The sequence below is a fragment of the Poromitra crassiceps genome, assembly GCF_964638095.1.
Source record: "Poromitra crassiceps genome assembly, chromosome: 23".
NCBI lineage: Eukaryota > Metazoa > Chordata > Actinopteri > Beryciformes > Melamphaidae > Poromitra > Poromitra crassiceps.
In genome coordinates, this window is record NC_139639.1 from 6291485 (window position 1) to 6421181 (window position 129697).

General features: G+C 44.6%; 5 protein-coding genes across 7 annotated transcripts in view; all 5 read right to left on the bottom strand.

Annotated features, from left to right (window-relative positions):
* LOC310797393 (uncharacterized protein) overlaps positions 1-2873 on the bottom strand; it is a gene marked incomplete at both ends in the record, with an annotated part of 5677 nt that extends 2804 nt beyond the window's left edge. The window contains 3 exons of the mRNA XM_083659762.1: positions 1620-1802; positions 2320-2431; positions 2817-2873. Of these exons, the coding sequence (XP_083515888.1) occupies positions 1620-1802; positions 2320-2431; positions 2817-2873 (352 nt within the window). The remainder of the gene's footprint in view (positions 1-1619; positions 1803-2319; positions 2432-2816) is intronic.
* A 3709-nt stretch (positions 2874-6582) lies between these two features.
* Positions 6583-42081, bottom strand: eif4g1a (eukaryotic translation initiation factor 4 gamma, 1a). The gene is made up of 30 exons (XM_083659621.1): positions 41675-42081; positions 38320-38446; positions 35704-35790; positions 33534-33713; positions 32525-32621; positions 31036-31187; positions 30711-30803; positions 28946-29021; positions 27507-28820; positions 26551-26639; positions 26162-26354; positions 24998-25131; positions 22179-22304; positions 20876-21280; positions 20032-20178; positions 19639-19872; positions 19322-19426; positions 18227-18592; positions 16009-16126; positions 15782-15884; positions 12572-12819; positions 12307-12428; positions 11968-12140; positions 11638-11763; positions 11448-11529; positions 9895-9993; positions 9597-9743; positions 9392-9473; positions 8691-8831; positions 6583-8388 (listed from the first exon to the last, which is right to left on the bottom strand). Exons 2-30 carry the CDS (start codon positions 38392-38394, stop codon positions 8195-8197), a joined length of 5508 nt encoding a protein of 1835 aa, XP_083515747.1. The 5' UTR covers positions 38395-38446; positions 41675-42081; the 3' UTR covers positions 6583-8194.
* Positions 42082-44830: 2749 nt separating this feature from the next.
* LOC310797394 (uncharacterized protein) lies at positions 44831-69506 on the bottom strand (the record flags this gene model as incomplete). Its single annotated transcript, XM_083659763.1, has 32 exons — positions 44831-45132; positions 45321-45513; positions 46436-46617; positions 47083-47150; positions 47397-47547; positions 48276-48434; positions 48626-48649; positions 48740-48836; positions 48941-49107; positions 49227-49380; positions 49635-49798; positions 50277-50332; positions 51407-51536; positions 52477-52668; positions 52840-52942; positions 53802-53959; positions 54064-54114; positions 58992-59184; positions 59338-59519; positions 59650-59717; positions 59827-59983; positions 63609-63767; positions 64668-64691; positions 64781-64877; positions 64990-65135; positions 66120-66273; positions 66533-66696; positions 67574-67629; positions 67794-67923; positions 68729-68914; positions 69081-69183; positions 69267-69506. 32 exons carry the CDS (start codon positions 69504-69506, stop codon positions 45086-45088), a joined length of 4155 nt encoding a protein of 1384 aa, XP_083515889.1. The 3' UTR covers positions 44831-45085.
* Positions 69507-82376: 12870 nt separating this feature from the next.
* Positions 82377-101343, bottom strand: ubxn7 (UBX domain protein 7; the record flags this gene model as incomplete). Of its 3 annotated transcripts, none has more annotated exons than XM_083658862.1 (11): positions 82377-83974; positions 84120-84199; positions 90176-90713; positions 91860-91990; positions 94736-94826; positions 95874-96020; positions 96499-96611; positions 99563-99628; positions 99783-99847; positions 100033-100189; positions 101238-101343. In XM_083658862.1, the coding sequence occupies 11 exons, from the start codon at positions 101341-101343 to the stop codon at positions 83813-83815; spliced, it is 1656 nt and encodes a 551-aa protein (XP_083514988.1). In that variant the 3' UTR covers positions 82377-83812. The 3 variants fall into 3 exon arrangements, with proteins under 3 accessions (XP_083514988.1, XP_083514990.1, XP_083514989.1); XM_083658864.1 differs by having other exon boundaries at positions 100033-100212; positions 101238-101307; XM_083658863.1 differs by lacking the exon at positions 99563-99628 and having other exon boundaries at positions 101238-101310.
* A 905-nt stretch (positions 101344-102248) lies between these two features.
* Positions 102249-121287, bottom strand: ppp1r7 (protein phosphatase 1, regulatory (inhibitor) subunit 7). The gene is made up of 10 exons (XM_083658822.1): positions 121238-121287; positions 120355-120450; positions 119754-119809; positions 119576-119641; positions 118400-118530; positions 117379-117541; positions 116901-117017; positions 116688-116792; positions 116445-116531; positions 102249-104136 (listed from the first exon to the last, which is right to left on the bottom strand). The coding sequence occupies exons 1-10, from the start codon at positions 121278-121280 to the stop codon at positions 103960-103962; spliced, it is 1041 nt and encodes a 346-aa protein (XP_083514948.1). The 5' UTR covers positions 121281-121287; the 3' UTR covers positions 102249-103959.
* Positions 121288-129697: the final 8410 nt, after the last annotated feature.

A 129697-nucleotide genomic window follows, 5' to 3' on the forward strand; every position in this document is an offset into this window, starting at 1 on the left:
GGCTTGTCTAAACTTACGTTAAGAGCCTCGCTGCTCGCAGCACACAGCACACAGTGAGGACAAACCTCTCGCTCTGGGGTAACACAATGCGAGATTTCTCCATGTAATTCCCTCGTCTAACTAGAGATAAACCGCGCAATGAAATCCGTTTTTAATTTGCGTTTTGGGGCTTTTCGTGATTCTTGTTGAAAGTTACAACACCTCTGATTTTTCCTCTCAGGGCGCAGGAGGCAGCGCAGAGCTCTTCTCCTCCTCACACTGTTCCCATGCGAATCCCCCCGAGCAGCACACACACACAGACAGAGCCAGTCGCTCTGCTCTGCTGACTTGATTTCCAGAAAAGTTGGCGTTGCTTGTACACAGTGATGATATTATATTAGCCGATATGTTTAGAGAAGCTTTGTCACATTGTCACGTCGTAGTATAGCGTTATATTTTACATGTCCGCTAAACTGCGACGAGATTTGTTTGCTGAAATGTCAGACTGTTGAAAGCCCCCGCCTCTCACTGCTGCTGTGTGCTGCTGCCGCTCGCCCCCGCGGGTGCATGAGAGAGCAGACTGGCCGAGAGAAAGTGCTTCCAAGTCGGACTGATAGCCGCGGAAATGTCAGACTGTGCTCTCTGTGCTCTGAGAGCACAGAGCTGCTGCTGCTGCTGCTGCTGCGCGCGCGCCCGGAGCTTGGTGCTAGTGCATGAGGTTACAGTACGACTCTCTCCCGCCCACTCCCGCCTGGCTGGGCTGGAGACAGTGCTTCCAACTCGGACTGATAATATAAACATCATCATTCGAGCTTATCCAGGTAAGATATTAATAAAGTAATGACACATTCAGCGGGAAACTAACTATAATTAAGACATGTGCCAACTTTGACGACGTTTGGTTCAGTATTTTAAGAGCAAACTTCAATAGGAATAGACTTGGAGTTCTGAGGAGCCGAAAGGGTACAGGGGGGGTAGGGGAGTAATTATCTTGAAATCCCATAGTCTTTGGGAACACTGTGACGTCAGTGTGTTCCTAATATCCCATTCATTTGAGAAAAAAAAAAAACAGTGTTAGACCCTTAGAGGGCGCTTATGCCAGATATGCTGCTGAAAAATTATACAAATGGTCAAATGGCAACAGTTTGGTGTCAAATGTGGAAATTTTGACCAGAATTCTTCACACATCACCCCCAAAGTCATATATATTGGTTAAAAGCTGAAAAAAAGTGTTTTGGAGGTAAGTTCTCCTTTAAGAACTTTTTACCCCAGTGTCATTAGGCTTATCAGGATAGGAGCTGAATGCATTGTTTTTGTTTGGTTGTTTGTCCAATAGTTCTTGGATTATTGTGTATCTTATGCAGTTTTCTTGTTTTGTTTTGTTGTGTTTTGATGTTCTTTGTGGGGGATATGGGATATGATAGTCCATGTATGTCGTGTAAATACCTCATGTTCTTTCTTAAAGATTAAAAAAAAAAAAAAAAACGACTAGTCGACTACCTTTAGGGACGACTAGTCGACTAGTAAAATTCACTAGTCGTGAATGCCCTGAACCACAGTATATTCACCTGTAGCAGCTGCTGATGCTGTGACAGTGTAAACAGTGGCTGACATACAGTGGAGGTCACAGAGAGAAATACCTGCAGCAAAGCGCGCCTCCTTCTCGCCCTCAGTCAAGTGGCAGTAGGAGCTGAGGTGGGCGTGTGCGGCCGGAGGCGGGTCCGTGGGTTTGGGCCAACCCTTCCACTCTATGAGGTGGGCGACCCGCCCCTGAGCCAGGGAGGTGGGCTTTGTCACATGGTCCCTCACTGCCTGAGAGATACCTGGACATAAGACAAGATCAGATAAGATAAAATAAGATTAAGATAAAATAAGACTACGGAACTGAGAGAGAGAGAGAGTGAGAGAGTGTGTGTGTATGTGTGTGTGTGTGTGTGTGTGTGTGTGTGTGTGAGAGTGAGAGAGAATGTGTGTGTGTGTGTGTGTGTGTGTGTGTGTGTGTGTGTGTGTGTGTGTGAGAGTGTGTGTGTGTGCGTGCGTGTGTGTGTGTGTGTGTGTGTGTGTGTGTGTGTGTGAGTGAGAGAGTGTGTGTGTGTGTGTGTGTGTGTGTGTGTGTGTGTGTGCGTGCGTGCGTGTGTGTGCGTGTGTGTGTGTGTGTGTGTGTGTGTGTGAGAGAGTGAGTGAGAGAGAGTGTGTGTGTGTGTATGTATGTGTGTGTGTGTGTGTGTGTGTGTGTGTGTGAGTGAGTGAGAGAGAGAGAGAGAGAGAGAGAGACAGTGCACTGAAATTCCAGACATTTACTTTCCTCGTGGATATTGAAGGAAAAAGAGAGTGCGTTACCATTCAGGGAGGATCTGGCGAGCGCTGCAAACTCATGGATGCTGACGGCTTTCCTCGTTTCAGCCGGAGATTTCCCCGACTTTGGAATCATCTCGCTCTCCTCAAATTTCACCTGGAAGAAGGATTCAGCTCAATGAAATCACTCATCTCCACAGTGGCACACGAGGCAACAAAACAGCTCTGTTGATGCCCGTGGAGTCCGGCACTGCTCAGCTCTTTCAGTACTTGCGTATAAATATTGACTCTATTTACTTGCATCCAGTTTTCCTCAAAAACATTCTAATTGCATCCAAATTAAGGCACGAATTCAAATAAGGCTGCCTTGCCAACAGCAACACACACACAGACACACTGACATGCTGACACACAGACACGCTGACACACAGACACACTGACAGTGCTGTTTCCTGCCTGCCTGCGACAATCCAAACATAATGGCACTATACAGTATCCCAGTAGAGCTGCTGATTTTTTCTTTCTACAGGACTTTAACTTACCTCTTCTTCCTGAGGTCTCTCCCTTCTTTCCCTACTCCTCCTGGATGTCAGCCGCATCTTGGATGAGTGGAGAGGTGATATCAGTACGCAGGGGAAGCAACGCGACTACACGACTCACCTCGGGTTTACTGCTTTAAACCACCGGGCGGACATACAAGCAAACAGCTATGCCCTATATATATATTTACTGCACAGATGCTAAAGCCATAAGCCGGTGAAAGCAGTTTGAACGGTCCCGGGGTTGAGGGTGAGGGCACTGGTGATGACAGTCTCCATGTGAACAGGCAAACATATGGCGTTTTGAGCAGCGCTGGTAAGCAGCTCCCAGGCGTGTCCACCCCAGTGTTGCTGATCCTGATTACAAGTGATCGCACTGCCTAAATAACCCCATGTCCCCAAAACATCAAACATCATGTCCACACTGAATAGGTCTGGTGGGTCAGCTCAATCTGTGAATATCATATATTCAATATGGAGCAAAAGAGAGCTCTAGAATAACTCTGTTTTTTAGAAAGTGGTTCTCAATGTGGGGTCTGGGGACCAACAAATGTGGGGACCAACAAATGTGGGGTCTGGGGACCAACAATAATTTCACTTATAAGAAGTTAACACAATTAGACTATTTTTGTCAGAGAACACTGAAGCCACTGTTATCTTGCTGCTTACAATACAAATAGTCATGGACAAAAAAATCATATCAAACAGTAAAAAATATTCTCAGATTTGCATGCGAGAGAGACAAAATCTCAACAATGGGGGTCTGTACTAAATTTGGGGGTCCTTGAAAAGGGTTGAGAATAAATCCCTCTCAACAAGCATGACACCCTGCAGCCTGACCTCAGCAGCCTGACCTCAGCTCTGATGCACGTGCGGCGTGCAGCATGACTTGACATCACCTCGCTAATACCAGACATCCTTAAGCAGATTTTCTCCCAAAGCAGATAAGAAAGGGAGGGGTCTGATTGTGGATATAAGCCTGCGATAAAGTCAACCGTTATGTGTGTCAGTTAGACGAGTAGGAAGGGACTAGGGAGAAGGTGACACCCACACAGCCCACGTGACATGGCATCATCAACACCAGCCCAGCGCTACATCACCTACAAACACACCTAGCAGCACAGACTCCTCCTCATCCTGAACTTGATGGGATACAGTGAAACACACCTGATATTTTCATAGTTATTTATCATGAAAGCATTCTGGTTGCATAGTGTTGCCATGTGACAACAATTACTTTGTCTCAAGTTTACTAAAAGGCAGTCATATAAAATCCACGTTTTATACTGTTTAGTTGTGAAAGGGGGTCTTTGGACCAAACATGTATCATATTACATGACCAGGAAATTCTGTTTGCACTCCTTTTTCCATGGACTGTAAAAAAAGAAAAAGATGTGCTCCACGGCACATTATTTGTTGCAGCAAATCCCGAAACAGTCGTGCATTCTGGGTCAAAAAAGAAGTGATGGCAACACCATGCAATAGAGCCGCCGGTGCTCAACCCGAGGTGCGGGGACCACCAGGGCTCCTTGAGGGGGCTCCAGGGGGTCCCCACAGTAAACTGATGAATTGTTCAACTTCACAATTACCTCATTTAAAAGACAAACACAATTAGATAACGTAGAAGAATGACTGTTTTCATCATAGTTTCTCTGTTACCTCTCTACCTACAACACAGATATGGGTCTAGTGAGTCATGGGATGACAAAATCGTATCTATTAAAAGAAATATTCTCTGATTTGGGTGAAAGACTGAATCTCATCAAATGGGGCTCCGTGGCCCTAATGTGGACTAAATCGGGGTCGTTTATAGTCAATCACTGCAGCAGAGGGTTAACACACACACACACACACACACACAGACACCATAGCTCCTCCTGTCTGAGGCGCTCTCAGCTTTTCAGCACTGTGGACAGCTCCTCTGTAATAATCACGCAGTATGGCTGGTGGTGTTTAGACCAGACCAGACTGACGCACAGTGACGTGGTTTACGCGTGTCATTTTGACACAAACACGCTCATTAATAGTAACACAACAAACAGCATGAATAAAGCCGGGTTGAGTAGCCAGACCAGAGCCATGCAGGGATCTGACTTTATGACCAACAAGTGTGGGATGCAGACAGTGGCAGCACCGACGCACCGACGCAGGCTTTGAGCTAAAGCCTGTGGCATGAATGGAGGGAGCGGGTTCATTTTGGGGATGGTGTAGGCTATTTGTGTGTGAGGAGCGACACCGGGATAGACATCACCCCGCCATTGACGGAAGCAGCAGTGAAACGGATTAAGACTGAGGGCTGAGTCTAGTCAAAATAATAACACGGTCGTTGAAGTGCGTGCGTGTGAGGCGCGTATGCAGCAGAAACCTCAGTCAAGACCGCATCAGCATACCAATGGCACCGACCGATACCTGGCTGCATCGGAATCGGATACATCATGATTGACGCAAAGACTCGAGTCCCTGTCCTTTTGTGTGCACCTTTTTACAGCTCTAGCGAGGCAGCATCATGTGATGATGAAGTCATTCTTTTCTGTCTAGCGCCACTCGAGGCACCTACCTGTTAAAATGGGACCGCGGCGGCACTGGACGTGTCGCACATGATAATGCGCTTGTCTCCAATCCGATCAACAGATGATAACGCGGGTTTTGTCTTCTTGCTGTGAGCAGCTGTGTGCTAGGCTACTTACACTACACACACCCGGTCCCCCCACACGGTGCGTATTCCCAACTCCAGCATCATGAGGTGGCCGCTAAAAGACGCACCATTTGTTGCTGGTATATATGTGTTACACAGGCTGAGGCTGACCAAATGTTTCCTGTTGGTGGGCGCGTCATCAGCGTGAGGCGGTGTCACGTCCCATCTCCCCCTCCCCATATAGCTTATAATAAGATGCATTGAATTTGGATTTGCACAGGAATTGTATTCGTGTTCTAGTCCTAATACGTGCTGCAGCTGGTCATTTGCATGTCATCTGGATCTTTTCCCATTCATTCGCAGTCGTTTGCAGCACAGATTCACTGCAGATTTAGGGCCACTAAAGGTGAAAACCATTATGCAGTAGTCGATCACTTTCGATCAAGAATAGGCTACTAAGGAAATCTATTAGAAACATTTTTTTTCTCTTCAAATAGGCCACAAAATCCGAAAAAGTGTTGATGGAAAACATGATAGCCTACTTCAAATTCCTGCAAATCCCTACTTTCAAAATACATGAGTAAAAAGCACCTGCATGGGATGTGTTATTAAGCTTATCCAGTGGTTCTCATATAGTGGGGTCCGGGGACCCCCAGGCGTCCTTGAGAGGGAGTTCAAAGCAAAAAGGTAAATAATTTAGTGCAATAATTTATTTTCACTAGAATTCCAACCATATAAGCAGAGATGGGAAAAGTAATTGTGCAAAAAAAGACTGGTAAAAGTAGAAGTACTGATTCAACTTAATTACTCAAGTAAAAGTAAAAAGTACAGGCTCTGAAATCTGAAAGTATAAAAGTAAAACGTATTTTCTGTGCAAAGTGAATAGAAACTTATGTCATATTAATATAATTCAAACACTAGCCTATTCAATTTAATACATCCCTTCCAAATCTTTTAAGATGCATAAAGACTATACTTTGTTTTTCCACCACAAAAAAAGGTGCACAATCATGCGTTAAAGCAGAGTGCGTGAGACTCGAGAGAGGCAAACATAGGTTTCAAGCCTAAGTCAGTTTTGAATGGCAACAGCCAGAGGAAAGAGTGAAAAGCCCTGAGAAAACCGCTCTTAAAAAGTCTGACCTGGTGGCAGAGTTGGCTTGCTGCCTAACCTCTGCAGAGATACGAGCAGAGGGTTATGAGAGATGAACTTTTACTGACATGGGAAGTCCGTCTTCAGTAAATGTTATCAAATAGAGGTCCGTTGTCTAATTTGTGTCAGTTTAGGGGTCCTTGACATGAAAATATTGAACCACTGGCTTAAGCTACAGCCTCCAACAGGCCAATATGGACATTATTCAAACACACATGCATACAAGCACACACAGGCAGCCATAACGGTCGGGACACATGCAAAACCGCTCAGCAACTTGATAAGTCTTTTATTTGCAATGCTCCGTTTCCTCGTCTTTCCAGTTTCCGATGCAAAAAGAAGCAATAATTTCTTAAATAATAAAGAAAGCAAAAAATATTTACAAAATTCCAATAAAACTAATAATCAATGGATTATCTAAAGCACCTCTCTGCATCTGGACAACTGCCACCTCTGCTGGAAAAGGATACATGGCATTACATCAGCAATTTCTGTTTATTATTTCTGAAAAATAAAACTGACAAAAACACTTTTTTTTTCTATTATATATTTACAGAACGCTCCTGAAATGTGTTTCCACTTAGAGTAGAAAAGGCTTCCGGGATCATTTCTGTTTTGTTTTTTTTTCGTTTTTTTTACTTTATATATTTCATCAAGTCAATTTCTGTAGGTTTCAAGTTTTAATGGTGATTGGGTCATTAAGTGTCCTCTACAGGGGGTCTCCCTGACCGGAGCGGAGGGAGAGCACGCCCCCCAAACAGCTCGTGTTAAGTACAGAAGAGGTAAGCATGAAGAGTCAGTCAGGTTGGTTGACTACCGGGGGGATGGGAGACAGGATGGCTTAGAGGAAGCATTAAGACCACCCCCCCTCCGAGTAGTCAAGGTCAAGGGTCACAATCAGTCCTCCGTGTTTTCCGTCCTCAAGGTCCCATCGTAGTAAAACACGAAGTGGAAAAAGAAAAGACAACCCTTTTTTGCTTCAAAACTCCATCCATCGAAATATTAGTTATGGACGTACATTATGTCTACCAATGTTTCTCCCACTGTAATCATTAATAGAAACACACTTCACTCATGCGGCACACTCCAGTAAGGGACACAAGACATAAGAGCTGTGTTTGGGACATCCTACGAGCACGATAGCCCGTCCTCAGCAACACGCGTTAACAGGACACGCCTGGGGATGTTTTCTCTCGCGTGTCAAAATAGGATATCAGGCAAAAATCGTTATCTTAGAACCATAAAAAGAGCAGCGTGTTGGTTTTGTATTCTTTTTTTTTTGTTGAAAAAGTGTTTTTCTTTCCGCAGTGATGTAGGGGGGCTATTTCACGCATAGTTAACAAGCAATCCTGCAGAATAATTTTTCAGGTTTATTTCATGAGGACACTTGCTGCGACAAGCAGGTGGGGGGAGGGAGAGAAAGAGGAAGCAAAGAGAGGGAGGGGAGAGAAAGAGAAATGATTGTTTTTGTTTTTTTCATGAGTCCTTCCCTCAAAAAAAAAGATTGATCCTCATTGAGGATTGATTGAGTCCGCCTCCTATAGGCATTGTAGTCCATGAGTCTCCACAGCCACCTGCAAAGCCACCGTGCCGCCTTCAGTTGAGCCCTTCCTCCTTATCGGACTCGTCCTCGGCCTCACGGAGCCAAGTGAAGAAGGCGGTGACGGATTTCAGGGCCACGCCCTTGCCCGTTTGCTCTGCCGGGTCCTTGCTGGACTCCCATTTGTAAAAGGCCTCCTCTTTGATGACGTCCTCGTCGTACAGGGTGTCGAAGAACATCCGCAGCAGGTCTGCAAGAGAGACAGAACGGCAGAGGTTTGATGTTGATCCCATACCGTCGTATGCAAACTGGCCTTTCAAGTTGCAGTAAATTAAGACTTCATCACTGCACTTCGCCCACAGACTAGGTCTACTTAACCCATCGATACCTGATGCAGCATTTGTGTGTGTATCCCTTTAAGACCGCGGTTTGCGGTCTTAAAGGGATACACACACACACAAATGAGGGATATACACGCAAATGCGGCATCGGGTATCAATGGGTTAAATCACATTGTGGCTGTCACACTGCAGACAGCGACGGGACACTCACTTGCTGGCTGCTCCATGTGCACCATCAGCGCCTGGAGGGCATACAGGGCCTGCAGCTCCTTCTGCTCATCACACAGGTATCTCTGCAGCAGAACGGCCCTCTGGGTAATCTGCTCCACGTCCACCTTGTATGGGTTCTCACCTGAAAGGACGAGGAACCGAGACTTGTTCATATAAACCATGAATTGGGATCAAACCTTTTGTTTTTCCACAGTTGGTTACGTCCAGGGCTGCACAATTAATCACATGTACTATTGTGACTTTTAGATCTTCTATTCATCTTTGTAGAATCTATATATATATAAATCTGGCAATGTGGACTCTGTAGCCGCTTTCACACACGGATAGCGCAAAATTGCAGTTCAGAAGGCCCGCAAAGCCGGCAGCCTCGCCACAGAAATTGCTTTCACACACAGCCAAGCAGCACCGCCACATTCCCGTCCTGGGGTGTACATTGCACGTGTGCCAATAGGGCAGACGAGGCCACGCTGCGTATGTGAGCTGCAGGGCCACGCGTCTGTTTAGATTCTTTGAATGATATGCCCTGACTTCATGGCATTTTCCACGACATTTCATACTCTTTTGAAGCAGCAGGGGCCAAGATTGAGCAGCGGGGGGCGCTGCTCAATGTATATAGAGGAAACCCTGAGGGGGATCAGGCAGCCCTCGTTACGTCCGTCTCCTTGAATGAGTCCTACTTACATATGATGGCGGCCTGGCACACAGATGTCATCAGCACGCGCACAAACTGGTTGGCAGCACTCTGCTGCTCGTCCAAGTTGGCCTGAAAAATCACCAGAGTTGAACGATGAGAACGCAAACTAGTCAACTGTGCAACCTTTACCACAAAAAGCAGGAGTGCACGGAACAGTTCAGGCTAAAGTAGTATCTCCAGCTGCCCACGCACCTCCACCCAGTCTTGGATACGCTGGTTGTCGGCCTTGTCCTGGAAGAGTCTTTCCAGCTGTTTGCTTAGCTCCTCTCCACTTAGGACCACCTTCTCCTCGGTTGCCTCAGACTCCGCCTCTTCCCCTCCTAGTGTAAACTCCACCTTCTGAAATGGGTGAGAAACAGCACACGAGGCACATTCGAATTATAGATATATTCTTCGGTAACTTCCAAATGAATGTGTGCGTTTAAATTTGCAACGAGCTTTTTGTATAATTGTTGCCACCGTCTGAAAGTAAACTCCTCCTGCTACAGACCTGTTCAGTCACAAACTTGTTCACATCTTCATCCTTGGGCAAGAAATCGCTCCAGTTCAGCCCAGCCTCTGTCCACATCGCCCCAATCTTCTTATGGGTCTAAGAGAGGGGGGGGTTACGTCAGTGACTCCATTATATTTAACTGCACAAAGTATTGGATCGTAGACATGGACAGATGGACTGTGATGAAACAAGGTTTATAAGACTAAAGAAAGTCCAAAGAATATCTGAAAACATGATGAGAGCTATTTTGTGGGCCAATATGGACCTTACATGTCTTTCAAAGAGAAAAGCAGAATGGTTATTGGTTCTAAACTGACATGAAATTAAGACCACGGACCCCCATTTGGTAAGATTCTGTCCCAGGGTCCCCCATCTGATAAGACTTTTGCTTTGAGATGTTTTATTACAGAAACCCATGGCCAAAATCGTCATACATTCGCTCATTGTGTTACTTATGAATGGAATTATTGCGAAAGAAAATGATTCTCATTTTTGCTGGGGTCCCCCTGGAGCACAATCAAGGACCCCCCTGGGGGTCCCTGGACCCCACTTTGAGAACCACTGATCTACGGGATGTGACTTAAGTCAAGTCAAGTCAAGTTTATTTATATAGCCCTAATTCACAAGCATGTCTCAGAGGGCTTCACAGAAAGTATGTCTAGCTGATTCTAGCTAACACACAATAACAAGAATATACAGAATAAAGATAACATTTGAACATTTGAAGAAAACAGGAGAGTGGAGGAGGGAGGGAGAGGGAGGAGGGAGGAGAGGGGGGAGGTGGGGAGAAAATAGGAAATGTGGGGAGGTGGGAGGGCACAGGGGAAGGAGAGCAGTGGGAATGTGAGAGAGGGGAGAGGACAGAGAGGAGGAGAGAACAGAGAAGGAGAGGTGGAAGGGTACAGGGGAGGTAGAGTAGAGGTAGGGTCTAGGGTGGAGGGAGGGAGGGAGGAGAGGGGGGAGGTGGGGAGAAAATAGGAAATGTGGAGGAGAAGAGAACAGGGGAGGAGAGATGAGGGTGCAGGGGAGGGAGAGCCAGGGTAGGGATAGGGTCTAGGGTTGAGGGAGGGGAGGGAGTAGGATACGGGCCCGGATTAGGGCGAGGGTGGGGAGAAATGGGAAATGTGGAGGAGGAGAGAACAGAGAAGGAGAGGGTGCAGGGGAGGGAGAGCAGGGGGAATGTGAGAGGGAGGAGAGGGCAGAGAGGAGGAGAGAACAGAGAAGGAGAGGTGGGAGGGCGCAGGGGAAGGAGAGCAGTGGGAATGTGAGGGTACAGGGGAGGTAGAGTAGAGGTAGGGTCTAGGGTGGAGGGAGGGAGTAGGATACGGGCCCGGATTAGGGCGAGGGTGGGGAGAAAATGGGAAATGTGGAGGAGGAAAGAACAGAGAAGGAGAGGTGGGAGGGTGCAGGGGAAGGAGAGCAGGGGGAATGTGAGAGAGGGGGGAGGACAGAGAGTAGAGGTGCAGGGGAAGGAGAGCAGGGGAAGAAGAGCAGGGGGAATGTGAGAGAGGGGGGAGGACAGAGAGTACAGAGCCCTGTTGATGACTTACCATTGCTTTGCAGAGCAAGGTGAGGATCTGTACCAGCAGCACGCCAGCCTTCCCCTGAGGCACGAGAGGCTTAGAGATCTCCCTAGAGACACACAGTGACACAAGGTTCAGAGGCCGTTTCACACGTCTTGGAAGCCCGTCTTCACCGGCGTTTCATTGTCAAGTCAGTGTTCAGCGGCATTGTTCTCACCTGAAGAGCAGTCCCATGGGGATGCCTCCCTCATGGAGCATGGGGGTGAGGAGCTCAGCCAAATAGAGCCAGAAGTGGGGTATATCTATGGCCATGTCCTCCGCCATTTCCAGGATCTCCTGTAGCCTACAGTGCCAAAAACACACACACTTCAATCTCTCACTCTAGCCACACACTTTCTGCTTATTATCTTGACATTTCAAGTTTTCATCCAAATCAGTCAAGTCACAGTTAAGAAGGATGTGAAAATGTGCTCTTGCATGTAGTCAAAGGCGTCAGCAAAACACAGACACACACCGCACGACACCCTCTTCCCTCTCAGATGCTCACCCTTTGTAGTACTGCTCTGTGGGTAGAGTCCCTGCCTTGATGAGATGATGCAGCAACAGGCCCAGGCGCTCCCTAGCGATGGTGCTGCGCTCAAGCGTCGACTCAACACCATTCCGCACAAAGACAAAGAGGAGCGACTCGCTGCTCAGCTCTGCCACACACTGCAGCGCCTCCTACAGGAAGAAAAGGCCATCACACATTTCATACTCCCAGACATTTTGCTTTGGCAAGCCTGTATTTGTGTGTGTGTGTGTGTGTGTGTGTGTGTGTGTGTGTGTGTGTGCATGGAAGTAAAATCCATCTCTTTTCATGCAAGTGCGCACGGTGCCATGACTGTACCTTCAAGTCGTTGATGTGGAGGTACTCCTCCACGATGGCACTGGACTTCTTCTCCATCTCCTCTTCGGACAAGGCAGGTGTAGAAGGAGCAGGCGGAGGGGTGGGGGCGCTCTCACGCTTCACTGTGGAGAGAAGGGTGACAATCCTGTACATGCCAAGTCTCATCTCCTCCCTTCTGTGTTACACCATGAGCCTGTCCTCCAATACATCTAGCACACATTGGTTTCATTCCTACTCCTGCCCCTCCAGCTCTGTAGGCTTGTACCTGCATGCTCTTTGCTTGGAGCTCTGTCGCGGCTTCCTCTGTCCCTGTCGTCGGTCATGCTGGCCACACGGCGCACGGGCTCAGTGGAGGCCCGGCTGTCTCCGGGTCTTCCGCCGCGCTCCTCCGACTCTCGGCTGTAGCTGCGCTTGGTGACGGCGGGCCGGTTGCCCCTGTCGTCGTGACCTTCTCGTCCCTCGCGGCGGTCGAACCGGTCTCTGTCCCCACCGCGCTCGCGGCTGGAGCTAGACCTGAGGTCGAGAAGACAAGAGGCAAGATTACAAATGGAGGAGGAGAACGGGGCTGCGGAGAGGATAGAGGGGGAAGTGGAGAGAGGAGGTCGTCACGTGAAGGTCACATCACAGAAACTGAAATGATCCCTGTGGTCGGGAAGTCGTGACATTTCCTCATGTAATCTCCTTCTCTATCATCTGTTGGTATGGAAACCTTTGTATTCAAGGGAAGAATTCCCTCGGGAGGATTGTGAGAGCGGCTTCAGAAATAGCCGGAGTAAATTTTAGTAGCCTGGATCACATTTTTAACAAACGGGTGCTTAAAAAGGCCATGTCCATCCGCATGGACGACACTCATCCTCTCTGCCCAGAGTATGTGCTGCTCCCTTCGGGCCTTCGGCTAAAGGTTCCGAGGGCCACGAAAAACAGATACATGTTTTCTTTCATTCCTGTTTCCATCACAGCTCAAAATGCTGCTGAGAGGAGGAGATAATGCACTCTCTCTCTCTCTGTCTCCCTCTCTCTCTGTCTCTGTCTCTCTCTGTCTCGCTCTCTTTCTCTGTCTCTCTCACGCAGCCTAAACGCTGCTGGGTGGAGGAGACGATGCTCTCTCTCTCTCTCTTTCTGTCCCTCATCACAGCCTTATTAGATGCTGGGCGGAGGAGTTTGAGTGCATAGTCTAGCTGTGATCTATGCCTCTTAAGGCCTTAAGTATGCACTTTTTTCTTTTTTTCTTGCTTCGTTGCTGCTATTAATAGAGATATATTTTATTTACTTTTACCTATCTATCTATGCGAGCTCAAATAGTCCCTGACTTATTACCTTTAAGTTCATTGTACGTGTCTTTTACTACTTTTAAGTACATTGTACGGATCCTTTGAGGTGTGACTTTTACTTTTACTATTTCTGTGTTCACTCGATCCATTCTGCTGTAAAACTGCTGCACATGCTCCATGTTGTTTCACTTGTCCATGTTTTTGTTTTACATGTATTCGCTATGTTTTTAGATCTGCTTGCACACAAATTGCCCTTCTGGGACAAATAATAAACTTGAATCTTGAATCCTGCTGTCATACATTTTCGCCTGTGTGCGTGTAATAGTAGATACAGCAGTGTCATCATGGTGATTAAAAGTTTGTGTCAGCTTGAAAGATTTCTTGGTAAGTTGACAATATTGACAGGTAGACAGTTTACAGATCTACACATTTATATAGAACATTCACGGTGGAGGTGGGGGCAAAAATCGATACAGCATAGTATCGTGATATTTTAGCATTGTGATATTTTGTGGGCAATATATCATATTGTATCGAATGCCATGTATCATGTTTTATGATCCAAAATGTCAAGTGCATCATGCAACATTTATGACAGGCTTTTATGACCGTGTCGGTCAGTCTGTCTGCTTGACAATCCCACTTTGCTGCAATAAAAATGATTCAAGTGAGACGAACAGACTGGAAACTATTTCATTCGATAAAACAGATGTTGACAAAGTTATTTTTCCTTTCGGGACATCATTTGCATTTGCACTTGCAAAAAGATAATAAATCACAATGAGGCCATTTACACCTGGCATTAACATGCGTTTTCTGCCATCAGATTGCAATCAGATTGTATTTTATCACTTCAGCCTGATTCCATTTACACCTGGCACTAACATGCGTTTTGGGTGAACAGATTGCAATCCGATTGCTCTCCAGCTCGAACGTCATCACGCGCGCGCTCCCTGAACGTGTGCATGCATGTTTGCATACATGCACAGGGAAATAGAGGTTATTGTTAAGCTCAAATGCACAGTGAACGTCCCCTTCACCTGGACAAAACGATGGCCGATCACGCAGCACTGCATCTATTTCTTTATCTGTTTATTGACAATGACACTGGGTCCGAGACACACACACATACGTTTTCCGTGCATGTCATTGGCTGTAACCACCTGTGTTGCGTTCAGGTAACATCCTAAATTACACTGTTATACAATTGAGAGCATAATTTATCTTTTATATGAAAGGAAAATGAGGGGGAAAGGGTTCGAACCCTTTCTCCCTCATTTTCCTTTCATTTTCCGCTCCTTTTCCAAAGGAGAAGTGTTGATATAAAAGAGAAATTATGCTCTCAATTGTATAACTTTGTAATTTAGGATGTTACCTGAAAGCAACACAGGTGGTTACAGCCGTGGCAAAACCTCCGCAGCAAAACTTTGAAGCAACGCTACGATTGTTGTGCAAAAGCGGAGCGGGGGAGAGATAGATCATTTTTAGCCGGTCCATGGTGACAGGCTGCCTGTGTGTGTGCGCATCTGGCACAGCGGCGAGATGAGGGCACACACCGGTGCGGTGCTGCCGGGGAATTGCGTTCACGTGTGCGCGCCGTCACCGACTTCCGAAGATTATGTATTTCCGTATGGTAGTTGCTGAATGCGTTTTGAGAGGACGCATTGCATTTACACTTGTGTTAAATGTTGTCATAATGCGTCCCTGACCACCTCCGGAGGTGGTTTGGCCGATCAGATTGCAATCCTTCTTCAATGCGTTTTGGGGGTGTTTACACCTGTACTTTCAAGTGATAAAATACAATCGGATTGCAATCTGATGGCAGAAAACGCATGTTAATGCCAGGTGTAAATGGCCTCAATATATCACAATACTATCATATCGTGACTTAAGTATCGTGATAATATCGTATCGTGGGGCATCTGGTGACTCCCACCCCCAATTCATGGTGTGCAAATGCGTCATTCGATGAGCACATGTTGAATGTGTAAGTGTGCATTATCGGCTGTTATTGTCCTGTAACAATATTGGATCCTGTAACAATACAGGATCTTGTTACAGATGGGCATTGTAGGCCATTCACAGAAAGGAGAACAGGGTAAACAGTGAAGGAGTGAACAGAGGAAACGAGACACAAAGGGGCAAAGCAGAGAGAGAGCAAAGAGAGTTCAGTTGGTAAGAAGATCTTTGGAGCTGCTAAATACCTCTGAGGTTCTCTGCGATCAGACTCTGTGGAAGACGACGTGGGAGCAGATTGCTGCAGGGCTGAGAAGCGGTTGAGCGTGCTGGTAGCTGGACGACCAGTGTCTGGAGGACGACAAAGATGAATTAATCCCACAACTGAGATAACCAATGCCATGCCATCTTTTTGAAAGTGAGTGTGTGTGTGTGTGTGTGTGTGTGTGTGTGTGTGTGTGTGTGTGTGTTTTACCCTGCTCTCCGCTGGCTGGCTTGGCTCCTGTTCCTCCGCTGCTGCCCCTGCCCCAGCTGCCCCACATGCCTTTGCCGGCTGGAGCCAACACTTGTTTGTCAAAGTCCAAAGCACCAGGCTGTTGGGAAACACAGAAGCAACACACAGGGTTAAGAAAGTCCAAAGCACCAGGCTGTTGGGAAACACAGAAGCAACACACAGGGTTAAGATGTCCAAAGCACCAGGCTGTTGGTAAACACAGAAGCAACACACAGGGTTAAGATGTCCAAAGCACCAGGCTGTTGGGAAACACAGAAGCAACACACAGGGTTAAGATGTCCAAAGCACCAGGCTGTTGGGAAACACAGAAGCAACACACAGGGTTAAGATGTCCAAAGCACCAGGCTGTTGGGAAACACAGAAGCAACACACAGGGTTAAGATGTCCAAAGCACCAGGCTGTTGGGAAACACAGAAGCAACACACAGGGTTAAGATGTCCAAAGCACCAGGCTGTTGGGAAACACAGAAGCAACACACAGGGTTAAGATGTCCAAAGCACCAGGCTGTTGGGAAACACAGAAGCAACACACAGGGTTAAGAAAGTCCAAAGCACCAGGCTGTTGGGAAACACAAAAGCAACACACAGGGTTAAGAAAGTCCAAAGCACCAGGCTGTTGGGAAACACAGAAGCAACACACAGGGTTAAGATGTCCAAAGCACCAGGCTGTTGGGAAACACAGAAGCAACACACAGGGTTAAGATGTCCAAAGCACCAGGCTGTTGGGAAACACAGAAGCAACACACAGGGTTAAGATGTCCAAAGCACCAGGCTGTTGGGAAACACAGAAGCAACACACAGGGTTAAGATGTCCAAAGCACCAGGCTGTTGGGAAACACAGAAGCAACACACAGGGTTAAGATGTCCAAAGCACCAGGCTGTTGGGAAACACAGAAGCAACACACAGGGTTAAGATGTCCAAAGCACCAGGCTGTTGGGAAACACAGAAGCAACACACAGGGTTAAGATGTCCAAAGCACCAGGCTGTTGGGAAACACAGAAGCAACACACAGGGTTAAGAAAGTCCAAAGCACCAGGCTGTTGGGAAACACAGAAGCAACACACAGGGTTAAGAAAGTCCAAAGCACCAGGCTGTTGGGAAACACAGAAGCAACACACAGGGTTAAGATGTCCAAAGCACCAGGCTGTTGGGAAACACAGAAGCAACACACAGGGTTAAGATGTCCAAAGCACCAGGCTGTTGGGAAACACAGAAGCAACACACAGGGTTAAGATGTCCAAAGCACCAGGCTGTTGGGAAACACAGAAGCAACACACAGGGTTAAGAAAGTCCAAAGCACCAGGCTGTTGGGAAACACAGAAGCAACACACAGGGTTAAGAAAGTCCAAAGCACCAGGCTAAGAAAGTGCAAAGCACCAGGCTGTTGGGAAACACAGAAGCAACACACAGGGTTAAGATGTCCAAAGCACCAGGCTGTTGGGAAATACAGAAGCAGCACACAGGGTTAAGAAAGTCCAAAGCACCAGGCTGTTGGGAAACACAGAAGCAACACACAGGGTTAAGATGTCCAAAGCACCAGGCTGTTGGGAAATACAGAAGCAACACACAGGGTTAAGAAGTCCAAAGCACCAGGCTGTTGGGAAACACAGAAGCAACACACAGGGTTAAGAAAGTCCAAAGCACCAGGCTGTTTGGAAACACAGAAGCAACACACAGGGTTAAGAAAGTCCAAAGCACCAGGCTGTTGGGAAACACAGAAGCAACACACAGGGTTAAGAAAGTCCAAAGCACCAGGCTGTTGGGAAACACAGAAGCAACACACAGGGTTAAGAAAGTCCAAAGCACCAGGCTGTTGGGAAACACAGAAGCAACACACAGGGTTAAGATGTCCAAAGCACCAGGCTGTTGGGAAACACAGAAGCAACACACAGGGTTAAGATGTCCAAAGCACCAAGCTGTTGGGAAACACAGAAGCAACACACAGGGTTAAGAAAGTCCAAAGCACCAAGCTGTTGGGAAACACAGAAGCAACACAAAGGGTTAAGAAGTCCAAAGCACCAAGCTGTTGGGAAACACAGAAGCAACACAAAGGGTTAAGAAGTCCAAAGCACCAAGCTGTTTGGAAACAGAAGCAACACACAGGGTTAAGAATTAAAACCAGCAGGACTCTGGGTCCCAAAGACCAGCATTGGAGACACCTTCGTGGACTTGGACATACCTTAGTGATCTTGCTAAGGCGGGAGGTGTCGATAGGTCTGTTCTTGGTGGAGATGGGCACCGTGTTCCAGCCCTCGTCCTGAGGCTGGCTCCCCCGGCCTCCACCGGGGGTGTGTGGGCCTCGGCCACCCATGTCCCCTCGTCCCATCCTGCCACCTCCTCCTCCTCCTCCTCCACCACCACCACCTCCTCCTCCTCCTCCTCCTCCTCCTCCTCCTCCCCCGCCACCACCTCCTCCCCGCTCATTCCTGGAGAAGACCAGCTGCTGGACCTTCATCTGCTCCGTTTGCGCCTCCAGCTCTGCGTCCTTATGGATCTGGTCAATTGTTTTGGGGCCCTGGTCTCCTCTGCGAGGCACCCAGTTATTCTACAGAGCAGAGGTGGAGGTTAGGGTGAAGATATCATCTCAGACGAGTCCATGTTTAGTGAGGTGGGGATACAAGGAGAGCAAAAGCTATAATTATAGAGACCCTGGTGAACTTTAATTGAGAGACTCCCCAATGCACCACACCACATGAACAGAACTCACCAACACCACGCGGTGGACTTTCCTTAACACCTTTACAAGCAACACTTGATCTGCAACTCTCTCAAAACTCCAACACTTGAAGTCTATAGACCAGTAATTTAATAGGTGCACCCTAGGCTCCCATCAACATCATCATTCCTGCTGATTACCGCGATTCTGCTCATGCTGGAAAACCTAAATTGCTTGTCACTTATACTACTTCTGTTACAATGAAGTGTGCCCATTTAATCTTGTATTCAACTGCCACATACATCCTCACTTTTCCTGTCCTTACTCTTGTCTGGTATGCAATAGACCCTTCTCAGGGGGGCCATTTTGTGTCAAAAAGGCAGGGTAAACACAGGTGCAAGCAAAACACTAAAGAGGGTTTCAAACTTCCATGATTGGAATTTGGAAACCCTCATTAGTGTTTTGCTTGCACCCGTGTTTATTCTGCCTTTTCGACACAAAATGGCCCCCGTGAAAAGGGTCTATTGTGTGAGGTGGAATGCAAAGGTGAATCACCTTCAGTCAAAAAGGGAAAGAGGACAAAGGACAGTGTCAAAAGTGAGTGAAATTAACTCCTACCCTTCTGACGTCCAGGATGTCCTGCAACATGAAGCGGATTCTGGATGAAGTCTTTCGCTCCTTGATGATCTTGTCCATCTGGTTAAAATACTGATCCATACGCGGCTGGAAGACACAAAGTGTGTGTGAGTTCATATGCGCGTTGTTTTGTCACCTCGGCTCCTCAATTAACATCACTCATTTTCAGTGGCTCCGCCACATTGGAGGAAAAACATTGGGAGACAGTATGTATTTCCTATGGACATTGTTCACTTTCCTTTACAATGTACCCAACATCCGTCTACATTATGAGTCTGAGAATGTGTATCATGTGGTACCTTGGCCTTCTCAAAGTCCAGGTCCTTGCCAATTGTGGAGAACAGCCTGCAGAGGCACTCGAGAGACTCTTCATAGTGATTCTTCAGGAGTTTCACCACACAGTCGTGCATGATGGCCTCTGTCAGCATCTTCAGCTTGAACAGCTCGCCTATGAACTTGATGTTACCGAGTGAACGGCGGCGGGCCTGGCCCCTACTCTCCTCCAGCTCCGCCTTTAAGCGGTCGCGGTCCTCCTGAGAGTAGATACAAGCAAACAAAAAGTTTGTGCTTTGTGCCAGGGTCAAAGTAGATCATTGTATCAGTTCAGTCAAAATAAAGAACAATCAGCATCAACAACAACATTAACGACTGTAGTGGTTGCTGCAGTGACACAGAAAGAGCACATTTCTCACATCTTTGGCAGCCTCCAACTCTTTCTGCTTCTTCTCGAACAGCTCGTCGTCATCCTGGTCCTTCTCAAACTCCTTCTGGCAGCGGTTGAGCAGCAGCTTGCGGAAATTCACAGTGACTCCTGGTTTGTCTGTGGTGGGGACCTTCAACTGAAGGAGGAAACAATGAAGAAGTCTTGTGAAGACAAGTTCTACTTCGGGCTGGGCGATATGTACGAAAAGTCACATCTCTGTATTTTTAGACTGAATGACGAGATCATTTATATCTCGGCATTTTCTACTAAGTGGGCTAAATGACCACGTGAGATTAGGGTTGGGCGACATGGACAAAAACAAATATCACCATATTTTTGACCAAATGCCTCAATATTGATAATGCAGCAATATTGTAGGGGTGCTTTCACAAAATATTTTCGATTTTTGATCATCACCAGTAATGTGGATATAATGATTAAGTGGGTAAAGACAAATAATAAAACAACTAGGAGAGTCTGGTAAGTTCAGAAAATGACATCACTTTACTGTAATGCAGCTTTTAAAACCAGTAGAAGACAACACTTACTGTATGCCATATTATGATATTGAATATCACGATATTGATATAATATTGATATATTGACCAGTCTCTACTCGTATCAATTTGGATTCCTATTGGATAACAACTTGAGATGCTAAACAGGAAGAACAGTGACAAATGTCCCTTCAGTTCCTCCATCCCATCATGAGATCATTCAGTGACCCAGACAACATGGCACAAAATGGAAGTCATCAGTTGAGCAAATGAAGGGGAAAGAGTGCAGGGTGCAATGAGCCAAAGTCCAAGACAAACCCAAATGGGTTCACTCACCCCCATAAGGCAGCGGCACATGTTGGCATAGGCCACGGAGAAGTTGGGCTCGGAGATGGCCTTCTCAAAGATGAGATCGATGACTCCCTTGAGCCGCTCCTCCGTGTCGATCGTGAGGTCGGTCACCTGCTTCATCAGCTGCTGAAACATCTGCGGGGTCAGCTTGTTGAGCACACTGCGCACCCGCTTGAACAGCTCCTGAGTCTTGGCGTGCTCGGAGTCGTCGGAGTCATCGGTCGTCTCCTCCGGCGCCCGGCTGCGGGCGGACTTCTTCACAGTGGGCTTCCAGGCCTTCTCGGCCTTGTTCAGCTGCACGTCGTCGTTGAGGGACATGCTGGTGATGATGATCTTCCTGGGTTTCTCCCTCCCCCTTTCGCCCTGCTGGGAGCGACGTGGCCCGGGAGGCTGGAGCCAAGGCAAATTGAGACACACTCATGAGGTGAAGAAGAATAACGGGAGAGGAGAAAGGCGACGACTAAAAGATGTGAGCAGGGCTAAAAGACAGCATATATGACAATTGTATTATGTTTCCACAATAATTCTGTAATTCGTCAATATTGAATTGTTTGTCATATTTTCAATTCCCCTTAAAGTATTATGTGGTATATTAAATGTTTGCATTATGTGTAACCAATCATAATGTTTGTATATGCAACATGCGTCCAAAATGAAAGTGAATATAGAAAAGCAGGCAGTGCCAGTGGGAAGGAATAGACCCTTTTCACGGGGGGGATTTTGTGTCGAAAAGGTAGGGGTAAACAAACACAGGTGCAAGCAAAACAGTAATGAGGGTTTCCAACGTCCAATCATGGAAGTTGGCAGCCCTCATTAGTTTGTTGCTTGCACCTGTGTTTACCCTGCCTTTTTGACACAAAATTGCCCCCGTGAAAAGGGTCTATTAGAAATCGACCTCAACTGGAAACCTAGCACAAAGTGGAGATTAACGAAAAGGCCCAACATTGGAGAGGAATATCTTTCTTCCTAGTCTGAAATTTAAAACAGTTTTACTTCTTAAAAGTGGATCCTTGTCTGTCATTTGGAGATACTTTGCTTTTTAACCAGATCCTGAGCAGAACTTGCCTTAGCATTGTAGCTGTGCCCTGATGATAAACTTGCCTTAGCATTGTAGCTGTGCCCTGATGACTGTGACTATTAAGCGTGATCACAATATTGAGCCAAATCATTTGGATTATCTTCATTGGCATATTGGTGCACGCTTAGGGACAAGAGACATCGATGATCCTTTAATAAGCAACACTCACTCCCAATGGAGAACAGACCAGACACGGACTCTCTCACTTACTGGTCCTCGTGGTCCTCCTCCTCCTGCTGACCTGCTGCCAAGGTTCCCCAGATATGAGGGAGTAAAATCAGGACCGATGTTCATGACACGGGCCGGGTCAGGGAGGCGTAGTGGAGTCTTATTAACCTACAAGCATAGTGAGACATACAAAACATGGTCAACACAACGGCATTTGAGCTTCATAATGTCCCACCATAATCGCAATATAAAACAAGTAATTAAGCAAATTATTGCACAAATTGACAAATATTTATGGTTAACCTGTCTTTACACAACACACGCTTGACATTAATATGAAGTCTGTATCTTAACCCATTGATACCTGATGCAGCATTTGCATGTATATCCCTCATTTGTGTGTGTATCCCTTTAACCGGGTCACGCGGTTAAAGGGATACACACACAAATGCTGCATAAGGTATCAATGGGTTAAGTAGTTACAGTAGTAGTAGAAAATATTTTTCCATGTGCAAATGTATGCACCAAGGTGCTCCGAAATCTAATCGGATCACCTACTCCAGTGGTTCCCAAACTGGGGGAATGCATACCGGTGGAGGTACTACAGGGGGTACTTGAGAGAAAGGGGAAATGGGAAAATGTTAAGGATAAATCATGAAATAAATGAAACGTTAAAATAAATCTGCTCAGGAGGCAACTCTTTCACTCCATTTCTTATTTTGGAATATTCTATTCTTCAGAATTATTCTTGCAGTTTTCTACGCAAACCGTTGTAGTCAGGTAAAGGGGTTACTACTTGGATTCAGAAATCAGGGAAAGGGGGTTAGGGTTACTGAAGCCGGAGGCCGGTGGGGGGGTAACGTTTTGTAAGATCGGCTGGTAATTACCGTACATTTGACAAATGAGCAGCTCATTTCACTTTCACGAGCCGTGGATATATTCTGAGCCAGTTAGCCTGAAACTTGCCTTTGGACTGTTGCTTCACCTTACTAACGTTACCGTTGCCTGTCTGAGGATCCAGACGATTAACATCATTGGCAACGTGACTGCTATTCGTGCTACAACGGCAAGCGTAGATTTAGCAGGTCCATGTTTGCATGCCTTCAAGTTCACATCATTGTAACATTTATGCTGCTAGCCAGAGAATCTATGTCAGACTTTTTAAAAATAAAAGAACCTTGTCATGACTATTAATGCAATGAGGTTTACTACCGAATGCTGTACGCCCCCCTAGTCGAATTTCCATTCCCTCACATATTGCTCTCCCCATCTATGAAGCGCTGCTGGACATAATGTATATGTTGGAGTGGAGGTTTATTATTTTTTTATTTGTTTTCAGGTTTGATGTTCATTATTATTGTCATTACAAGCTATGAGTGTATATACAATGATAATGTGTACAATAAGCACACTGCTGGAAAAGGAAAAAGCAAACTGTAATCGAAGGAATACAACGTATGATGTACAATGTTGATGTAAACCAAATAAAAATTCAGTTTAAAAAAATAAAAGAACGATTCTGCCATTCTGCACAAGTAGTGGGGCACTTAACACGTTCACTGCCAATGACGAGTTGACTCGTCAAACACAATCCAACCGTTCACTGCCAATGACGAGTTGACTCGTCAAAAAAAAAAAATTTTTTTTTTTGACGGTGCTACGTGGATCAATGCCCCCCACGTCTCCTATAAAAATATTGGAAGTATTGAATGTGTATAATCTATTTTACCGACCAACTAAGTGGCGACAGTGCTCTCCCGACAGAGAGAAAGCCAACCAAAAACAGCCGCGGGAGAAAGCCATTCTCAAGGAAATGGCTTGGCGATTTTACAGTCATCAGTCACCAGACTCGCCCGAGAGCGGCCGCGCCAGCAGCAACACACCGAGAGCGGAGAGCGGTGCTGGCGTGGGGGATTGCAAATTTGCATAATAGATTATGGGTGAAACACACTTTGAAACACCCGCAGAAAGGCCAGAATCGCACGCATTCCGAAAACCCAGAAACGAACGAGCCTCATTCTCATACTGTAGGCGAAAACGCTTTCACGCTGCTGCACACGGGCACAACGGTGGGGGGTTCCAAAAATAGACTGGGTGGGCAGCATAAAGCCTAGAATCGCACAAAGCTTCATCAAAGCTCTCAACCGAAAATCCAAGAAACGATTGAGTCCCATCCACAGTCCACACTCGCCACACTCGCCGACGAGGGGCCGCCAGAGAGGGAGGCTGCTCACTGCTCAGACAGGCAGGAGAAACTGGCTTGTGACAAACGCCACCAGACACGCCCACGGAGGGAGGAGTTTGAAAGAGAGGGTGTTCAGAACTATATTGTTCAGATGTCTGATCTCTCACTGATGCCAAAAAGAAATGGTTAAAGTGACTGTTCTGCCTGTTTGATTGAATTTCACAAAACTGCGATTATCTCAGCTTCCTGTCTCAGACGCTGAAACCATGCTGTACTCAACGGCTAATATCTACATAACTACTAACTCTACAAACTAACTCTTTTAGACAGAGAAAGCACACATTCTATTAGTACTTTTGTGAACTTCGTGTTCACAAAGTCCAAGCAGAAAATTATCCTCGGCTCTTGTAAAATGAGCCAGAATCCTCAAAAAACGGCTTGGCAGAAGCTACCTACAGTAAAAAAAAAATGGCTGGCAGTGAATGTGTTAAGCATAAAAATTGTGCAAATTGCAATTGCAAAAAAATTTGAATTGCGATAAAAGCATAATAATTACCGTAGGTACACTTATAGCCAAAAGGCAATGTGGAAAAACAATTGATATTGGGGCATCATGAATTTGGAGAAAAGAAAATGCTTTTTTTTTTGCGGCCATCGACTGATCGTAGGCACCTACCTTTTCCAGAACCACATCGCTGATGGTAGGTAGGCCCTCAGGTTTGTTCATACTGGCGCTGATGAACTGGAAGCCCAGCAGAAACTCCCTGTCGTACCGCTTCTTGTCCTCTGGGTCAATCGGCTTCCATTGTTCTAAGAGACGTGCGAGAGATGTGTTCATTTAATGCATTGTGGGATACGTTACTGATCCCTGAGGGGCATCTTTGTGATGGTGGCTCTGGAGCTGGTAGGGATTCAGTGCCTTGGCTTGCATAGGACACTTCACAGGGTGGATAATTCAGTGCCTTGCATAGGACACTTCACAGGGTGGATGCTCGAACCTGGGTCTTCTGGCTGCAGGGCCGTCTGTCTACTCACTATAGCACCCCATATGTAAGGGATAATGTATATTGAGGCGGTGATTACGGGGGAAATAATGACCGACAGGTGATGATTGAGCCCGACGCGCAGCGGAGGGCTTAATGATTCACCTGAAGGTCATTATTTCCCCCGTAATCACCGCCTCAATATACATTATCCCGCTTAGAACACGGCCTACAACTAAATCATTCAATAATCTGACAAAAATAATTATTCAAATAGATTTTTTAATATCGTTTTCAACGACAAAGCGGTTTCATTCGTAATTGGCACACAAGACACCACAGCTGCAACTGGTTGGCCTAATTAGTAGTGGCTTGCTGACAAAAGGCTCTTATCAACTGATTAATCCAGGTGTGGCAGAGCAGCGGTCGGTTGTCGAGAAATAATGACCGGTGAATCTTGTTGATTGACCAATCAGAATCGAGTATTCAAGAGAGCCGTGTTCTAAACACTGATATAGACCCGTTTCACAGCAACCCCTTTGAGGTGGTAAAGCAGGACGTAAAGCAGGTGTAACCAATACCATTAACGATGGTGCCATACCATTTAGGTGTTCCGGTGCCACGGCCCTCATTAATGTGATCGGTTACGCCTGCTTTACTTCCTGCGTTACCACCTCAAAACCGTTGCTGTGAAAAGGGCCCATTCCACCCTACTAGTGTTCATCTGTATCTTTAACCATGATGAAGCACATGGTGTATGGATATGACACGTGTAAAGTGGAACCAGGGAAAACAACACTGCTTGGTTTTAGGGGTTCAAATCTAACTGGGGCCCCAAACTGCTGATCATGACTCACCCCCTTTGTACTGGTATTTGGACTCAGGTGTGGGTTTAGGCCCGTCGGGTTCTGCATTCTGCTTGTCCTCTTTCTCCTCCCAGGTCTCATCTACAACCTCGGGGGCAGGGACAGGGACAACCGGAGCGGCAGGGACAGGGACAGGCTCCGCCTGAGTGGACGAGGGTTCAGAGGCAGCCTTGGCCTCCTGCTCCTAGAGGGAAGAAAACAGGACAAGATTGACCAATATTATAACCCGTTTTCCTTTCTCTGAGAACGTGGTGTTTTGAAACTCGATCTGCTCAAAGCCATTATTGTTCCAGCTGAGGCTGTAAACAGACACGGAACACTGTGTGAGTGTTCTCTCTTCGTCTTTCATCAACATGCTCTCAACCCAGATGGATACACACCTCTTTGAAGGCATCCAGCATGTCTCCATTGGCTTCCTTTTTGTTAAGCTCCTTCATGTTCCTCCTCTTCTTTGGCACAGACACAGCAGCTTGAAGAGATGAGACACAGTGTCGACGTTACAATCTGAAGTCAAACTAGATCAACATTAGGCCATTCACAACTACGGCATTTTAGCCGTCGACTAAGTCCCAAAAAATAGTTGACTAGTCACGGGTCAGGAGATATATCGTCTTTTTCACCCAATAAAAATGGTCAATTCCCGTCAAAAAGGTCTTGAAAATGACCAATAAAGGGTTAACTAATGTAGGCGGGACCAACCTAGGAGTTTGTCAAATAGAGTCCTCTGATTGGCTCTGAGAGGCGATTTACAAATGAGCCGCTAAACCCCAGCAACGTGTCCGAGCTGGTGACACTGTTTGACTGCAGTAACAACATAGACAGACAGGGGGTCTTTCTGTCTCTAAATACCTTAGATTCTGTTTATTGATCATGGCTTAACAGAGAACATTCTTGTTCAAAAAAATCTATGTTCGATTTATTTATTTATTGTTTATAGAGCTCAACAGGCACGTGACTTTTTCGTGACGTCATTGCCCCCGAGGTAAGTTCCCCATTCATTTTCTGCATCGACATTTAGAAAAATCCTTATATATAACGGGGGGGGGTGTCGAGTTTTCGATTATTTTTTGCGCCAAACCGAATGTTTTATGGTCACTCACGATTCAGCAGGTCACGGGTTGGCTTGGTCCCGGCCTTAAAACTCGTTAAATAAGGACTTTTCAAAATGTTGATGGAGAAAATGAATGGGGAACTTACTTCCGGGGGCAATGAGGTCGCGAAAAAGTCACGACTACGTGGTTTTGATAGTCGACTAACATTAGTGGAATAGTCTGTGAAACCCCTACTCAATAAAATCACAAAATGCAAGTTAAAAACAAACTCAATTCCACCCTACCTTGCATAGTAGTTTCCTCTGTGAGGCAGCTGACAGAGGCAGGGGGGGTACCTTCACCTTTCTCCTTCCCCTCCTCCTCTTTCTCCTCCTCCTCCTCTTGGGCCGGCGTTACCACAGTAGCCACGGGGGGTGTGGCTTCCTGAGATCCAGAGGTGTCTGGCTTGGCGAGGGGTGTAGTGTCTGGAAAGGTCATATCCTCCGACAGGTCATCGGTGTCCGGAGGAAGGCCATTGGAGAGCGCAGGCTCTGCCTTACGAGCAGGTGTCGGTGGGGGCTCGGGGGCAGAGCTGGGGGCAGCAGCAGCACTCTGGGTCTGTGGAGGAGCAGGTTCCTGTGCGCAGACTGGAGGCTCCACAGCAGACTCTGAGGGGACTTCTGTCACTGCCTTTGCAGGTGGACTAGCAGCTTCTTCAATTGCCACGCTAACAGGTGCCACGACCTCAAGTACAGGCTCCAGGTCCAACTTGGTAATGGCCACCTGCTCCTCCTTTTGCAATTTCTTCACCTCTTCCGTTTTCTTCTCTTCCTTCTCTGGAGCCTTCTCAGGTGCTACTGGAGCCTTCTCAGGTGGTACCGGAGCCTTCTGAGGTGCTACCGGAGCCTTCTGAGGTGCTACTGGAGCCTTCTGAGATGCTACTGGAGCCTTCTCAGGTGCTACTGGAGCCTTCTGAGATGCTACTGGAGCCTTCTGAGGTGCTACTGGAGCGATCGGCGGCTCCTCCTGTTCTGCAGCGACCTCTTTCGCTGCTGATGTTACAGCTTTGCCAACAGGTGCGTCCACTGTGTCGCCTACTTTAGCTACTGCGTCTGTGAGAGGAGGGGTACAGACTACTGTGTCTGTGAGAGGAGGGGTACAGACTACGGTGTCTGTGAGAGGAGGGGTGCAGACTGCTGTGTCTGTGAGAAGAGGGGTGCAGACTGGTGTGTCTGTGAGAAGAGGGGTGCAGACTGGTGCGTCTGTAAGAGGAGGGGTGCAGACTGGTGTGTCTGTGAGAGGAGGGGTGCAGACTGGTGTGTCTGTGAGAGGAGGGGTACAGACCGCTGTGTCTGTGAGAGGAGGGGTACAGACCACTGTGTCTGTGAGAGGAGGGGTGCAGACTGGCGCTGGAGGGACGGAGGGGGGAGACTGCTGCTCCTCTGCCAGTGGGGCTGGCACCTCAGCAGCCGGTGCAGAGGCCACAGCTTGCGTGGTTGACTCGGTGTGCGGGGCTGGCTGGATGTCCACTTCCTGTTTGGCCTCGACCACAGGCTCTGGATTGGCTGTGGCAGGGGGAGGCGGGGTTTCAGCTGCAGGAGCAGGTTCCACGTTTTCATCTGGGCGGTAAAAAAAAACATGTTTCAGGATCAAACAAAAGAGCAGAAGGAGAAAAACTAAAGCAAAAAAAACAGGAAGCTTGTACTTATTTTTTTTATGCAAACCAAAAGTGAGATGTACTAACCTGTTCTCGTCACTGTGTTGACGGGTTGGGTAACTTCACCGTTGGTCTGGGCAGAACCTCCTTCTGATATGGAGGCCTGCAAACACAAGAACATACAAGTATTTAGACTTTCACCATTTAGGGTGGCAGCATACCTGCGATGGCAAACTAGCTCAAAACAGAACCATGGCTTAACCAGACAGCATATACAAATTTGTGTCTATTTGCAATCGACCAGGAGAAGTAGAACGACCGCACCCCGGATATATGCCTCCGCCAACAAGACAGCAGTCGACATGCATTGCATGTCTGTCCAGACTTTGACGTTTGAGCCAAAGGTGAAGAAATTTTGTCAAGGTGTTACTGATATATGGACGTTACCGAGCTTGAAAATGGCGTTTGTGAGGTCACAGTGATCTTGACCTTTGACCACCAAAATGCAATCAGTTCATCCTTGAGTCCAAGTGGACGTTTGAGGCAAATTGGAAGAAATTCCGTCAAGGCGTTCTTGAGATATCGCATTAACAAGCTTGAAAATGGCGTTAGTGAGGTCACAGTGACCTTAACCTTTGTCCTTTGACCACCAAAATGTAATTAGTTCATCCTTCAGTCCAAGTCGACGTTTGAGCCAAATTGGAAGAAATTCCGTCATGGCCTTCCTGAGATATCGCGTTAAAGAGCTTGGAAATGGGGTTCGTGAGGTCACCGTGACCTTGAACTTTGACTTTTAACCACGAAAATCGAATCAGTTCATCCTCGAGTCCAAGTGGACGTTAGAGAAAAATTGGATGAAATTCCATCAAGGCGTTCCTGAGATATCGCATTAACGAGCATGAAATGAGCAGTCTTGAGGTCAAAGTGACCTTGAACTTTGACCACGAAAATGTAATCGGTTCATAAATAAAATAAAACAAACAAATAAATAAAAGATCAATTAGAAAACTTATGTGACTAACTCTGTACCACTGGGTTTCTAAAAGAGTCACCAAAAAGCTACTTTTGTTTCGGGGTCTATTTTATAATTTTGACTAAAACGTATTTGAATACAGAGCATATTTCAGAAACTCAAAGTACGAGCTTACACATAAAAGGCCGGCAGAAAATAGTTTCCTTTCTGTGGACTTGTTGGATCACACATCCATTTGTATTGTTAATGTCATTTACATTTATTTCATGCGATTTCAAACATTTTGTCTGGTACTCCAACGGAATCCTGAAATCTTACCAGTCATGTTGGCTGGTGAAAGAAAAAAACATGTCTAATCGTAACTCTGAATGTGGCATTTGTTTTTCTCCCCAAATATGTAATTTTATTCGTACAAACAAAGCAGCAGCAAGAGTCTCGTCTCTTTTGCAATTCAATGATTATTTGATCTACCATTTTCTAAAGCTTCAACAGTAAACTGTACATCATCATACAGTTTTGTTTCAGTCTTAGATATGCCATCAACCAATGTGGATGAAATGAAAGGTCAACTGCAACCTTTCTTTATCTAACTGGAGTTTGGCCAATTAAAACCCTCTTGTTCTTCTCTACCCTTATCATCACAGACCTTATGTCTATAGACTCAGATAATCCAAGAATTTGATATTAAAAAGACTTACTAGTAGCACCAGTATTACTGGTTAATAATATCAATAAACCAATCTTACAACCAGTGATGCGGGGCTCTTGAGCAAACACCCTAGCGTTGGAATTCATCCATAGAGCCTTGCCTTCCCAAACAAGAGCGATGTGGTCTTACCTGTGGAGGAGTCGGTGTGGAGGTAAGAGCGATGGTCTTACCTGTGGAGGAGTAGGTGTGGAGGTGGACCGTCCCCCTGACATTATCTCCTCTGTGATATCACGACCGCCCTGGTTGGGGTCTCGTATTCTGATCTATCAGCAGAAAAGGACAAGAGCGCCGGTTAAGTCTCGACAAAACAGCCATCCTATAGTCAAATAGCATGTCACCCATCCTCTCACCGCTCATCTACAGCTGTGACCATAATGAATGCCATTGTTATTTTGAGGTGAAAGGGGAAGGTTCCACATTGAGCATACAATACAGTATCTCTCCATTCAATGACAAGAGGTGACATCCGCTGCCTGCTTTGGTGTGACACACTACCGGTTTGCGTTCCCTCTTGGGCGGGCCCGGCGGCTGTGCCGGCGGTTGCTGGGGAGGCGGAGCTTGCTGCTGTTGCTGCTGGGCGGGGCTTATCATGACTGGCGCCGGCTGCACAGATGGCGAGTACTGGGGCTGAGCTGGATAGTATGCTCCTGCAGTGAACGTGAGGAAAACGGAATGGATTAAAAAAAAAAAAAACATGGAGCACACGATATAACGCAAGGCGCAGTTTCACACTAACATGAAATGAAATTGTGCATTATTCTTTTCTGTGGGGATTACTCAAAAAAAATGATTTACTTGAAAAGTGTTTTTTGGAGTAATTGCAAGGCAATTTGTGGGAGTGTTGTGAGTGGAATGTGCAGGTAGGGATAATCAAGGTAAAACTAAAAATGTGCTTGTTCATAAGGTAAATGTGCAGTTGGTCAAATCTGTGGTTCTTGCCAAAGACTTATTTTGTACAATATAGTGCAGTCATGAAAGTCCTTGCAATATTTTTTTTAGGTGCTATTGATTTGGCATCTTGCAATCCCAAAATGTGGGAATTCCTGTCGGGATTGAAATGGGGGGGAACACAAACACACTAAAACTAGAGTCCACACCGAGAGCCTATGTAAGGTGTCTACGTAGCAACTAGCAAGCTATGTACAGGCAAATACAGACTTGTACACACAGAAATGGCCCAATGTACATTTTGAAAAGTCTAAAATTTGCACGAGCACACAAGCAACACCGTGGGAGACAGGAGTCCTGCCACTGAAGCCGGGCTGAACAACACACACACACGAACACACACACACGAACACACACACACAAACACACACATGAACACACACACACACACACACACGAACACACGCACACACTACTCACCGGGGTAGCGCTGGGAGGTGAGAGGAGCACCGTGGAGAGAGAGACGCCCGTTCTCTCGCCCACCCCCTCTCCCCCCACCACCCCGCCTCTCCCTCGCAGCCAGAGAGGGCTCTGAAGCAGCGCCGCAAAGGAGAGGGAGAGGAGGAACGAGGGACGGGTAAGAGGGGAGGAAGAGAGGAGGGCAGGAAGAGACAGATGCAGAATGAGTTAATGAGAAGAACCAGAGGAAAGCAGGGTGTTAAAGGCCTGTGTGTGTGTCAGGTGGGACCGCAGAGGAGGAAGAGGACACACAGACCCCAAGCAGAAACAAGCCAGACCTCATACAAGCTGGCCGGTCAAGAGTGACCACACACAGAGTGACCACACACAGAGTGACGTGACACACACCAGCCTGCCAGGCAAAACCAACACACATCCAGCAGCACTACATACTGCAGCACTACCTAGGGGCAAAGAGGCACTCAAACTGGAGAAGGATTCAAAAAGTAGATTTCTAAATCCAAGTTGAATTGGGGTCTCTGACATTCGTGACGGATTTCATCCGTTCTGGCCGATGATGGCTGTCGATGTTTATGGTTGTACTTGGCAGGTGTGGCTCTAGAGCAGAATCCCTCACCGTAAGGGTACTCAGCAGGGCTCGTTCCAGGGTAGAAGCCGGCCGTGCTGGTGGTCACAGGATACTGCTGAGTAGGTGTAATATACGGTGCTCGATACTGCAGAAAGAGAGGGGAAGAACCATATTAAGAGGGCCAGGGATGGATAGGATACTACACCCCAAACCCAAATGTTTGGTGAAGCGTGACAACTAATGATGAAAATATGGTACTGAACTGGCCTTCTCTTATTGGCTGGTCTCTTTCCTCCGGACCAGCCAATAGGTGTCAAGTTTCACCAAATATTTAGGTTTTGGGTGTGGTTCCACTTTGAGTTAGAGCTTCAGGTCAACAGTCTTAGTAATATGAGCATCACATAGAAAACATCATGTAGGTGGCTTGTCAAGTCAGGTATATATTAGTCTCGGAATTATTATGGGTCTTTTGAATGGTCTCCCTGGGTTATAGAAGGATAGAAAAATTCAAAAACAGCTGTTACATTCTATGCTAGACATCAACACTGGCCAGCCTCCTCTCCCTTCCGTCCGAGGAGTCTGGCGCCGCAGGTCTCCATAACTGGGATAAACCCTCCCCTGCTCTGCTCTGCTCTCCCATTGGAGCGACTGTTTCGGTGGCAGCCGGATGTCCGCTCAGGCTTATTACAAGCTCTGTCATTGGCTCCGACCATGTCAATCAGAGCGGCTTCCGCTCCCTCCTCCCTATGTGTAGCTGTAAATAGTGCCCTGCCGCCTCAGTGAAAACAACAACGCTAACTAGCTAGCAAGCTAACGGCAGAAACCTACACGCTAGCTCGTTGCTACAGGCTGAAAACGGCAAGTTGGATTGTTTGAAACTATTTTCCAAGGGCACTGCCGCTAAGCGCCGCCCATCGCAATCCCACTATGGAGACCTGCGGCGCCAGACTCCTCTCACGGTAAGGAGAGGAGTCTGGCCAGCGAGACTAAGTATATAAACTAGATGTGTGCTGGCTGGTTCGTCAAGCTAATGATGTGATGAATAATATGAGCTCACCTGTCCAGGGGTCATAAAATAGCCCTGAGGGGAGCCAGCGAAGGAGAGCTGCTGCTGGGGAATCATCATCATCTGGGAGCCAGGCGGGTAGACGTGAGTGGGCCCCACAGGTCGCGGGCCACTGCTGGTCTGGACCCTGGGAGCACTGTTGGGCATCGCCGGCCGGTTCTGATAGTACCCCTGGAGGACAGACGAGGGAGCACAGAGGGAGGGGGGGGGGATGTATATTATATATATTAGTCTTAGCAGAAACAAACCTGTTGCTCTGCGCGTGGCCATTTGACCTCCTCAGCAAGTACGCTAAGTTCCACCTAACCTCCATGACGGGAGGCAATGCTGTGTGTGTGTGTGTGTGTGTGTGTGTGTGTGTGTGCGTGCGTGCGTGTGGTCACTTGCTGAGCTGAAAGCACTGCAACACACGGCAACTGCCAATGCGTTCAGTTCAGTTCTTGGATAAATTGTATTGAATTTAATTTCTCCCTTTCGCCACTGAGGTTAGCCAAAGAGAGAGAGGAGGAGGGGAGGAGGAGGAGGAGGAAGGGAAAAGCGGTTACCTGCAATGCTCTGTATCCACCCTGCAGCCGCACAGCGTATGGGCAGAGAGAGAGCGAGAGAGAGAGGAAGTGAGAGAAAAGGTGAACATGAGGACCAGAGAGAGGATGTGTGTGGAAGGTGGAGATGACCAGGTGTCAGATGGGACAATATGAAAAGCAGCAGTGTATCACTCTGCCATCAACAGTAAGCTCCAATAACAGCTCCACATGCAACTCAGTATCAAGAGTTAAGTTCAATAAGACATGGGTCACTACAGCTACATACGTATATATATATATATATATATATATATATATATGATAGAGATGTAACGTATGAAAATTTCATATCACATTTATCGTGGCCAAAATTATCACGGTTATCGTATTATCGCGGTATTCATAAAAAATGTATGAAAATGTTCAAAAAGTACTGAGAGACTTACTGAAATGATTTTTATATTTATGGTTTTAAAAACGCAGACCCAAATAGTATTGATACACTCACTGAAATCATTTCTCCAAGGCTGCACGTTTTCCTCTGGGAGACTGTTGCCAACTTTGGTTGATGATGGACAGTATTTACCATGTTTTTCAAAGCACTGTAATCACGGTAGCACGGTTTTAATAATAATGAAAATTTGAAACGGCACGGTTATCGTAAGGAATTTTATCGCGGTTATCATTCAAACCGGTTATCGTTACATCCCTAATATATGACCACTTGTCTTGAAATCTGCATTGCTAAGATGTGATATAGAGAGCCAAAGTGGAACGTCACTTCCTGCTTCAGCACTGTACCAGAGATTTTCATCCGCCATTTATTTTCCCATAGACATTTCGTAAAATGCATAGTTTTACTTCGTCAAACCAAACGGTTCGGATATATTTAGAAACGGGAGAGACCACATAACATTTCACTTGGACCAAAATGTAAAAAAAAAATACATTTTACAAATCAATTTATTACACAATTTACGCAGATTTAAAGAAAATGTTTTTTCTGTGTTTTTTGTTTTTTTAGTTTTGGTCAGAGTTAAATGTTCTATGGTCTCTCCCGATTCTAAATATAGCTGAACGCTTTGGTTTGACCAAGTCAAACTTATTTTTAAGAGCATTTTACAAAATGTCGATGGGCAAATAAATGGCGGATGAAAATCTCTGGTACAGCGCTAAAGCAGGAAGTAGGCGGTCACTTTGCGTCTCTATAGTACTCAATGTTAGGGGATGTCAGGAACATTGAATTGATCTGATCGCAGGACTGCAATGTTCTCATCTAATCCTCCCACACTGTGAATTGAATGCATGCACTACTACACTGAGGTGACTGAAGGAACAGTGACGGGGGTGTTAGTACCTGTTGGTGTAAAGCACGGGGCCCTGCAGCAAACTGGGAGGACAGCGAAAGACAGGAAAGAAGTCAAGATTGACAGCCAGAGGGTGCAAAAAGGCTATTATACACACACAGGTTGAATCCAAGGATTAGAGAAGAGGAAGCCATGTCAGAAATCTGTGCGAAAGAACGGGAACGTGGAGCAGCGTCTTGCACCAAGCGACACAAAACAAATCACGCACTTTAGACACCGACTGCAAAAGATGTGCAGAAAGAAGAAAAAACAACATGCAAGGAACCATACCTGTCTTGGTTGCGGTGCAGAGTTCATTTGTGGAGGTGGTGGGGTGGCAAACACAAGAGAAGGGGGCTGCCCAGGGGCATAGGCAGCCTGGAGGGGGAAGAACAGAGGTTAGCCAACTACCTGCACATATTTACCTGCCAAAACAAGCTGGATACAATCATAGCCCCTTTCACATATGGTCACCATAATAATGGCCAAAGTCACTTTTTGAGGAAAATGATATTTTTGCCTAAATCATCTCTTCATGATGCCGGCCACCTCTGGTAAAATGGCTTAAGTCCTTGATTGAAAAGATCACGCTGTTCCTACCTGGTAGTGCAATAGCCTATGTCAAGCGTGTGACTTGGGCCGTTTTATTTTTGTCTGTGACTTAGGCAAATGCTTGACATAAAATGCGACTGAAAGTGAGGCCTAAGCCATTTTTTTCATTACCCTCAGAAATGCGCAAAATCTAAATATCGCAATAAAAATCGGGTAATGGAAACACGTAAATTTCGAAAATCCTCCCAAATATTGCAAAAAGTTTTTGCGCTCTCATGAGGTGGTTTTTCTGACGTGTCGATATAGCAGTTTATCACAAAAGTGTAATGGAAACACATTTTCCGCATTTGCACGTCATGTGACCCATCTTCTCCTTTGGAAAAGGAGTGGAAAATGAAAGGAAAATGAGGGAGAAACGTTTCGATAAGCCGTGGCAAAACCTCCGCAGCAAGTGGAAAACTTTGAAGCAACGCTACCTAGCAGAAAGACGAGTGTTGTGCAAAAGCGGAGCTGGGGGCGATAGAGAATTTTTTATGGCAGAAATCGGTCCATGGTGACAAGCTGCCTGTGTGTGTGCGCATTTGGCACAGCGGCGAGATGAGGGCACACACCGGTGCGGTGCTGCTGACTGAAGTGAATACAGTGAGTAATACATGTTTCAGGTGCAATGTTATAATTATAATACACAACATTCTGATTATTGCACCAAATCAGCCTTTTTCCCCTCCATCTCTAAATCGGACCAGTTTTATTACCTTTTTTCCTCTGTCTGTTGCGCTCACTGCATTCACCGCAGCCAGCAACATGTTGCCACTCATTTTCTTTTGAATTGATAATCAGGCTCGTTTATATGCGTTGTAACTTCATGTGGTGATTTGCATTGACCATTGGTTGGATTTGAGCATGCAGGGGACGGGATATGGGGCAGATCCCCGTGCGTAATCACTGTGGCAGCTGCTGGTAACGGGGAATTGCGTTCAGGTGTGCGTGCCGTCACCGACTTCAAACAACTTCAATGGAAACGCCTGCAAGTCGCAATTGTACTTTGACGAAGTTGTAGAAATATTGCAATTATTTTGCGAAAAAATGTAATGGAAACACAGCTATTGACATGTTTGTAAATTGGCCTAAGTCATCTAATCAGTCATCTAATCGTTTTATGTTACATAATTGACAGTGTTATTTGTATGACAATAGTCATCTATTGTCATAAAAAAAGTTGTGGAATGATTAATTAATAAATATCATATATTCTGTATTTGGTTCAGTTTTTTATGTATTCTGAAAAACTTGACTAAGTGAATTAGGCCATTATTTTAAGAGGGTGATGATATGCAGCCTTTCCCAGGAATGTCCTGGGACAGTTCCTGCGTGGGATCATGTACAGTATGAATGGGTACAGGGTTCGATATCCAGGGAAATTCTGTAGGACCAATTTCCCACCACAAGTCATAGTAACATTCCAGGGAATATCCCTGCCCGGCCGACGTCTGAATGACAGCAGCAACATTGCACTTAAAGGGTTACGTCCCCCCACTCTGCAACTTGAATTAAGTCTATTTGAGGGACGATTGGACAGTCCTGACAGCATGTCCATAGCTGCCCACCTTCCCTTCCCTTATCTATCCCAGGATTGCCATGGCATGTGTGAATAGACGCATGACAGAAATGTCCCTGGATGTCACATTAGTGCATGTGTGAATAGACACATGACAGAAATGTCCCTGGTTGTCACATTAGTGCATGTGTGAATAGACGCATGACAGAAATGTCCCTGGATGTCACATTAGTGCATGTGTGAATAGTGAACATCACTAGTAGTGGTCCCTGAAAGGTGATCCCAGTAATTGACTGTGAACTCAAGCTTCTGGCATACTCTTCGCGCACGCGCTGGAGGCGGGGCTCCAAGGAGGGCGCGCGCACTCTGCGCGGGCCAAAACAGAACATACTCAGTGCGCAGCTCCAGGCTCCAGGCAGTCTGAATGAAATTGAATGTAATGTTCCAAATTCTATGTATTAAATTATAAAAAACGACCCTCAACATTTGGGAAGGCTAAGCCACACAGCTAGTTCGTTATAATCGAACGTCATGCTTCAAAGGCAACTTTAGACGGTGAGGACTCAATCACAGCAGATGTCCACTGATAGCCTACCACGGAGATCTCACAGGCACAGGCAGCAAAACCCGACGCGCTGATAGAAAAATCTCCATGGACGCGCCGCGCTGCGCTCAGGCCTCGCCCCCCCGACACGCCCCGTGCGATGACGTTATAATCGCCGTGCGCCCTATGCGCTTGGCGCGAAGAGTATGCCACAAGCTTAAGTGTGAAAAGGGCTGAAGTCACCAGTTCTCACCTGCGTCAGTCCAGGGGAAGGGGCAGGATGTGGGACGGAGGTGGGTCCCGTTATAGGCTGCGGTGGTTTGTTCATTTCACGTGCTTTTGTGGTTCTGCATCAGGGTGGCGTTGCCTTGCCCGCCTACCTAAGGAAAGGAAAGTTAAGTTATCAGGGTGGCGTTGCCTTGCCCGCCTACCTAAGGAAAGGAAAGTTAAGTTAAGTGATCCTTTATTCATCCCCATGGGGAAATGTATCCTCTGCATTTGACCCATCCTCTACTAGGAACCTTGCTAGAACTAGGAGCAGTGGGCCAGCCGCAGTGGGCAGCCGCAGTGCAGCGGCCGGAGACCAGCTCCAGTTCTTTTTGCCTGTGCCTTGGTCAGGTGCACTGACACTGGGGTTTGAACCTGGGACCTTCTTGCTGTGAGGTGACAGTGCTAACCACTGAGCCATCAAGAAAAGAGGAAGAGATACAAAAAAAAAGCCGGGAGGTTATTCGGCTCTTCTTGAAAATCAGAGTATGCCTCAACTATATTTTCATCAATCAATATAATGCTATTTAGTGAAATGGCGTTCGGAAAAAAAAGGACCAGACATCAATTGAAAATTGCAGGTCAGTGTTACATTACACATTTTCAGTTACTTTTATGGCCTCAAACAAATGAATAGGAAGTAAAAATCGGAAAGCTTTAAATTCGTTGCAGCTGCATCTAATCTCGTTGATATATATACAAACTAGAAATAACCACCTCACGGTTGCATGTATGCCTCTCTCTATATACAAAAAATAAATAAAACTCAGTGGAATATTGCTTTAAGTTGTTTGGATAAAACATCTACAAATACAATCAGTTAAATTGTGAGCAGAAAAACAGAAGAACCTTGACTCCAAAATATCTTTAGTGACAGACATTTAAAAACACAACATTACAATGTGACAGCCATACAGGTCAGAGATACAAGACGACACTGTGCTGAGGCCGCACACTTTAGCGGGGACATCTAACCAAGCAGTGAGGGTGTGGTCTATGGTCCCTCCTATGATAAGAGGAATGAACCCCCTCCCACAGTCTCATGTCCCTGCATACTGCACTGAAAGGCATGTCATCTTAGCAACAATGTGCGTCATTACCCTTCGTGGAATTCTTGGTCAACCTCAACTTGTATACACTCGTGTTCTCAATGCTTACTCAAAACAATTAATTGTTTGAGTAGAAAATGGACTGGGATGGTTAGTAAAAAAAACTAAAAAAAAAGGAGGGGGGGCACTTTGGCATTATTACACTATAGGGATCCCTTGTAATGAACATTTTGGCAGATACCGATAACCGATAATAACATTGCTGTTATGGCCGATAACTGATATTTACCGACGTTGATAGGATCTGTATAAACACAAGTTTCTATGATAATCAAATTGTGTCCACACTGAAAAACACATGTAAACACTGTGAACTTGAAAAACGAATGTCTTTCTTTATTTCCAAAACATTTGGAAAAGCCCATAAATCATAGATTTACTGCGTTGTTTCCTCTCAATATGAAAATGTTGGCAGATACAGATAGACAACATTAATAACATTGCTGTTATTTTGCTCATCGGACCGATACCGATATATGAAAAAATGACTAACCTCGGCCGATACCGATATGATTGCTGATATCTGCATCACTACATTACTTAGCAACAATTGACAGAGCCACTGTTAACTCAGCTATCTATTAAACAGATGGTGTCAATAAAAAGCCAAACACTCAACAACTACAGAATTGGGATTACTTCAAATCAGGGATGAAAACTCAGTAAGTGAAAAAGGTGATAGATACCAGGGCAGACATGGACTGCCTTCAGAAAACAGTCTGAAATCTATTATTTTGGTATGAAAAATGCGACTGTCACCTAAAGGTGACTTTGGCATTCCTTTGGAGTTTAACTTCCACCTCATGATACCACCTAGTCACTTGAATTGGCCTGGTTTTGAGTGAAATTAGGAAAATGGATACCTCAGGTCAAAGTTCATTTACTGTTCCCATACCCTTGCTAATGCTAGCTAGATCTGAAAAGAATCCATTGTAGACAAGTTAGGTCAACATACATTTTGCATGTTGGTAATGTTTTCATCGCGCTAAATTATGTCTGTGCAAGTGTAAAAATAACACATGCCAGAGTTAATAAAATAGTAGTGAACACTATCAATAGCAGACGTGTCACACACCATCCACCTGCTGAAATAGCTATCGTTAGCTGTTAGCTAGTGCCATGCTGCTTTGAACAGTGCATCCAAGTAGAAACCTAACATATGGTCCTACCCGCAGTGGCGCAGTCACTTAACGGCTACACGCGTTACATATGTTAGGAGAACAAGCAAATGTCAGTTTACATGATGTGAAAAGACAAGCTATGCATGCCGTTGGGGGTGTTTGGATGAAAGGCATTTTGACTGGCCCGCTAGCTAGATTCTTCACAGGTTAAGTTAACCTAGCAAACGACCCAACAACAGTCGGCTAACGTTACGTGTCCCCATATCATTGACATAATACAGTATGCTTTAGTGACGCTACGTGGCTGAACTTGAGGATACCACTCGATATGTTGGTGCTCGTTGTCTTTGAAAAACATGTAAACTGTAAAATAAGTCGATATAACGTTATAATGTTGTTTCGCTATTGTTACCACTTGACATTGATGTGTAGGTTAGTTGAGCTAACGTTAGTGAACGATCGCGTTTAGCAGAACCCGCCGGTACTACAAGGAGTATTTCATTACAGGCCCAGAAAGCTCCACAAGCGAAATGAAACCAGCACAGCTTGACATTTGTAATGAGCTTACAAGGCAAGTGAGGTCAGGTTTGAAAGTTCAACAGCTCTAGGATAGTTAACGTTATCCATTTGCATCGCTGCAAAGCCGCAACACTTTTCCCGGCGTTAACGTTAGTTGTGTAAAAAGGACCCGTAGACTAGGTTTAACGTTACACGGCGGATAACCAAATGAAGATCAGCCGTGACAACGACTCACATTGGCTGTCATTTCATCCAGCGTTGTTGGCCCAATAGCTCCAACAATATCGTTAGCGCTATTCAAACAACTTCGAGTAACGCTAGACACTTAACGTTAACGGTCTTATGTTATTCAAACCAGTCAGCTATGACGTTACGCTTTTACATTTTTACATTAACTAACTCGTTAGTCTTCATGGCTAAATTAGCTAGCTAACGTTAGCTAACCTTGTGTGCGGATTGACAGCAGCCCCGGCAGGCCTCTTCAACCTGCTAACGCAAAGCTAGTGCCTTTGAGAAAAATGAAGCAAAGCCTACAAGTGAGCCTACAAGCTAAGCTAGCTTAGTTATCAGCACCTATTGGTGTTATTCTTACCAGTAATCAATAATGCCTGCGTGGTTAGATGGGAAGACGGGGAATCAGCCACTGAAGCCCTATCTTCTGTTAATGTGAGTAGTGGTGTAGTTTTCTTGTCCTTTACTCCAAAAGGAAAGGGATGCCCTTCTTAGCTATTGACTTAGCGAGCTAGCTAGCTAGCTAGCCGGCAGATGGGGGTGAGTGCTACTACTGTCACTTGCTATTTAAATCCCCGGAGCGTGCAAAAGTGACAGTACACAAAATCAAATAATATAGCACTTCAGGAGTACTATTGGCAACTCCGATGGCCCCGAAAAAAGCCTCTGGACCGGAGGTCCATGATCAAGGCGTCGATGGTGACGGATTGCCGGTGAGGTATGTACACAACGGGCGTTTAGTAGGCTTGCAGCGAGGCCATAGTGCGATGTTTCTTGTCTAGGGAGCCGGTGCGCCTAGCAAGTCGCGTGGTTACTTCCGGGAAAATTAAAATTTGATTCCGTCTCCCTGGTCATGTGATACAGGAGATTGTGGATCTGGCAAAATAAAATATCCTTTCTAGTCGAATTCTACCCACGACTACTTTTGGTATGGAGGGGAAAATATATATATAGGCTATATACAGTATTTGAAGTCCTCACAATGCTTCTAAATGTCTGCCGCCCACTGCGCAGAGATGTTGCACTCTGCATTCACCTGATAAGAAATTGCAGTCTTGCTTCATGCATGATGGTTCATGGATCGGGGAAGCCTACGTTACAGTGGAAATAATGTCTAATAATAAACATGACATGTTGGAGAGTTAACACCTTAAGTGCCATAGCCGAAATAATTCGTCTTACATAATCCAACGCTTAAGTGCCAGAGCCGAGTTTACTCGTCTTACATAAACATTTTTTTTTTTTTGACGGTGGTACATCAATCAACAACTTTTACATCTTCGAGATCACTATTGGAGCAAGATAATGTGTATAATCTATTTTACCGACCCACTAAGTGTTGACAGTGCTCCCCCAGACGACCGAAATCAAAGAAAAAACTGCCGCGGGACCAAGCCGTTCAAGGAAATGCCGTGGCGATTTTACAGTAATCCGTTCAAGACTTGTCTTGCCTGAGAGCGGCCGCGCACCGGCAGCAGCACACAGAGAGCGGAGAGCGATTTGCAAAATAGATCATAGGTGAAACACACTTTGAAACACCTCAGAAAGGCCAGAATCAACATCTGCCCATCGCCCACGCATTCCCCGGCCCATCTTGACTCGCACAAGGAGCGTCTGCACGCAGGCAAGCAGGCAGGCAGGCACACAGGCAGGCAGCAGCAAAAGCGCTTCTGACACGCCCGCTGTACAGCCAGGAGGAGAAGACACACGGAGGGAGGAGTTTGAATGAGAGGGGTGTTTCCTGTTGTTATGGAGGAAATTACTGTTCAAAACTATTGTTTAGAATGTCTGACGGTCTTACTGATGCCAAAAATGAATGGTTAAAGTGACTGTTTCACAAAAAGCCATTTATCTCTGAATAAATTTCCAGACGCTGAAACCATGCTGTACTCAACGGCTAATATCTACATAACTACTAACTCTGCAAACTAACTCTTTTAGACAGAGAAAGCACACATTCTATTAGTTATTTTTAGATGATTGGTGTTCATGAATTCTTAACAGAAAAAAATCCTCGGCTGTTTCTAAAATGAGCCAGAATCGTCAAAAACACCCCTGGCACAACTTACCTACAGGAATGAAAACATGGCTGGCATTCAATGTGTTAAATAAGTTTGCCCATTTGTCCAAGACTCGTGTACTGTGAAAACTGTTAGGTTTTGAGCAGATTTTACATGAATACCTGACTATCACACAACTATAGGGGATGGGGTTTGTTGTGAATTGTAACTAGTATTATCTATCAAAGTCATAACCTGACTGCCAGATGGGGGCGGTATTGTGTGCGTTCACAAGACGCAGCGGCCATTAGGCCCCGCCCCCTTTTAGGGGGAAAACATAAGCCTCTCCCCCTAGACTTCAATGTTAAAATAACACTACCAAAACAATTATAGAATAATAACAATCAATCTCGTTTATTAATGACTCTTAAACACCATGACATGGCAATATATTACAAGTCGTCTGGCCATAGAATGGGCAAGATACACTGGAAATATGACTTTGACCCATCTAAAATCATGTGACTCATGTCACTACAGCCCAGAGCCAAGTAGCCTACAATGATGCTGTGCTCCACTACAACAGCCGGAAGACTAAATTAGCAACGGGTCATGAGTCACATGATTTTAGATGGGTCAAAGTCATATTTCCGATGTATCTTGCGCATTGTGTGACCGGCCGAGTTGTAATATATTGTCATGTCATGGTGTTTTGTGGTCATTAATAAACGAGATTGATTCTGTTATTTTTCTATCATTTATTTTGGTAGTGCTCTTTTACATTGAGGTCAACGAGGAGAGGCTTGTGTTTTTGGGCGTGGTTTCTGAATGATGACACGCTCCGCAGTGTCTCTATTGTGATTGTGACACCACTGATGATGTAATAGACATTGTGACATCATCAGTGATGTCATAAGAGCACTTGTGATGTCATTAGTGATGCAAAGTTGTGACATCATCAGTGATCTCATAAGAGCAAGTGAGCCACAGTCTGACTTTGAAACCCCCTGGATTATACTAAATGCATGTGCTTCTTTTAACCTCTTTATATTTGTGTTTTCAAATTTTTCTTTATCTAAGCTTTTATGTATTTACTGTCCCTTGTTTTATGCGTTGTAAATCAATTTGTAAACATTATTATTACTTGTGAAAATAAACCTGAAAGTAGACAGATTCATGCCAGGGCATTTTCATTCCAGAGTCGGGGGTTGTTTGTTAGCATGACTGTTTATGGCACTGGATGCAATTTTGATCATTTTTAATACATACACACTTTCAATAAAGATATTATTAGCAATATGCATGTTTATCAAGACTATTTTAAAGGGCGTTTCCATCACTACAATAACAACAACATCCCAGGCCGTGTTGGTTTTACACCAAACATAACACAATCTTTCTGTGACAAGAATGTTACATGAAAAAGATTATTCTTTATTGGAGAAAAGTGAAGCAAAGTATTGACAAAACACTGTTGATCCATTGACATTGGCATTATTTTAGGTTGTGTAACATTATGCAGTAACAACATGTAAAGTAGCGACATGGTCACTTTGAGTTCATTTGTAGAGGTTGTTATAGTGCAATGTGTATATAAAAAAAGGTGGAAGTGACAGTTTTGTATATTACATTGTGATTTTTGTTTTTGTATAGTGTGTGTCTCTAGAAAACAATCAAAAGCAAAATACACAAAGTCATTTTCAGGTCCAGTGTAGGCCGGTTGCATGAATCATTGTGGTCAGACGGAGGCATTGCATGTCCCGAGGTCCTCACTAGTTTTTTTGCTGGCAGGAATGGAAAGTGCAAGATTTCTCCAGATCTAATGGAAAGGGAAAGAACATAATTTTAACTTTAGAAGTGTGTGTGTGTGTGTGTGTGTGTGCGCGCATGTGTGCGTGCGTGTGTGTGTGTGTGGTGCATGAAAGAAAGAAGGTTGAGCTTTCAAGGTTATCGATGCAAAAATGTGTTTGTTCATCTTGTTCATCTCGTTATCCGCAGCATACAGACCTGAAGCAGTGGTACCGCACTCCCTGAGCGAGTTCATGGCAGTCATGTACTCCGGGCCCAGGAAAGTGGTATAGGCCGTTCCAACTGCTACATCCTGGAGGCACTTAGTGGAGTCTTTGAAGAGGAGGTTCTTCCCATCTACTGACTCAAACATTTTGAATCCAGGATCACTGCCAGAGGCACCAAACTTGGCCTGAAAATGAAGATTTACGTGTAGGCCAACGTTACTCATTTGCATATTTGATTCATGTCTACCATAGTGTTATGTTGTCTAGATCAGTGGTTCTCAACTGGTGTAGCCTCAGGACCCACTATTTTCCTTGTCATGAAGTCGCGACCCAAATTTCAGATTTTTTTTTAAACCACTCAAATTTATTGCACAAAAAATAGCGCATTAATTTAATACACAATGCCTTCATGCACTGTTATAAACCTCAAATGAACAAAAAAGTGCAACAGAAGTGCAACTAGGGCTAAAAACCAATTGAAATAAGGCAGACTTGAATTACAGGCCTATATGTTTTTAAATTTAAACAAGTCAAACTGGTCATGCTCAGAAAGTCTTATTTGAACTGTATGAAATATGAAATAAAAGGCAGACTTATCTTGAATTACATGCCTATATGTTTTTAAACAAGTTAATAATAATGATAATAATAATAAAACAAGTTAACCTGGTCATGCTAATCCAGTTTCAATAGTCTGAATTTAACTAATATGAAATAAAAAGGAATCACATATGCTTTTTAGTTAAACTGGTCATACATTTTAATTAAACTGGGGCCATGCTAATCCAGTTTCAATCATCTGAATTGAACTAAAATTAAATATGAAATGAAAAGGCAGACTTCTCTTGAATTACAGGCAGAGCATATGCTTCAGATTGTTAAACAAGTAAAACTGGTCAGGCTAATCCAGTTTCAATAATCTGAATTTAACTCAAATTAAATATGAAAAAAATGTCCAATGTCCGCGACCCAATCAAAACGGCCCCGCGACCCACCTTTGGGTCGCGACCCACCAGTTGAGAAACGCTGGTCTAGATCATACTTGTAATAAACTTGATTCAATTGAATATAAATGACCTAAAAGTAACATTGAAGTTAGTTCCCAACCTGCTGGTCCTGGAGAATGCGCACCACCTCGCCGTGGGTCTCTGGACGCGTCACCACTGCATGTGCAGGCACTTTGGCGAGGTGACACGAGACGTACTCGCTGACTGCGACAGGAGCCTTCCCAGGGCAGACCAGCTCATAATCAGCAGACTTCACAGCCTGAGCCCATGCTGGACCATTGCCTTTGACAAAAACAGGTGGGACACAAGAGAGAGGAGTGAAGAATGTTGTAGTTTTATAACAGACGATACTGTCATGGAAGAGATGTGAGAGCAGGGAGCATGGGCGGATTAAGACTCCATGGTGCCCCTGGGCGGCAACTCTTAAGTGGTAATGGCAATTTTTCCCTCGCAAAAATGTTGCCTAAATTCAGAGCGGTATTTAGCCCCCTTGCCAACAAACTAGCATGAGATGGTTGGTACCAATGGATGCCTTAGCTCTTCTAGTTTCATATGATATACGGATCTTCATTCTAGCTTTGAAAATTAGCTCGCTAGAGCCTATGAAATAAAGCAATGTGGACCGCGGATGCCAGCGTCATCAAGGAGTTGGTGAACCTGGAGTCTTGGTGAACCTGAGCAGTTGCCCATATGGTTAATCCGCCCCCATGAGAGGGAGATGCATAGAGCTCAATGGCAGTCTCTTACCATCACTGTTGTCTCCAAAGGTTGTGTGTTTGATGAAGGCGACATCTCCACCTCCCTGGACGAGACATCTATAATGATAGTATTCACAACAAATACACGATTGTGAAGGAGTGGCCATTAGCCCATTCATACCTGATGCAGCATTTGTGTGTGTATCCCTTTAAAAGACCGCGTGATGCGGTTTGCGGTCTTAAAGGGATACACACACAAATGAGGGATATACACGCAAATGCTGCATCAGGTATCAATGGGTTAGTGGGCTTGGAAGCGTATTTCACATTTTAAAAAAAAGAAAGAAAAAAGGCGCCCCCTACCTAAGGGCCCCAGCATAGCCATAGTACTGCTCTTCAGCGCTTGCTTTGCACTTGAATTCATCTCCCACAGCTTTGCCACTGCCGATACAGCGAGCACAGAACTTGGAGGTGGCGTTTGATCCGGGGGCGCAGCCTTCACTGAAGTACTGAGCTGAGGAGAGAAGGGGACAAAGTCAGTGTATTGGTGTTACACTTACAGATGTGCAAGACAAGGAGCTTAACCCATGTCCTTTAACGTTGACCCATTGATACCTGATGCAGCATTTGTGTGTGTATCCCTTTAAGACCGCGGTCTTAAAGGGATACACACACAAATGAGGGATATACACGCAAATGCTGCATCAGGTATCAATGGGTTAATGTTAAAGGATACGTCTGGTGTTTTCATCCTCCCATTAACACCACTTCCCACATGCCCTTTCTCCTTCAAAACCTGAAGTCTTGGCTCTTCTGTCAGCTAAACACCTTTAAATACAGCTCACAAAGACATCGTTTACATTGACTTTACTTTACTTTATTTCATTTAGCAGACGCCTTTCTCCAAAGCGACGTACAGACTGGGGACTATTTTCAGTGCTACGGAACTATTTCCTGAGATGGAAAATGGAAAAAGTTGGCCCGGTGCATTGTGATGAATATGTTGCCCAGAGCAACGGCATGGTTTTTGAATTAAAATGTGTATTTATTTGTATGTATTTTTTAAATATACAATAGAGTTCTATGGCTACTGGGACGTGGCTTTATTGCACATCTGCTGCTACATGGATGAGATTTATAGCTGATTTTGTGATTTTCATAGGATTTGTTGACAGTAAGAAATGTCTTAAAAAACCCACCAGCCTGATCCTTGAATACTCACGGTGTGGTACAGTTACTTACTGAAGTCGCAGTTCTGAGTCTTTTTGTGAATCAGACCCATGGGGATGTTCCAGCCGGCGGTTCTGCCTACGCCGGTGTGACAAGACATCTTGCCCTGCAGGGCATCCCAGCTCGCCACAGTACCCTTCTTCACCACCGCCACAGCATAGTAAGAGGAGGCTGAGCCAGTGGAAGAGTGGAAGTGCATGGAAAAAAATTATTGTTATACATTCTACATTATATATACAGTATATATATACTATATATATATATATATATACCGGTATATATATATATATACATTCTACATTATAAAAGTTAGTTAATATTAGAAAAGGTATTTTAAAATACAAACAGAGGAAGGTATTTACCAATTCCAGAGGTGCTGCACAGGTCTGTGGAGAGCGTAGAAGAAAATATTGGTCATAATTTAGAACAGGTACAATATCTATCAAATCTGTTTGCATGCCATAAACGCCTCAAACCTGCATTATACTGCTCCACCATGGCAGGAACCAGACCACACTTCCCAGCTGTATACACCTGTCCTCCATCCACAGCCATCGCATCAGCCTCTTTCCGCTTAGGAGCAGGAGAACGAAGACCACAGATCATCAGCTACTGCATTAAATAGAGCGAAGGATCCAAGCTACGGATTCCCATATTCCTATCAGAGATTGTGTTACCATAATCTTCTTCAAGCATTCTTCCACTGAAGGGGCATTCTGGCATGCGATCTTGGTGGTGACGCCGTCGTCCTCCACGGTGTTGATGCTCCACTCGTCGCACTTTACTGTCTCAGCACGGCCCACAGCGCACCACTTAATGGCAGTTGATGGAGTTGATGTTGGCTCTAAGTCAAGTCAAAGGAGACAACCGTAAGACAGTGGCTGCTAGACAGTGTGTGTGTGTGTGTGTCTGTGCGTGTGTGCGTACGAGCATGGGGGGGGGGGGGGGGGGGGGGTGCCATACCTTTCTTCAGGGAGCCAATGATGCTCATGTATTCAGCACCTAAATACAGGAAGGAGTCTGTGTTTGGGGGCAGCTTGACCAGCTTCTCTGTTGAGTCCTTGAACATCAGGTTCTTTTGCCCGGGATAGCTAGCAGAGGAGAACAGGTCAAAGCCCTAAAAGACACGGAAGACGTTGGATCATGGTGTGAGCATTGAAATTAATTAAAAAAAAGTCTGAAAAGTGCTTGAAACATGAGATCGATGAGATGAAACATTATTGGTAAATGGTATACTCTGTGTGTCTGGCAGTCAAGTCTACAACTTGCTCCTTGTGCTGTATAAATATTTATCCTCATGTATCTGGGTGGATCAGCTGGATCTTATTGTGATGGCGGTGAGGCTGGTATTGTAGATCAGCTGTATCTTACTGTGACGCCAGTGAGGCTGTTGTAGATTAACTCGGCCAGGTCTGCGTCCTTGCGGCTGACCACAGCGTGGGCTGGCACCTTGGCCAGGTGGCAGGCCTTGTAGCTGTCGATGGGTGCTCTGGTGCCATCCTTGCAGAGCAGCTCATAGTTGGCCTTCTCTGAATCTGTGAAAGTGTAACAGTCAAAACTTACAACAAATTAGAGTCAGAATTCTCTGTTTAATTTCAGAAGTGTAACCTCTAGCAGAGAGGGTGAAGCAACAACCCAGGCAGCACGGGGAAATTGGCCAAGTACAATTGGGGGAAAGTGTAACTTCAAACTCAACTAACCTTATTATCAGCTCTCTGACTTACTTTTCAGAATAAGAGAGATTAATCTCAGAGCATGTGGCCCTAATCCTGTTGCATAGAAATGAGACTGAGGTTGGTTGCTCTTTCACAGCAATAATCTTCTTCACAGTTGCACATACAGTACATGCCTGGCAGCTGCCCCATACAAACAGTCAAACTCCAACCAGTGACAAGCTTGCTTCTTTAACTAGTTTACAGCTGACCCAATACAGGAAGACGCTAAACGTATATATTTTTTAAAATCAAAGGTATGAGTCAATATTATATCTGCAGTCATCCTGTTGGTACTGACCAGGAACAGTGAGGTGCTTGACAAAAGCCACTTCTCCAGCTCCCTCCTTCAGACACCTGTCAGAGCAACACACAGATGCATCAACATTTGAGGAGGTTATTATTATTATTATTATTATTATTATTATTATTATTATTATTACTATTAATACTATTATTATTATTATTATTTTAGCAGCAATATACTTTATAGTATGCAGAGATTATGGCAATATACTTTATAGTATGCAGAGATTATGGCAATATACTTTATAGTATGCAGAGATTATGGCAATATACTTATAGTATGATGAGATTATGGCAATATACTTTATAGTATGCAGAGATTATGGCAATATACTTTATAGTATGATGATATTATGGCGATATACTTTATAGTATGCCGAGATTATGGCAATATACTTTATAGTATGCAGAGATTATGGCAATATACTTATAGTATGATGAGATTATGGCAATATACTTTATACTATGCAGAGATTATGGCAATATACTTTATAGTATGCAGAGATTATGGCAATATACATTATAGTATGCAGAGATTATGGCAATATACTTTATAGTATGCAGAGACTATGGCAATATACTTTATAGTATGCAGAGATTATGGCAATATACTTTATAGTATGCAGAGATTAGGCAATATACTTTATAGTATATGCAGAGATTATGGCAATATGCTTTATAGTATGCTGAGATTATGGCAATATACTTTATAGTATGCAGAGATTATGGCAATATACTTTATAGTATGCAGAGATTATGGCAATATACTTATAGTATGCAGATATTATGGCAATATACTTTATAGTATGCAGAGATTATGGCAATATACTTTATAGTATGATGAGATTATGGCAATATACTTTATAGTATGCAGAGATTATGGCAATATGCTTTATAGTATGCTGAGATTATGGCAATATACTTTATAGTATGCAGAGATTATGGCAATATGCTTTATAGTATGCTGAGATTATGGCAATATACTTTATAGTATATGCAGAGATTATGGCAATATGCTTTATAGTATGCTGAGATTATGGCAATATACTTTATAGTATGCAGAGATTATGGCAATATACTTTATAGTATGCTGAGATTATGGTGGGCTAAAAGACTGAAACTCACAGGAAGGCTCCTCCATAGTCATAGTAAGGCTCACTCTGGGATTTGGCACAGTCATTCTTGCACAGCTGACATAGTTTGGAACCCTGTGTTGCTCCCGGGGCACAGCTGGCCAAGAAGAATTCGCTCACAGCTAAAAAAAAATAAAGAAAAAGGGGGAAATTATCAGGTGTTATTTTAGGGTTCTTAGGACATACATTACATTTGTAATTCTCACACACAACTGGCAACCAAGACCAATATCAGATGACATTTCTTTGCTTGGAGCACTAGCTACACAGTATTCCATATTGTCATCTTTCAGTGACATGGTGATGACACTACTATATTCCTCTGCTATTACTGCACTTTCTTTTGACTGTCTTGTATGTCTGTGTGTTAGCCCAGCTATTCTCAACCACTGGGTCGTGGCCCACTGGTGGGCCTCGGAGCACCGTGTAGTGGGCCACAGAGGCAGTGGTATTGCCAAATATATGGGGGGGAAAGTGTGATTACAGTTATTTATTTATTTTTACATCTAAATGTCCACAAGAATTACATAGATCAAAAACTTCATATTAAAATGCATAATTTCATTGACTTTTTTCCTCTCTCTTCCATTTATCTGGGAAGGTGGTACTCGAACTGTTTTAACAATCAGAAGTGGGCCTTAAATTACTACTTGTTACTACTTTTGTCATTGCCGTTTTGTATTTGCTTCTTCTATTTTCTTTACACCCACATGCCAATATTGAGTCATAGTCATAGCACCACCTACTGGCAACAGGAACTCAGCCTTATGTGACAAAAATCGCGATTTAACATGAAGTTTATATAGTGTCATCTATACATGATATACAGCAACATGACATATAATCTTAATATAACATATAGTCTTCTCTAGCGCCGCATAGTGGACACAGGAAATGAAAAGTAACGCCCCATGCACGGAGGTGCGAGGGCCTGATCAATGCTCCTTGCAGCTTTAATTGAATGTGATTTTGTCATACATGAGCCATATTGTGATATGTAATTATTATTGTGATATTGATTTCAACCACATCGTCCAGCCCAAGCTAGACAAGTTAGCTCACCCTCCTCCAGAGGTTTGTCTTCAACGCCTGACCACTGAATCTGACCCATAGACACCAGAGTTCCTATAGGGATGTTCCAGCCTGCGGACTTGCCCAGCCCGGTGTGGCAGGATTTCTTCCCACGGAGCTCTTTGAAACCAAACGTAGTCCCCTTCTTTACCACAGCAACAGCATAGTAGCAGGTGTCTGAAGCTGGTCACATGAGAAGAGGTGGGACAGTGAAAGAATAGTTAAAAATGTTGTTCATGCAAAATGCAACAGTTCCTCTCCATCGTAAACAAGGTCTTATTGGAAGCAGCACTGACTGTCCCTCAAAGAGCGTTTGACCGCATCAGTAAAGCTGATACTAATGACTGAACCTACTGGAGCCATAGTCCTCAGCAATAATGGGCTGCAGGTCGTAGGGGTTCAGTCCAGCCGTGTAGACATCTCCTCCATCCACAGTGATGGCATCTGCGTCTCCAGCCTGTTGGAGTAAGAGAGCTGCAATTCCTTCACCCCAAACATGATAGTGCCATGATGAAGTATCACTCCAACAGTCAAATAGGCAATGTACTGTAGGTCTATATACATAGGCTACATCATGTTTTGTCACAAATCAGATAGCCAATGAAAACATTTGCTCCGTCGATGCAACTGACTAATAATTGATTAGTTTGTTCCTGACAGTTTGCAGGACAACGGCTATGGCTAAGAAGAAGTGGCAGGTGGAGTGGGCGTCAGTAAGGTCCAGGTGCCTTGCTAAAAGTCTTGCAAAGTGTGCTCATTTGTTTTAAACGATGATATTGACAAGATTAGAACAACATCCCAGGCCCTGTCAGTGTGGTTGAGACATCCCACTATTATAGCCTATAAGAAACCATAACAATCTGGCCCTGGAACCTGAATATTACATGGAAAAGATCCTTCATTCATTTGACAAAAGTGTTGATGATTGGTCACTTAAGAGTTAATTTGTAGAAGATATTAGCAGTAGACCAGGCAGTGTAATCAAACAAGATGGAAATGACCATTTTCTAGGGCCTAGAAAATGGTCAATATAGCCTAGAATCTAGGCTATATTGTGGATACATTCATGATTTGTGTTTTGTGTATTGCTAGAAAACAATCCAAACTGAAGAAAGACTAGAGGCACATTAAGCATGTTAAAAAAAATGTATTGGGTAGCTATTGAGCGCATAAAAAAAAAGAAGATGGACAAGACAATACTAGCCTATTAGCCTATTACACAATTATGACTTAATAGAACATTGTTATGGATAATATGCTGGATAATTACATAATAGAACATTATATTATGGATAATATGCCGGATACTTTCTCACCTTAATTGCCTGGATGCATTCTAGAGAGTTGGCTCTCTTCACACAGGTGAACACAGGGGCTTTGGCCATGAGGTCGGTACATTTTTTCATCTCTTGGACCGACTTCACGCACCACTTCACGCTGCCAGCAGCAGCTGGAGCCGCAGACCCTGTTGCTGCTGAAGATGACATTTGGCGCAAACAATTATTTTCGTACAGAATCCCACCCTGTCCGCTAGTGATGAGGACATACTGTGCAAAATGCAAAGTGAAAGATCTTTACCAAGGGAGCCAAACAGCGTCAAAAGGAGGAGAAGCTTCATGTTGGATGGTCAGCAGCAGCCAGGGAGACTGACAGGGAGGCAGAGGCGGCTTTTATACAAAACCTCTAAGTGGGCTGACTTGGTCGGGAAGGGGGATGGGTCCAGTTTGTGTGTGTGTGTGTGTGTGTGTGTGTGTGTGTGTGTGTGTGTGTGTGTGTGTGTGTGTGTGTGTGTGTGTGTGTGTGTGTGTGTGTGTGTGTGTGTGTGTGTGTGTGTGTGTGTGTGTGTGTGTGTGTGTGTGTGTGTGTGTGTGTGGGGGTGTGTGCCTGGGGTGTAGCCTACTGGCTAAAGGGACAAGAGAGTGAGAGAGGGAACTGAAATTTCTGATATTTCATCATAATGGACAAAAGAATCAATTGCACCTCTCTCTCTCTCTCTAAGGTGATTGACCCCCCCAGAGAAATCTGATTTCTAAGGCATTTTTCTTTAGACAAGCCAGAGTGTGACCGACATGAGAGCGTGTTTGCAGAGTCAACATTGCTCAACACAAGAGCTAAAGTACATGTTTATGTCTAAACAACACTTAGCTCTTCCCAGAGCCGTGTATATAGCAGAGTCGCGACCAGGGGCGTCATGCAAACCAAAAAAAGCCATTTCTAAAATGTTGGCCATTTGAAGCCAGATTTAGAGGAAGATCTCGTTTTAAATTATCATTGGGATTAGAGTGTTGTGATATCATAATTCGGTTTTAACCATCAATGTTTTGCTCCTTTTCTCATTAGGGTAAATACTGTATATTTATTTAGAGATAAACATTCGGCAGCGACCAAACACTGCGCAAAATACCCCAGAATCCGGAGTTAGTCTTGCCAGGATATTTCAAATTATGACCCATATATGAGGAAATCCGGGTTGGATATTCTCCGATCACGACCACTCTGATACCATCAGAAAATGGAGTTTAGATATTTTCCCGATATGACTGATGTCATAATTTTGAAAGCCAACCACACCACATGTCTGGTGACAGACAGCATATGACAGGATACTACCGAAATGCCTCGCCCTGGGTGTGTTAAAATCCGGGAAGCAATATCCGTGTCATATCTGTAGCAGGAAACTTTGAGATAGTATTAATATCCTTATGTCAGACATTCAAAGATATGATGCAAATCTGATCAAATTGACTGTCGATACTCATGGTTTATGACTCATGTCCGGAGCATATCTTAACTGCGGAATGGGACCACTTTGATACCACCAGAATATGGAGTTTAGATATTTTCTCGATATGACTGATGTCATATTTTGAAAGCCAAACACACCACATGTCTGGTGACAGCATATCACATGATACTCCCGAAATGCCTCGCCCTGGGTGTGTTAAAATCCGTGAAGCAATATACGTGTCATATCTGTAGCAGGAAACTTTGAGATAGTATTAATATCCTTATGTCGGACATTCAAAGATATGATTCAAATCTGATCAAATTGACTGTCGATACTCACGGTTTATGACTCATGTCCGGAGCATATCTTAAGTCTGGATTGGGACCACTTTGATACCATCAGAATATGGAGTTTAGATATTTCCCAATATGACTGATGTCATATTTTGAAAGCCAACCACACCACATGTCTGGTGACAGCATATCACATGATACTCCCGAAATGCCTTGCCTTGTGTGTGTTAAAATCCGTGAAGCAATATACGTGTCATATCTGTAGCAGGAAACTTTGAGATAGTTACCCTATCCGGTAACACTTTACAATAACGTACACAAATACTGTAGTAGTTACTAGTAAACTAATCATTAACTAATAGTTAGTTTATGAGTAGCTAAGGAATAATTTGTCATTAGTCAATCACTAGTTAATCATAGTTAATGAGTAGGTAGTCATTAGTTAATGATTAGTATCTAAGTTCCTGAGTAGAGTAGTTAATCATTACTTAATGATTACTAAATATCAGCTTGCGAATAGTAATTAATCATTAGTTACTGATTAGTCAGTCAGTTCCATGAGTAGAGTAGTTAATCGTTCGTTAATGATTAATAAATGTCAGTTCGTGAATATATTAGTTAATCATTAGTTAAGGTCACATTGTGACTATAGTAGTTAATCATTAGTTCATGATTAGTTGTTAGTTCCTTAGTAGAGTAATTACTCATTAGTTAATGGTTAGTCAATGGTCAGTTTGTGAGTATATAGTTAATTGTTAGTTACTCATTACTTAATTATTACCTGTCCATTAGTTACTCTTTTTGTGTACCCTATTGTAAAGTGGTGCATCATACTCAGTAGTTTATGAATACTTAATTATTACTTGTCTATTAGTTAGTCTTTTTGTGTACCCTATTGTAAAGTGGTGCATCATACCCAGTAGTTTATGAATACTGAATCATTACCTGTCCATTTGTTACTCTTTTTGTGTACCCTAATATAAAGTGAAAGATATCCTTATCAAATAAACACTCGCTCCAGGTGAGATTTGAACCTTCAGCCTTCAGCCAAGATTGTTACATTGTAAGTCTGGTTCTCTACCATCTGAACTAAACAGCATGTTAGTTGGTAGAGCCATACTAGGGATTGTAGAGCCAGAGAATAAGTATTATGTTCAATCCACATACTACTTCATGTCCAAATACTTAGGTATGTTAGTACTTAGGTATGTTTCAGCCAAATACTACTTATGTCTAAGTACATGTGTACTAGCCATACTATGACTATGTAGAGCCGGAGACCAAGTATTATAGTTTTGAAGGTATAGTCCACCCAAATACTACTTTCTGTCCAAGTACTTATAGTTTTGAAAGTATATTCTGTGCTTTAAAACACAAGTACTTAGACATAAGTAGTATTTGGCTGAAACATACCTAAGTACTTGGACATGAAGTAGTATTTGGATGAAATATTTGGGTGGAATATATCTTAGAAACTATAAGTACTTGAACAGAAAGTAGTATGTGGATAGAACATAATACTTATTCTCCAGCTCTACATATCCCTAGTATGGCTCTACCTGCTAACAGGCTGGTTAGCTCAGATACAATTTATCAATCTTGGGGTTCAGGGTTCAAATCTCACCTGGAGTGAGTGTTTATTTGATACAGATATCTTTCACTTTATATTAGGGTACACAAAAAGAGTAACAAATGGACAGGTAATGATTCAGTACTCATAAACTACTGAGTATGATGCACCACTTTACAATAGGGTACACAAAAAGACTAACTAATAGACAGGTAATAATTAAGTAATGATTCAGTATTCATAAAAAACTGAGTAACAGCATGAATTTTACTTCTCCCTTCTTTTCTTTTTTTCAAAAAATCTGAGGTGGCAACTGCCCCCTCAGTTTCAATGGGCATGACGCTTCTGGTCGTGACATCTCCATTCACTCCAATGGACCAGTTTTTTACTCTCAAGAGTTCCAGGAAGTAAGGTCCTGGATTAAGCAGCACTGTCGAGTTGCAGCAAAATAGACAGTTTGTGTTGTACTTTGAAAGGGATTTTTTTTTAATCAAATTGTACATTATCAGCTTTATTTTAGCATTCAAAAGTAGTGCGAGACCCCTTCCTGGCTGTTCATTGGCTAATGAGTCATGCATTTTGGGCGCCACTCTCTCTCTAAATAGACCCTTCTCATGGGGGCCATTTTGTGTCAAAAAGGCAGGGTAAACACAGGTGCAAGCAAAACACTAATGAGGGTTTCAAACTTCCATGATTGGAATTTGGAAACCCTCATTAGTGTTTTGCTTGCACCTGTGTTTATTCTGCCTTTTCGACACAAAATGGCCCCCGTGAAAAGGGTCTATTGCTCTGCCTCTTCCCTTATATTTGCCAAATTCCTGATAGCCTATATCAGTGGTTCTCAAATAGGGGTCCCCGGACCCCCAGCCCAGGGGTCCCTGGACCCCCAGGGGTCCGTGGCACTTTGCAAGGGGGTCCGCGAAGAGTTTTCAGGGGGAAAAAAATGTGTTGCAAAAGCTTCATGGTTCAATGAAAATATGTTATGCTTTAAATCTAAAATGGTGCATGGATTACATTCTAATCTAAGAAAACTATCAATTTAAAAGTCAAGCACGTTACCGTGGAAACAATTAAGCTTAGCCCAAAATCACAAATCAGAATGAGGGGGTCCCCGGTATATTTTCTATCTTGTAAGGGCTCCTTGGCTGAAAAACATTTGAGAACCTCTGGCCTATATCACCCAATGAATGGTGCACCTTTGGAACATCCAAAATGTCAGATATTGTAGAAATGAAGGATACATAAAGCAATTCACATGGCCCTATCTTATTTCAATAAACAAAGGTAGTATATTTGTTCTTTATTGATTGATTGATATAAAAATGTTTGGATGACGATTGGCCACGTAAGAGTTAATTTGTGGAGGCTATTATAGTGCAATCATTGTGTATACAAATTTAAGATGGAAATGACAATTTTTCTATATCGTGGATACATTCATGATTTGTTTTGTTTTGTGTATTCCTAGAACACAATCAAAAGCAAGTCATATTCCTAGAAAACAATCAAAAGCCAGGCATATTCGGGTCCTGCGTTGGTCGGTTGCATGAATCATTGTGGTCAGACGGAGGCATTGCATGTCCCGAGGTCCTCACTAGTTTTTTTGCTGGCAGGAATGGAAAGTGCAAGAATTCTCCAGATCTAATGGAAAGAAAACAATTGAAACTTTAGAGAATGAAGAAGACACATGCATTCATATTGTGTGTATGTGTGTGTGTGTGTGTGTGTGTGTGTGTGTGTGTGTGTGTGTGTGTGTGTGTGTGTGTGTGTGTGTGTGTGCGCGTGTGCGCGTGCGCGGGTGCGTGTGCGCGTTGGTGCGTGCGTGCGTGTGGGTGTTTGTGGGTGTGTGTGTGTGTGGAGGTGAGGGCACTTCAGGTTATGAGGATCAGAAGTGTGTTTATTGTCCTGTGCTAACCTGAGGTAGTGTCCCCGCACTCTCTCAGCATGTCTATGGCAGCGATGTACTCCGCTCCTAGGAAACCATCATAGGTCGTTCCAGCTGCTACTTCCACCAGGCACTTAGTGGAGTCTTTGAACAGGAGGTTCTTCCCTCCTTCTGACTCAAACATGTTGAATGCAGGATCACTGCCAGAGGTACCAAACCTGGCCTGAAATGAAGATTTACGTATAGGCCAACGTTACTCATTTTCATATTTGATTCATGTCTACTATAGTGTTATGTTATCTAGATCATACTTGTAATAAACTTGATTCAATTGAATATAAACAACCTAAAAGTAACATTGAACTTAATTCACAACCTGCTGGTCTTGGAGAATGCGCACCACCTCGCTACGGGTCTCTGGACGCGTCACCACTGCATGTGCAGGTGCTTTGGCGAGGTTACATGAGGCGTACTCGCTGACTGCGACAGCACCCTTCCCAGGGCAGACCAGCTCATAATCAGCAGACTTCACAGCCTCAGCCCATGCTGGACCATTGCCTTTGACAAAAAGAGGTGGGACACAAGAGAGAGGAGTGAAGAACGTTGTAGTTTTATAACAGACGATACTGTCATGGAAGAGATGTGAGAGCAGGGAGAGATGATCAGAGGTCAAAGGGCAGTCTCTTACCATCGCTGTTTTCTTCAACGGTTGTGTGTTTGATGAAGGCGACATCTCCACCGCCCTCAACGAGACATCTATAATGATAGTATGCAAAACAGACACAACAGATATACTGTAAGTTATTTATGGAATTTAAGGTCAAATTGTATGCAGCTTATCAATAAATGCACTGGTGCTCCGTACCTAAAGGCCCCGGCGTAGCCGTAGTACTGCTCATCAGAACTTCTTCTGCACTTGGAGTCGTCATCATCATCATCATCATTGCCATTGCCAACACAGAGAGCACACAATGGAGACGTGGGGTCTGCTCCAGGTGCACAGCTTTCGCTGAAGTACTGAGCTGAGGAGAGGAGCACACCACGTTACTATGGAGCGTATTGGTGTTACACTTACAGATAAGCAAGAGAAGGAGCTTCATGTTGGTGGTGGTGGTGTGGTTTGCTTACTGAAGTCAGTTCTGAGTCATGTTGTAGATGTGACTTACTGAAGTCACAGTTCTGAGTCATGTTGTAGATGTGACTTACTGAAGTCAGTTCTGAGTCATGTTGTAGATGTGACTTACTGAAGTCAGTTCTGAGTCATGTTGTAGATGTGACTTACTGAAGTCAGTTCTGAGTCATGTTGTAGATGTGACTTACTGAAGTCACAGTTCTGAGTCATGTTGTAGATGTGACTTACTGAAGTCAGTTCTGAGTCATGCTGTAGATGTGACTTACTGAAGTCAGTTCTGAGTCATGTTGTAGATGTGACTTACTGAAGTCAGTTCTGAGTCATGTTGTAGATGTGACTTACTGAAGTCACAGTTCTGAGTCATGTTGTAGATGTGACTTACTGAAGTCAGTTCTGAGTCATGCTGTAGATGTGACTTACTGAAGTCAGTTCTGAGTCATGTTGTAGATGTGACTTACTGAAGTCAGTTCTGAGTCATGCTGTAGATGTGACTTACTGAAGTCAGTTCTGAGTCATGTTGTAGATGTGACTTACTGAAGTCAGTTGTGAGTCATGTTGTAGATGTGACTTACTGAAGTCAGTTCTGAGTCATGTTGTAGATGTGACTTACTGAAGTCAGTTCTGAGTCATGTTGTAGATGTGACTTACTGAAGTCAGTTGTGAGTCATGTTGTAGATGTGACTTACTGAAGTCAGTTCTGAGTCATGCTGTAGATGTGACTTACTGAAGTCAGTTGTGAGTCATGTTGTAGATGTGACTTACTGAAGTCAGTTCTGAGTCATGCTGTAGATGTGACTTACTGAAGTGAGTTCTGAGTCATGTTGTAGATGTGACTTACTGAAGTCAGTTCTGAGTTATGTTGTAGATGTGACTTACTGAAGTCAGTTCTGAGTCATGTTGTAGATGTGACTTACTGAAGTCACAGTTCTGAGTCATGTTGTAGATGTGACTTACTGAAGTCACAGTTCTGAGTCATGTTGTAGATGTGACTTACTGAAGTCACAGTTCTGAGTCATGTTGTAGATGTGACTTACTGAAGTCAGTTCTGAGTCATGTTGTAGATGTGACTTACTGAAGTCACAGTTCTGAGTCATGTTGTAGATGTGACTTACTGAAGTCAGTTCTGAGTCATGCTGTAGATGTGACTTACTGAAGTCAGTTCTGAGTCATGTTGTAGATGTGACTTACTGAAGTCAGTTGTGAGTCATGTTGTAGATGTGACTTACTGAAGTCACAGTTCTGAGTCATGTTGTAGATGTGACTTACTGAAGTCAGTTCTGAGTCATGTTGTAGATGTGACTTACTGAAGTCAGTTCTGAGTCATGTTGTAGATGTGACTTACTGAAGTCAGTTGTGAGTCATGTTGTAGATGTGACTTACTGAAGTCACTTCTGAGTCATGTTGTAGATGTGACTTACTGAAGTCACAGTTCTGAGTCATGTTGTAGATGTGACTTACTGAAGTCAGTTCTGAGTCATGCTGTAGATGTGACTTACTGAAGTCACAGTTCTGAGTCATGTTGTAGATGTGACTTACTGAAGTCAGTTCTGAGTCATGTTGTAGATGTGACTTACTGAAGTCAGTTCTGAGTCATGTTGTAGATGTGACTTACTGAAGTCACAGTTCTGAGTCATGTTGTATATGTGACTTACTGAAGTCACAGTTGTGAGTCATGTTGTAGATGTGACTTACTGAAGTCAGTTCTCAGTCATGTTGTAGATGTGACTTACTGAAGTCAGTTCTGAGTCATGTTGTAGATGTGACTTACTGAAGTCACAGTTCTGAGTCATGTTGTAGATGTGACTTACTGAAGTCAGTTCTGAGTCATGTTGTAGATGTGACTTACTGAAGTCAGTTCTGAGTCATGTTGTAGATGTGACTTACTGAAGTCACAGTTCTGAGTCATGTTGTAGATGTGACTTACTGAAGTCACAGTTCTGAGTCATGTTGTAGATGTGACTTACTGAAGTCACAGTTCTGAGTCATGTTGTAGATGTGACTTACTGAAGTCAGTTCTGAGTCATGTTGTAGATGTGACTTACTGAAGTCAGTTCTGAGTCATGCTGTAGATGTGACTTACTGAAGTCACAGTTCTGAGTCATGTTGTAGATGTGACTTACTGAAGTCACAGTTCTGAGTCATGTTGTAGATGTGACTTACTGAAGTCAGTTCTGAGTCATGTTGTAGATGTGACTTACTGAAGTCAGTTCTGAGTCATGCTGTAGATGTGACTTACTGAAGTCAGTTCTGAGTCATGTTGTAGATGTGACTTACTGAAGTCAGTTCTGAGTCATGCTGTAGATGTGACTTACTGAAGTCACAGTTCTGAGTCATGTTGTAGATGTGACTTACTGAAGTCACAGTTCTGAGTCATGTTGTAGATGTGACTTACTGAAGTCAGTTCTGAGTCATGTTGTAGATGTGACTTACTGAAGTCAGTTCTGAGTCATGTTGTAGATGTGACTTACTGAAGTCAGTTCTGAGTCATGTTGTAGATGTGACTTACTGAAGTCACAGTTCTGAGTCATGTTGTAGATGTGACTTACTGAAGTCAGTTCTGAGTCATGTTGTAGATGTGACTTACTGAAGTCACAGTTCTGAGTCATGTTGTAGATGTGACTTACTGAAGTCAGTTCTGAGTCATGTTGTAGATGTGACTTACTGAAGTCACAGTTCTGAGTCATGTTGTAGATGTGACTTACTGAAGTCAGTTCTGAGTCATGTTGTAGATGTGACTTACTGAAGTCAGTTCTGAGTCATGTTGTAGATGTGACTTACTGAAGTCAGTTCTGAGTCATGTTTAGATGTGACTTACTGAAGTCACAGTTCTGAGTCATGCTGTAGATGTGACTTACTGAAGTCAGTTCTGAGTCATGTTGTAGATGTGACTTACTGAAGTCACAGTTCTGAGTCATGCTGTAGATGTGACTTACTGAAGTCAGTTCTGAGTCATGTTGTAGATGTGACTTACTGAAGTCAGTTCTGAGTCATGTTGTAGATGTGACTTACTGAAGTCACAGTTGTGAGTCATGTTGTAGATGTGACTTACTGAAGTCACAGTTCTGAGTCATGTTGTAGATGTGACTTACTGAAGTCAGTTCTGAGTCATGTTGTAGATGTGACTTACTGAAGTCACAGTTCTGAGTCATGTTGTAGATGTGACTTACTGAAGTCAGTTCTGAGTCATGTTGTATATGTGACTTACTGAAGTCAGTTCTGAGTCATGTTGTAGATGTGACTTACTGAAGTCAGTTCTGAGTCATGTTGTAGATGTGACTTACTGAAGTCACAGTTGTGAGTCATGTTGTAGATGTGACTTACTGAAGTCACAGTTCTGAGTCATGTTGTAGATGTGACTTACTGAAGTCAGTTCTGAGTCATGTTGTAGATGTGACTTACTGAAGTCAGTTCTGAGTCATGTTGTAGATGTGACTTACTGAAGTCAGTTCTGAGTCATGTTGTAGATGTGACTTACTGAAGTCACAGTTCTGAGTCATGTTGTAGATGTGACTTACTGAAGTCACAGTTGTGAGTCATGTTGTAGATGTGACCCATGGGGATGTTCCAGCCGGAGGTTTTGCCGACGCCGGTGTGACACGACTTGCTGCCCCGCAGGTCCATCCAGGTCAGCCCAGAACCCTTCTTCACCACCGCCACAGCATAGTAAGAGGAGGCTGAGCCAGTGGACATAAATACATGGTGGAAGAGTGGAGGTGCATGAAGATACATATACAGTATATATATATACGGTATATATATATATATATATACACAGTATATATAGTATATATATATATATACTGTATATATATATACATATATACACTGTATATACAGTATATATATATACTGTATATATATATACATATATACACTGTATATACAGTATATATACTGTATATACTGTATATAATATATACTGTATATACAGTATAAACAGTATATATATACTATATACACAGTGTGTGTATATATAGACTACTTCTATGCACACAAAGGGCTCTCTCAAATCTGTGTTAGTGAGCACTTAGTAATCCATCCAGCTGACAGGTGAGGTGTGGGCGTGGCATATCATCATGCTGATTAAACAGCATGATTATAGCACAGGTGTGCCTTGGACTGGTCCCAATAAAAGGCCACTCTAAAATGTGCATCTTTAGAATCACACAACACAGCGACACAGGTGTCAGTTGTGAGTTGGCATGCTGACTGCAGGAATGTCCAGCAGAGCTGTTGCCCGTGAATTAAATGTTCATTTCACTAACATAAGCCGACTCCAATGTGTTTCTACACGATATCGTGAACTCAGAGCTTTCAGAAAATGTCCACGTCCCAAGTCGTGAATACCACCATTATTTCGGCGAAGGAGAAGTGCTCACTAACACGGATTTCAACACAGTTGTGAACAAAGTCTTTTCTGTGTGCATACTGTAGTAGTCTTAGATTGTTTTTGTCCAACACATGAAAAATGGGAGCAAAAACAAAAGTGTTGCATTTATATTTTTGTTCAGTATATCTAATAACAACAACAACAACAACAACAACAACAACAAATACATAAAAAATACAATTACCACTTCCAGGCGTGCCGCACAGTTCTGTGGAGAGGGTAGGATAAAATGTTGGTCATATAGGAGAGGTACAATAAAGCCAAGAGTGTCTGTGTGTTTTCATACCAGCCTCATACCTTCATTGTACTGCTCGGCCATGGCAGGGACCAGCCCGCACTTCCCAGCTGTGTACACCTGTCCTCCATCCACAGCCATCGCATCAGCGTCTTTACGCTGAAGAGAGGAGCAGGATCACCAAGATAGATCATCATCAGACATGGCTACTCCACAAAGTAGAGACAAAAATGAATGGATTCCCATATTTTTCTATCTGAGATTGATTTACCAGAATCATCCTCAAACAGTCTTCCACTGAATCGCCATTCTGGCACTCAATCTTGTCAAATGCCATCCATGCGTTACACTTGGCCGTCTCGGCTTGACCCACAGCGCACCATCTAATGGCACCTGATGCGGCGCCTGAGGCCTGCTCTGTAAAGTCAAAAGAGACAACCATAAGACGACGGCTGCTCCACAATAGATCTGTTCCAGGCCCTGTCATTCCACTCTTGTCCACCAGGTTCCCCCGCCTTCTCTCTGCAATCAGCCCTGCCTTCCTGCACCAGCTGCCACTTGCCACTCCTTAGCTCAGTACTATAAAGCAGTGTCATTATTCATAACTGTGTGTTTCTTTCCTACTTTAGTTTGCCAAATTGTCCTAGTATCTCCTAGTTTGTTCCTGCATTATCCTGCCTGCCAGGTTATTCTGTTAACTCAAGTCGGTTCTGACTCTGTCTGGTACTGGTACCTGGTACTTTTGCCATCATTCTGTACCTGATTCTGAAATTGCCTGCCTATTTGAATCCGTGTACCCTGAAGTTCTGACCATTTGCTTGTCTGAGACCAAGAGTTGGCCTGCCACCTTCAGAAGTTGCTCTGTGACAGTCAACTGTATCTTTGCCTCCGCCTGCAATTGAGTCCTGGCATGAGCCCTGACAGTCCTCTTGTGCATTCTCTTAGACTGGGCCTATCTTAGCCCTGGGCTAAGAATAGGGCTAAGCTAACTTAGCCCCTTCACACACACACATTTGTTAGCCCAGGTTAACCTAAACCTATAGGCCTAAAAGCCATAGCCTAAAAGGCTATGGGATTCACACTGAAGTACTACTAGGACCAGGGTTAGTAGAGCCCAGGGCCATTGGAACCAATGGTGCCAGATACAGCTAATGGTGTTTAGACGAAAAGTCAGGGTTAACCCTGAAACATCTGGGCTAACCCTGAAACATCTGGGCTAACCCAGGGCCAGCTAGCCCTGGGCTGAAGTCGGGGTGAGCCCACTTTGGAATGTTCCAGCATTGTACAAGTGTGAAAGGCTTTCTTAGCCCGTGGCTAACAGGTCCCTTAGCTCCAGGCTAAGAGAATCTTAGCCTTCGGCTAAGTGTCGTGTGAGGAGCGCTTGTGCGCGTGCAGCCATACCTTGCTTCAGGGAGCGGATGATGCTCATGTACTCAGCACCTAAATACAGGAAGGAGTCTGTGTTTGGGGGCAGCTTGACCAGCTTCTCTGTTGAGTCCTTGAACATCAGGTTCTTGGCCCCGGCATAGTTAGCAGAGGAGAACAGGTCAAAGCCCTAAAAGACACAAAGGACGGATCAGATTGGATCATGGTGTGAGCATTGAATTTAATTTGAAAAAGTCTGAAATGTCTTGGAACATGAGATCGATGAGATGAAACATTATTGGTAAATGGTATACTCTGTGTGTCTGGCAGTCAAGTCTACAACTTGCTCCTTGTGCTGTATAAATAATTATCCTTATGTATCTGGGTGGATCAGCTGGATCTTATTGTGATGGCGGTGAGGCTGGTGGTGTAGATCAGCTGTATCTTACTGTGACGCCGGTGAGGCTGTTGTAGATTAACTCGGCCAGGTCTGCGTCCCTGCGGCTGACCACAGCGTGGGCTGGCACCTTGGCCAGGTGGCAGGCCTTGTAGCTGTCGATGGGTGCTCTGGTGCCATCCTTGCAGAGCAGCTCATAGTTGGCCTTCTCTGAATCTGTGAAAGTGTAACAGTCAAAACGTAAACGTTGAATAAATGTAACTGATAATGTAACTGATAATGTCATGGAAGTTGAACTGAGGTTGGATGCTCTTTCACAGCAATACTCTTCTTCACAGATACACATATTCATGCCTGGCAGCTGCCCAATACAGCCAGTCACACTCAAGCCAGTGACTTTCCAGTCTCAGGTTGCTTCCCTAACTAGTTAACCGACAATAATTAAGAGTCTCAACTTTTTTTTGGTCAATACAACATTTCAATTATAGCAATAGTACACAGGAAGAGGTTGTTCTTATTTAAAGAATTCAGAACAATAGTTTGATGTTGATTGCCAATGTAGTGAGCATCATTATTTTAAATTCAGATATATTGCAATTCTGATTATGAATGTAAGGTTACCTAGCGGTAAAGTAGCTACACGTAACCGTAGGCTAAACATGACGGTGTTACCATGGAAATGGAATGTTGGCTTTTTTCCCCTTTTCTTTTTAATCAGTGGTGGAGTACTATTAATGCACCCCCCCCCCCCCCTCCCCCTCCTCCAGGTGGGCCTTATGCTGATTTGAAGCAGGTTCGAAAGCAGGTTCGAAAGCTTACTTGACCAATCAGATTGTGCAGTCGGAACTACCTGTTGAGTGAGTGAGCGAGCGAGTGAGTGAGTGAACGAGCGAGCGAGCTAACAATGGCTGAGCAGCCTGATACACAGCATGGGCATTCCATTAGTTACGTGTAGTTTGATTAGCAACAAATAAACATCACATTTGGAACATCCAACCAGCATGCATGGGCTGGAACGACCTGTGGTATGAGTCAATATTCAAATTATGCAGTCATGTCATAATATGTGTGTAGATCATCTTGTGACACTGACCAGGAACAGTGGTATGCTTGACAAAAGCCACGTCTCCAGCTCCCTCCTGCAGACACCTGTCAGAGCAACACACAGACATTTGAGGAGTTCACATTGTTTCATATATATGTATGACGCGGTTCGCGGTCTTAAAGGGATACACACACAAATGAGGGATATCGAATAGATGGAGGTTGGTAATAAAGGTGAATCAAGTGCAGGATCAAATGATCAGACTGACAGGAAGGCTCCGTCGTAGCCGTAGTAAGACTCCTCCTCGGATCTGGCGCAGTCATTCTTACACAGTTGACACAGGTTGGAGCTCTGCATCGCTCCTGGGGCACAGCTGGCATTGAAGAAGTTGCTCACCGCTGCAAAATCAAACAGGGACACCAACATTTTAGGGACCTTAAGACATATTATAATGTTTGTATTTCTCACATAACTGGCAACCAAGAGCAATATCAGATGTCATTTCTTAGCTGTTCACTGTACTAAACAGTAGGGCTGGGCGATAATTCTATACGATTGTTTATCCGTCTTTCAGTGGAATCATATCTTCATGAGATGGTGAATGAATGAATGAATGAATTTTATTATGGATAATGTAGACAAACATCCAAGGGATAACATGAAAAGTGTGATACACTTATTTCCATCATGGTCCCTGATCTTAAGAACATGACACACAATAACACAGTAGCATCAGATAAAACAATACAAATCAGACAAAGGATAAAAGGAACTTGAGATTAAAAACAAACATACCATAAAACACCGCGGGACTCGATTCACATTTACCCTAGTTTGCTCATCAAGAATATTTTCAGAAGGTTTTTAAAACCATTCAGGAAATTCGCAAGCCTGAGTGATTGGTGATTTGGGATATAGTATATGACACACAATTCTATTCCCCTGCTATGACTGCACATTGTATTTTCTGGGGTATGACGCATGTTTAGTTTCTATCATTTGAACACATTTTTGACATCACACTAACATTACCATTCCATTCAATGGGATGAACATTCATTTGATTGTGATTTCTCACACATCAGCCATATCATGATTGGTATCTATCATTATCATTATTATTATCGGAAAAAACAATCCTTACGATCATCGTGATATTGATTTCAACCATTCCGCCCCAGCCTTGCCACACAGTGAACTCACCCTCCTCCACAGGAGTGTCGCCTGACCACTGAATCTGACCCATAGACACCAGAGTTCCTATGGGGATGTTCCAGCCTGCGGACTTGCCCAGCCCGGTGTGGCAGGATTTCTTCCCACGGAGCTCGTTGAAACCAAACCCACTCCCCTTCTTTACCACAGCAACAGCATAGTAGCAGGTGTCTGAAGCTGGTCACATGAGAAGAGGTGGGACATTGAGAGAATAGTTAAAATATTCATGCAAAATGCAACAGTTCCTCTCCATCGTAACAAGGTCTTATTGGAAGCAGCACTGACTGTCCCTCAAAGAGCGTTTGACCGCATCAGTAAAGCTGATACTAATGACTGAACCTACTGGAGCCATAGTCCTCAGCAATAATGGGCTGCAGGTTGTAGGGGTTCAGTCCAGCCGTGTAGACATCTCCTCCATCCAGAGTGATGGCATCTGCGTCTCCAGCCTGTTGGAGAAAGACAGCTTGTCATTCTGGAACACCAAACATATCTTTAGGGTATTTGAATAATATTCTCGATCATTTCTCACCTTAATTGCCTGGATGCATTCTAGAGAGTTGGCTTTTTTCACACAGGAGAACACAGGAACTACCGGAGGGGAATGGGCCCTGAGGTCGGTACATTTCTCCATTTCTTGGTCCGACGTCACGCACCATCTCACGTTGTCCATCTGCTGTCCTGTAGCAAAAAGAAAGGAATTGAAATTGAATCCTGTGGCTGTACCAAGGCAGCCGAGCAGCACGGCGAGGAGAGGTTGGAGAAGCTTCATGTTGGACGGTCACGACAGCAAAGCACAAAGCATACAGTCAGGGAGGCAGATCCATCTTTTATGGAGAACTCCAAGTGGGCTGACTTGGCTGAAGAATGGCATACTTTTCTTCGTGCTTCCTTATGCGCGTGCACGCCCTGGTGTGTGTGTGTGTGTGTGTGTGTGTGTGTGTGTGTGTGTGTGTGTGTGTGTGTGTGTGTGTGTGTGTGTGTGTGGGTACACGGGATGGGATGGCAAAGAAAGAGACTAGAAACTGATATTGTGAATCATGTTCCAGTGGAAACTGGGCCTTGATGAGAACACAAAACAACCAGATTCTCATTCTTCTCCTGTTCGTTGAACATATCTGTTTCATTACAGGGGTGGAAATGTTACTGATATCATCATATTTTGTGTGTCATCATTTGATAGTGCTTCTCCCATTGAGCCACAGAAGCTGGTGAGATAAATCTCGTGATAACCCCGTTCTGAATATCGGTCAGAAAAATTCCTTTTGAACTGCTTGGAGTAAGAGATGAGATTTGGATTGTAGAGAACGATGCAGAAAAGTGGACTCTGCGGGAAAGTAAATTATTTGCAACTTAAGTCAGCGCTCGCTGTGATTCACATTTTCCTTGGAAATAATATACAGTAGGTATTTGTCCTAATGCAGTAAAGCCCAGCCATGTGGAACTCCATATATGCACCATGCAAATACTATGTGACCCTGGTCGGCAACATCATAGTGTCACAGCTTTTATCCTTAGAAAATAACAATTCAGCAGACCAGACCAACAGGTACGGAGAACAACAACATTTAAATACAGTAGGTAAATGGTAAATGGTCTGCATTTATATAGCCAATGGCAGCAGGCTGCCACGCAGGGTGCCTACACACCATCGGGAGCAATTTGGGGTTAAGTGTCTTGCCCAAGGACACAACGACAGCAGCTGGGAGGGAGCGGGGATCGAACCGCCAACCCTTGCGTCATTGGCCGACCCGCTCTACCTCCTGAGCTAAAGCCATCCCCAGTAGGTGAAATGAGTAGTGTAAGATAAGGCTGTAGACGCCGCTTATCAAGGACTGACCTAAAACTCCACTTTTGCGTCAGTATTGCTTTAAACACGAAGGTTTTAATATCGAGTTATGCCGTCATATTTCTGAACAAAAGAATCCGGCAGCTGAGCCGGTATGTCAGCTGCTGTCAAGTGTTTCCCTGAGTGCGAGCCACATGACAGAGGTGTTTGCACAGTCAGCATTGCTCAACACTCAGAGCAAAAGTACAAGTTGATCTTCTAAATTAAACTAACAACACTTATCTCTTCCTTTAAAAATCAAATTTGACAGATTCTGAAATATCATCCGACGACTTTCACAACACACGCCATTGTACACCCTACATGAGCCGCAGGTTTCGCGTAAGTGTGTTTGTTTCCTGGAACACTTATGAATACTGGTACTGTCCTGGCAGATGGGGGGAGGGAGGGAGGGGTGTGGCAGGTGTCGCACCTTCAGAACATCCAAGGCGTCATATGAGATTGTGGAACATGCAGCGTACAAGTTACATCACCTGTGGAAATGTTTCACTTTGTGCTACACGAGAACATCACAGGTGATTTGGGGGGGCTGAACTGATGACCCCCGAGATATTAGTCCAGTGGTTCTCAAATGGGGGTCCGCGGACCCCCAGGGGTCCGTGGCACTTTGCCAGGGGGTCCGCGAAAAGTTTTCAAGTAATTTTTTTTTTTTTTTTTTTTTTTTTTAATAAAATGCTACATGTTACTTATTCCTTCTCAAACTACTTCCTACATGGTGCTAGTCTATCAAAATATCTTGGCTGTCATTGATTGTGTTGCATAGTGGTTTTCTATACTGTTGACAAATTGTGATATTGTAAGTCGCTTTGGATAAAACAAAAGTGTCTGCTAAATGACGTAATGTAAATGTAATGTAATAAAAAAAATTTTTTTTTTTGCAAAATCTTCATAGTTCAACGAAAATAGTTTATGCTTTAAATCTAAAATGGTTCATGGATTACATTGTAATAACAAACCTATCAAATTAAAAGTCAAGCACGTTACCGTGGAAACAATTAAGCTTAGTCCAAAATCACAAATCAGAATGAGGGGGTCCCCGGTATATTCTCTATCTTGTAAGGGGTCCTTGGCTGAAAAACATTTGAGAACCTCTGTATTAGTCAACCTAGTAAACACAATCACACGAACTTTGACTACTTGACCACTAACTCAGCAGTGTTGGTGCAGCCGTGACTCCTCCCACCTGAGCATGTGACTACAGCAACCCCATTTGTTCTGTGCCATCAGCATTATGTTTACCATGGATGTTAGCATGTTTACACACTGCATTTTACCCATAACCACCGTTACTTCCCGGACTGCAGGTATTTTTTCCTGTAGATAAGAGAGAGTGTGTGTGTGTGTGTGTGTGTGTGTGTGTGTGTGTGTGTGGGGGCGGGGGGGGGGGGGGGGGGGGGGGGGGGGGGCGGGGGCGCGGTGTTGGAGGGTCAAGTGATGCAACTTTGAAATGTCCAAGAAGCCATGTGTTATGGCATGAAGAATAAGCCAAAGCCTTTGTAAGTCTTAATAGCCTCAATGACCACAGCAAATACAGCAGGTGGCGTCACCTCGTTTGTTTCTGGGTCAAGGTCAAGGGTCCTTCTTGATCCCTCTTTACACCTCTCTTCTCTTTGGACCTGATTTAAGATGTTCTTGTGGAATGACAGTATAGAAAGAACAGGCCCAACAAATACAGGATGAAGGACATGAAACTAGAAGAACCGGTGATTCTTAATGAGTATCAGATCAAGGGAAGATTAATCTATCAGTACTGTAATTGTCAGTGATTTTAGAAAGATTCAAGATTCAAGATTTTTATTGTCACTCCGTGGTACAAGTATCACGTGTGAAATTCTTGTGCTGTGGACTCCGTTTACAACATAGTACAAATATAACAGGGCATTTGAGTGCAAAAACAACAAGAGACACAACAAGCAATAAGGCAGTAGAGTGATAAGACAAGTCAGAGACAGTGGCATATTCACTGCACATAGGTGCACATGTCATGTGCATACTTTCTTCTTCTTCTTCTTCTTTAGATTTCTGGCAGACTAGGCACGGGTTAGTGCATTGCTGCCTCACACTGTTAAACTACGTCACTTCACATTGACCTATATCTAGAGGAGCATTACCTCCACCTACTGAATTCTAGTAGTTTTGCAACGCATTTATTTATAGCAAACAAAAAATAACAGTTTCACCCCAAAATGCTCCCATTCATAAATATTGTCCATACTAACACTCAGACGCAATTGTCTGAGTTTGCGCAAATGCGTCCCTCAGTATTTTATCGATATCTGTTCCCGATACGTCCACCACATCCTGGAACCTCTTTGCAGAATCCACCACGGTTTCAGTCCTCTCAGTCTTCCCAGTTATACTAGCAGCACAGTTCAACACCATAGCAATAAAGGCCAGGAATCACTTCTTATCCATGCAGATAACTCTGATTCGATCTGTCCATTTCCTTTCTCGGGTCCTTTTGTACACCCACGCTGTCTTCATTTCTTTCCACCCTCTCAAGTTTCCTCTCCACACTTTTGACAGCCTCAGCATATGACAACCCTTTCTTTTCTCTGACCTTATTCACTTTTCCTTCTCGGATTCTTTTTGGGCGCTGTGCTGATCCTGTATAGTGTTTTCCATCACAATGCAGGCATTTCACCTGCTCTTCACACTCATTCATATCACAATCCTCCTTCCCACACCGACCACACCTTTTATCTCCTCTACACACCGCAGCTACATGACCATACTCTTGACAACTGAAACATCTGTGGTGCCCTTTCATAGGGCCTCACCCTGTAGCTCACACTGTCCAGGAACACTCTTTCCGGAAGCCCTTCTGTAAAAGTCAAACAGATAAACTATCCTCTTTGTTACCTTCTACAAATCTAGACATTCTTCTGGCCTCATACACATACTCTACCTGTTACTCAAACGTCTCCACCTCCACATCAAGCGGCACACCACTTACTACTCCTTTCTTCATCGGCTCTTTCCTTAGTATGAAGCACTCCACCCTACACTGATTATACTTACCTATCTCAATTACTTTCATTCCCTGATCCTGTGACACACAATCTATTACAACCAACCCACTTCTAGTTACCCTTATCTCTTTTACCACACCAACTTTCCTTTCCATAAACTTTCCCAACTCATGCAGGTTACTGAAAATTCCATCCATCTTTGACATCGCTCTCATTCCTACAAGATATAAACCCTCACTCCCTTTCCTCACTTTCTTAACTTCCTGATAGCCACCGTCACTTGAGTTACCACTTGATACACGATTACGTTTATTTTCAAGAAGCCTCGTATCTTCATCACTTTCTACTTCACTCTCATTCTCACACTCCAACGTCATTGCCTCCGCCATTTTTTCCCCCGGCATGTGCATACTTTAGACGTGCTTAAACATTTTAAATTCGACGTATTTGACGTACAGGTGCAAATAGCATATACCTAATTAAACATACAATTAAACATTAGACATACATAATGGCAGCATCTACAGTGCGGTACAGTACGGCTACTACACTATTTGTGTATGTTAAGGAGTCTCGTGGCCTGCGGGAAGAAACTGTCCCTCAAGCGATTTGTGCGTGCTTTTGGGACCCTGTATCTCCTCCCTGAGGGTAACAGGGAGAACAGGCTGTTGTGGGGGTGGTTTGTGTCTTTGATGATCTTCAGGGACCTCCTGAGGCACCGCTGGTTATACAGTTCCTGCAGTTCTGGCAGCTCACATCCTGTTACGTGCTGAGCCGCGCGCCTCACTCTTCGTAGCGCCCTGCGGTCCATGGTGGTACAGTTCCCGTACCAGGTGGTGAAGCAGCCAGTCAGCAGGCGTTCAATGGTGCCTCTGTAGAAGTCCCTAAGGATTTCTGGCCTTAGCCCAAATTTCTTCAGGCGTCTGAGTCTGTGTAGTCGCTGTTGGGCCTTTTTGACAACAGTGGCCCATGTCAGGTCCTGGTGGATGTTGACTCCCAGGTACTTGAAGCTGTCCACCCTTTCCACCACTGTGCCGTTGATGGTGATTGGGGGGTGTGCGCCCCCCCCCCCCCCTCCTGTAGTCTACAATGATCTCCTTGGTCTTGGAGACGTTCAGAGAGAGGTGGTTGTCCTGGCACCATTGTTCCAGGGCCCCCACCTCCTCTCTGTAGGCCGTCTCGTCGCCCCTGGAGATCAGCCCCACGACTGCTGTGGCGTCTGCAAACTTCACGATGGTGTTCAAAGTTTGAGTTTTGAACCAGAAGGGGCTGGAGACGCACCCCTGGGGCGCTCCTATGCTGATGGTCAGTGGGGAGGAGGTGAGGTTGCCCACTCTCACCACCTGGCGGCGATCTGTCAGGAAATCCAGGATCCAGTCGCACATTGCTGTGATTAGTCCCAGAACCTTGAGCTTGCGTACCAGCCTGGAGGGTACTATGGTGTTGAATGCTGAGCTGTAGTCCACGAACAGCATTCTTACATAGGTGTCCTTCCCCTCCAGGTGGGAGAGGGCGGTGTGGAGCACGTGTGCTACTGCATCCGCTGTGCTCCTGTTGGGGCGGTATGCAAATTGTAGCGGGTCGTGGTCCGGGGGGAGTGTGGGGTGGATCTGTGATATAACCAGCTTTTCAAAGCACTTGCTGGCTATGGGCGCAAGGGCTATTGGGCGCCAGTCGTTGAGGCTGGTCACTTTCTGCTGCTTGGGGATGGGGATGATTGTCGCTGCTTTGAAGCAGGAGGGAACTTGTCGGAGGGAGATGGGAAGATGTTGCCCATATATTTTTATTGTACTCTACCTCTGCTTGACACCTCCCTTTTCTTCTCTCTCTCTCTCTCTCTCTCTGTCTGTTCTTCTCTCTTTCCTTTTGTGTTCACTACTTTACAATGTAGTGTATTTTGTGACTGCTGTGTCATATTTTGCTCTCTGTCCGTCTGTCTGTCTGATTCTGCCTACCTGCCTGTCTGGCTTCCTACCTACCTGCCTGCCTGCCTGTCTGTCTGTCTGTCTGTCTGTCTGTCTGTCTGTCTGTCTGTCTGTCTGTCTGTCTGTCTGTCTGTCTCTCTGCCTGCCTGTCTGTCTGTCTGTCTGTCTGTCTGCCTGCCTGCCTGCCTGCCTGCCTGTCCGTCCGCCTGCCTGCCTGTCTGTCTGTCTGTCTGTCTGCCTGCCTGCCTGCCTGCCTGCCTGCCTGCCTGTCTGTCTGTCTGTCTGTCTGCCTGTCTGTCTGTCTGTCTGTCTGTCTGTCTGTCTGCCGGCCTGCATACCTGCCTGCCTGCCTGCCTACCTGTTTGCCTGCATCTCTTTGCTGTGGTCTTGACCAGCTATCCCTTGAAAAAGAGATTTGGGTAACTAAGCTTTGTTTAAACTCAAATAGTTTTAACCAAATATGGCATGCTTCATTACAGGGTCGTGTGTATAAAAAATGGTGCACAAACATTTATTTTCCATTTCTTGAAATGTTGCAGCCATAAAAAGAGGCTGTTGGGTTTGATCACTTAACTCAATAGAAGTGTGCTATAGCTTCAACAAAGTGTTGAGACAAGCGGATACAGAATATGTGCCACATTAGGATTTAACTGATTATTTTTGGTGTTGCACTGAATAAATATTAGTCACACTGCAAATATTGCACCAGTAAAATGTACCTCAAACAAGTGTCAACATAGATAGAGAATAGGTCAACATAGGTAGAGTGTACTCTGTATTCAGAAAATACTGTAGTGTAAAACATAGCATAGTAAAATACCTATGACAATATCCTCATGACACACTATAGGCATCGATCCGTTTTTAGAATACAGCTGAACATGATGCATTTGTTTAACCTTCTTGTATTCCCCGCCCATAAAACCCACCCACTCTAGTCTGCAGATAAAACCCACCCACTCTAGTCTGCAGATAAAACCCATCCACTCTAGTCTGTAGATAAAACCCACCCACTCTAGTCTGCAGATAAAACCCAGGTATATGCAGGACGTGACCAACTGAATGTCCAGACAGGGGTCAATGCAGTCCCAGCCCTGCTGAAGCCCTCCACATCTGCTATATTTTAAGTTAAGTTAAGTTAAGTCAAGTTAAGTTAAGTTAAGTTATCCTTTATTTATCACTATGGGGAAATCCATCCTCTGCATTTGACCCATCCTCTAAGGCAATGGTTATCAAATGGGGGTCCACGAAAAGTTTTCAGGAATTATTATTTTTTTTGTTGCAAAAGCTTCATAGTTAGCAATGAAAATATTTTATTTTTTAAATCTAAAATGGTTCATGGATTACATTCTAATCTAACAAACCTATCAATTTAAAAGTCAAGCACGTTACCGTGGAAACAATTAAGGTTAGTCCAAAATCACAAATCAGAATGAGGGGGTCCCCGGTATATCTTCTATCTTGTAAGGGGTCCTTGGCTGAAAAACATTTGAGAACCTCTGCTCTAAGGAACCTTCCTAGAACTAGGAGCAGTGGGAGCTGGCGCTGGCTGCACCATGTGTTCTGCCTCCTGCTGACAATAATTAGAACAAATATTTGGACACATTTGATGACAGAATATTTGTGATTTGTAACAAGATACATATTGTCTCTTTGTCCATCTGCGCTCACACATGACTCAGCTGTGCTAGTGTCACGACACCTCCTGATAACACAGCCGGCTCTAACGCCTGTTGTTACATTCTTCCCTGTGCTCATTGCACAAGTTGACATGCATTGCATTATCGAAACAAAATAATCACTCTTACTAATTCATGAGGATTTCTACCAGAAGCACCAGACTGAAACACAGCTGCTTGTATGCATTTAAAATTATTTACTGCTAAAAACAGGGAGTATTCTAGACTAGAGAATATCACAAATCTGTGTCGAGGACGTAGCCTATTGGTATTATTCTGTTACGTCACCACACGGCCATTTTGGTAGGAAAAAAACAGGTGATTGTGATCAATTAACAGGTGATTACAATCAAGTGACACTTACAGCCAATGAGCTGTGTGTATATTGTAGCGCCATATTGGTAGGGAAAAGGCTTGTGACATCATGGAAATACTATGAATATAATAATAAAATGAGTTTTGGATGTTCATCTGTCACGCTAAACTTGGAATGTCATTCAGTCGTTACTTCTGTCCTGAATAACTGTCTAACTAAAGTCATCGGGGCATTTCAGGAGAAGCAGCATTAGAACCTGCCTCCTGAAATGCCCCCTGGCTGCTCTGCATGGCCTGTGTGTTGAGGTGATGTCAGGTGAGATAGTCCACTAGGCCAGTAGTGTTTCTCAACTGGTGGGTCAGGACCCAAAAGTGGGTCGCGCCGGCCGTTTTGAGTCGGTCACAGATGTGTGCATGAGAAAAAAACAACTTCCAGTCATTGAGGACGCTGGGGTCCGCGGCCAACATGACTGTCTTTCAGAGGCTGTAGCGGGCTCATTTTTAGAGCCAGAGTGAAGATGCTGGTACCGTATGAAACTAGAAGACATAAGGCATCTGTTGGTACCAACATGCCATGCTAGCTTGTTGTGAAGGCCGCTAAATGACGCTACAAAGTTAGGCTAAATTCAGAAAATTGCGTTGCGACTTCATGACCAAGGATAAATGTGGGTCGTGAGGCTAGAGCAGTTGAGAACCACTGTTGAGAGGCCATCCTGACAATGCTAAATACAGATAGATCAGCTTCTCATCAACCATTATTCACCTGAAATATCCAGAGCATGAGGAGAAAGGGGAGGGGCCATAACCTGAAATGCTTGAAAAATGTTTTCTAATATTTCTTTTCACGGTTGGCCTTTGTTGCATCTCACGAGTAACTATTGCTACTACTACAGGCATTATGCAAAACATCATACAGATGATTGTAAATGTGCCATTACATCAGAGAAAAGTGTTTTTTAAGAACATATTTTAAGCATTCATCAAGTGTTGCCAAGGTAGTTCTACACTCTGCACTCCACTGGGAGGTAAATGTTTAGTATGACCTCAGTCAGCTCAGCTCAGTCATCATGATACCCGCAGCTGGCACTGGTCCTCTCTTGAGCAGTCTCGTTGAAAGCAGAGATGGTTTCCAGATTAAATCTCGTCTGGCTTTTTGCTTCTGTGCACGGAAAGAGAGCGAGAGAGACAGACAGACAGACACAGATAATTACTGGACTTCACCACCCAAATTCAATCAAAATGTGTTGGATTTTAACTGTTCCGATATGGACTAGTACTATGGTAGCTTCCTTGAATATGCAAAGGTGGGGTGATGATTTTGGAGCAGTTGGATGATCACGTCTGTACTTTGGGAGAAGCTTTTGGTAATGAGATTCCATTTTGGTTGATGGGAGATCCCTTATCCGAGCAGATTCTATTGTGATGTTATTCATTGTGACTGGAGCATTTCTATTGTATAGCCTTTGCCTCCTTTTAGCTGTAATGTGTCTGCATGATCCCATCTTCATTCATACAGTTACACACATGTACCCCTGTAATCTGCCCTGGACATCTTTCTGTAATCTGCCCTGGACATCTTTCTGTAATCTGTCCTGGACATTTTTCTGTAATCTGTCCTGGACATCTTCCTGTAATCTGCCCTGGACATCTTTCTGTAATCTGTCCTGGACATCTTTCTGTAATCTGCCCTGGACATCTTTCTGTAATCTGCCCTGGACATCTTTCTGTAATCTGCCCTGGACATCTTTCTGTAATCTGCCCTGGACATCTTTCTGTAATCTGTCCTGGACATCTTTCTGTAATCTGCCCTGGACATCTTTCTGTAATCTGTCCTGGACATCTTTCTGGAATCTCTCCTGGACATCTTTCTGTAATCTGCCCTGGACATCTTTCTGTAATCTGCCCTGGACATCTTTCTGTAATCTCTCCTGGACATCTTTCTGTAATCTGCCCTGGACATCTTTCTGTAATCTCTCCTGGACATCTTCCTGTAATCTGCCCTGGACATCTTTCTGTAATCTGTCCTGGACATCGTTCTGTAATCTGCCCTGGACATCTTTCTGTAATCTGTCCTGGACATCTTTCTGTAATCTGCCCTGGACATCTTTCTGTAATCTGCCCTGGACATCTTTTTCGGCCACACAAGAGCACTTTTGGGACAAGTACAGTGTCTTGTTGTACAATAGGGCTGCAACTAATGATTATTTTCATTATCGATTAATCTGTCGATTATTTTCTCGATTAATCGATTAGTTGTTTGGTCTATAAAATGTCAGAAAATGGTGAAAAAATGTTGATCAGTGTTTCCCAAAGGCAAAGCGCAAGATGACATCCTCTAATGTCTTGTTTTGTCCACAACCCAAAGATATTTAGTTTACTGTCATACAGGAGTAAAGAAACTTTTTTTCTTTAAAAATTACTCAAAACGATTAAAATAAAAATATCAAAAAAATAAAAAATATTTTTTTTTAAATATCAAAATAGCTGTCGATTATTTTTCTGTCGATCGACTAATCGATTAATCGTTGCAGCTCTATTGTACAGGAAGGGAAAAATCCCATCCAGATTTGACCAGCAGGTCCGGGGTACTGCCAGGCCTCTGTCTACAAAGTACAAAGCAGCTTCTAGGCCCTATGTTGAACTCTCAGTGCTGCTCAGCTCTCAAGACAGGCTGTGGATCAGTGCTGCTCAGCTCTCAGACAGGCTGTGGATCAGTGCTGCTCAGCTCTCAGACAGGCTGTGCATCAGTGCTGCTCAGCTCTCAGACAGGCAGTGCATCAGTGCTGCTCAGCTCTCAGACAGGCCGTGCACCAGTGCTGCTCAGCTCTCAGACAGGCCGTGCATCAGTGCTGCTCAGCTCTCAGACAGGCTGTGCACCAGTGCTGCTCAGCTCTCAGACAGGCTGTGCACCAGTGCTGCTCAGCTCTCAGACAGGCTGTGCACCAGTGCTGCTCAGCTCTCAGATAGGCCGTGCATCAGTGCTGCTCAGCTCTCAGACAGGCCGTGGATCAGTGCTGCTCAGCTCTCAGACAGGTTGTAGATCAGTGCTGCTCAGCTCTCAGACAGGCCGTGCATCAGTGCTGCTCAGCTCTCAGACAGGCCGTGCATCAGTGCTGCTCAGCTCCCAGACAGGCCGTGCATCAGTGCTGCTCAGCTCTCAGACAGGCCGTGCATCAGTGCTGCTCAGCTCTCAGACAGGCCGTGCATCAGTGCTGCTCAGCTCTCAGACAGGCCGTGCATCAGTGCTGCTCAGCTCTCAGATAGGCCGTGCATCAGTGCTGCTCAGCTCTCAGACAGGCCGTGGATCATACATTAACTTCCATTGACTGTATTCTGGGAATCAGCTGAAAGGTGCCTACGTGAATGGGGTCAACACCCTTTTTATGCAACAGAAACAGGCCCTGCAAACAAGCAGAGTCTGAAGGCAGATGTCCTTGTTACCTTAATAGTTATTCATCAGCACTCTTATACAGTCTATCTTTAGGTTTAGTGTGAAATGAATGCATGTTGTCTGCGATCAGGTGAAAAAAACAACACAAAAAACCCCACAAAATATCAAGTTTTCAGCAAACCAAGAAAAACAGCTGTTCTTAGATTGATGACAATGCATTTTGTCATAATCCGATGGGTTTGGAAACGAAGGGTTTCATATTGCTCAAGAGGTCAGAGAATTGCCACGTTAACCGAGAGAGGAGCATTTGATCCTTCAATTTAAGTGAAAACATGAATTAGAGTTAAAAGATGTGGCCATTTTTGACCTTTGATATACGTGCTCACAATTTAAATTCGATACCATCTCACAAAGAATACCTAGATCTATCGGTTTATTGCCTCCCTTTGCCCAATGCTGAATAACATGTAGGGGACGGGTGACAAGCATTTTGATTTAAATTTTATACTATCTTAATTATAGCATTTTTACGTATCGTCTCCAATGTGAGTTGTTGGTGTGACAACTGAATTTCACTCCCACTGATCAAGTACATTTGTACTGTATATGCATCTATCGACTGTCTCTTTGGCTGGGCTTTAGTATTCCTCCTTCGCTCAGCAGTGCCTTTTCTCAGCAGTTTTTCTCCATTATTACACAATAAGGTGAGAGGTTGAGGAATGCCCTCCATGTGATCCCCCGAGCGGGAAGTGGAGTAGAGTCTATCGTCCTCATCTGTTTGATCAGGTGCAGATCCCTCTTTCAACTCTGACCTTTGCCCTATAGAGATTATGTGAAGGGGTAGATCTCATCCAAGGGGGGTAAATAAAAATCAATGTACCCCATGACCTACGACAGCCAAATTAGCAATTGTGAAAATCAACAACTCTTTCCCCAAAGCAGGAAACAAAATTTGACCTATGAAATCAGAGTAATCAATGTATATACAGTATAATATATATACAGTATGTAATGTATATATAATATACCAAAGACTGACTTTGTTCATCCTAAAATTTGGCTTTGACACGCAAAATAATATTACAATTATTATGCTGCCAGGGGTGCACTCTGAACTGAAGTTCTCCTCAATACCATCAGCACATATTCCTGTTTACAATTGCTGTAGATGTATATGACTGCAGATGTGCAGGTCAGAGGTCAGACAAGCACTTCACTCATCTCTGGCTATGGGAGACAGCAATGCCCACTCTTTTAGGGCATGAAGTCAAACATGAATAATTAAATTAGCATTTGGCATGTGGGCTAAAGTTAAAAAAAACTTAAAATGAACACAAATGAGAATTATGTGGTGTGTAATTTGTCCACATTTACCAAGGAGAATGGTCACGAGGGGCAAAGATTCAGGCACATATTCCCTAAAATCTACAATCAACAAAAAGGATGTTTAATAATTTGTGTAGATAACAGGAATTATTATACCCCTTCTTATAATCAACATCATCAGCCATACTGTAGCTCCAAACTCTTTTTCACTCAACCCGAGTGAAAAAGGTGACAGATACCAGGGCAGACACAAAACCACTCACAAATCAGTCCTATTTTGGGGTAAAAAAAAAAAAGAAGGTGACTGTCACCTAAAGGGGACTAGTTCACTGCTGTGAATTGGTTGCAGACTAATGGGCAAGTCTTGACCGTGGGCAAAAATTTAGAAGATAAGTTTTAGATTTTCATTACATTTGAACGTGTATTTGAAAAGCTTGCAATGTATGTCATATCCGATTTTTAAATGGATTTGGGTTTTCTACCTATGACCTTTATCCCATGGCATCATCACGGCTCTGAGGTGACATTCCACAGACCGAACAATGCATGTAACAGAAGATCAAGCAAAAGTCCCCGTGGTTTTGGTGGTTATATTTCAGCATCAGCGTATTTTCTTGGCAGCATATAAAAAAGAAAGGAAACAGAATGACTACAACTAAATAATCAAGTCTCTCTACACCACTCCTGTACAGTGTAGGTCCGATTGATGAGATGAACTGCCCCCATTTCATTCACATCTGTATCAAAAGTCAAGTCAAAATCTGAAAACCCGATCTACTAACCAATAGATCTACTAACCAATAGATCTACTAACCAATAGATCGACTAACCAATAGATCTACTAACCAATAGATCTACTAACCAATAGAAACTTTTGTAAAAATGTGCAGATCTACCCAATCTTCTCAGATCTACACAAGTGTCTCGGGGGCATTAGAGACATTTATTTCTTTGTCATTTGTAGATCTTTTGTCTTAATGGACCTACCCTCCAAAATAATTACAGCAATGGTTCAACCAATAACCAAGTGAGAGACCACATTTGGGACAATCTATCCGTTCGCTCGGGTGGGGAACCAAAAAAAAAAAAAAAACGTCCCTTACATGTCCCCAGGTACAGACAATAATAACAAGAGCTAGAAAATAAATTCTGACATTTGAAAATCCTTTATGGGAGGTAAAAGTCTTTTTACAAGTCCCCAGTGCCTCAGTGATCCATTATTTTTGTGGTTTTCATTTTTATATAAGCTATATGAAATGTATTCTATCCTGATGTGCCTCAGCGTATCAGAACAAAATGAAGCTAAAAATCAGAATCGAATATATCACACAATAGACAAATTAAGTGGTGCCGACATCCAGAACACCTTACTGGCCAAAACGTTGAGCACTACAAAGGGGATATTAGGCTGTCAGTGGAAACATCGGTATTCAGACAAGTAGAATGGTGGGGAAAAGCCGTCCATCCGCTAACAGATGTCTTGGCAATAGGGGGCGCTAATTCCAGGAGAACAGAAGTTCATGGCCAGTAACAGGATCCCAGGTCACTGGTGAAGGGGTGAGGTCTACCAGAGAGATACAGGCAGGCAAAGGGGCGGGGGGTAGGGGTAGGGGGGGTGGGGCTAGTTCCTCTCCTGCACAAATACAGTCTCCTGTGGACAAAGTCCCGCCTCCTGCAGTGTGATGTCATAGTCCAAGTGGGCGAGCTTCCGTCTAGGGAAGTTGGTGACGAGCTCGAAGCGTTCGTTAGGGTAACCCTTGGACTGCACGTGTCTTACCAGCGCCTTGAAGGGAGAGAGGAAGCGATGAGAAGACGTTTTGAGAAGCACTCAGTATTCAAGACACAATATGCAATAATCACCGGGCATGGAGAGGAATCCCTTGCTTTCATTTCAAAAAGGTGCAGTGAATGTGTCGTGTGCTGCTCACCATAAGTTTGGCTTTGGACGACAGAGAAATTTGCTCTCTCTGTCCATCCGGGTAACGAAGCATCAATCTGGCTTTGGGACCTGGGGAAAAATTAAAATGGAAAATGGAACGTTAAACATAGACAGACGTCTCCCACATATGATGCAGTCCTCCTCTGGGCCAATCGGTAAAGCAAATATGTCAAAGTTTTGACCGATGATTGCCGCCCCTTTGGTCAATCAGTATATTTGGAAAATAATAATAATTTCTCCAAGTTTTGTCAAAATGAGGTGAGTGGTGCTCTAGATGTTGCGCGTGGCATGTGATGTGAACAGATAATGTGGCATCTGCCTTGGGCTAATTGGTGTCATTTAGAAAATGGAGTGAAGCTCTGGTCAAATATTTGCTTCGCTCCTCATTCACCTGCATTGAAAAGCAAGAGCTAAAAAACACACACACATTTCTGGTTGTAGAGTAATTTCACAGCTTTGCTTTCGTACAGAGAAAATCCAACATGGCCGACTCGAATGGTGGCAGTACCACATCGTCCAATCGAAGACAAGACTGCTCTTACAGAGTAGAAAACACAAACATACGCAACAAAAACAGGTGCAGTGTAGCTTCTAGTCAGTCGTGACTCGTGAGGAGGGAATAGATGACGCGTCTAATGATTTGATAGATACCACGCAGCAATGAGCATAGCTGAGTGATAGCAACTTAGCTGTTAGCTAACAACCATGAGAATGATGTGCTAGCCAGAGCGGGTATTATGGTGGAGGAATTCATTTAAAAAGGTGGACACAAGTGTGACTGACCTCTCAGCACACAATACGCCCTGATCCAAGAAATCATACACAAAAACTAAAGTTCATCATTAGGGGTTCAAGCCCTGAAGGGGCTGAAACCCTATTGTTTTTCACCCGGTTTATTATTCTTGCTGTTTTTCATCTGCCCCAACGCAAATTCCCGTGAGTTGGTAAATGGTAGAGACCTGACATTTGGCCCAATGACAGATATTGTTGGCAGGTAGCTGCTCAAAAAAGATTTTTCGAATCGGCCTGAAGGTGGCGCTATAATCGATGGTTTTACGTTAAAGGCCTTAACTTCCACGCCGTTGGTCCGATTTTCAAACTTTTTTTTTCCAGATGTTCAGGTGGACCTGCTCTACAAATTTGCCATAAGGACCCTCAATGTCCGCCTGGAAAGTTTTTGAGATATTTGGAAAAGTTTGGAAAACACATTTTTGACATCTCCTCCTAGACCGTTGGACCGATTTGCACCACCATCGCCAGGAAGCATCTATGGAGCAAGCTCTACAAACTGGCTTTTTGAAACCTTTGAAATCTCCTTTCGTTTCGGAGATATTAATCGTTAAAGTTGTGAGAGGGCGTGGCCTCACAGCTAAATTGTAATAACTTCATGACCGATTAAGGAATCTTCACGAAACTTGCAGGAGGTCTTCGGAGACCATCCTAGACCATGTGTGTCAAATTTTGTGCAATTCGACCAAAAGGGGGCGCCATAAACGCCAGAAATGGGCGTGGCTTAACATAAAAAAGGCTGTAACTCCACACCTGTTTGTCCAATGATCGCGAAACTTGGCAGATATATCAAGGAGGATGTCCTAGTCAGAATCAGAAGCTTTGTCATCTGCGCAAGGCTTGAACCCCGCCCATCGCCGCTTGCGGCTATATTTATCTCTGCTTTTCAAGCATGATGGCAAGCTAACTCAGCTCCAAGATAGCCGCTAAGATACGATATCGTCTTTCTCTCAAGTTTGGTCAAAATCAATTGAGTTTAGGGCTGGGAGATAATGACTTGAAATCAATATCACGATTATTTCCAACTTTTACCTTGATTACGATAAGATTAGTATTTTTTTTAAGGGTACCCATGAATGCATGCAGTGGGGAAAGTATTAACCAAATGAACATGAATTGAATTTAGGGCTGTCACGGTCATCGGCATCACATCACTGCGGTTACGCTGCATTGGTTTATGGTAGGAGCGGGCATAGTGGAAAACACGCCATCTCCGACCTACGTGTGTTGAAGCTTCAGGCTTCAAGTCGCAAAACCATGGATGCTAATAGCCGTTAGCTGTCTAAGCTAACCGCTAATAACAACATTGACATTGACGTTTATTTGTATGGGTTTAACCAACTATTGTATTGGTATGCTGATCTGAAAGCTTACTATGTTTAGTAGGCTTTGATCAGCGAGTGAAGACAGCATGCAGGTGCCTGGTGAGAGAGAAGCTGCGCAGTGCGCACACACACACATGTGCATGTTGTCTGTGTTTCAATAACCAATGCGTCCACTTGCCCAGAATGGCGTGCCTGTTGAATGCCGAACAATTAAATATAGGCTTAGGCTATATTCCTAGATTTTTTTTATCTTTATTTATACAGGGGGAGTGACACTGACACTGAGAGCAAATGTCCTCCTTTTCAGGAGCGCCCTGTTCACACTCACACACAGGTTCACACTCACACACAGGTTCACACTCACACACAGGTTCACACTCACACACAGGTTCACACTCACACACAGGCTCACACTCGCACACAGGTTCACACTCGCACACAGGTTCACACTCACACACAGGTTCACACTCACACACAGGCTCACACTCACACACAGGTTCACACTCGCACACAGGCTCACACTCGCACACAGGTTCACACTCACACACAGGTTCACACTCACACACAGGCTCACACTCACACACAGGCTCACACTCGCACACAGGTTCACACTCACACACAGGTTCACACTCACACACAGGCTCACACTCACACACAGGTTCACACTCACACACAGGTTCACACTCACACACAGGCTCACACTCACACACAGGTTCACACTCACACAGGTTCACACTCACACACAGGTTCACACTCACACAGGTTCACACTCGCACACAGGTTCACACTCACACACAGGTTCACACTCACACAGGTTCACACTCACACAGGTTCACACTCACACACAGGTTCACACTCACACACAGGTTCACACTCACACAGGTTCACACTCACACACAGGTTCACACTCACACACAGGTTCACACTCACACACAGGTTCACACTCACACACAGGTTCACACTAGAGCTGTCACGATTCCTCGAGTACCTCGAATAACTCGAATAATTAAAATGATCGAGGCCAAAATGATTCGCCTCGACACGGCATTTAGAGACTGTGTTTCTCACGGACGCTTACTGGTGTGGCACAGCGCTCTTCCTGTGTAAACACGTGAGGACACATGATCGCAGACAGACCAGAGAGCAGCTATAGCGAGCGGACCCCGCAAAATGGAACGAGGCGGCGGAGAAAGCAGACAGGAGGAGCCGGGAAGGGAAGAACCAGGGCCGAAAAAGCGACCGAAACTGTCTAAAGTGTGGGATCATTTCACGCTGAAAAAGGACACGAACTCAGTGGTGTGCAAGTACTGTAACGATACTTGCATATCACAACAGTACCTCGTCAATGCTTCAGCACCTGAACCGTAAACATCCAGTCTACGTATCCACCAGCGCATCTACGTCGAGCGGAGCAAGGTAACGTAACGTTAACTATACACAACGCTAATGTAAATGTATGCTAATGATTGCTACTTGATATTAAGACTAGTAGTAGTTGTGCTGCTGGCTTGCCACGTTGCCAATATGACTATTAGTAACTGCATTCACGCTGCATTTTTTTGATGTGGCTTGCCGTTTTCTGTGAGAAATACAAAGCTCAACCTAACATTAACGTTAGCGGCTAATTTAACAGCGTTGTGTGTGTGTGTGTGTGTGTGTGTGTGATCACACTAGCCTGTTGGTGTGTGAGAGAGAGTGAGTGTGTGTGAGAGAGAAAGAGTGTGTGTGTGGAGAATGTACATTTACACACCCTAGACCGGTCGACTCTTCTCATGATGATTGCAAACAATTATTTAATTGGTGCATTTTAGGCTCCAATTATTACACCACCTGACCTGTTATCTTGCTATTCTGATATTTGTGTCAATAATAGGCAAACAGGTCTAGGGTGTGTAAATGCGCATTCTCCAGTTTTGTTATGAACTTACCTAATAAATATCAATATTAATTATTATTTCACCTCTTTTTCAGCGGATCACAGCGTACTATGGACAGCTTTGTAAGGACGGGTGGAAAAGATGAATGGTGCCACTGCCAGTTCTATGCAATTTAAAAATAAAAATGTTGTTTTTTCTAAGAAAGAAACTAATGTAGTTGTTTATTTGAAGAGATTTATCTTATTTTTTGGTGTATATTTACGATAAGCCTTTGAAAACACAAAAAAGGGTTCTTATCCGATTACTCGATTAATCGATGGATTATTCGGTAGAATACTCGATTACTAAAAGAATCGATAGTTGCAGCACTAGTTCACACTCACATACAGGTTCGTACGCGTCACTGAAGTACTTCTCTAAATGAGTGAGCTCCTCATTTGAAAATGCGACATCGTCATTTTTTGGTTTTGTGTTTTTCCCATCATCCTCTTCCAACCATTCATCAAACCTAAGTCCACCATATGAATCAAAATGAACAACAAAACTATTCATTTTGTGGACATTTTTTCAATTGAGCATGGCTATAATGAGTCAAGGTGTGCGGTTATGCTGGTTTGAGCACATTCTAAATGTCTAGTTGACCAATCGGATTGCTTGGTCAGAACTACCTGTTGTATAATTAGTGTTTGCTTTTTAACATTGATTTAGACAACACAATTGTGTATCAGGATAACTTGATGTCGCCATTTCATCATGATGATATTGAAAGATCATAAATGATATGATGAACTTGACTTATTGCCCAGCCCTAGCTAGGTGCATGCTCATATTCAGACAAATTAAACATAGAAACAGGGTTCTCCCTGCCTATCTAGGCAGTATTATTGGCCACCAGTGCCGCCATCTTTGTTGAAAATGGAAATGGACGTTCTCCAGCCTTTGCAATCTTTGGCTCAGGAAACAAAATCCAAAGAATGTGCATTTGACACACATGGACATTACATCCACACCAATCTGGGAACCCAGAGTCTAATTGTATTTGAAAAATAGACTCTGGGACAGCCCTACTGTTTTTCCCAGCTTCCTGTACAGCGCGCCTCTCCTGCCACCGTCACTTCCTTTTCCGCGTCCGTGCTCCACTGTTTACAGTCTAAATAGCAACTTGCGCTGTGACTTTCCAGTCATTTTCCACTGTTCCACTATGCAGTGTGTTTATGCGTTAACGTGATTAGTGAATAGCTGAAATGGACGCGGAAAAGGAAGTGACGGTGGCTTTTCCATCACTTCCGCTTTCCTTTTCCTTTCGGCTATTTGCTAATAATGTTCAAACTGCATAGAAGTCTCACAACAACAACAGTGGAAAATGACTGGAAAGTCGCGGCGTAAGGGCCTGTGTCCACCTAGCGTCTTTTCTTCAGGTCCAGCATAATTTTTTCAGTTGTTTCCAATGAGGAGCGAGCGTATGCGGGCGCACACGGACGTCTAGAGAAAGTGCGCTGTGCCCAGCGTCTATTCTCAGAGCGTTCCGGCGTTTTTGTGCGCCGGCTCCCAGCGCTTCCAGCTGAAAATATTTTAACTTTTCAGAAAGACGCTGGTGTTGGCTGCTCCTTTCTGGCAGCTAATCATAATGGAGAAACTATCGCAACAGAGACAGAACGGCTCAATTGTGGGAGCAGATTGGCTAGACACTTAATATTTCTGGTGAGTGTTGTGCTTACTGCTTTTAATAACGTAGCCTACCTGTGTTGTTAGCTTGTCAGCTATCAAGCTACTACCACACTGAACTAACGTTATTTTCAGACTGCTTCCTTGTTATATTGTTATATTTCCAGCGTTTAACGTCGGAAAAAGACGCTAGGTGGACACAGGCCCTAAGTTGCTATTTAGACTTTTAACAGTGGAGCACGGACGCGGAAAAGGAAGTGACGGTGGCAGGAGAGGGGCGCTGTCCAGGAAGCCGGCTATTTAAATTTTTCAAAAAAAAATAGACTCTGGGTTCCCAGATTGCATCCACCACACGCTCATACATTTTGCACAGTGCCTGATCGCCATACCATTGTCATCGAGGCCGTCCAAATCACAGGGTTTGGAGGTGCTGGATGGTCCAGCGCTTTGGGCTGCTGTGGTGGTGGTGGTACAGTGGTTCCCTCCAGAGTCCGCGTCAAGCTGACAATGACCAATGGCAGCAGCCGGGGGTTCCAGGTGGTTCTTTTTGCTCTCCTCCTTCCTGTGGCTGTGGTTGTTCTCTTTGTAGGACGACTTTCTGTGGCAGGAAGAAGAAGAAGAAACGGGGCTGTCCGGACAAAGAGGCGGGGGGGCGGAGGAGGAGGTGGAGCCGGAGGAGGCAGGGGGAGTGGCCGTGTGTTTGCTGGCAGAACTCGTCTCTTCCTGGAGTTCTGGCGTTTCGTTGTCCGAGCCGTCCACGGAGATGAGGCCCTCGCTGTCGGAGAACGGCTCCGCGTCCGAGTCCTCCTCCGACCGCGGGGAATCGGGAGCTTCCGGGACGTCGGAGGACTCGTAGTGCGTCTCCTGTAGGGACGCCCGGATGGCCGCCTCCAGCTGACTGTCCTCACTGGCATCGATCAGACTCTCCTGGATCAGGGAGCAGAACAAGTGTGCAGAAAGGTGTTGAAAACAAACCACAGAGCTGGACGGACGGATTCACGCAAAGAAGTGAATCAAGACAAATCTAACTTTGAGAGAAGAAACTCCCCAAACCTTATTTTAGTGAAGGATAAACCGCAGTGAGCAAAGAGTTACAGAGAGAGAGAGAGAGGAGAGGAAGAGAGCGATGAGAGGAGAGAGAGACTCAGAGAGAGCAGACACATGAGAGTAGAGAGAGACTCACAGAGAGAGCAGACACATGAGAGGAGAGAGAGACTCACAGAGAGAGCAGACACATGAGAGGAGAGACTCACAGAGAGAGCAGACACATGAGAGGAGAGAGAGACTCACAGAGAGAGCAGACATGTGAGAGGAGAGACTCACAGAGAGAGCAGACACGTGAGAGGAGAGACTCACAGAGAGAGCAGACACGTGAGAGGAGAGACTCACAGAGAGAGCAGACACGTGAGAGGAGAGACTCACAGAGAGAGCAGACACATGAGAGGAGAGACTCACAGAGAGAGCAGACACGTGAGAGGAGAGACTCACAGAGAGAGCAGACACATGAGAGGAGAGAGAGACTCACAGAGAGAGCAGACACATGAGAGGAGAGACTCACAGAGAGAGCAGACACATGAGAGGAGAGACTCACAGAGAGAGCAGACACATGAGAGGAGAGAGACTCACAGAGAGAGCAGACACATGAGAGGAGAGAGAGACTCACAGAGAGAGCAGACACATGAGAGGAGAGACTCACAGAGAGAGCAGACACATGAGAGGAGAGAGACTCACAGAGAGAGCAGACACATGAGAGGAGAGACTCACAGAGAGAGCAGACACATGAGAGGAGAGACTCACAGAGAGAGCAGACACATGAGAGGAGAGAGACTCACAGAGAGAGCAGACACATGAGAGGAGAGACTCACAGAGAGAGCAGACACATGAGAGGAGAGAGAGACTCACAGAGAGAGCAGACACATGAGAGGAGACTCACAGAGAGAGCAGACACATGAGAGGAGAGAGAGACCCACAGAGAGAGCAGACACATGAGAGGAGAGACTCACAGAGAGAGCAGACACATGAGAGGAGAGACTCACAGAGAGAGCAGACACATGAGAGGAGAGAGAGACTCACAGAACGAGCTCTTTTAGCAGGGGGTGCGGGGCAGGATGGACCATCTAGTTGTCCGTGCTCTGCCAGGAAGCCAGACGTCTGTTCCAGGAACGACGCCACATCCAGCTGGTTCCACTCCACCATTTTTTGACCTAAAGGGGACAAGTGATGAGGGAGCACAACACAACTCTAGGGTTACTTTAAATGTACACAAATTAGATTGTGAAGTAAAACAGAGCACGCATTTGAACTAACTACTAAGATAGAGATGCACGATATATCGGCAATCACATCGGTATCAGCCGATGTTAGTCATTTTTTAACATATCGGCATCGGTCTGATGTTGCAATGTTAATATCGGTTATCGGTATCAGGCAGCCAAAATGTTCACATTGGGAGGAAACAATGCAGTAAATCTATGATTTATGGGCTTTTCCAAATGTTTTCTAAATAAAGATATGCATTACTTTTTCAAATTCAGTGTTTACATGTGTTTTTCAGTATGTACAACATTTGATGTGTTTTTATACAGATCATATCGACATCGGCAAATAGTTATAGTTATCGGCCATACCAGCAATGTTAACATCGGTTATGGGTATCGGCCAAAATTTTCATATCAGTGCATCCCTACTACAAGATTATTTTTAAGATAGGAAAAGCAGAAAATGGAAATGTGGGTGTGTTCAGAGGCATGGTGTGGGTGTGTTCAGATGCATGGTGTGGGTGTGTTCAGATGCATGGTGTGGGTGTGTTCAGAGGCATGTGGGTGTGTTCAGATGCATGGTGTGGGTGTGTTCAGATGCATGGTGTGGGTGTGTTCAGATGCATGTGGGTGTGTTCAGATGCATGTGGGTGTGTTCAGATGCATGTGGGTGTGTTCAGATGCATGGTGTGGGTGTGTTCAGATGCATGGTGTGGGTGTGTTCAGAGGCATGTGGGTGTGTTCAGATGCATGATGTGGGTGTGTTCAGAGGCATGTGGGTGTGTTCAGATGCATGGACCTTGAACATAGAGAGCCGCAGGAACGAGTCCGGAAATCATCGATGCTAGCACTCCTGGTTCTTCACTGTTTTCGCCTATGGGAGTTTTGAATGGGTTTTTGGCGCGATGCTTCTAATAATCTCTCTGGGCAACGCTGGCTTAATCAAACGCGAACCAGTGTTTAGTAATATCTTCACACAGGAGGACCACTTTTATGAGTTTTGAAGCTTTTACGTGCCGTTAAAAGGGCGGCTAGCTAGCAAACGGCTAAATGAGACTACACTGTTGAGGCGATGGGGATACATACGTCAATAACGTCACCACTTCAAAGGACGAACACGGAAATTCTCTTTCCCTCACCTGGTTCAGCCCGTTCAGCCCGGGGTAATCAGTGCACACATCAACAACAGTCCAGGTTGAGTGCTGACGTGATGGGGAAGCCTATGCGACAGTGTGTAGTTCTGGATTAGCTTAGCTCGAGCTTTTTACTTCTAGGGCTCGCATTTACGCTACAAAACTCATGAAAGTGGTCCTCATGTGTAAAGATTATCCGACTGAACCCTGGTTCGAGTTTGATTAAGCTTGCCTTGCCCAGAGACCTTTTTTGAAGCATCGCGGCAAAAACTCATTCAAAAATCCCATAGACAGAAACAGTGAAGAACCAGGAAGTCCGGGACTTCCGCGTTCTAACTACAAAAATACGTCATCCCTGCGGCTCTCTATAGAACTGGGGTATTCAGCACATCATAGTTGAGCCATAGCTTTTGAATCATTTCATATAATAACAGCATGTCTTGTTTTCTAATTGGTGTGAAAACACAGGCAGGTTAGTCTAACTCTTCTTCATTGGTGTGAAAACACAGGCAGGTTAGTCTAACTCTTCTTCATTGGTGTGAAAACACAGGCAGGTTAGTCTAACTCTTCTTCATTTTAAAATAGCTGCACCAAATATTAGCGGAGGCATGGTGCAATTCACACACAGACGTCAGGATGGCAAACTAGGAATACTTTTGAAAACAGCTCCAAAAGAGATTGATGAAGAAGAAGAAGGTTCTGAAGACTGTTCTTTTGAAAACCTACCTCTGAATCTCAATTGCTATGGACTTTTATGTGTTCAATATTTTCGCTTCCTATTCTCAAATCTTTCTGATATATTTGGACCATGTACCAGAACCACTGACACTTTTGTGTGATGTCATTGCAGTTGGGGAAAGGCTTGAAGCCCTCTAGTGGCCGCTTGCGGCTATATTTCTTTTCATGTCGTTTTTTTTCTGCTACAGTGAAGTTGAGGCTCTGAGTACAAGAATGTCATTGCAGGTGACAGAGGTTTGCATTGTTGCCGGTATACGACAATAAACTTGAAACGTGATCATTTTAATCGTGTTCATGTATTTATTAACGACTAAACAATTCCTCAATTCCCGGGGAGGACAGAAAATGTCACCCGTGTGATCTGGGAGAGGTTGAAAATTAAATGCATTTGTTGTTCTACTGTCCGCTATATCACAATCTTAGACATTGGCTTTTCTGTCAAAATTATTTTGATGAAGGTCCTGATTTGTTTTCTATGTCTGATGATTGTAGACTTCAGTACTTGTTTACTGCAACAGTGTTCCAGGTAGCTCAGTTTGTGTTAAATGCCTACCAACAGCGTAGGATGGTACTTAGGTGGTTCTTTTTTTCATCGTCTGATATGTTCAGAGAGATCATATTCTGTTCTTTCGTTTTCTTTTTCTCGCTCCTGTATGTTTTGAATCTAGTGTATTGTAAGCCCATGTGGGCTGGGCACCTTAAGGTGCATGACACTTTGAAGAATAAAAAACGAACTACCGGTAACTAACATGACAGTTTGAATGTGCCTGAACAGCCATGACCCATCAGCTGTTTCTGTGTCGCCCCTGTAAACACTCACCTGTACGGGGGTCGAGGATGGAAATGTACGGGAACTTGTTCAGCTTGTAGAATTGGATGTACCTCTGTCCCTCTTCACTGTCATGATATACCTGCAAGAAAGAAAAGACGCAAGTGCATCAAATCAGTGGCGCCATGCATGTCAAGAGCAGGTTTAACAGACTTGCACAAATGTACACCTGGTTTTTAAATGTGACCTGTAACCGGATAAGATATCTGGAGAAGGAAAAACGCATGTTAATGCAAGGTGTAAACGCATCACGGCCAGAATGTGATCAGATCTTCCTGACCACATCTGGAGGTAGACTGGCTCAGATTGTACTCGGATCTCTTTCACCCCATTTACACCTGTTTTTTTTAAATGTGACCGTTATCTAGATAACTTCTGGATATAGACCTTATTCGCTAACCCTGGACGGTGCCATATTGTTGACATACCGTCCTATACGCACAGCGCTACTAGTAACAGCCTTATTGTCGTTTCTGTTCCATTACAAAATAGCGATGGTGATGACAGCAATAAAAAACCGAGAGTTGTTTGTATGCTGCCGTTAATGCCTGTAATAAATAAACAAAAGAAAAAACGAGGTGAACAGACTTTGCTGTGAGAAGCTGTCAGAAAGTTTCACCTGTCTCTCTCCTAACTATCCACACATCTCCTGTGCTGCTGACATATCCTCAGTCTCGCTCCCTTCACGTCTGTGGCCGGTAGAGATAGAAACAAACCACGGGGACTTTATTGCTGTCATTACTACAGCCATGCCTAACGCAGGTCACCATCTGGACACAACAGGAACGATACAGGTCACGCTAACGGCGGCTAGCTTCCTATAAACGCTGCTCTCACATAGGCTGCCACTTGAGAGCTGCAGCGCTATGTCGACAACATGGCGGCGGTGGGCGTGCCCGTACGCGAGTGACGTCAATCCAATAAGGTCTATAGGTCGCATTTAAAACCCAGGTGTAAATGGGGTTTAGAGTTGGTACATTTTTGTGATGACAACATTTTGTCAGTCAAAGGAAAACCAGGTCAAATCAGTTTCATGGCGATACGTTTGAGCCACAGGACCCTTGAGAAAAGCCCAGCACACAGTTTGGCGGAACAGAACTGCATCACAACAGGCTTAGAAACTGCATACCTGCCAGAATATAAAGTGCTCTCTGATGATGGTCCTCACTGCGTCGTTACTCCACACATCCCTGTTCAGACACTGGCAGGCAAAGTCCTGGACATTTTGAATGTTGATCATGAGCCACTTGTTCTCCAGTTGTCCACAGTCTTTTGCCTTTAGGAACAGGGGAGAAGATACACAACGAGAATGAACAGAAACAACCAAAAACTTGGTCTAGTCAATTGCTGTAGCATGAGGAAATCATTAACGTGGCGAATCTTTATGCGAGGCAGCAAGCTGAAGCAGATCTATTGTGAAGATGCAGCCTGGTGGCAGACAAACGAGCTTATTTGAGGAAATGAACAGGTGTGTCTTCATGGAGAACAGACACAACCATCTGTATCAGTGGCGGGCAACCATATGCCAGGCTTCACTTCCTAATGCTACACCAGCTGATTTCACAAATGAGCACACCTTCAACCGGAGAGGAAGAACTCATCGGTGAAATTAGTGTTTGGTCGGAATGAAAACCCGCATAACGCCTGGCCTTCCGCGTCCACACACGATTTGCCAACTGATCTACATAGTCACCGTGGAACGCAGAGTGAATAAAGACGTGTGGTGTGCAGGGTTCCAGCGAGTGTCTCCTCACCGTCTCAAAGCTGCCTTTGTGCATGAGCTCAATGGGAGGACGGAAAAGGTCTGCCAGGGTGCTCAGTTTCTTGTCCACGGTGCTGCCGTTACGCAGCTCCTGCTCCTGGCGAACTAGGAAACAACATCCATCCACAGTCATTACAGCAGGTATGAAGACAATGACAGTAAGGGTGAGACAATGTTGCAATGTTACAGTAAGGGTGAGACAATGTTGCAATGTTACAGTAAAGCCGTTTTCACACATGCGTACAGGAACATTGCCTGTAAATCAATAACGGCTATTTCCCGGAATTTCCCTTCACACCAAAACTCCGATGGTGAAATAAGTTTGCTTGTCTCACAATAAATCACACTCGTTTGACTTAAGAGGGCATGTATGTTGTATCCTTCACATTCGCTAACCAGTCTTTGAACTGAAATCTTTGAAGAAGTTGGGATCCCTGTCTGAGAGAAATAGCCTGGTTCGATGTTTATCCGTTCACCTGTGTCGCGTTGAATCACTTTTTACAGACTGGCTTCGTTTGATGTGTCCAGGGGCTTGCCTTCGCTGTCGGCAACGTAAGCAAAATACTTCTACATTTCGCTTCGTGCATCTGCTTTCTCTACAAGCGTTGGGCGGCTTGCAAGACTCTCAGAACATGCCGCTGCCATTTTCGCTGTGTCTGTCCTGTGTGTCGGGCTGCTGCGGAGGACTGAAGGACTGGCCAGAGAGCGAGCAGAGAGGGGAGGGGGGGAAATCGGCATGCCCACACATGAAGCAGACATACCGCTCTCATCACAAGCTCCGAAGTGGTCAAATGTCCCTGTTTATCTTTTTTTATATATATATAAAGCAATTTGGACTGTAAAAAAAAAGATGTCCGTGATGACGGGGGCACGGCACGCTTATACCGGAAAACAACTTTCACACATGAAGGCATTACACCGCTTTCTGGTCATTTCCCGGTATAAAGCGCATGTGTGAAAACGGCTTAAGGGTGAGACAATGACTAGGTTTACATGCACACAATATTCCGCTTTTTGCCCATATTCGGAAAATGACAATATTCCGACTAAATGAATAATCCACTAATATTCCCGTTTACATGCAGCTGTAGCTCGCCCTCCCCGACACGTGAGGGAGGGGGGAGAGAGAGAGATGCAGGTAGGCGGAGCCGCAGAGTTTTTCTGTTGAGAATAAACAGAGCAGCACTATTCTTACGAGCATCACTTGGTCCATTTCAGGAGCAGCTTGCTGCTGAAAAGTTTGGTGTTGCGCATCCAAGTCTTTCATAAAAAGTAGGCTAGTAGCCTACGTTATTACCTCGCAGGCTCGCAAGCATTGTGGACTTCCGTGGGCACTATAGGCTACTCTCTCTCTCTCTCTCTCTTTAAATCGATGTTTCTCATCTCCTCCCGATCAGAAATGTCGGCTTTTCTTTTTGCATGCCAGAGATGATTGATTATTATGATTATATCGCCTGTTCTAGCGCTTTCTAGCACACATCAGTTGACCACAAACAGACAACATGTGTCGCAAACTGCGGTAAAAACCCTGATTGAGACGCATATTCCGAATGCGCTGTATACATGATCAAAGAATCGTCCGAAAATCCGAATAATACTGGAATAACCCAGATGTCTTAATCGGAAAATGCTAAATTCGGAAAATGCAACTGGAATATGCTGTTTACATGACCCTTATCAAATTCAGAATATTGTCATTTTCCGAATAATAGTGGAATATTGTGTGCAGGTGAAAAAAGTCAATGTTAGAATGTTACAGTAAGGGTGAGACAATGTTGCAATGTTACAGTAAAGCCCGACACGCACAGGGAGCGAATCTTGACGCTCGTCATTTGACGCGCGTCAATTTCTGCCCCTATAGCGCACTGCAAGCATCAGATCTGAAATGTATACACCACAGAATGACAGAACCATCACTATTTGGGGGAAAAGGCCACTCATTTATATGTAATCAGGCACAATTGACCAACTAAAAAAAAGTTGTTATACCGTAGTTTTGAGCCCCTGTCATAAGCCTCTTCTAAACATGAACTGCGGATTATAACCGTAGAATCAGGTCCGACTATCCGCCGCAGTTACCCTGCTAGACATGACTCAATAAACCACTTAATCACTTTCTAAACATGGGGAGAAGCTCCGGGCGCGGTTTGGAGCACAGTGCTGCTGCCTGGCTACTGCAGAGGAAAGGTAGGCTACAGAATAGGCTACAATTCTCTCCTCTGGATCAATATGTTTCGAATGCATTTATTCCTCTAGTATTCTACTCAGAGATCGACTTTGCAGCGGGAAATATAGCCTTTTGTTCGGCACGTCATTCTGGGCAAGCTTGAGATAGAGGCTGTTGGATCATCCTACCTGTCTGTCCGTCCCGGTCTGCCGTGCAGAGGGGGAGAGAAAAAAAGCAGACATGACATCCAGGGATAGGCTATGTTTTGCTACCCGATGTGTTTAGAACATTATTGTCACGTTGTAGTCTTGCTACTAGTGTAGCGTATTAATGCCTGCTGTATTTAAACTGCAGTGAGATTTGTTTGTGAGCACTTATCGAGACAGAGACGGGGATGGAAGTGGAAAGCTCAGAGGCTTTGGTCGCTGCCGGAACCTCATTTGACGCTCGAAAATCGAAACGGGTTTCGAAGTACGAGCGTCAAGGCAGTTTGACGCGCGTCAGAACGCTCTTGTTGCGTGTTCGGCCCGTTTAACCCATTGATACCTGATGCAGCATTTGCGTGTATATCCCTCATTTGTGTGCGTATCCCTTTAAGGCCGCGAACCGTCTTAAAGGGATACACACACAAATGCTGCATCAGGTATCAATGGGTTAAAACAATGGGTGGGCTTCCAAACGCTGGGATCTGATGCTCCCTGTGCGTTTGGGGCTTAAGGGTGAGACAATGTTGCAATGTTACAGTGAGGGTGAGACAAAGATAGGAATTTTATTGTTGGGCGTGATTACACTGCGTTATCACTGCGTTATCACTGCATTGAGCAACCACATTATTTATCAACATCTTTAAGCCCAGGGGAAAATACTTGGAAAGATTTCAAATACTCACTAGTTTCTGTTTGGAAATCCCGGAAGCCATCAAATATAGATCGAGCAGGTCTTCGTCGCTTTGGCACTGCGCGTATAATAAACGGTCAGAAGTCACGTTCAGAACGTTAATTAAAGTCATGATTAGTGTTGAGATACATTAATACGTGGTAGGATGCAAGGTCAGATGCAATATAGTAGCCTACCTCCAAACAGTGGTCAGATGCAATATAGTAGCCTACCTCCAAACAGTGGTTCTGGTTCCACTAATATGTCCTGCTTCTGGGGAATGGGCGCTCGTACATCACTGAAAAATAAGGCAACATATAGTTTAAAAAGAATTTACTGTTAAAAAAAACCCATTAATAATAAAAAATAAAAATAATTCAAAACTAATAAAAAAAAATTAGAAAACATGTCAAAGAAAAATAAAACAAAAGAATTTCTAACCCAAAAGGGTTGTCCTACAAAAGTCTGTCTACATCAACTTACTCTGCAGGGGGACCTCTGCTGCTTGAAGCCCCTGTTGAACTGGAGCTGGTGCTGGGCTCTTCCGCTATCGCCCCTCCATCCAGGAACATGGTCACTGCCATCTCTAAGTTGTTGTTGCATGCTTCTAACATATGTTTTCCTACGCTTTCTGCGGCCCCTGGCAGAATGACACACACAGATCTGTGTAAACATTTGGGATTAAATAGTAATGCAATAGACAGTTATGCCTGTGTGACAAACTTGACACCATTCACATGATGCATTTATCGACTTGGTTAAAATGTGCCAAACTGACGCCATAACGTTACTAACGTTATACAGAGGGGGGGGGGACTCTGGTTTGATGCACTGTCCTAAATAATCAATATAATTTCAGGTTAAATTAAAGTCAACAGATCATCAGCATAAATAGTGTCAACAATCTGAAAAGCTTTTGCATAAATACTATTTGTGGTATAATCTTGATCAAGTGTACAGTAACGTTAGGGTGCTTCTAGGACTTTCCCGTGTGCCCTGTCTGCGCATGTCCGTTTCACTTCTTTCCAAGTAGTACACAAGCAGGCAGCCCCGAGCTGACTCGTCTCTCTTCCATTAAACAACTTCATATTTAAAACAACCGTTCGCCGTGTTAACGCGGTTAAACAATCAAACACAACGTTTAGCATGTCGGTGACAGAAACACTGCTCTGGAGCAGTAAGTAAGAGCACACCGCATGAAACACAAGATGTTTCAACCGCGTAACATAAGGCGGAGCCTGGGGAGCTTGTAGCCGAGCGAGCCTGATGGTGGTGAAGGAAAATGTTGCACACCCGACGTCCATTCCACACAATCAAGCAAGCAATACGAAAAGATAAGACAGGCAAAGCCCAGGCGAACGATATCTCGCTGTAATCAACGCCACGAAACAATCGGATTTTTCTAAGTGACTGCGAGATGTTACATTTGATGCCTTGTGCTTTTATGAGCCTCTTACAGTCTTTCGCTTCACAGTTTTACCAGCTAGCTCCACATTGTAGCCGCCGTTACTGTGTCTGCTGTTCTTTTCCCTCTGCACAGCATTGACAGGGCAGGGGGCAGTGCAAGACTTCATGCCCGTTTTGTTTCCTGCGTAGTAAATCCGCGGCGCTCGAGCGAGGAAGCGATTTTATTACGGTAGCCCATGCCGACTTTATGGATCAAAGACTAAATAAAATATTCCATTTACCTGTTATTGCTGTGAATTGCTGTATTAACCCATTCACCCCCGGAGCTGATGCATCTCCGAGCGCCGCCATCTTACCGCCACAAACAACAACACAAATGCTGCGCATGCGTTCACAGTCCTTTCCGTGGCGCGAGGGCCTTTGCGTCACCAGACTCTTGTTGCATTGTGGGATATGTAGTTCACCATATCCATTCAAATTCTAAATAATGACTTGTTAAGAAACTAAAAACTTGCTATTTGGAGTAGTGTGATTTTATTATTATTATTATTATTTGTATAATACATTCTGTTCAAAAACAGTCAGCCAAGTCCAAAGCCTGAAGCCGCAGAACAACCATTGTTTAGCAGTCAACTCCAAACAAGATCAAGTCCATTAATCTCACAAGAGGAAAACTGTTGTACAGCCTGCCATGTTTTGGATGGGATTTTACTTTAATGTCTGGAGGTGGATGGCACTGGCCTTCTTGGCATGCTATATCATAGCAAAAAAAAATTGTAGATGATATGAACACTTACAACAGAACTGACTGTACCTACATTTTTTGTTCATGCTACATATAATGTAAATTATATTATATCAAACTCATATAATGTTGATGTCACGTCAGCTGTGTTCCAACAGAGGAATTTGATTGACAGTCTGATATTCCTGGGGCCATAAACCATCTGCAGATGAGTCAAGGTCTAGGTTTACCAAAAACCTCTTGATTTAAAGCAGGAGCAATTGGTAAGAGCTCAGATAGTTATTTTCTCACCTGCACTGCAGTAGCAAATTGTCAAAATAGGTAGCCTACTTAGCTACTTCTTTATGGTTTTGAAGGCCCATTGAGTGCAGTTTAAGGAATCGGATGAGATGGTAATGGTCAGCATCTTATATTGCAAAAAAACAAAACAAACACACACTTATCTTTAGCTTTTGTTTAGTCAAAATTCACCATTTCATGAAACCATGCAACACACTACAAGTGAATTGATTTGATGCTACTCAAATTGTATCCATGTTGGGCCTTTTAGTCGTGAGGCAGAAATTGAGTCTTGTATAAAAGATCCGTCTCTTTAATTGTAACAGGGAGTAAATCAAGTGCACTCAAGCATTATATATACAAGAGAACAAATTAATCCTATATGGCAAACATGGCCAACAAGTAAACACCAAAAATCCTATTTAAGCAACATTAGTGTGACGATGGAATACTACAGATGTCACTGTAGTACCAGAGCCTTAATACAGCTTAAAAACAATGCGTAAAAAAAAGATCATTAAGATGTCCGTGCTTACAGCATTTAAGTTTCTTATAACCGTAGTTAGCCATGCCTGAGACCAGTTCACCCGTTATGACAACTCTGGTGCCGCTTCATTGCCTATGAAATGAGGATTTAACTAAATGGGCCTGGCTATATCCTGTAAAACCTCTGCCGATCAGATAGTTAAACCTGCTGGACAGCAACATTTGCCCCATAACAGGAATAGATGAAATACCGGTTTATTAAACTTATTCGTCAGTTTATGCTATAGAGAGGCAAAGTGACCGCCTACTTCCTGCTTCAGCACTGTACCAGAGATTTTTATCCGCCATTTATTTTACCATAGACATTTCGTAAAATACTTGTAAAAAATAGTCAAACCAAACGGTTCAGCTATATTTAGAATCGGGAGAGACCGTAGAACATTTCACTTGGACCAAAACTTTAAAAAAAAACTACACAGAAAAGATATTGTCTTTAAATCCGCAATTTTTGTACATTTTGGTCCGAGTGAAATGTTATGTGGTCTCTCTCCTGTTTCTAGATATATCTGAACCGTTTGGTTTGACCATTTTTATAAGCATTTTATGAAATGTCTATGGGAAAATAAATAGCGGGTGAAAATCTCTGGTACAGTGCTGAAGCAGGAAGTAGGCGGTCACTTTTGCCTCTCTACAAAGGATAACATTTCCTATGAAAGTGCCAGTTTACTGTGCTACTTTAAATTGATGTGAAATGTAGGCCATCTATATGGCATCTGAAGCTTCGTTTGAGATATTTCGGACTGTTTGGTACCCGGGTTCAGTACATTGTGGATTAACGTGTGTAAATTCTGTTTTAGAATGGATTTTCCCTTTATATAATCTTGACGTTGAGCAGTTCCCTACTCTGCATTATCCACACAACTGGTGCCTGGTTTTCTACCTTATGAGGTAAAGACCAGTCTCATCCTGTCAAAATAAAGGAGTAGTACTCACAAAATCCCTCAAGTAGTAAGATCGCAGTGCAAGAATAATGTGAAATAAAATGAATTCTGAAGGGCGTTGTGAGGATGAAGCCTCTATCCCCATACTGTATCCCACATGCAAGAAAAAAAAATAGCAGGAAGAACAATTTAGATGGGAGTAGGATAAAATCAACTTTTCTTATCTCTTATCTCTTTCTCTTATCTTATTTTCACAGTTCTTATCCAGCCTAATAAATTAATAAGCGTTCACGCCATAGCATAGATCAAGTTGTGTATGAGTGTATACATAAGTGCAGGTATGTTAGCATGTTAAGTGAGTGAGCCATGGGTGATTCTCATGTCAGAATGTAGACATTTGTGTAGGATTGTGTGCACACACGTCGGCATAGTGTCTGTGAGGCCGACGTGCCTCAGAATGAGGTCCGTTTCATGGGTAGGGGCAGGCAGGGGGCGCTAAGGTAAGAGGAGAACACTGTGACGCTGGCAGACAAGAGTGCTGGACTCAGCAGCTCAGAAGCGGATGAAGGTGGCATCGATCTGGCGTACGCTCGGCAGCGCCAGCATGATCTTTCGCCGGTACTGCGGGTCCTTCTGTAGCGGGTTCCTCTCCAGATAGACCGTCTCCAGAGTTTTGGCGTTCTTCAACTCATCCAGATCTGACCAGTTGTCTATCTGGTTATCGTTCATCTGAGGAGAGAGAGGGAGGGAGGGGAGAGGTTGCATGGGAGTTAGGAGGAAGCAGGTTGTTTGGTTTTATGTAGGCCAGACACATATTTTAGACCAGAGGTGCCCAAATTCTTTCCTATGAAGGGCCAAAAATGTATCTGGATCGAGGGCCGTGGGTCAAAAATAAATGTTGATGTTGTGTGAAATTACATGACATTAACATGTATTATATTTTATAGACAATTTACATTCTAAATCTAAAATACATTAAAAAAAAACAGAAATATCTCATATCTTAACACGTTCACTGCCAACGACGTATTACTCCGTCAAAAAAAATCCAACGGTTCACTGCCAATGACGTATTACTCCGTCAAAAAAATGATTTTTTTTTTTTGACCGTGGGATGTGCATCTAACCCTTTTACATCTCTTATATAATTATTGGAACCACCGAACGTTTACAACCCATTCCACCGACCCACTAAGTGGCGACAGTGCTCTCCTGACTAGAGGAAGGCAAGCATTTTCATGAGAATGGCTTCCTCGAAGCCATTCTCATGAAAATGGATTGGCGAAAACGCTTTCGTATTCGCGCTGATTGCTGGCGGTGCGGGATTGCAAATTTGCATAATAGATTACGGGTGGAACACACTTTGAAACACGCAGCATAAATATGACCAGAATCGCAAAAGCTTCATCAAAGCTCTCAACCAAAACTCCAAGAAACGAGCGAGTCCATCCAGACTTCCTCAAAGAGCGGCCGCGCAGACAGGCACAGCAGCAGCAAAGCAGTGAGACTGGTGACATGCCCGCAGCCCGCTGCAGCCAAGAAGAACACACACGGAGGGAGGAGTTGGAAGCAGAGGGGGGTTGTGAGGGTAAAATAATTGATTGACTGCTTATTGTTAGATTGTTGAATAATGTAGACTCTGTTTAGTTATGAGCTAATTAACATGCATGGATAAATTTAAGCTATTTAACTTAAATGGGCTGGGAAGCAGTTTGTTTTGTTTAGGAGGGGAACCCAGCTGGAGAACAGTGGATAACGTGTTATTTTGTCTTCCTGGTGTAGAGAGGATTTTCTGTTTCAGTTTGTTGAAAGAACCAGGCTTTTATTTTGTCTTCATGGAAAATATCCCGTGGGATTGAACCGGCCACCTCATCTGTGCCAGGGGGGTGGCTGGATATAACTGAGATGTCATGTTTATGTTCGGCGCACAACACTTGGAGGTTGTGACACTCTGCAGAGTTTTTGAGAATTGGAATAAACAAATCTTATTCATTACAAACGAGCAACTCATTAATTGGGTCATCAACAAGGCATTTCATCTGAATTTTCCCCAACAACTTGGGGGCTCTGTCCGGGATTGTAATACTTTTTTGCTGGACCAGGCTGTGAACGGGGAGTCGACTGATTGATCATCTCCTGTTGCAGGACCTCGAACCTCGTTTTAGCTCACGAGTGGAGGGGTCGGCCCGCCGCGCAGCCCTGCCCGGTGATTGAGATCTGCAAAAAATCCGGTGAGATGTGTGGAATGCATTGTTGTTGATTGACCAATTATCGCAAATTTTGTTTAGCTGAATACTGTTATACAGTTGGTTTTAAAACATAGGTAATTGCAATTTTTGGTAAAAGGTACAGGTCTGGGGGATTGTGTAGTGGAGAACGGATGTAACTTCTGCCTGGGCAATTCATTGCCTTTGAGGGGAGTGCGGGGTCCCGGGGATGCTCGCGTGAGATAATATTAAATAAAACTCACTATTGCCGTTATCGGATATACTCACTGCCGAGAGGGTGAGGCGATGCGTTAGGTTAGAACGCACGTGTAAGAGGAGCTTACTATTAGCCGACTCATATTTGGGCAAGATTTAGAGAAGGAAAATCGGCCTGTTTGTCGACGGGCAAACAGTAATACGCAGGTTGAAAGGTATACCTGGCGTCGACGTAAGTTGAAAGGTATACTTAGCGTCTAAAAACTGCAGTAGTGGAAAAAAACACATACCCAGACCTGAATTTTGTGAGAGGAGGTATAAAAATTCACAAAACTTACTTTGATTTGGGTTTTAAGGTTTTATAAGTGTTTTGAGTAAGCCGGCCGGCAACATAAGAGAGTGTGTTTATTTGTATGGCAAATCAATGGTGGGTTTGCTGTTTGTTTTGAGGGCAGTGGTTTAACACACACACACACACACACACACACACACACACCTACATCCACACACACACACACACACACACAGACACACAAGCAGACACACATACACGCACACCCACAAACACCTACAGACACACACATACACACACACGTACAGATACACGCACACATATACACACCTCTACACACACAGTAGCCTACACCAAACCAGATCAGTTAAAATATATATGTGTATGTTTTGATTGATTGGTACCAACATTTCTACATTTGGAGCCATATATATATGTAGAAGGTATAACAGCTATGGTCTAACTTGTCATTCAAAAAAAAAAAAAAAAAAAAAACCCACAAAAAAAACAAAAAAAAACAACAAAAAAAAAGATAATAATAATAAAAAAAAAAAAAAAAAAAAAAACAACAACAGACAAACAACAAAAAAAAAGAAAAGAAAAAAGATGGGAAATAATAATGACAAGAGCTTGGAAAGGGCTGACATGGAAGCCCCCAACATCAAATTCATGAGAAAAAACTATGGAGAAGAAAGTGTTGAACAGGTGCCAATCTGGGTGACATATTTTGGGTTCCCAAATGCTGGGAGTTTTAGTCTGCACCAGTTGGAAATACTCAAGGCTAAAATGATTGAGTATGGGGAAAAAGTAAAAAAACAAAACAAGAAAGGTGAATTGAAAAAGTTCCAGCCAGACTGGATTTCATTTATGAAATGGGAGCAGGAGGCGAGAACCAGGCATGACAAATCTCGTGTGAAAACAGATAACGCAGCTCGTGTCTCCCAATGTGTTTCAAAGGTTCTTGATCTGGAGTTGGACGGTTGCCCACCCCGAGCAGCGCAGCCACCACCGGCTGTCCAGGTTGTCCAAGAAGCGGCTGGAGCAGCGGCGGGAGAAGTGCGAGGGCCACCCATCTACATGCTCCCAATCGCATCTTTTGGAGCAGTGCCAATGCCAGCAGCGCCACCCTCCTATGTCCTCCCCAGCACAGCAGCACCAGCAGGCAGCTCAGGATTGCCTCCACCGACACAGGCAGCTTCACTGTATCCCACAGATGAACTCCGTGCGGCAGAAGAGAAAATGGGACACCTGGATGAGCCCAGCGCTTCACCCAGGACAACGCGATCTGGAATGGAATATGCATTCAAACCCAGCGGCAGCCTAAGCCGAGATGGCCGCCGTGGGCAACGATGTCGAACCCCCAGCATGTCTCGTGCTTCAAGCCAGGGCCGTAGCGCCCCAGGAGATACAGCACCTGGAGCACAATCCGGTAAAGAGCAGCACCCCACGGAAGACAGTGCGTTCCTGCCTGCCGCCTCTGCATTTGGGCATACTACAGCACCAATGATAGAGGTGGCAGGACAAGATGGAGTGATTTTAGTCCACCGCCCGTGGGGACTAGAGGATATGCAGAAGGCTGCGAGCCTCCTCCCTGACCCAGCAGTTGTGGGAGGAATAAAGTACAATGTGGAATTAAATGCTTTCTGTCAAGAGCATCGCCCCACGTCAGCTGAACTGAAACGCTTGCTGAGGATAAACATGCAGGTGAGCAAATGGCAGAGAGTGGGGGAGGGGCTGCCAGCAGAAGACGTGAGAGTGAAGAGAGAAGAATATGCACATGTTGACAATGCTGCATACAGAGACATGGTTAAAGGCATCTGTGACCGCATGCTGATTGCTTTCCCACTTCATATCAACATGAAGAAAGTGACGGACACTAAGCAAAGGGAAGATGAGGATGTGCATGACTTCCGCTTCCGTCTCACAGAGGTCTTCAACAATTGCAGCGGCATGGAGGCGCCAGGTGAGGCAGCTTGGGGAAACGCAATTGTGGGAACATATGAAGCCCATTTGCGCAACGTTTTCCTCATGAACATGAGACCAGAACTCGCCGAGAGCGTGAAGAACCAGTGCATCGGGTGGATGGGAGCAAAACTTGAGGACATTGAGAAACACGCGGCTCATGCTGAGAGCCAGCAAAAGGACATTGAGAAGAGGACCAAGGACAAGCGAGAGATTGCGATGCATGAGAGTATGATGACACTGCTTTATAACACCAACCCGCAGACAGGCCGGGGGGGAGTGAGAGGACGAGGGTGGCCACGACAAAGAGGACAGTTTGGTCGCGGAGGGAGAAATGGCAGAGATGGGAGAGGTCGACAGCCAGGAGGGCAACGTCAGCCTTTGGGGTGGGACCAATGCGCTCGATGTGGCCGCCATGGGCATTGGAAAAATGAGTGTCCCGACGCCCAGAATGGACAGTTCGATGCCCAGAATGGACAGTTTGAGACACCAAGGGGACAATTCCAACCTGGACAGTACCAACAACAACAAGGGGGATTTATGCCAAACGAGTCTAACTCTAACTGACTAGAGAGGGGTGTGGCGCCGTGCCAAGACCAGACAAGAGCCTCCACTACAGGACATGAACAGGGAAGTGTAAACACACACACATGCTTACACGCTACAGCTGTTCAAAATACAATAGATAGGCTTGAAAAAACACTGCAGCCACCAACTGACTCATACATTATGTATAGGGACAGCGCCCACAAGGCGTTGCCACAGTTGCGGCTCTTGGTAGACGGTGAGATGATACAGTTTTTGGTGGATTCAGGGGCATCCGAGAGTGTAATCTGTCATAAAGCTCTGTCAAAAAAGCCAGCTCTGAGTGGGCGTTGGGTGAAATCAATTACTGCTTCAGGTAACATTGTGGATGAAAATTACACTGTGCCACTGCAGTGTGTGGACGAGGCTCAAGGGAAGATAAAACACTCTTTCCTGTACTCGTCTAGCTGCCCCATGAATTTGTTGGGGAGAGATCTGATAATTCGTTTGGGCATCTGTTTAATCTCCACACCTGAAGGGCTACAGTTAAAAAGATTGACAGAGCTAGATTTAAATGCAAATTACACAATGGTGAAACAGGACCCTATGATTCCATTGTTCATCTACCAGTGGAAAATTGATAGTTCCACCTCAGCCGGCAAAGTGATTACTGATTTGATCAGTAAGGCCAAAGCTAGATGTCAACCAGGAGCCCAGCTGGTGAAAACTGACAACTTGCACTGCATTACACATGTAAATACAGGCCCAGATGAAGTATTTGAAATGCAATGGGCCAAAAACAGTGGTGAGAGGGAGGAACTCACACTGAAAACAATGTTTTGGTCAGCTAGTCGATGTGCGATTTCGGTTTCGTTAACGGAACCTAAGCCGCACACCGACCAAAGGGAACAGTCACACAATGATAAATGTTTTTTTGATGTAAAAGATTCCTTTCCCCACGTGGCCCTGGCCAAAGCGGCTGAGGATGAATGGCGTGATCTGGGCCCGTGGGTTAAGGAATGCGAGGATATCACCTCTTGGAAGCGGACAAGCGAGGAGGATGTTATGGTTGCTATCAGGCTTGATAGCACCAATGTTTTCAAACAGACCTTTGGTGCAGTGGTGCACGCTGATAAGGTGGTATCATTAGCAACCACAGCCGCTGGAGAAGTCATTTCAATGACGAGGGATGATCAAATGGTCAAATGTGACATATCAACAATTCCTGAACTTTTTGAGGTACCTGAGGGTTTGTGGGCAAGAGGGAAATATGATGTGGGACTGATCAAAAGTATGGAACCAGTGGTGATAACCCCAAAATCCCACTATCGACCAAAAGCAAAACAATATGCGCTTAAGCAGGAAGCTGTTGATGGTATTACACCGGTTTTCGACGCTCTGTTGAAGGCGGGGGTAATCATTCCCTGCGAAGCGTCTCCTGTGCAGACACCAATATTTCCAGTCAAAAAGATCCGGGACAAGGGCGCCCCAGATGAGTGGCGTTTTGTCCAGGACTTAAAGGCTGTAAACGATGCGGTTCAGCAACGCGCACCAAATGTACCAAATCCATACACTATTCTGTCTCGCATTCCTCCTACATGTAAATATTTCAGCGTGATCGATCTGAGCAATGCGTTTTTCAGTGTGCCGATTCACCCAGACAGTCAGTTTTGGTTTGCGTTTTCGTTTAAGGGGAAAACCTTCACCTGGACGCGTTTGTGTCAAGGTTATGCGGAATCACCTACGATCTACAACCAGGCCCTCCAAAATGATTTGGAGGACCTGGAACTGACACAGGGCAGCGCCCTTCTCCAATATGTCGATGATATAATGATCGCAGCGCCCACGGAGGATCAATGCAAGACAGACACGTTGAAACTGATGCGACACCTTTATGACGGAGGTCATAAAGCGAGCGCTTCCAAACTGCAGTACTGCCAGAAAGAGGTTGTGTTTCTAGGTCATGTGATCACTCAAAATGGCAAATCCTTATCGCCAAAGAGAAAACAAGCGATACAGGGGATTCCAAAACCACTAACAGTAAAACAGGTGAAATCTTTTCTGGGTATGACATCGTACTGTAGAACTTTCATTATTGATTACTCACATTTGGAAGCTCCGTTGAGTGCCATCGCACACGGACAAGGACTGACTGCAGGTAGTAAAGTGACATGGACGACAGAGGCGGAGGCCTCATTTGAAAAGTTAAAAATGGCTTTGCAAAGTACCCCTACACTAGGACTACCTGACCCGACGCGACCGTTCATTCAGACGGTAGACACCAAAGGGGACTTTATGACCTCTGTTTTGCTCCAAGAGCATGGTGCCCGTCTGCGACCAGTGGCATATTTTTCCACGAAACTTGACCCAGTGGCCGCTGGTCTACCAACATGTCTTCGCGCCGTAGCCGCTGCTGAGAAAGCCGTGCATGCGTCACGTGATTATGTGGGCTATTCTAGTCTCACTTTACTAGTGCCACATGCGGTTTCAATGCTGCTGCTCGAGCAGAAGACTAGTCATTTGTCAGCCAGTCGATGGTTGCGATATAACCATTGCCTCTTGGACATGCCAAACATTACAGTTAAAAGGTGCACAGTGCTTAACCCAGCCACGCTGCTTCCTACAGCAGAGGACGGGGAGCCACATGACTGTGTTGCAACAGTTATAGCAGTGTGTTCACCTAGGCCTGATTTGCAGGAAGTGCCCCTCACTAATCCAGACCTAGAGTTGTTTGTGGATGGCTCTGCCTCCCGTAATAAGGTCACAGGTGTTAATGAAGTGGGTTTTGCAGTGGTATCACAACACGACGTTTTGTATGCTTCCTCGTTGCCAGCTAACTGCTCCGCCCAGGCCGCCGAACTGGCAGCGCTGATTAAAGCTTGTGAATTGGCAGAAGGCCGCTCTGTTACAATCCATACCGATAGCAGGTATGGCTGGGGCGTGGTGCATGACTTTGGCACTTTGTGGAAGCAGAGAGGATTTTTGACATCCACTGGTAAACCGTGCATGCATCACAAATTAATCGCCATGTTGCTTGATGCCATTCTGCTCCCGAAAAACATTGCTGTGTGTAAATGTGAAGCACACACTGGGAATACTGACCCAGTGTCCAGGGGCAATGCACTGGCTGACGCGGCAGCAAAGAATGCTGTCAAACTGCCTCAGCACTTCTCCTTGCTGAGTGAAGAGGACACTCTCCCACACACGTGCATGCCACCGCCCCTCTCTGAGCTGCAGGCTAAAGCTTCGCAAGAGGAGGTGTCAGCATGGCGTAAACATGGATGTGTAAGAAGGGATGGAGTGTGGGAGGGTCCTAATCGTAAACCATGTCTTCCAAAATGGCTGTTCCCACACTATGCAAAATTGACACATGGTCGTACGCATGTGTCAAAGGGAGCTATGCAGGCTGCTGTGGGACAGCATTGGTTTACGAAAGGATTCACAATTTACTCTCAGAGATTCTGTGAGAAATGTGTCATCTGTGCTCAGCACAATGTGGGCAGGGCTGTTTTGAGAACAGCACATGCAGCTCACCCACCACCAGACCAGCCATTTGATCACGTCATGATGGACTTTGTCCAACTTTCTCCATCAGAAAAGAAACTGCATTGTTTGGTAATGGTGGATATGTTTTCAAAATGGTTGGAAGTTTTTCCATCACGGAAAAATGATGCTCAAGCAGTGGCAAAGGCACTGATCACTGAAATCATTCCAAGATGGGGCGTGCCTAGAATGATCAGCAGTGATAATGGAGCACATTTTGTCAACCAAGTAATCAGCCAGATAGGAGATTACTATGGTATTGATTTGAAAACACACTGTGCTTATCATCCACAGAGTGGAGGAGCAATTGAACGCGAGAACGCAACATTGAAGGTGAAATTGGTTAAATGTTGTGCCGAAACAGGCCTCCCATGGACAAAGGTCCTGCCAATAGTACTATTTCAAATAAGGACAGGAGTTAGGGCCAGGTGTGGCCTGAGCCCGTTTGAAGTTCTCTATGGCAGACCTGCCAATACTGGCGTAAGTCCAGCCAAAGGGATCTCGTTATCAACGGATCTCTTTGATCATGATATGTTGAAGTACTGTGTGAATTTAACCAAAACTCTTCAGCAGGTGCACAGACAAGTCAAAGAGGCCTTACCCAAGCCTGCGACGGGACCACTGCACAACCTGGTCCCAGGGGACTGGGTATTCATCCGAGACTGCAAGAGGAAGTCGTGGAAGACAGCGCGCTGGGCTGGGCCATATCAGATCCTACTCACCACGCACACAGCCGTCAAGGTGGGAGAGAGAGGAACGTGGGTCCACGCCCAGCACTGCAAGAGAGCACCGCCACTAGACCTGCTTGCTGAAGGTCAGTAGGCCTGCCCATCACGGGTGGGGCCCCTGCAGCTGAGAGGAAGTAAAAAAAAGAGGTTTTCCGCCTCCTCGGAGGCAGCCTCTGAAGCAGCTGTGAGGCTGTGAAGCAAAAAAAAAAAGAGGTTTTCCGCCTCCTCGGAGGCGGCCTCTGGGAGCGGCAAAGAGGTTTTGAGGCAAGAGGTTTTCCGCCTCATCGAAGGCAGCCTCCAGGAGAAGCCGGCCTCTGAGATTGCTATCTCACCTCTCAGGAGGAGGTTTGAGGTTTGTGTCGCCTGTTCTGCTTCACAGACATTAAGCTTGAAGACTAACAGGATACACACCAACATCTTAGAGATTGGATTAAGCACGGACCATTTGCGTATAAAAAAAATCGTAAAGAGAAGAAGATGTACAGGGACACGGGAGGGAGGAAAGGGCGTTTCCTAACATGCAGGGGAACTACTTGTATATTTGCTGTGATTGCCATTGTTATCACTGTGCCGTTCATATGGTGGGAATCTGAGATTGTGAAAGAGGGGAGAAAGCAAAATGCAAGAAACAGGACTGATAGATTAGACCTGCATGCCACTGACACACCGACCACCATGCCTGCAATGCAGACTATCGTAATGGAGAGAAAGAGACGCAGTATAATTGACCCAGAGTGGAGTTTAGACCACCCTGATCCGAAGCATCCCTTCCACACGAATACATGGTGGAGATATTCTAAATTCTTGGCGGAAAAAGCAAATATGAGCAAATGTTATGTGTGCTCTGTAATGCCAGTGTCCCTGCATCATACTAGACTTAGGGCATTAAATATGTCCCTCAACCAATCTTACTGTTTGATGGCGTTAAGTGTCCACCCCGGCTATGTGAATGGTAAAGCAGTATTGTTTTCAAAGGCAAACTTCTCAACTCCCTTGAAGTTGCCTCCTGGCCACTCAATCATTAGCGATTTAGAGGGACCTTTGTGCACCCCACGTGATGATTACATGGCTTGGAGTGCCATCACTGAGCCATTGCGAGAGCCAATAGAAATTCCTGATTGGGTGAAATATCCGATATGTGTGGCTGCAAAAGGGTCACGCTATGTGGGAGCCTTATCTGAGGAGAGGTGTCAGATAACTTACTCCTATTGTCCTCACCAAAACGAACTGCATGCTTACAATTGTCTCATTAATAGTGATTGTAATAGAGATGAGATAAGGAGCGATGCTGCTTTGGCTCTAAATAGAGCACAAGCAGCACCGCTCCCTTGGGGTGGGAAAGGAGAATGCAGTCCGGTCGTGCCGGGACCCAAGGGGACCAGATTGTTGGCAGACTGGTACTGGGTATGTGGACACCGAGCGTGGGCATCTCTCCCTCCTCTTTGGGGAGGGGTGTGTGCTCTGTCTAAGGTGGTTGAACCGACCGTGATTTTTAGGACAGTTTCAGATGTGTCAGACACACACAGCCGTAGCAAAAGAGATGCTTTGACAGGATCAGTCCCAGAATTTGTGCCATGGGAACATAGAATATGGAACGGATGGCAGAAATTTGGTCAAAGTATTGTCCCTAGTATAGGCCTGGGAGTTGTGAGGGATGAGGTTGAAGTGAACAGGTATGCTTTGCTACGTTTCATCAATGCCAGTGTAAGTGTTGACAAAGCGGCCCGGAAGGAATTGACAGCCTTACGAATAATGACACTCCAACACAGGTTGGTGCTTGACCAGATGCTGGCCGCTAGTGGCGGCGTTTGTGCGGTAATTGGGCAAACGTGTTGTACTTACATCCCAGAAAATGATGCTGATGGAGGTGAAATCTCTAGGGGGATTCGAGCCATGACGGGACTGCGAGCTGAGTTAGAAGCTAGAGAGGTGAAGGGAAAGGGATGGTTTGAGTGGCTGACTGGAACTTGGCAAGGCTTACTTGTGAAGGTGGGAGTGATATTGGCTGCGATAATGATGTTTATGCTGATTATGAATTGTGTCTTGGTTCCAATGTGTCAGAGAATGTGTTTTCCTGCTACCAGAATGTACAAGGAGCCAAGGGAAGAGGTTGAGTGGATTCCACCTTATTTTGAGGTAATGAATTTTAGTGAGATCGTGTAGTAACCAATACTAGTGGAGGTGAAAACATGATAATGAAATTGATGTTTCACAGGTTGTTATAAGTGTGGACCAATAAAAGGGCCATCCTGCCTCTGACACACTTTGTTTATGCTATGAAATTCTGGGTAAATAATCATGCTTGATTTGATGTTGTTTTCTTATTGTTAATCGTAAAGTAGTATATTCATTTTATCGTGATAAAAGTTTGTTTAGCAAAATAATGATTCATTTCAGTGGGGAAGGACTAATGACAACATTTTGCTAAAAGTTTGAACAGGAAAATGTTTGATATAACACTCTGACTTACTGAAATTGATGAAGTTGTTTTTATTAATCATTAAGGATAAAGGTGTTAAAGTTTTTTTCTATTATTGTTTTGCTATATATATATCTATAAAAAAAACTAACTAATGTTCTTCTTATCAATGATTTTCCCTTTTTCTAATTGATAACAATGTCTAATTCTTATCAAAAGTGTGGAATTGTGAGGGTAAAATAATTGATTGACTGCTTATTGTTAGATTGTTGAATAATGTAGACTCTGTTTAGTTATGAGCTAATTAACATGCATGGATAAATTTAAGCTATTTAACTTAAATGGGCTGGGAAGCAGTTTGTTTTGTTTAGGAGGGGAACCCAGCTGGAGAACAGTGGATAACGTGTTATTTTGTCTTCCTGGTGTAGAGAGGATTTTCTGTTTCAGTTTGTTGAAAGAACCAGGCTTTTATTTTGTCTTCATGGAAAATATCCCGTGGGATTGAACCGGCCACCTCATCTGTGCCAGGGGGGTGGCTGGATATAACTGAGATGTCATGTTTATGTTCGGCGCACAACACTTGGAGGTTGTGACACTCTGCAGAGTTTTTGAGAATTGGAATAAACAAATCTTATTCATTACAAACGAGCAACTCATTAATTGGGTCATCAACAAGGCATTTCATCTGAATTTTCCCCAACAGGGTTTCCTGCTGTTATGGAGGAAATTACTGTTCAAAACTATTGTTTAGATGTCTGACGTCTTACTGATGCCAAAAATGAATGGTTAAAGTGACTGATCGAATTTCACAAAAAGCCGTTTATCTCTGAATAATTTTTCAGACGCTGAAACCATGCTGTATTCAACTGCTAATGCTTACATAACTACTAACTCTACAAACTAACTCTTTTAGACAGAGAAAGCACACATTCTATTAGTTCTTTTGAGATATTGTGTGTTCACAAAATCTTAGCAGAAAAGAATCCTTGGGTCTTGAAAGATGAGCCAGAATCCTCAAAAAAAACCTCTGGCAGAACCTACCTACAGTAAAAAAAAAACGGCTGGCAGTGAATGTGTTAATACATTTTAAGTGCATCAAATAATAGCCCCATTGTCAATCCACAAAAACGGACTTCTATCCATACCCAGAACTCCTGTAGCTCTGTCAGATGGCCGATGTTTTCAATTTTCTTCACACGGTTGGCTGCAATGTCCAGAGTCGTGAGCTTTCTCTGTAAGGGGAAACCAACAGTGTTGACATGACATTTTGTCAAATAGTGACAAACTTTGTTGTCATATGTTTTGCATGGCTAGCAAAAGTGCTTGATGGACGGTGTGGCATTCTGCCGGGCCTTTCAGAAATGTTCTGCTGTATTTCTATAACTCACATTGTTCTCTAAGCCCTCGATGACCTCAATGCCATTGTGGCTCAGGTACAGCTCTCTCAGGTTGCCCAGGCTCTGCAGACCCTCGATTTTGGTGATGCGGTTACTCTGGAGATAAGTACACAAACACACTCACTCATCCATTTCTAATCATTTGGATTTTTTCTTTTCTTATTACCACTTCTACAAACATGGAGGAGGACTGTATGAGAATACCTGAATGCTTAGAACAGTCAGGTTGTGCAAACCCTCTAAATGCTGGAGCTGAGTTATCTTATTGGTGCCAAGGAACAAACTTTGCAAAGAGGCGAGCGCATCCAAGTTCTCGATTACCTGTGAACACAACAAAATGGAGACAGACACACAGAGACATCAGAGCCATGTATATAGAAGAGTCGCGACATCTCCATTCACTCCAATGGACCAGTTTTTTACTCTCAAGAGTTCCAGGAAGTAAGGTCCTGGATTAAGCAGCACTGTCGAGTTGCAGCAAAATGGACAGTGTGTGTTGTACTTTGAAAAAATGATTGAATTAGCCATTCAGAAATGTATTTTAATTTCTTTCTTTCTTACTCCACAATGTTGCAGTGAACGGGTTTTAATTTGTGTAATATCTGATTGACACAAAGTTTCAAGGTTTGGGTAATATCGGATTCATAAAAAGTTTCAAGGTCACTGGCCCTTGCGGTCTCACCCGGATGCGGTTGGAGCCCAGCTCCAGCATCTCCAGGCCTGTGAGTTGTTCCAGGTTGGCGATGCAGCTTATTTTGTTGTGCAGCAAAAAGAGTTTCTTCAGCCGAGTCAAGTGCTCCAGACCTTCCGCCTTCCTCAGGAGATTGAAGGACATGTCCAGCTGCCTGTTAATCAGTCAAACAAATGTGTTGAATAGAGTCATTGGGAATTGAGAAGATTCTCCATGTCCTAAAATGTCAGCCATAGAAAGATTGAAGTGGGGTCGTGTGATCATTGGCAGAGCATGTCTATAATTTGCCATTTGAATCATCTGACCATGTCAGCCATTTTTGCAGACTGACCATGTCAGTCATTTTTACAGACTGCTGGTGCGTGCGTGGGCCTATTGGTAAAAACCTGGTCCCTTTTTCCTCCTGTACATAGCCCTGAAAAATAACCTCAGGTAAAACTAGTCCAGCCCAAACTAAACTGACATCCTTTCATTCATTGTATGTATGCATGTACTGTATGTATGTATGTATGTATGTATGTATGTATGTATATATATATATATATATATATATATATATATATATATATGTATATATATGTATATACTGTATATGTATGTATATGTATGTGTGTATATATACTGTATGTATGTGTATGTAATGTATATGTATGTATATATATAGGGAGAGAGAGAGAGAGAGAGAGAGAGAGAGAGAGAGAGAGAGAGAGAGAGAGAGAGAGAGAGAGAGAGAGAGAGAAAACGGAGTAGGCATTCCCATCTCTGTAATTTTGGAGATTACAGACATGGCAAAGATGACATTAGAGATGTCCTATGTTAACAACAGTCCTAAAAATGAATTTGGACCAAATAGGGCATAACCCATTGATACCTGATGCAGCATTTGCGTGTATATCCCTCATTTGTGTGTGTATCCCTTTAAGACCGATACACACACAAATGCTGCATCAGGTATCAATGGGTAAAGTTGAGCAAATTTGGTCAGCAAGCATCCAGTTTCCTTTGGACTCACTCCAGTTCTGTGAGGTTCTGCAGGTTCTCCAGTTTGCGGATTTGATTGTCATAGAGATCCAATTCCTGCAGTGAGCTCAGACTGTCAAGGTTCTCTATCTTTTTGATGAGGTTCTGTCGTAAGGAGAGTGTCTGCATAAACACAGAGATAAGAAGAAAACAAAATTGATACAATCAGATATCGGCAGCTCTATTTTCTCATATACTGTATACTACAACAACCTTCGTTCTTCTGATATGATTAACTAAGGGAAAAAAAGAAAAGGAAGGGGGGAAAACATGCCTGAAAGAAACCCTAAGGGGCCATTCATACCAAAAGCATTTTTGGAGCTGCCAGCTAGACGTGCTCCTCTTTTAATGAACGCACCTGGCGTTTCAGCACTGGTGGCGTCTGTTGTTTTTGGAGGAGCGCTGCGGGCGTTTTAAAGCTGGAAAAAGTTGAACATTAGAGGAAAAGCGCGCTGCTCGTCATTTTCACTCTTCCTACCTTTTCTCCTCCCGAGGGATCCTCCAACCTCCGCTTCTGCCAGAATTGGCAATAATCTGGCTTTCGTGTTGACAGTGAACAACATCAAACAGACAAAACCAGCTGGCTACTGTCCGTGTGGTCGTTGTGTTCTGATCTGTACTGCACGCGACTGCAGGGGGAAACAAAACGGAGCAGGAAAAAACCGCTCCGTGCGCTGTGTTTTGTGCACAATGGAAGCGCTCTCGACATGATTTTCATAGCGTTCTGACTGAAAAAAAAACGCTTTTGGTCTGAATGTCACCTAAATTGTCATTTGTTTTTCCTGTCACTTCACAAACCAAGGAGTAACCCCAGACCCTGCATCCAACATGGCTACCATTACTGCATCAGACACTGACAGAGTGGCAGTTATAGGTTGCATCCCATTTGGTAACAATTTGTCCTCGTCTCCTCTCCTTGCGTCTCTTCCTCGACTCCTCGGTCAAAGGTCACAGAGGAAACAAGTCTTTTCTGAAAATCGCGTTAAAAAAACACTTTTACGCTTCAAAAGCCATAAAAATGGCCCTCGTTTGTGAAGATTATCTTGCTGAACACAAACTATGCTGTCCCCATACTAAAATCCCATTCACTTTTCCCCTTACGGAACCAGAAGTGCTACTTTCTGGACTCATTCCTGCGGCACAAAATAGGTTATGACCAGTTACTTACTTTAGCCTTCAGAAGCACCTCCAATCCTTCAATCTTTCCAATACGACAGTGAACAAGATCTACATCCTAGAAACCCAAGAGACAAGTTAATTTACTGCTTCCACACTCACAAAACATGGGTTCAAGCTTTGTGATTTGTGAGCGGAGGCAAACAACAATGCTCTCACGATCTTCTCACCTCTTCCTCTGAGTCCAAGGTTATGGTGTCCATATCAACAGGAGACTCTTCTTTACCTAAAAGGACAGTAGGAATGAATTAGATAAACACACTCTGCTATTACATCAGGGTAATCATTAAGATCATGTACACACAGAGAGGTGTTTTTAAACATCAGTGGCACCTGCCTGAATATTGTTTGCCTGAAATGACCAGTGATGGTTATGCAACACTGTCATGGATAGGCAAACTATGTTTTGCACGTCTGATTGTTATGGATGTAAAAGTCATTTTACAGATGACGACCTGAACGCCACGAGGTGCCTGAGTGATTATGGAGGGACAGGGCGGGGTCATCCCTATGTTCCCCGGGTCCTATGTTCCCCGCTTTTCCCAAATAGGGTCCTATGTTCCCCGCTATGTTCCCTGGGAGAGGTTAGGTTTTGGGTTAGGGTCTGGGGGAGGTTAGGTTTAGGCGTGGGGGGTGGGAGAGGTTAGGTTTTGGGTTAGGGTCTGGGGGAGGTTAGGTTTAGGGTTTGTGAAAAACGGGGAATATAGAACCCAGGGAACATAGAACCCGGGGAACATAGACATGATCCCGACAGGGCTTGTGATGACTTACTTGTTGTCGCAGGCTGATTGGGGTCCACCTCGCCGTTGATGCTCTTCCTCCGGGTCTCATCATCACCAGACTCCTCAGACTCACCCCTCCGGTCCACTACAGGCAGCAGCAGACAATGGGAAGGGGTGCTTAATGTCATTATATATAGGTTAAAGACACATGCATGCCTCACATACATGCTTTTAAATGTCTATTTTATCCTCTTCTTTTATTATTTTCTTTTCTTGAGGCATCCATTTTATGTGAAGCACTTTGAATTGTATTTGAATTGCCTCTGTCTGTGTATGAAATGTGCTATACAAATAAACTTGACTTGACATACATATCTCAGTCACACATTCAGCTGAATTTGTGAAATCAAATTTTGTCCATGTCAGATTCTAGTCAGTGGGACGCCAAGGCTAGGCCTGGCCCCAGCCCCAGCTAACAGTGAATTCAGGACAGCCATGTGCAGTAGTCATCCTGGTGGGTTAACTTTAACGTTAGCAAGATTGGTCATGTCTCTGCAACCACGATCCTACTAGTCATGTCTAACGTTACACAAATGAGCACTGAATCAAGCTGTGACTCGCTGTGAATGGGATGAGGGCAAATCCTCTTCGTCGTGTCAGATAGCTCGCTAGCTTGATAACGACGTTAGCTAACGTAAAAACGTTACCAAACGAGGCTAATCATCTTAGCGTTAGCTAGGCAATGCTAGCTAGCTTGTTGTTGTTAGCATATTAGCTAACGTTAGCAAGCCAAGGGTGAAGCTTTGGCCAGCAACTAGGAATAATAATGTTGATTTGATCACCGTGCTCAAATGGATATAGAGATGTTTGTCTAGATAAATGTCGGTTCAACCAACTGATCAAATCATGAAACTGTTGCATCTTTATTTCACCTTCCATTTCTTGAAGCTCTCCAACAGCAGACAGGGACGCCATTATTTCCTGTAAACAGACCTAGCTGCGTTCTATGAGCAAATATAAGAGCTAGCAAATATAAGAAGTTCCGGTGAGATTTTTCAAAAAATTTCAAAGTAAAAGAACGATTCTGCACAATTATAGAGCAGACAGGGGCGAATGAAAAATGATTATTTTCCACATTAAACTAATAAACTAAGCATTTAAATAAAGCTATACAATACAAACGATGTTTTCTGTATGACAATAACTGTTTCAATAACATTGAGAACTTTCTTCTCAGTATCTTAATAGATAAAAGCTGTTCACTGGAGTGCATAGCCTTTACAAATTGGACACTGGACAGGTTTGTGTTCAGAGTGGGAGTTTGCCAAACATATGCACACACTCGGGTAGACCTCCTCTATGACATCCCACTCTCAGCTAAGGCCATTAGGAGTAAAAACAAATATGGCGGCCCATCAAACCCACCCAAACACACTACAGTGACATTTCTGGACAGCTTTTGAACAGTGGACACCCCCGTGTCCAAGATGTCGCCACAAACCATATGTGCACGCGCTCAGGGAGACCTCCTCTATGACATTCCACCCTCCGCTAAGGCCATTAGGAGTAAAAACAAATATGGCGGCCCATCAAACCCCATCAAACACACTACGGTGACATTCCTGGACAGCTTTTGAACAGTGGACACCCCCGTGTCCAAGATGTCGCCACAAACCATATGTGCACGCGCTCAGGGAGACCTCCTCTATGACATCCCACCCTCCGCTAAGGCCATTAGGAGTAAAAACAAATATGGCGGCCCATCAAACCCACCCAAACACACTACGGTGACATTTCTGGACAGCTTTTGAACAGTGGACACCCCCGTGTCCAAGATGTCGCCACAAACCATATGTGCACGCGCTCAGGGAGACCTCCTCTATGACATCCCACCCTCCGCTAAGGCCATTAGGAGTAAAAACAAATATGGCGGCCCTGTAAACCCCATCAAACACACTACGGTGACATTTCTGGACAGCTTTTGACACAGTGGACACCCCCGTGTCCAAGATGTCGCCACAAACCATATGTGCATGCGCTCAGGGAGACCTCCTCTATGACATCCCACCCTCCGCTAAGGCCATTAGGAGTAAAAACAAATATGGCGGCCCATCAAACCCCATCAAACACACTACGGTGACATTTCTGGACAGCTTTTGAACAGTGGACACCCCCGTGTCCAAGATGTCGCCACAAACCATATGTGCACGCGCTCAGGGAGACCTCCTCTATGACATCCCACCCTCCGCTAAGGCCATTAGGAGTAAAAAAAAATATGGCGGCCCATCAAACCCCATCAAACACACTACGGTGACATTTCTGGACAGCTTTTGACACAGTGGACACCCCCGTGTCCAAGATGTCGCCACACACCATATGTGCACGCGCTCAGGGAGACCTCCTCTATGACATCCCACCCTCCGCTAAGGCTATTAGGAGTAAAAACAAATATGGCGGCCCATCAAACCCCATCAAACACACTACGGTGACATTTCTGGACAGCTTTTGAACAGTGGACACCCCCGTGTCCAAGATGTCGCCACAAACCATATGTGCACACGCTCAGGGAGACCTCCTCTATGACATCCCACCCTCCGCTAAGGCCATTAGGAGTAAAAACAAATATGGCGGCCCATCAAACCCCATCAAACACACTACGGTGACATTTCTGGACAGCTTTTGAACAGTGGACACCCCCGTGTCCAAGATGTCGCCACAAACCATATGTGCACGCGCTCAGGGAGACCTCCTCTATGACATCCCACCCTCCGCTAAGGCCATTAGGAGTAAAAACAAATATGGCGGCCCATCAAACCCCATCAAACACACTACGGTGACATTTCTGGACAGCTTTTGAACAGTGGACACCCCCGTGTCCAAGATGTCGCCACAAACCATATGTGCACGCGCTCAGGGAGACCTCCTCTATGACATCCCACCCTCCGCTAAGGCCATTAGGTATATCCTCAATGTGCCCACAAAGGTCTGTAATTCTTTACAGATTCTGGCAAATAAAAAGACAAATTGTACAATGACATTTTTTCCATAGTGTTTAAAATTGTTTGACAAAATATACAATCAGTTTTTCATATATTTTTAACTGTTATAATATCCTTGCATAGTAAGAACATGAATGTGACAAGGATTAACCAGGAATGAGAAAAAAAACAATTGTTTCACTGATGTCACAATGTCTATGACATGCAAAGTTGAGCAATTGTGCGCTGAGTGATGTCACCTTGAGCAATTGCGATGTCATCAGTGAGAGATGTCATCAGTGATGTGAATGCGAATCCGCACAGCGGGCAAGCACGCTCTGCGGGCGAGCCTAACCCTAACCCCTTCTAGTACTAGAAATCTGTGCGTGGAGACTAGAGAGGATGTGTCATGGGTGCACTTTTTTGGGGTGTATTTTAGCTTTGCACGCTCAGTTTCTCTGGCTGAAGTCAGAGATGTCACTTCAGCAATTGTGATGTCATCAGTGATGTCACTCAAGCAAATGTGTGCTGTGGGCCGCCTTATTAGTGTCAATAGGATACTATTATGCTATTAGTTTTTCCAATAGACATTTACTTTGCCCTACACTGTTCAATCCTCCACACTGGATCTTGGAGGTATGCATGCATAGAGGCTTGCATATTGTGGCAGATCAATTAGCATACATTTTCTTTTGAACATTGTCACATCAAATATCTGTTTCCTGCCCCGCAAAACCCTTTTCAGACCAACTACATTTTCAACATTAATCAATGTACTGTGTGATATATCATACTCTCTTCCAAGAGCAAAGCATTTCCTGTTACCATGTTGCTCTACTACAACGTAATAGTATACAGTGATTATGTGTCCATTCAGCAACAAAACAGTGAAGCTGTTCCTTTTCACTACTCTTGTGAACTCCTGTGAGTAATACAGTTCTCCGCTGACTAGAAGTCTACTGAATATTTTCACAACTGTATCCGCGGTGACTGGAAGTTGCTCATGACCAGTGTCTCTTCACTACTAAGTTTTCGTGAATAATGCAAACCAAGGGTAATAACCTGATCGCCTACTCTTTCAAACTGCTTCAGTCTTTTTTGACCAGTTAAGTTTTTATACAGTTGGATGCATTCAGGCACAGCATTTCTCAGTGCATCATTCCTCAAAAGAGGCAATACTTGCCGATATGTGAATTCTTTCATTATCTGTAAAGGAACACATTGAGTGCCATGAAACATTTTTAGTATTTCTCCATTAAATGACTCAAATATATAAAAAAAAACTCGTAACGGGACAAGCCTTTTACAAGTCTTTTATTGTCACACGAACACCACAACACATGCATGCGGCCACAACACACTCATGCTGACGGTGGCCGGTGAAAAGTGTCCTCTGCATTTAACCCATCCAGGCATGTCCTTTCCTCCGGGGGGCAGGCCAGGAGCAGTGGTCGCTTTCTCGTACAGCGCCCGGGGACCAACTTCGGGTGTTGTCGTCACTGGTCGGATGACGATGACGATCTGATCTTCTGCATGTTTTTAGTGGGGGGGTTATATACGGAGGAACCCCCTGGGGGAGCACGGGGAGAACATGCAAACTCCACACAGAGAGAAAGGCCCTTACGACAAGATACCCCACCTGGGCAGTAGGCACTGAAGATATGGGGGGGAACACAACCACAGCGCCCACAGTGTCCCAGGCGAGAATCGAACTCAGGACCTTCTGACTGTGAGGCGACAGCTCTACCACTGAGCCACCGTGCACCCAGAATGAGGCAACAAAGGTCCCCAATTCTTTACAGATTCTGGCAAATGGAGACATAAATGTACATTAAATGACACATTTTGCTTTCCATACAGTGTTTCGAATTGTTTGACAAAATCTACTACGAGTTTTTCACATCTTTTTAAGTCCTCTGTTTATTTAGTTAAACAACTATGAAGACACTTAAGGGGAAATGTAAAGTAAAAACATTTGAGTTTAAGGGCTTAGGCCAGTCAAGCAAAACAGTTAAAAGTTTAAAAGATAAACAAGTTGCATGAGTAAAACAGTTCAGTCAAGGTTAGGGTAACATAAAAAAAATCACACCCAGTTGTTAAGTTTTGTGGACCGGTTCTCACCATTTATTTTGAATGATGAACATCCAATCTGAAAATGATCCATCCAATCTGAAAAACTGACAAGGAGGGAAGTCTATGTTACCCATATTGGTGAGAGAGAGGATAATTGTCTCTCTATAATTCTTCCAACCTTCTTATCCCGCCAGGCTTTAATGCCGCCATTTTTTTTTTTACTCCTAATGGCCTTAGCGGAGGGTGGGATGTCATAGAGGAGGTCTCCCTGAGCGCGTGCACATATGGTTTGTGGCGACATCTTGGACACGGGGGTGTCCACTGTTCAAAAGCTGTCCAGAAATGTCACCGTAGTGTGTTTGATGGGGTTTGATGGGCCGCCATATTTGTTTTTACTCCTAATGGCCTTAGCGGAGGGTGGGATGTCATAGAGGAGGTCTCCCTGAGCGCGTGCACATATGGTTTGTGGCGACATCTTGGACACGGGGGTGTCCACGGTGTCAAAAGCTGTCCAGAAATGTCACCGTAGTGTGTTTGATGGGGTTTGATGGGCCGCCATATTTGTTTTTACTCCTAATGGCCTTAGCGGAGGGTGGGATGTCATAGAGGAGGTCTCCCTGAGCGCGTGCACATATGGTTTGTGGCGACATCTTGGACACGGGGGTGTCCACTGTTCAAAAGCTGTCCAGAAATGTCACCGTAGTGTGTTTGATGGGGTTTGATGGGCCGCCATATTTGTTTTTACTCCTAATGGCCTTAGCGGAGGGTGGGATGTCATAGAGGAGGTCTCCCTGAGCGCGTGCACATATGGTTTGTGGCGACATCTTGGACACGGGGGTGTCCACTGTTCAAAAGCTGTCCAGAAATGTCACCGTAGTGTGTTTGATGGGGTTTGATGGGCCGCCATATTTGTTTTTACTCCTAATGGCCTTAGCGGAGGGTGGGATGTCATAGAGGAGGTCTCCCTGAGCGCGTGCACATATGGTTTGTGGCGACATCTTGGACACGGGGGTGTCCACTGTTCAAAAGCTGTCCAGAAATGTCACCGTAGTGTGTTTGATGGGGTTTGATGGGCCGCCATATTTGTTTTTACTCCTAATGGCCTTAGCGGAGGGTGGGATGTCATAGAGGAGGTCTCCCTGAGCGCGTGCACATATGGTTTGTGGCAACATCTTGGACACGGGGGTGTCCACTGTGTCAAAAGCTGTCCAGAAATGTCACCGTAGTGTGTTTGGGTGGGTTTGATGGGCCGCCATATTTTTTTTTACTCATAATGGCCTTAGCGGAGAGTGGGATCTCATAGAGGAGGTCTTCCTGAGCACGTGCATATGTTTGGCAAGCTCCCACTCTGAACACAAACCTGTCCAGAGTCCAATTTGTAAAGGCTAGCACTCCAGTGAACAGGTTTTAGCCATTTACATACTGAGAAGAGCTTTCTCAATGTTATTAAAACAGTTGGTGTTAAACAGAAACATAATTTGTATTGTATACCTTCGTTTAGATGCTTTGTTTATTGTTTTAATCTGCGAACTAACCATTTTTCTATGCCTTATAAAAACATGAATTACGCCGCTTTTACTCTGAAGGTAACCGGAAGTCTTATATTTGCTAGCTCTGCAAACCGGAAGTAAAGCGGAAGTCTTATATTTGTTCATGGAACACAGCTAACAGAAGCTACAACCGCTCGGCCAATCCGGTGGAAGCACCCTGGTGCGCTCTGCTTTCAGACACCAGATGGGGCTGTGAACACACAGCAAATAACAGCCAGACAGCTGAAAACGAATGGTTCTTCTACTAGCCTACTACTACTACAACTAGGCCGAGCAATTGTGATGATGTCATGAGTGAAGTCACTCAAGCAACTGTGACGTCATCAGTGATGTCATAAGTGATGTCACTCAAGAATTGTGATGTCATCAGTGATGTCATAAATCCTTTCTGGCTGAGGGTATATAAGTGGTGGCAGTATAGTAGTGCAGTATTGTCTCGTCAACATTCAGTACATTCACCAGCAGCTTCAGGTGAGTCAACCCTCGCTACGACAGCATCTCCCCAGCAAGAAGAGATGGTACTCCTCAACACCACAACAGTTCTTGAAAGGATGAGGGAGATCAGGCAGGTTGGCCAACCCCGCCGCATCCCGGTGGCCCCTAAGCGCCTGCGCCGGAGGATCATCTCTGCGCCCCTGGTCATCAGGCTGTGTGTCCATAGACGGGCCAGGAAGCCTATGAGACTGTGGTGGAAAGACGGCTCCAGACCTGCATCTGATCAGTCCTTCCAGCTGGCAGACTCCTCTCTCAGACCTACATCTGATCAGTCCTTCCAGCTGGCAGACTCCACCCTCAGACCTGCATCTGATCAGTCCTTCCAGCTGGCAGACTCCACCCTCAGACCTGCATCTGATCAGTCCTTCCAGCTGGCAGACTCCACCCTCAGACCTGCATCTGATCAGTCCTTCCAGCTGGCAGACTCCACCCTCAGACCTGCATCTGATCAGTCCTTCCAGCTGGCAGACTCCTCTCTCAGACCTGCATCTGATCAGTCCTTCCAGCTGGCAGACTCCACCCTCAGACCTGCATCTGATCAGTCCTTCCAGCTGGCAGACTCCACCCTCAGACCTGCATCTGATCAGTCCTTCCAGCTGGCAGACTCCACCCTCAGACCTACATCTGATCAGTCCTTCCAGCTGGCAGACTCCACCCTCAGACCTACATCTGATCAGTCCTTCCAGCTGGCAGACTCCACCCTCAGACCTACATCTGATCAGTCCTTCCAGCTGGCAGACTCCTCTCTCAGACCTACATCTGATCAGTCCTTCCAGCTGGCAGACTCCACCCTCAGACCTGCATCTGATCAGTCCTTCCAGCTGGCAGACTCCACCCTCAGACCTGCATCTGATCAGTCCTTCCAGCTGGCAGACTCCACCCTCAGACCTACATCTGATCAGTCCTTCCAGCTGGCAGACTCCACCCTCAGACCTACATCTGATCAGTCCTTCCAGCTGGCAGACTCCACCCTCAGACCTACATCTGATCAGTCCTTCCAGCTGGCAGACTCCACCCTCAGACCTACATTTGATCAGTCCTTCCAGCTGGCAGACTCCACCCTCAGACCTACATCTGATCAGTCCTTCCAGCTGGCAGACTCCACCCTCAGACCTACATCTGATCAGTCCTTCCAGCTGGCAGACTCCTCTCTCAGACCTACATCTAATCAGTCCTTCCAGCTGACAGACTCCTCTCTCAGACCTACATCTGATCAGTCCTTCCAGCTGGCAGACTCCTCTCTCAGACCTGCATCTGATCAGTCCTTCCAGCTGGCAGACTCCTCTCTCAGACCTACATCTGATCAGTCCTTCCAGCTGGCAGACTCCACCCTCAGACCTACATCTGATCAGTCCTTCCAGCTGGCAGACTCCACCCTCAGACCTACATCTGATCAGTCCTTCCAGCTGGCAGACTCCACCCTCAGACCTGCATCTGATCAGTCCTTCCAGCTGGCAGACTCCACCCTCAGACCGGCATCTGATCAGTCCTTCCAGCTGGCAGACTCCTCTCTCAGACCTACATCTGATCAGTCCTTCCAGCTGGCAGACTCCTCTCTCAGACCTACATCTGATCAGTCCTTCCAGCTGGCAGACTCCTCTCTCAGACCTACATCTGATCAGTCCTTCCAGTTGGCAGACTCCTCTCTCAGACCTACATCTGATCAGTCCTTCCAGCTGGCAGACTCCACCCTCAGACCTGCATCTGATCAGTCCTTCCAGCTGGCAGACTCCTCTCTCAGACCTGCATCTGATCAGTCCTTCCAGCTGGCAGACTCCTCTCTCAAAGCTGAGGCTCTTGAAAGGACGAGATAGGACGAGCAGGACCGGTTCTCACAGCCTTGCAGTAAGAATGTTGACAGTGAGCAGTCCACCTTTCCACCGTAACTTCACCTGAACATCGATAACAGTGTCCTGACCCCACACCCTGAGGTGATTGTTGTCACACCTAAAAGAATCCAACACATTCTCTGAAAGACTAAGAAGAAGAACAACAACAACAGCAATAAGAATAATCATAATAATAAACATTATTGAACTACACAGGGCAATTGAGCGCGGTTTCCACAGTAAAACTTGGCCACTGAAGTGTGATGAAATCACTATCGCTGCCATTGCCACTCGCCACCTCAAACCCCTTTTTAACCCAATGTACTGTACATATGACTGTACACTGTATCATTACATTGTTGTCACTTTGTCTTTGTCCTTCATGCCGGTGTATGATTATGTTGTGTGTGTCTATGCCAGTACCAAAGACACATTTCCGTCTTGTGCAAATTTGATGGACAATAAAG

Coding starts and splice junctions, on each gene's coding strand:
- eif4g1a (XM_083659621.1), bottom strand. CDS start 38,394: ATGAACAAACCACCGCAGCCTATAACGGGACCCACCTCCGTCCCACAT. Junction 15,885..16,008: donor GCCAGCCAGCGGAGAGCAGG/GTAAAACACACA, acceptor GTCGTCCTCCAG/ACACTGGTCGTCCAGCTACC. Junction 8,389..8,690: donor GCACATGGAGCAGCCAGCAA/GTGAGTGTCCCG, acceptor TCTCTCTTGCAG/ACCTGCTGCGGATGTTCTTC.
- ppp1r7 (XM_083658822.1), bottom strand. CDS start 121,280: ATGGCGTCCCTGTCTGCTGTTGGAGAGCTTCAAGAAATGGAAG. Junction 117,018..117,378: donor TGGGCTCCAACCGCATCCGG/GTGAGACCGCAA, acceptor TTGTGTTCACAG/GTAATCGAGAACTTGGATGC. Junction 116,532..116,687: donor TCGAGGGCTTAGAGAACAAT/GTGAGTTATAGA, acceptor TTCCCCTTACAG/AGAAAGCTCACGACTCTGGA.